Here is a 121,476-nt window from a genome sequence, read left to right as displayed (position 1 = left end):
TGACAGGAACTCTTCTTCTGTGGTTGCAGCGTCCTGGCGTGCTCGCCAATTTCGTGTTACGCTTCTTAATTAACGCTTTCCAAGGTCCTCAGGACGCTGCATTGACGGCCAACCACAAGCCTGTTCCAGCACAACGGTTAAACAATTCAATTCAATCTTGTTCATAAAAACTCTAAAAATGCCACAGACGAATCACAATCTGCCAAAATAGGTCTGTCTCGCGATCTTTTCTTAGAGTCTCGTGTTAGCCCGGTTTATCTTTGGTCTCCCCCATCATTGGCCCAACCGTGTCACGTGAGAGAAAGGGAGCTAGCGCTGCGATATAAAATCAACGTGCGGTGACTGGTGCGTTCGAGACACTTCGTAAATAAAAATATAAATCAACACAAAACATTTAAATGAACAGGTAGAAGGTGAAATAACAAAAGGTGAAAAAGAACGTGGCGTAAAAGAATACGTGATATAACAAAGCGTGCAACTTGAAAATGAAACGGAACAAGTGGGCAAATTCTTTTGCGCTACAGTTCTAACAGTAATGCCTAACTCCGTCTGCATCCTTTGTTCCGTTTCCAGTTGTTTGGGGAATTTGGTCTGGAAATACGGGTGCTACACTTTACACAGCGAAAAACTTAACAATACCACACACAAAAATCCTCGGACGTTCGCTTGTCCTTGAGGTGGAATGTAAACGGAGGAAATTCGATATACCTCCTAACGACGGAAGCTCGAGAACGATTGAGTTCCACAAGAGAGTTTTCGTAGCTTACGTGTAGACTGCTTTGGTGTTATAAGTCTGAAAGTTACATTTGCATATTTATAAACAGATTACTCGGCTCACACAATCATGGAAATTCATTCAGATGTAAGTAATGCATGCTTAGAAATATAGAAATCCTTGACTTAACTTAATAAGCAGATCCGTGATTAGTTTTTCCAGCGCATACCCAGCTAATTCACCAAAACATATAACTGTGCATATTGGATTGCTTGACTAACGTTTGTAGTTATTTTCACATTCAAATACGGTAATTCGAACGTGCAATGCTATACGCATATACTTTATAATAGAGCAAAAATTCTGTCGCTTGTTTTGTAACAAACTGGGCTGGTTTGAATTAAGGTTGGTAAAGACTTATTTCAACACTAGCAATATAAGACAGAGGTCAAATCAATGAGACAGAACGCAGTGAAATCAGATGCTTCGTATTAAGTTGCCGCTGCCGACGCAAAGCTTTTGTGCACCCTGTGGAAAAATACAATTGTTTCCCACTTTTTTCTTTTTCTCTTGTGTTGATAATTTCGTGTGATCCAATCGTATCTGGAATCGCCATTGCTGACGTCACTGAATGAAAGCGAAGATATTCGAATGTGTTTGTCGTTTGGTGAATTGAGATGCCGTATTGTTGTTTGTCCCGTTTCGCTAAACTGTCTCTGGTTTCTTAATCGCCATTTTGAGCGCATCAGAGGTAATACTTATTAAGCCCTTGCATTCTCCCCCACCAAGTTTGTCAGCCTTGAACAATAAACGTTGTGGGTGAAGAAAGGGTAAAAAAGAGAACAAACGACACGAGAAGTTTCTGGAAAGATAGACTGAGGAACAGCGCACAAAAAAGCACACGGAAAATACACGATGACGTTTTGCATATTTGGTGGTTTAAACTTTTTTGTAAAGTGCGCATTTGAAAACACAATCTGAGGCATGCAAGAAATACACAAACATAAAAAATGCGACATTCATTTTTCATGGTAAAAAGTAGCAGGTTTGTGAACACCACCTGGCAACAACGTTTGTTTTGTTAGGTTTGGCTGTGACGTGTTTATGGGCGTGGTTTAGTTCGACAGTCTCTGCGGGAGGTACTGGAGCTGAGAGGTGCTGTAGCGGGCGCGAAACTGCACATATCATTGTCGCAGTGTCACCGTATTGAAACCAAATAACAAAGAAAGTATTTTTAGTACTCGATGTTGTAGGACGTAGAGTACGATTTGGACTAAGAAGACCAAATTGGACTGTGACTTAAAATTACACCCAAGCAAGGGTTATGACCGAATCCACAACCGAGATAACAAGAATGGAATGTGTGCATCATTTTTGATAGAGTTGAAGGGACGCTGATGTCGGCAGCTTTAGTTTGCTTAATAGAATGTTCATCCGGACAGTCATAGTGTGGAATCGGTGGCCACACAAAAATCTGTCAGTTGACATGCATTCGCCTCATTGGACTTGATATGTTTCACGTTTTGGGTAAGGTTTAGCACACATACGTAGACAAGTCGGGTCACGAGAGAATTGATGTTTTGAAATGGAAGAAGGCAAATCTTCTCTCTCTCTCACATTTTGATGCGGTTGAGCTTTCTTTCTTGGCGCGTTGTTTGGCCTGGTATCGTGACCGTTGTACTTTTTTAAAGTTTTGTATAAATATAGGCGTTTAGATAATTAATTTAGGTTATTAAATTAGTTTGGGTAATTTTTAGTTAATTTTTATTAGAGATGAGTGAAATAGATTTACGGTTAGTGTACATGCGCCGCACGAATTTATTGTGTTAAATGGGCATTTTGTACATGTATAGATTATAAATACATTTTTGTGAGATGTGAAGTTTTTAATGTAAGAAACCTGCGAAATTGCAAGCTATTAATAATGACAAAAAAGCTACATACTCAACTCAATACACCTTTGTAAATTTCGTTTCGGCAAAACAAAAGTAGATCCATATTAATTTTGCAAGAAAATAATTATGAAAAACTCTTACTTCTGCTTGATGCCTCACATCCTGGATGGAATCCCCGAGTGTAGGGCAGACGAACTGTTGATTCGTTAAGTTCCCGTCAAGAAAGCTCAACCGCATCAGTGTGTGTGTGAGAGAGAGAGAGAAGAAGAAGGGATTTGCTTTCTTCCTTTTCAAAACATCAATTCTCTCGTGACCCGACTTGTCTACGTAAGTGTGCTAAACGTTTCTTCCCGGGTGACATGTTCATTTGTTCCGCTTCATTAAATTCGTTTATTATTTCTATATGCATATGAAAGTAATTTTTATAGGCATATGGAAGTAATTTAAGTTATTAAATCAACGGTGACGCTTGGCACCGAAAAGGTTACTCCAGCGTCTCACTGCCCATACTCTCAGATTCCACATTTTTTTATTACTGAAATACTTTAGACAAAATACACCAATGAATAAATGAATATCTTGGAAGAAAACCCATCTCTGAATAAGCCAAAGTTTTCCTCGAATGTTTTGAATAGCATTGAATTGTTTAATATTATGCGTTTAGTTTCTATTAGGTCAATACAGTGTTGTTTAAGCAAGTCAAGCTCCTGCTACCCTTTATGACTGGTTTATAATATAGCCCATTTGAAAATATGGACATCACTGACAATGAAGTCATGGAACATCAAGTCAGGCTTGCACAGCTTTTGGATGAGTAAGTGATTTTTTTCACAATCTGCCTGCATACCAAACTAACATGTAAGTTTTGTAACCTTTTGCTTAGAGATCGAAATGCTGAAGATAGCACTTGTGATTTGATTCTAAACTCACAGGGAAAGGAGTTTCATGTTCACAAAAATGTGTTGATGGTTTCATCCAAGTATTTCAAAACCATGTTCACAGTTGAGGTAATACATGAAAACATTTGAAAGTCCCCAATTTTCTTGCAAGCAGTCTTGACTTTTGAATTGAGAAATACAGACCTTCTATAACCTAACAGGTATGCATGTTGTCTCTTTAAATCGGCTTGTTTACAGATGAAAGAAAAATATGCAGAACAGATTTTTATCAAACAAATTCCACCAGAACGTCTTGGGAATATAATTAGTTACATTTATACTGGAAAAATATCTGTTAATGAGGAAAATATGTTGGATGTGTTTGAAGATGCAGAATATACACAGTTGGAGGGTATGTATAGGAGTTGGTAAATGGGATTTTATGAACTTCTTTGAAATATTGGCAAAAACTAGAACCAGCTGTTTCAATTTACTTTATATTTTGCGTAATATTTGTTTATGAATAACAGGATTAATTAACACAGAATTGATTGACAAACTTAGCACACTACTGTTGCATACATAGTTGTTATTAATGATATTGAAGCGGGTGCTTCGTAACGTGTATTTTTCTGAATGCGCGTCGTTGCCAGAAAACGCTTAATTGTTTCGAGACGCGCAGAAAAAGGCAATACTAAAAGCAAAACTTATCACGCTTCAGTGAATTCAAGGGTGGCATCCGCCACATTACTCCCCCCCAGAAGCGGGATGTTGTTTTTTTGGTCGCCCTCTTTTACGAGCTTGCCCAACAGGTACCGGTTTGGAGCAGTCAACAATAGCAGGTTTAAGGCGATCAATCGAAATGGTATGTTCAACACCTGAAATGTTTATCACAAAATACTTTTCGTGACGAGCAGACACTTTAAAAGGACCATCATACGGTGGCGAAAGTGGAGGGCGATATCCATCTTTACGCACAAAAACATAGGTGCAATTGCGTAACGAAGGTGGCACAAATACACGAGTTCGACAATGGCGCGACATGGGCTGCGGTAATAATGTCTGAATCGCACGACGAAGAGTTTGTACAAACTCGGAATACTTGATAGACGTGTCTGCAGCAGCAGGAAAATCCCCAGGTTGGGAAATGGTTGAGCCGTAAACGAGTTCCGCGCTTGACGTGGTGAGATCTTCTTTTGGCATGTTACGTATGCCGAGCAGAACCCAGGGCAGCTCGTCAATCCAATTTGGATTAGCCGATCTAGCCATCAGGCTGCTTTTGAGTTGACGGTGAAATCGCTCCACCAATCCGTTAGCCTGTGGGTGGAACGCTGTAGTGCAGTGGTGTTTAATTCCCATGAGCTGGCAAATGTTCTTCCACAATTTAGATGTAAACTGCGGGCCTCTGTCAGACGATATTTCCGTTGGGATCCCGAAGCGGGCAATCCAATGAAATATAAACGAAATATTTTGCGCTACGAAGCATTTCTGCTGATGAAACGAAATATTGCGCTACGAAGCATTTCTGCTGATGAAACGAAATATTTTTACGTTGTTTCGTCCCTGGATCAAGCAAGCGCCGGTAGACTATTGGATTTATTGGAAAACCCACCGGATCACGTCGGGGTCACCAATTGAAGCGGGTGCTTCGTAACGTGTATTTTTCTGAATGCGCGTCGTTGCCAGAAAACGCTTGATTCTTTCGAGACGCGCAGAAAAAGGCAATACTAAAAGCAAAACTTATCACGCTTCAGTGAATTCAAGGGTGGCATCCGCCACAATATTTACATTAGTTGCACTATAGCTTTTAAAACTGCTTCTTACTTGGATATAAATTTGAGTGCAAATTAATTTGCAGATTTGAAGTTAATTTGTGTGAAGTACATCCAGTCAGTGGTAACTCCTAACAACTGTTTGAAAGTTCAATTGTTTGGTCAAACACACAACCTAACTGATGTTTTGGAAAAGTGTGAGCAGACAATAAAAACAAGTTTTTTACAAATATTGCAAAGTGATTTTTTGATGGAACTTAAGTTCAATGAAATGGAGGCTTTTATCATAGAAAAAAACAATAATGTGGTTCGTTGAATTTTATTTTTTATTGCTAACTTGTTGTGCCTAATACCAATATCATGTCGACATTAGAATAGTGAGGAAGCTGCATTTAATGGAATTGTCCAGTGGGTTAACCATGACAAAGTGCAACGTGAGGAGTTCTTTGAGAAACTGTTTTCTCTACTTGATCTTTCATCAATGTCGGCTTCCTTTCTAGCTGAAGTTGCGAAACAAGTAATATCTAGTTTTAATTTAATGATCCAATTGATAAGTGAATGTCTTTGTCATGTTTATTCAAGATTTTGTGTATAGAATTTTCCATGATGTATCACAGTTTCAGTTTAATTTGAGTGGTATGTTAGTGAACTAATTTGATGAGGTTTTATGTCTTATATTCTCAAACAACAAATATGTGCTAATTTTTTTTCTCACAGAGTTTAGTTGTTTCTCATCACTCATTGTGTGGTTCATTGATTGACACATACATAAGTATTACTACTTTCTCAGACACAGGTAAGACAAATGCTTGTACAACTTTTGTGCTTCATAAAATAATGACTTCAAACTCTAGGTAAGATTCTTGTAATGGGTGGCGAGACCTCAATGAATGAATGTGTGAAGTACGATGTTGAAAGTGGTCAATCAAAACTAATGCCAGTATGTTTGCATTATGATTTTCATGAGATATTCATAGATCAGATCTTAAAATATATTTTATCAGTTACCTAAAATACAAGACTGTTGCTCATACCGGATTTTTATATTATTGAGTTTAATGCAAAATTATATTTTTTACATGATTTTTTTTTTTTTGCAGCAATTAATCACTGGCCGATGTGGCCAAACATCAGTGAAAGTGGAGCGGAAAATATATGTGATTGGTGGTGCTGAAACTAAAAATGCGACAAAAATTTACAGCAGTTGTGAAGTTTTGGATTTGAACAACCCAACTACATGGAATGCAATCAATGACATGATTCATTGTCGCACATATTGTGGTGTAGGATATACTGATGGTAAAAAACTTTTTTTTTAAGTTGTTTTTCTATAATTTTTGAAACTATACGTATTTGACAAGTTTTTAATGCTAGGGATCATGTTTGTTACTGGTGGTTTCAATCAAAGAGCCATGACAAGTTGTGAAAAGTTTGAAATTAGTACCAACAAATGGATGGAATTTGCTGACATGATTAATGCAAGATATGGTCATGGATGTGTTGCATATCAAGGTCAATGTTTGGATAATATACCTGCTTACTTGAAAAATTAAGGCATAACTTTCAGCTTTAAAAATATACCTGATTTATGTTAATTTGGTTTTGGTATTACGCTATTAAAGGAACAAGTATCACAATTCAATTAGCTAAACACAAGCACTGAAAAACGTTTTGCAACATATCAAATATTCTGAAAACATTTCTATTAATATCGTTGGAAAACATTGCTTTTAAAGAACATCCGTTGCGTGTCTTTTGTGGCATCAAATGTAGAAAATATGAAGTTTACTACAAGCTATTCAAACTGAATATTTGTAGGATGACGTCTATATTTTGTGTATTTAAAATATAATCGATCTGGGTATTTCCTCCTCTAAATAATAAAAACTAAGGCAACATAAAATGTTATGGAGTAAGATAGATGGAAACCAATCTGTAAGATGTATATTTCCTATTAATTAATAGTTAAATCTTGTAACCCAGGGGCAATTTATTGTATCGGAGGTATGGATAAGGACGGACAATACACAAAATCATGCGAAAGATTTCTCAAATCTGACGACAGGTGGAATGAAGTTGCATCACTTAATGAAGGGAGGATGTATTTTGTGTGTGTTGTCTTGAATCATTGTTTTTATGCTATAGGTGGGGCATAGAGTACATAAATTAAAAAAAATGTATTTGTGAGTTGTGACCACATACCAAATAATTGTGTTTCGTTCTGTTTACTTAAAGCAACAAATTTTCTTCGTACCACACACCTATGCTTCAATTTTGTGATTTATTTTCATTCTAAATGGTTGTTGTTTGGTTTGTTTATTAAGGGGGAATGAATAACAACAATAAAGATATTTCAACGGTTGAAAAGTATGATCCCAAAGTTGATAAATGGGATTATGTTGCACCTCTTTTGAAAGCTAGAAGCGGCCACTCTGCTTGTGTTTCTTCTGGAAAAATTTTTGTGATTGGAGGGTAAGTGTACACTAAAATTTGTACCAAGACTAGAATGTAGTTATATTAAATGCCTGTTATTTTATTTTATAATGTGACATGTGCGGAAAAAACGCATTTAGTTTTGCTTTCAACATTTTGAATTTTAGATTTGTAATTAATAAGACAAATATATTTCGATTTCGAGAAAAAGCATCCTCATGATCTATAAAACAAAATTACAAGAAGTGAGTTAAAAAAAGGTTCACTACTGCCTCACAACACTCCCTGCACACAACTGAAAACCTGCCACGTACAACGGATGGAAGCGTTAAGAAATATGGAAAAGATAGAGACACGGGAAAAGTAAAAACACAAGAAAGACAAAAAAAGAGTGTCTCTGTCAAAACAATTGGGACATGGAAACGAATCATTTACATCGCGGTAAAATTATTTTTTCGTATATTTATGTTGGCATTTATTTTATTTTACCGTTTGCCTTCGGCCACGTCTAAGTTTGCAGTGCATGGTTCTTAACAAATGTGACCTCGCTCGTAGCATAGTTCAATTGGTAGATGTTTTGAAAACGAGTGTGGATGACTGTCAGGAACAATATGTGGGCCAAACGGAAAATAGTTTTGCCACTCGTTGGTCGAGTCACCGTGCCACATCTCGTTACGATAGCTATGATCGCCAAGTAAGGACCTGTGCAGGGGGCGATCCTGCCAATCATGCTATTGCATAAAACATCAGCTCAGGTGGAACAGCGTGGGGCCTGGTTAGCTTAGGGACGTGGGTTCAAACCTTGTTTTTTTAAATCTAGCTCCGACTTGTTGACTGATCCAGCTAGGCTGTAATGCAACCTAATGCTAAAATTTATGTACAAAAAATGATTTTACCGTGATGTGAATGACGCGTTTCGATTATTTTGACAGAAACACTGTTTCCCGTGTTTTTGCTTTCCCCGTGCTCTTTATCTTTCCCATACGTTTCTCAACGCTTCCACCTATTGCACGTGACAGGATTTTAGTTGTCTTGGGCGTGTTGTGAGGTAGTGGTGAGCTTTCTCAATTTAACCCCACTTCTTGTATTGTTTTTAAAGGCACAGAGGACGCTTTTTCTCAAAAGCGAAATATATTTGTCTTATATACCAATACTGACAGATTTTAACCTGGAGGTTTACGTTTCTGTGATTGTACTATAACTATACATAAGGTGGAAATCGTCAGGGCCAATTGGAACAGATAGGGAATTGATTCCCAAAATCAATTAACAAGTAATCACACATAACGTGATATTTCAAAACAGTTAGACTGTGGCATTAGCAAGCGGATGATATTATTATGAAATTTGTCATAGGTATTACAGTTCTGTGGAAGTTTACGATGCAGAAGCAGACTCTTGGTCTGAATGTTTTGAAACGAAAGAGTTGTTCAATTTCGCAACTTCTCAAGCTATTTAATTACTTGTAGTATTCTTTTGCTGATTAAAAGTAAATTTAAGCTGATATTTACATTCATATAAATATTTTTTTTACCAGTTTTACTGGTAATTGCATGTGCTCTATTTTGGTGCATTTGATTCATGTTGATTATTGTTTCCTTTTCGTTGGATATAAACATATAGATTTCTTTTCCTCAATACCTTCCACATGCGGAAAGATCATTTTACGTGTTTTAATTATTCATTCTCAGTGCTTTTTAAATTGTGGACATAAACGTTTTGTTTTGATTGTAGTGGTAAAATACGCTTGATTATGTGCAACGCATGTGTGTTGACCCGTCAGACTTCTTGGCGTAGAATGCAATGATTTCGCGTTTGCAGAAGGCTAGATCAACACTAAATTTAAACCAATAGCTCTGTAGATATAAACCAATACATCACCGACATGATAGGTGATAAACTATCACAGGTCAGTAGATCGTTGTCCGAGGATCCTCGACAACTTCTGAATACGCGGGATGTCTAGTTGACAAATCACGATTTTTGAAAACAATTTTACACTTGGCAACATGAATATTTACAGCAGGTCACAACCTTGTTTTATGTTAAACAAAGACAACGTGACAACCGGATTATGAACCGAAATTTATTCTGCGTTCGCTCAGCAACATTTGATTTGATTTTGCTTTGGAAAGCATTTAAAGTGCATATGACACGGCCATGGCAACTTTGCGTAAAACTAAAGGTGCATCTACAACAAACATATTTCCAAAGTTTTTCGGTTCTACGTCAACTAAAAATGTAGAAAACTGCACGGAAAGTAGCGGCGACCAAAAATCGTAAACCTTTTGCGCTGTGGCGAAATTGACAAAAAAATGCATTGTTTACATAGGAGAAGGCGCCTTATATTGCAGATATCGAATAGTTTCAAACATAGGAGAAAGTTCAGATTACGTTACCTCAAAGGTCAGTACCAGGTTACACAAAAATATGTCACTGTGATGTCACAAACCAAAGGCTTATTTGTCCGTAATTATGACTTTAATTTGGTGATTCCAATATTTCTAGTTACAACTATATTGCGAAAAATACATTAGTGGTTGATTGTGGCGAAATAAATAAATCATTTATGGCGCGAGCTCGTAGGCAACGATACTGCCAGGCAAAAAGTGGTACTATGACAGAATAACTGTGTTGCATAATCAGCTAATTTGATCGGTTTTTCTCGGCGGTCTTTGCCAGCCTCAAAATTTAATTAACCTACTTCTATCTTTTGCTGTGAGTGGACGAAACGACAATGCTAAACTAACGGTATGTCTCTGTTGTGTTTTCAAAAGTTTATGTATCACGTTAGCGATCATAAATGCTGCAACAACAAGAACACCCTGTCCCAGTAACTGTTTTATAATTACACAACTAAATAAGACATAATAGGTCGAAACGGTGGCCATCTCTCTGCAGCTCAAATTAACATCAAAATCCGTTTGTTGCACTAGTTCACTTGCTGTCCCCTGTTTAATGCAAAACTATATGCTATGTTTTCCATTCCTACGCATAAGGCTTGCTGCCAGCACTCTCACGACCAAAGCGCCTTCTATGACGTCACGTATAATATAAAATAATCTCGCTTTCGCACGATTTCGTTCGCAGCGATAAAAAACGCGACTTTTTTGCCAAAAATGTTTTAAAGTTATCAACATCTCTTAGTTTATTTATTAACATGTTTTATTTTTCCGTGTCACATACACTAATTCACTTTCTATGCCCAAATGTAAACGCCCACATATTTGAACTATTCAAACTTTGAATTTTGAACTTTTCAAATTCTAAAAATTTATGTGGAACAGCCACGTTTATTGCATAAAATATGTCCGAATATATCATAACGACTAACAGCATGGATGGCGCAAGTCTTGGAATCCTTAAAACCCACTGCAACATCCAATATATCTGTGTCTTCTATAACAATGTGCTTAGCGGCCCACGACTTTTTTGATTATTTTGTGGACTGTTCAAAAAATTAATGAATTTCATGGTTAACATAGTTGTCCGCGAACTGAACATTTTCAATTGAATCAACTGTATGTCTGCTAAAATATTGTCTGCAACTGTATGTCTGGGCCAGAACTGGGAGTGAATGTTCATTAATTAAACATTTAAATAAAATCGAAACCAAGTGCTCACATTTTTAACGTGGTGAAAGGCTCCCACGAACGCGCGATGAAACTCAACTGAGCGAAACACTTTGTACCCAGCATAACTCAATAAAGTAACAACAATTCCGAGAGAAACCATGCCCTGCTGAACAAGAATTTTCATGGCGTCGTTTTCTTGGCTCATTTCATCAAATAGGCTTCCACCTTTGTTCTTGTGAGGAAATGGTTGATTTGGAATTACTTCTCCGAGAAACTCACACAATGGTGTCCAACCTTGTGAAACCTCGTGCACAAGCAGTTTGTCTTTTGGTGCTTTCTGTGATAATCATATAGCAATCAAATAATTTCATGAGTTTATCAGTAAATACTTTTTTAACGTAACTGTAGTGCATGTAGGATTTTGGGTTTGTGTTTACTTCTATCACGTAAATATTGTGTTTTCTATATCTTTGTTTGAGCATTCTTTCACTGAACAGAGTAACCTTGTTGCTGGGAAAGCGGGCCAGCTCGCCGTATGCTTTGACTGGAAATAGTCGATAAAAGTTGGAATTTATTTACAGATAAAACCTACATGTGTGGTAATCGTAACTTCGTCGAATCCACCAAGCAGGACAACAGATGCTGAAAAGCCACATCATGTAATTTGAATGATATTCATCAAATTGTCTAACCAGGCTTCTATACCACTCATTTTCATCCCGAAGAGTAAGAATTATCTGCAATCAAGTTGATTTTTATATTTTATTGCTGGAATGGTTATTACACTACAGCAAACCTTTGCATCTGGAAATGCTTCAAGAATTTCTTCCCAATACACAAAACAAGGTACATCAGTGACGGCGTCAACTCCCTCATACATACGTTGTAAATCCTTACACTTGAACCTTTTGTTATAATCTTCACCCAATCCTTGTAGTGATAATATTTGTGCTCCATCAAGTCGTATGTTTTGTAAACGAGCAGTTGAAATGCCTTGCACATTGTTTTTGTTCCAGTTTTCGAATATCCGGCTAGTATGACTTTCAGGCTTCAACTTCGTTTTTGCTATTGTATGAAACCAACTTATAGCTTTATGCTAGTTAACCTTATCACTGCGACAGAAACATAAAGTGTTATAACCTGCAGTTAAAATGTGCTCACGTTAAAACCGTTAATAATTAACCAACGTTATGTACGGCAGCGAGAAGCTGGATGATGTGGAAACGTGTCGACTTTAAATGCCGAGCAAACTGTGGTTTTGCAGAAAATGTCGCGCAGAGATAAGGCTTAAACCAGTCAATCCTAACATGTCGCCACCGCGTTCTTTCAACGCCAACAACTTTCTTATTTTTCACCAAGCAGGAAGGCTCAAAATGGCTGGCCCTAAGCCATAAGTATTTTAAGGGATACGAATAACGAAGGAAAATATTGGGTCGTTGCACTGAAGGTTGTGCGTTTTGTAAAAATAAATCTCGTTATTTTGTTTGTCGTTTTCACTTCAATTAAAAGTTTGCAAAGTTATTACGTTTTAATGTTGCTTGGCGGTTTATGGAGTCAGATAGACGGTGGTGTTTCTTTTTGCACACCTCACAGAAGTCGATGAATAACCTCCAATTTGTGGGTAGTCATGTCGGTCATGTTTTTCTCATCAATATAAATTTTTCCAGTGTAGATGTAATCGACAATCTATGTCTCTATCAGGTGGAAGTTCTCAAATAACAGCAATATTATTCCAACGTGGATTGTGGATTGCGTTGCCTCTAAAAGTATACCACAATTTGCATACATTCTTACAATTTACATCAATTCTGTAAAAGTAGGTTGCTCGGAATTTTGTGTTTTTTTGAATTTTTAAAGAAACGAAATTTCCTAGCTCAATTAAGCAGATCATTTTTCTGGCCTATTTAACAAGAATGAATAAAAAATATGAGAAATAAGACAGCATGGGAATCGATAAATCTTCATAGGCTGTGTGGAGAGTGGTACATTTACAATACGAATTTCTCCTGGAATTTCCTGTCATCACATTTTCGCTTGCAAGATTCAGCTATTGTGTTTTCTACGTTTTTTCAAAATGAGTTTTAACATAATTGTTTCAGTGGCTCCACTAAAGAACGAAATACAGCATTCTCTCTATAATTGAGTTTAATCGCAGTTTCGTTGCAAATCGCCCATTTTCAGCCCCTATAGAAGTCACCGCAGTGCAGTCTAAAAATGCTTGGATGGAAACGGTGCTGGACAAGCTGGAACACATTGAAATATTATGGACGGAACGAGCCAAAGGACTGAACACCTCAATCGCAACGATGCAGGTCAAAATTAATCAACTAAAACGGGAGAATCTGTCGTTGCGCAAATCCGAATAACATTTAAACTCCAGTTGCTGTTGCTACGGGTGTGGTGTTGGGCATGTGCAACGTGTCTGTCCCCAAGGTTGGGTAACCGCATGTAGTCTTGTTGTGGACGTCGTGCTGTATGTTGCGATGTTTGGTGCATTTTAAGGCGTTGTACCGAAGTAAGCACTTTTGTTCTTATATTTCAGATATTGTAGATTTAGCGTATTTAGTGAAACCAGTGTGAGGTATTTTGGCTTTATTGGTGGGTCGTTATTGCAGGCCTCAGGTCTTTTCCGAGTTAGGGAGGCATACAGTGTGGGGTAAAGATCATATTTGAGGTTCTAGGTTGTCAGGGGGGAGCCGTTGAAATCCTCACTGTCCCAATTTACGCGCTGCCGAAATAAAGTAACAAAAGCAAGAGAAACATGCACGAAATAAACAGGAAATTTTGACCCCACAAAAAGTATAATCGTAAGGTCATTTTACGACCGACTTTTTTTTTTAAATTGAGAGAAAGTGTTTCGATTGAAAATACCAATATTTCATTAAAACGTTTGTTACGTACTGTATTGAGCGAACTACCTTTGATTAAGTTATTGATCATTTTGTAGAATGTAATTCAAAACTAACAAATCTGTGTTTTTGCATCTCGTTTACATTGTTGTCAACGATTTCTTTGCAATTCAAACTCTCTAAACTGTCGTTTTTAAAGAAAAAGTCAATTACACGGTACAGCGTACACGTGACAGCGCATTATTTTTGCATAAGCAGCAAACCGCAGCAGAAATGTTTAACGGAAATGCATTACACACAATTTCCCTTAACTTGTCGGAAAAAAACATCCCTCAAAAGCACGTGTCGTGCAGATCAGATACAAGATATGTGTCATTTTTGACAACATATGCGCTTTCCTCGTCTCTTTGCAGTGTCATACAGCAGTGTTTACAACACCTATCCGCTTTGTTGAATTACACTCACATCGAAAAAGCCTAAAAGTCAGGAATTAGAAGTTTACATCGAGTTGTTAGTAGGTTTACCAACAAGAAGTTCAACTATAGGTGAATCTTAACAGGTCTGCTGACACGTTTTACAGAGAAAGGCTTATAACAAAACGTTTCGTTGGGTTCAAACAATTACAAAAACATATTTTTCAGGAGACATTTATTAACCCCTAATAACAAACAGCAGAGTTTTGGAATACTGCGGTATCATGTCCAGGCAAGATGCGTTTCTTCTGTACAAGAAACGTTGGTTTATCGCAGTCGCCCTGACGCTGTACCAGGTTTTATCTCTTGCTAACATGTCCTATGGAGTTGTAAACGACGTTTACGTGGAGTACTTCCATATTACATACTCACAAGTGGACCTGATGCTCACTGCAACATACGTGGGCCCCATAGTGTTGAGCCCGATATTCGCTTGGCTTTTCTTTACGCACAAAATACAGCTGCGGAAACTTATTCTGCTCGGAAACGGATGTTTAACGCTTGGTTTGCTGCTAGTCGCTTGTTCGTTTCTCAACTCCATGATTTACGGCTTGGCTGTTTTTGGCCAAACCTTAAACGGAATTGCAAGACTGGTTTCAAAAGCGATGATACCCACCTTTGCTGTCCTGTGGTTTCCCGACAATGAAGTGGGAACTGTGATGGGAATGAATATGTTCGGAAGTGATTTAAGTGATATTCTAAGCGCGGTGGTGATGGGATACGTGGTAAAACCAAACCTAACTCAACACGCCAACTTGAATATCAACGACGTTAGTGTTGTTATGATTGATGAAAATGTAACAGAAAATTTGTCCTTGGAACGTAGTGTCTAATCACTTTTCTTGTACAACATTACTTGCGCTGCAACGGCATTTGGAATTTTCGTTTTTGTCATAACGTTCGTCACGAACGTTCCACCTACACCTCCCACACAGGCACAAGCTCTGAAACGAATCGCTGATGTAGTAAGAACCAATCAAAACTGTTCAACACCAAGCTTCAAAAACTTCTTAAACAGTTCAAAACTGTTGTTTGCAGACAGGACACACGTGATGTTGGCATTATTGTGGAGCATGTGCTTGCAAACTATCAACATACAACTGGCATTTATGGGTGAAATTGAACGAAGTATGAATGTCGCCGATCCTTACACAAAGTCAAGCTGGGTTATCATTACTTATTATTTTGGATGCTTGGTTGGAGGTGTTGTGGGCGGTAAAACTATTGATAAATACAAGAAGTACGTAATAATTATAAAAGCGGCCAGTATAATGTCTTTGTTTCTAAGCACCCTGTGGTGGCTGTGGGTGTAGCAATTGAACAGGTGTGGTTTATATTGGCGTTCGACGCTCTACTTGGTATATCCGTTCGTGTTTGCTTTCTTACAACGATGGAAATAGTCATGCAACACACTTACCCAATGGACGAGGGTTTTGTCAGCTTTTGGGTTTTGTTTGTTGATGTCATCTTTGGTGTGGTCGTTACCGAGCTTGGTCGTCTTGTTTACAATTATCTTGGGGGCGTGGCTGTCATGAGTTTTCAAAGCCTGATTTATTTGCTTTGTGCAATCTTTGCTTGGACTGCAAAAATAAAGTTGCGAAGGTTGGAAGCGGAACAAAACGAAACATTAGCATTGCTGGAAGATCAAAGCTAAGGAAAATACTGGATGATAAATATTGTTTGTGTCAACAATAACTTTATTTTCTTTTTGTAAATTATACTGTCTAAGACGAAAGCAACCGATTGATGAAGATATTACGACATAAATACCTTGCTTTTCTGATCGATCACTAACTATTCTTAAAATGTTTCGTCCTATATATGGAGTCATTTTTCTTGGTCAAATGGATAAGTTCTTACTCCGTGTAGTTGTTATAAAAGCATCTGTTTGATAACTTTGTTTGACTTCTTTTATTTGCTCCCAGTTTGACGTAAGGCCTATATACTCGACAGTTAACAAACCTGCTTTTTTACATTGGATATCCTCGATACAGTTGATTTAAACAAGAAAAAGTTGTGCTGGGGCATTTTGGGCTGAGATATTCCAACTGTGCGATTTCTTTGATAACGTACCGCATCTAACTACATTTTTAGTGGTGTTGTTTTAGATCCTAATGACTTTAATTTTATTTATAACAACTCCAACTCCAACAACATTTTCATTTTGTACAAGTTGTTTCGTAAATAAAATGCATTTATAACAGAAGAACTTACTGGTGTGATTATTGTGAGAGAAAAAGAATTGATACTTTTTGCTTGTTTTAGTTGATTTACAATGATGAACGTGCAAAAACAACGTATCCCAATTTAATAGGTTGACTATGAAATATTTTAGAACTTATATTTTTTTTTTAGAACGCCGTGATATATGTGATCTTGGTTCTTAGCTGTACCTTTCGTCTCACATATAATGTTTGAAAAATTGTGCAATATATGATGACGAAAAATAAACGAATCTTGAATCTTGATGTTAGATTAGTTTATAAAAAACGTTAGATTTGTTTTTGCTTACATTCGTGCGGCATGAATTAACGACGTTTATAACGCGCTGGTAGATTTTACTCTTCCACTGGCACAATGTTCGTGCGATAGTAACGGAACGAAACTTTGTCCAGCACACACAATGCGACTAACGAAGCGTGACAGACTGTGCAAGTTAGTGAGACATATTGAACATTGATTCACAGTAAACCGCCCGTAAACAATATAATTGTTTATTATCATTAGTGATGATGCATGGTTATGTTAGGTTTACCATGACGCATGTGACTACATTATAGATAGTTCCATTGATATTCCAGTTTCGCTCAACTTCTTCCGTGTTTCATATCGGAGGTAACTGACTTCCCGTATTTGAAATCAGCCTTCTAGCTTGTAGTAATGTTTCATGCAATTGCACTTTCAGCATGAATTTGGAATTCAGGTTGTTTCGAGGTTTGGTAAGTCTTATTATTTACTGTTGTCAATTAGTGAAAGAGGTGGCCATTGTTTCTTAATGAGAGTTAAAAAGGCTGCATTTTATTGGACAATCGTTACAACTGACTTAATAAAAGTGTTATTTTTGAACCTTAGCGTTACATTTGAACAGAAATATGAAACATTTGACTGCGGTTTTGTGCATAATCTTCCCCCACGTCGTCGTATCCCAATCGTGGCTCACTTTTAATGAAAGCAAATTTTTAATCGGAAGCAAAGTTAATTCGTACGAAGAAGCACAACGAGCCTGCAATGAACAAGGTGCACATGTGGCCAACGTTAAAACAGAAGATATATTCCAATTTTTAAAGCAAGAAGTACAAAAAATTGAAGGTGAATTGTAATTTTTGTTTTAACAGTGGTATATGTTTAAGAAGATATTTGCTTTCCATGCAAAAGTTGCGTCGTTATTAACAATTTGTTCACTGGCATCGCAGCCAAACAAAGTCGCCAAGCTGGAATAGCCACTCTCGACAATGTGTGCTCTATAATATAAATGACGTCACCGAAGTGTGAGGTTTCGATCCAATAATGTTGTGGCGCTTGTAAACTTTTTACAATACACATCCTTTAGTAGACGATCATTTATAAGTTTCTTTTGCTAAGTGGGTTTTTACAAGTGAGCGCATGAGTATGCCAGGCGTTACTACTACAATTTCAACAATACCTTTAAAAAGTACAGTGCAATGCGCACATTAGACTTTGGATTTTTGTCAAAACTGTTGTCAATTTCCCGCATTTTGTGTAAAGAGTCCCCGCACTCTTTCTACATTGGAGCAACAAGAGTTCCAGGCACGAAATACTTCCAGTGGACGGATGGAAGTAATGTTACGTACGGGAAGTGGCGACGTTACCAACCTAACCATCGTCCTTATGAAGATTGCGTTGGAATGGGGCAAACCACAAGTACCGACCCATCGTATGAATGGCGGGACACCAAATGCACAAAAATTTCAAGATATATTTGTGAAAGAAATCGTGGTAAGAGTAAGAGTGCAAATTCTTTGACCAACAATTACATCGAATATGAAAGCTGTGTGATTTGTTTAGATAAAATATAAAGCTTGGGTTTATTTTACTCGTGCAAAAGTTAACATTAATCAAAATGGTCCCATTTCTGTTTCGCAAGGCTCAAAAAAATTAGTATTCATTGCTCGTGACGTTCTTGGCATCATGTCACTAGTAAGTGTATTTGAACACACCTAAAGCGTTACACAGCTTTATTCCGTTGCAAAGTTAAGAATGACTCAACGAGTCTACGCAACAGCGGCAAAAGAGAAACGCGGCGAAAAAGGCAATTAATCCGCTTCGCTAAAATGCGGTAAAGTGAGCGCTACAAACCTATGTTTTTTCATTTCTAACCAAACATTTCAAACAATGGATGCAATTACGACGATTTCAGTTCTACCATCCACCACTGCAAAACCTACAGCAACAATTGGATCTTCCCAACCAGCAGGTATTTAAGACGAATTTACTGATAAACAATATTAGTAAAACCAGAAAAAGCAGCATTTGAATAAATGTCCAGGACGAGTCTGTGACTGCACAAACTCTGAATTCCACCAAAACCATATAAAAAATAGGAAAGAAACGAGTGTGCAATAAAAAATAGAGAGGGCTTCCATTAATATAGCGAACAATAAGTTGACGTATTTTTTTGCCTATAATTTCGGTATTTCTACCACTTTGCTTCGTAAGCTCCAACGCACTACTGTCACATTGTCCTAGTTCAAACTATTGACACAAAAATGCATTCAATAACGAAGGAAACCCCCAAAAGTGGGTACCTTAATTAAATTTAAAATCACTATTCTGTGCTTCAGTTACAAATTCAACAGAGAAAAATCACGGCAAACCGATTATAATCGGTTCGATTGTTGGTGTCATCGCCATGGCAGCAATTGTTTGCCTCATCGGTTTATATGTAAAGTTACGACAGCGAAAAAAAACCAGGTAAATTTGCCTTGTTTAACTGATACAACGTTTTTCCCGATTGTTGTCGGTTCTTAAAGTTAACTGCACTTTTTATAGTATATTTAAACATTCACAATACTGTGCAGAACTTTTGGTCTCCTTTTTGCGAATGCAAAGAGCACATTGTGTGGCAAAAATATGTAAAAAAGTTTCTCAATGTTTGTTCACTGGAAGCCTATAGTCTAGTGTCAATCCTTCGCTTAAATTCATACAATTTTTATGCCATAATCTCTGTCAGAAATAAAACTGTCGATCTTGAATTTGTTTTTTGTTTTGTTTTAGAGCTGATGTTTCAATGGACATTATGGTGGCGGAACGCGATACCATTATGGGTAAAAGTGTTTGAGCAAAATAATTTATATTCTTTATCATCTGCGGTAGCTTTATTGGTTGTATTTGTTTATTGTTTGTTTATTATTATAATTTGCCTATTAATTACGTTTCAACAAGCAGCAGATTTTAAAATGATAAACAAACAGCGGACAACAAAGCTACTGCAGATGATAAACTTTGCATTTTTTCGAAGCATTTATGGATGTTTTTGAACTTTTCATATAAACAAGCGGATAAATTTGAGTCTATGTTGTATCTTTCTACATGCTAAGGTGGCGTCGGCGTTCATGAGCCTGTAGATACCCACACCGAAACCTATACAATACCCCATGCAAACTCGAATCAGAGCGAAGGCAATTATGACGTCATACGACATCCAGACAACAATGCCTATGACGTTGCAACCGATTCGTCCCGCGTGGAAGTTTATGATAATTTGAAGCGTGACGAGGAAGAAGCAGGAATCTACAATGTACTTCAGCGTGATGCAGCACCCCAGCTCACTATCAATAATCCACAACACCGACACCTTGCGGTGAAAAATAATCGCCAAGACAATGTCGAAAACAACATTAGTCGTTCCCCCGAACCATTGTACACAGCGGTTAAAAAACCGACTAATTCGAAAAGACGTTTATAAAGCGCTGACAGATTATGCTCTTCCACTGGCATAACTTTCGTGCTATAGTAACAGACCAAAATTTATATCTGTCAGCGCTTTAAAACAGTCGTTTAACTTATAAGCCGGATAACTGTAAGCGATGGGAGCCGGGTGATTTGGCATATGAAAGAATTTTAAAAAATTTTCTAATTTTTGCAAAGTCAAGTTTTACTTTCAATCAACAACAATTGCGTTTGTTAAAACCTTGGTTGAACTTGTGCTTGTGCTGTATATATTGCGATGGTTTATTTCCCTTGTTGCGTCTTTGTTTCAAGTTTTGTCTCCTGCGAATGTTGCTTACGGCGTTGATGTCAATGTTGAATAGTTTTGCATCACTTACGCTCAAGTGGACCTGATGACTACAGGAACTTACATAAGAACAATGTCGGCGATACCGTTTCTAGCTTGGTTCTTCTTCGGTCGACAGATTTAACTTCGCTGGTTATCTCTACATGCTTTTGTCTTACGCGTTGATGGAAACGAAATAAACGGAATAGTAGAAGCTAAAGCCAAGTCTGTGGCATTCGCGGTCATGCGGTTTCCTGTCAGCGAAGTCAGTAGCGTGTTGGGAATAAACATGCTTGAAAGTTCCAATGGTGGAATTCTAACCACCGCAGTAATACGGTTTGTTGTAAATCCAAAGCACCTCTAGCTCCCGTAATGCATTCCCTTTATCTTTTCCGGCAAATGCGTCCCGGGACTCGTGGAGAAAGGCTTGAAAACACTTTTTTTACAACGTAGTTTGCGCTTCTGTCGTATAACGATAACCCAGCTTGACTTTGTGCAAGAATCGGCGACATTCATACCTCGTACAATTTCGGCCATAAATTCCAGTTGGATGTTGATAATTTGTAAATACCTGCTTCATAATAATATCAACATTACGTGTGTCCCGTCTGCAAAGAAAAGTTTTGAACTTCTTTTAAAGCTTGCGGTGGCTCTTGTTCCATCCGCGTATCGCTTCAGCGCTGTAGTAATGCATCACAAAAAAGTGATTGAACACTACAATCCAAAAACAATGTGGGGCCCACAAATGTTGCAGTAAACGTCAGGTCCACTTGTGTATGTGTAATATGAAAGTTGTAACATTTAGGTTTCTTGTGATTTATCAAAATCCTTTCATAGACGACTAACGGTTGTAAAACCCGACTCAGCGAGTGTTTTGTTAAGTTTGGCATTGAAAGGTGATATGAAATAGGTCACCAGCACCCGCGCGAGCCTTATCTGCGACGTCAGTCAGGTCAGCTCCATATAATCCTGGGGCTACACCAACCGCGTCATTTAAAGTCTATTCGAAAATAAGGTTATTTTTCTAGTTTCATTTCAATCAAATGCTTTATTACAACTGCACAATGCACAGAGTATTTAAATTGCTTCACTTGACAAAATAAGATGCGACCGATAAAGATGAAGAATATGTGTCGATTAAAAGCCGACAGTTAATGGGTCATACCTTTACCAATTTGTTATTTTTGTTTTAAAATTCGTATATTGACCCACACTTCACAAAAAAATCAGGCAATTGTTAACGCAAATAATACTCATGCAATTTTCGCAGACAGTTTTTCTCCAAGTATAGTTTTCTTAGCCTTGATCTTCCAACAATGCTAATGTTTCGTTTTGTTCCGCTTCCAACCTTCGCAACTTTATCTTTGCAGTCCAAGCAAAGATCGCACAAAGCAAATAAATCAGGCTTTGAAAACTCATGACAGCCACGCCCCCAAGATAATTGTAAACAAGACGACCAAGCTCGGTAACGACCACACCAAAGAAGACATCAACAAACACAATCCAAAAGCTGACAAAACCCTCGTCCATTGGGTAAGTGTGTTGCGTTACTATTTCCATCATTGTAAGAAAGCAACCACGAACGGATATACCAAGTAGAGCGTCGAACACCAATATAAACCACACCTGTTCAATTGCTACACCCACAGCCACCAGGGTGCTGAAAAGCAAAGAAAATATACTGGCCGCTTTTATAATTACTGCGTACTTCTTGTATTTATCGATAGTTTTTCCGCCCACAACACTCCCGAACAAGCATCCAATAAAATAAGTAATATTAACCCAGCTTGACTTTGTGTAAGGATCGGCGACATTCATACTTCGTACAATTTCACCCATAAATGCCAGTTGGATGCTTATGGTTTGTAAGTACATGCTCCACAATAATGCCAACATCACGTGTGTCCTGTCTGCAAACAACAGTTTTGAACTGTTTAAGAAGTTTTTAAAGCTTGGTGTACAACAGTTTTGATTGGTTCTTACTACATCAGCGATTCGTTTCATAGCTTGTGCCTGTGTGGGAGGTGTAGGTGGAACGTTCGTGACCAACGTTATGACAAAAACAAAAATTCCAAACGCCGTTGCAGCGCAAGTAATGTTGTACAAGAAAAGTGAATGAACACTACGTTCCAAGGACAAATTTTCTGTTACATTTTCATCAATCATGACAACACTAACGTCGTTGATTTTCAAGTTGGCGCGTTGAGTTAGGTTTGGTTTTACTACGTAACCCATCACCACCGCGCTTAAAATATTACTTAAATCACTTCCGAACATATTCATTCCCATCACAGTTCCCACTTCATTGTCGGGAAACCACAGGACAGCAAAGGTGGGTATCATCGCTTTTGAAACCAGTCTTGCAATTCCGTTTAAGGTTTGCCCAAATACAGTCAAGCCGTAAATCATGGAGTTGAGAAACGAACAAGCTACTAGCAGCAAACCAAGCGTTAAACATCCATTTCCGAGCAGCATAAGTTTCCGCAGCTGTATTTTGTGCGTAAAGAAAAGCCAAGCGAATATCGGGCTCAACACTATGGGGCCCACGTATGTTGCAGTGAGCATCAGATCCACTTGTGAGTATGTAATATGGAAGTACTCCACGTAAACGTCGTTTACAACTCCATAGGACATGTTAGCAAGAGATAAAACCTGGAACAGCGTCAGGGCGACTGCGATAAACCAACGTTTCTTGTACAGAAGAAATACATTTTGCCTGGACATGATACCGCAGTATTCCAAAACTCTACTGTTTGTTATTAGGGCTAAATAAATGTTTCCTGAAAAAATTTGTTTTAGTAATTGGTTTTACCGCACAGAAAATTTGTGTCTCGTTGTTCGCCTTTCGCTGCAAATTGTGTCAACAACCTGTTGGGAATTACCTTGTAAATCTTTATACTGCTAAACTAATAGCTCGATCTAAACTTCTGAATTCAAACTTTTTGGAAGGAAATGTTATACAGCAGTTGTTCTTAACCAAGGGTGCTCGGTGGTCATACTTTCTGCAGGTCTATGTCAATTCAACAAGAAAACGTAGAAGACACAAGTAACAGAGTAGACTCGAAAACCAAGTACAAATATGTCGCTTAAACATACATACATACACGCTTCTGTAAACTGGTTACCGTAGTATCGCTTTTTGCGATTATTAAAACTAAAAGAAGTAATTTTTGTTGTTATCAAACTGAACTACACTAATTGTTTCAGCATTTATATTGAGGTTAACTAGAGCCCAAAAGTGCATGTACCAATAGAAAAAGGAGGCTTGAACAAAAAAAAGTTAAAAACCACTGCGATTGTGATACAAACATTTCTGCACGCCACTGCAAGATGAAGACGAAATGCATGCCAACCACGCAAACTCTTTTTTCCTTTGTTTTGTTACATCCATTTCCGACAACTCCAGGGCCCTGGAGTGGAAATATTTGATTTTAATCTTTGGTTGTAGAAATGTAAGTGAAACCGTCAGCCTTTGTGGTAGAAATCGACCTGTTGTCATAAGACAATCAACTTTATGGTCATACCGAAAACGATAGGAATAAAAGAACTAAACTGTCCTCAATCTTAATACGAATACCATCGCAAGTTTGCGTATGATAATCAGCTTCTGCGAGCACTAAGTGCGGCAAACAAATCAAAACGTCCAGTTAAGTTAAGTTAACGCAAAGATCTTGTGTGCATGGGTGTGCAACGACCTTATAACCGCCCATTTAAATATTCAATCAAATCCTATTTCCTTTGTGAACCGCTAAGTGCAAGTTCATGAAATACTGTATCAAAATCTTTTCATGGACGCATTTGAGCCCCTGGACTAACGGTTGTAAAACCCGACTCAGCGAGTGTTTTGTTAAGTTTGGCATTGAAAGGTGTTATGAAATAGGTCACCAGCACCCGCGCGAGCCTTATCTGCGACGTCAGTCAGGTCAGTTCCATATAATCCTGGAGCTACACCAACCGCGTCATTTAAAGTCTATTCGAAAATAAGGTTATTTTTCTTGTTTCATTTCAATCCACTGCTTTATTACAACTGCACAATTAACAGAGTATTTAAATTGCTTCACTTGACAAAATAAGATGCGACCATATATAGAACGATAAAGATGAAGAATATGTATCGATGAAAAAGCCGATAGCGACTGGGTTATACCTTTACCAATTTGTTATTTCTGTTTTAAAATTCGAATATTGACCCACACTTTACAAAAACAGAAACAGACAGTTTTTCTCCAAGTATTTTCCTTAGTTTTGATATGCCAGCAATGCTAATGTTTCGTTTTGTTCCGCTTCCAACCTTCGCAACTTTATTTTTGCAGTCCAAGCAAAGATTGCACAAAGCAAATAAATCAGGCTTTGAAAACTCATGACAGCCACGCCCCCAAGATAATTGTAAACAAGACGACCAAGCTCGGTAACGACCACTCCAAAGAAGACATCAACAAACACAATCCAAAGGCTGACAAAACCCTCGTCCATTGGGTAAGTGTGTTGCGTGACTATTTCCATCATTGTCAGAGAGCAAACGCGAACGGATATACCAAGTAGAGCGTCGAACGCCAATATAAACCACACCTGTTTAATTGCTACACCCACAGCCACCAGGGTGCTTAGAAACAAAGACATTATACTAGCCGCTTTTATAGTTATTACGTACTTCTTGTATTTATCAATAGTTTTACCGCCCACAACACCCCCGAACAAGCATCCAAAATAATAAGTAATGATAACCCAGCTTGACTTTGTGTAAGGATCGGCGACATCCATACTTCGTACAATTTCACCCATAAATGCCAGTTGTATGCTCATGGTTTGAAAGTACATGCTCCACAATAATGCCATCTGCAAACAACAGTTTTGAACTGTTTAAGAAGTTTTTGAAGCTTGGTGTAGAACAGTTTTGATTGGGTCTTACTACATCAGCGATTCGTTTCAGAGCTTGTGCCTGTGTGGGAGGTGTAGGTGGAACGTTCGTGACGAACGTTACGACAAAAACAAAAATTCCAAATGCCGTTACAGCACAAGTAATGTTGTACAAGAAAAGTGATTGAACACTACGTTCCAAGGATAAATTTTCTGTTACATTTTCATCAACCATAACACCACTAACGTGGTTGATATTCAAATTGGCGCGTTGAGTTAGGTTTGGTTTTACTACGTAACCCATCACCGTCGAGCTTAAAATGACGCTTAAATCACTTCCGAACATATTCATTCCCATCACAGTCCCCACTTCATTGTCGGGAAACCACAGGACAGCAAAGGTGGGTATCATCGCTTTTGAAACCAGTCTTGCAATTCCGTTTAAGGTTTGGCCAAAAACAGCCAAGTTGTAAATCATGGAGTTGAGAAACGAACAAGCGACTAGCAGCAAACCAAGCGTTAAACATCCGGTTCCGAGCAACATAAGTTTCCGCAGCTGTATTTTGTGCGTAAAGAAAAGCCAAGCGAATATCGGGCTCAACACTATGGGGCCCACGTATGTTGCAGTGAGCATCAGATCCACTTGTGGGTATGTAATATGGAAGTACTTCACGTAAACGTCGTTTACAACTCCATAGGACATGTTAGCAAGAGATAAAACCTGGAACAGCGTCAGGGCGACTGCGATAAACCAGCGTTTCTTGTACAGAAGAAATACATTTTGCCTGGACATGATACCGCAGTATTCCAAAACTCTACTGTTTGTTATTAGGGCTAAATAAATGTTTCCTGAAAAAATTTGTTTTAGTAATTGGTTTTACCGCACAGAAAATTTGTGTCTCGTTGTTCGCCTTTCGCTGCAAATTGTGTCAACAACCTGTTGAGAATTACCTTGTAAATCTTTTTACTGCTAAACTAACAACTCGATCTAAACTTCTGAATTCAGACTTTTGGGTAGGAAATGTTATACAGCAGTTGTTCTTAACCAAGGGTGCTTGGTCGCCATACTTTCTGCAGGCCTATGTCAATTCAACAAGAAAACGTAGAAGACACAAGTAACAGAGTAGACTCGAAAACCAAGTACAAATATTTCGCTTAAACATACATACATACACGCTTCTGTAAACTGGTTACTGTAGTATCGCTTTTTTGCGGTCTTTAAAACTAAAAGAAGTAATTTTTGTTGTTATCAAACTGAACTACACTAATTGTTTCAGCATTTATGTTGAGGTTAACTAGAGCCCAAAAGTGCATGTACCAAAAGAAAAAGGAGGCTTGAACAAAAAAAAGTTAAAAACCACTGCGATTGTGATACATACATTTCTGCACGCCACTGCAATATGAAGACGAAATGAATGCCAACCACGCAAACTCTTTTTTCCTTTGTTTTGTTACATCCATTTCCGACAACTCCAGGGCCCTGGAGTGGAAATACTTGATTTTAATCTTTGGTTGTAGAAATGTAAGTGAAACCGTCAGCCTTTGTGGTAGAAATCGACCTGTTGTCATAAGACAATCAACTTTATGGTCATACCGAAAACGATAGGAATAAAAGAACTAAACTGTCCTCAATCTTAATACGAATACCGTCGCAAGTTTGCGTATCATAATCAGCTTCTGCGAGCACTAAGTGCGGCAAACAAATCAAAACGTCCAGTTAAGTTAAGTTAAGTTAACGCAAAGATCTTGTGTGCATGGGTGTGCAACGACCTTATAACCGCCCAGTAAAATATGCAATCAAATCCTATTTCCTTTGTGAACCGCTAAGTGCAAGTTCATGAAATACTGTATCAAAATCTTTTCATGGACGCATTTGAGCCCCTTGACTAACGGTTGTAAAACCCGACTCAGCGAGTGTTTTGTTAAGTTTGGCATTGAAAGGTGTTATGAAATAGGTCACCAGCACCCGCGCGAGCCTTATCTGCGACGTCAGTCAGGTCAGTTCCATATAATCCTGGAGCTACACCAACCGCGTCATTTAAAGTCTATTCGAAAATAAGGTTATTTTTCTTGTTTCATTTCAATCCACTGCTTTATTACAACTGCACAATTAACAGAGTATTTAAATTGCTTCACTTGACAAAATAAGATGCGACCGTATATAGGACGATAAAGATGAAGAATATGTATCGATGAAAAAGCCGATAGCGACTGGGTTATACCTTTACCAATTTGTTATTTCTGTTTTAAAATTCGAATATTGACCCACACTTTACAAAAACATAAACAGACAGTTTTTCTCCAAGTATTTTCCTTAGTTTTGATTTGCCAGCAATGCTAATGTTTCGTTTTGTTCCGCTTCCAACCTTCGCAACTTTATTTTTGCAGTCCAAGCAAAGATTGCACAAAGCAAATAAATCAGGCTTTGAAAACTCATGACAGCCACGCCCCCAAGATAATTGTAAACAAGACGACCAAGCTCGGTAACGACCACTCCAAAGAAGACATCAACAAACACAATCCAAAGGCTGACAAAACCCTCGTCCATTGGGTAAGTGTGTTGCGTGACTATTTCCATCATTGTCAGAGAGCAAACGCGAACGGATATACCAAGTAGAGCGTCGAACGCCAATATAAACCACACCTGTTTAATTGCTACACCCACAGCCACCAGGGTGCTTAGAAACAAAGACATTATACTAGCCGCTTTTATAGTTATTACGTACTTCTTGTATTTATCAATAGTTTTACCGCCCACAACACCCCCGAACAAGCATCCAAAATAATAAGTAATGATAACCCAGCTTGACTTTGTGTAAGGATCGGCGACATCCATACTTCGTACAATTTCACCCATAAATGCCAGTTGTATGCTCATGGTTTGAAAGTACATGCTCCACAATAATGCCAACATCACGTGTGTCCTGTCTGCAAACAACAGTTTTGAACTGTTTAAGAAGTTTTTGAAGCTTGGTGTAGAACAGTTTTGATTGGGTCTTACTACATCAGCGATTCGTTTCAGAGCTTGTGCCTGTGTGGGAGGTGTAGGTGGAACGTTCGTGACGAACGTTATGACAAAAACAAAAATTCCGAACGCCGTTGCAGCGCAAGTAATGTTGTACAAGAAAAGTGATTGAACACTACGTTCCAAGGATAAATTTTCTGTTACATTCACATCAACCATAACACCACTAACGTGGTTGATATTCAAATTGGCGCGTTGAGTTAGGTTTGGTTTTACTACGTAACCCATCACCGTCGAGCTTAAAATGATACTTAAATCACTTCCGAACATATTCATTCCCAGCACAGTCCCCACTTCATTGTCGGGAAACCACAGGACAGCAAAGGTGGGTATCATCGCTTTTGAAACCTGTCTTGCAATTCCGTTTAAGGTTTGGCCAAAAACAGTCAAGCCGTAAATCATTGAGTTGAGAAAAGAACAAGCGACTAGCAGCAAACCAAGCGTTAAACATCCGGTTCCGAGCAGCATAAGTTTCCGCAGCTGTATTTTGTGCGTAAAGAATAGCCAAGCGAACATCGGACTCAACACCATGGGGCCCACGTATATTGCAGTGAGCATCAGATCCACTTGTGAATATGTAATATCGAAATAGTCCACGTAAACGTCGTTTACAACTCCATAGGACATGTTAGCAAGAGATAAAACCTGATACAGGGATAAGGCTACTGCGATAAACCAACGTTTCTTGTGCAGAAGGAACACATCTTGCCTGGACATGATACCGCAGTATTCCAACACTCTGCTGTTTGTTATTAGGGCTAAATAAATGTTTCCTGAAAAAACATGTTTTATTAATTGGTTCTGCCCTTCAGAAAATTTGTGTCTCGTTGTTCGCCTTTCGCTGCAAATTGTGCCAACAACCTGTTGAGAATTACCTTGTAAATCTTTATACTGCTAAACTAACAGCTCGATCTAAACTTCTGAATTCAGACTTTTGGGTAGGAAATTGTATACAGCAGTTGTTCTTAACCAAGGGTGCTCGGTGGTCCTACTTTCTGCAGGCCTATGTCAATGCGACAAGAAAACGCAGAAGACACAAGTAACGCAGAGTAGATTCGAAAACCAAGTACAACTTTGTCGCTTAAACATACATACATACACGCTTCTGTACACTGCGGTTACTGTAGTATTGCGTTTTGTGCGGTCTTTAAAAGTAGAAGAAGTAATTTCTGTTGTTAGCAAACTGAACTGCACTAATTGTTTCAGCATTTATGTTGAGGTTAACTGGAGCCCAAAAGTGCATGGACCAATAGTTAAAAACCACTGCGATTGTGACACAAACATTTCGGCACGCCACTGCAGGATGAAGACGAAATGCATGCCAACCAAGCAAACTCTTTTTTCCTTTGTTTTGTTACATCCATTTCCGACAACTCCAGGGCCCTGGAGTCTTTTGTTGTAAGAATGTAAGTGAAACGGTCAGCCTTTGTGGTAGAAATCGACCTGGGTGTGCAACGACTTTATAATCGACCAGTTAAATGTTCAATCAAAGCCTGTTTCCTTTGTGAACCGCTAAGTGCTAGTTCATGAAATACTGTAAATTGTTTCCTCTGCTCTAGGCTGCTTGCGTTGCTGTCCGATGTTTGGTCATTCATACTATTCTGATTCTATTCTATATCATTCTGAAACTTGCATTCTTTACACGCAGCTACATAAATCCCATCCGACTTGTAAACATCCAATCCGTCGACTGAAGAAGAGCAAAGCATAGCCAACGTTTTGACTCCATAACCATACGGTAATTGAATATTACTTTTGAACTGAGATCTTTGTTTCGTCTGTGTACTATTTGTTCTTTTCCTTCTTGCCAGTAAATAAAGTTCCATGGAAAGCATTGGAATTTGCGTGAAGCAAGTCGCTTCTGCACAAAAGCCCTATTTAAATTTGGCCGGCCATGTGCAACACAATTTGAAACCACGACGGCAACCTGCACGTTGGAAGTGATGCCGAAGTAGGCCTATTCAAAATACAGACATAGATGACAACGCCGTAAGCAAGGTTCGCAAGCCGCAAAACTTTGGAAGTTGAAGCAGCGAGAGAGCTACAGAGTATACCAATATATTTTATGTATCAAAATTATGTCTTATCCAAGCTGTCAAAAACTATGAAGTTTTTTTTGTCCGAAACCTGACAGACTGCCTCAAATGTTTTACGCTTCCAAGGACCCTTCTTAATTTTTTCAGCTGTTTTACACATTATTGTCACAAACATTGAACGTGTCTTGTATCGGATGTGCATGACACAAACTTTTGATAGATGTTTTTTTGACTAGGAAATCGTTCAATGCATTTCGGTTACTTAGTCGTGCGTCGGTTTTGTGCTTTTGCAAAAAATGTCGTCAACTTTTGATAGATGTTTTTTTGACTAGGAAATCGTTCATTGCATTTCGGTTACTTAGTCGTGCGTCGGTTTTGTGCTTTTGCAAAAAATGTCGTCAACTTTTGATAGATGTTTTTTTGACTAGGAAATCGTTCATTGCATTTCGGTTACTTAGTCGTGCGTCGGTTTTGTGCTTTTGCAAAAAATGTCGTCAACTTTTGATAGATGTTTTTTTGACTAGGAAAGACTTTTTTTGACTAGGAAAGACTTGTTGACTGCCAGTTGGGCGCTTTTTACGCACAAATGGTTTTGGGTGTTTGCGCTTTTTTGTTGCACCTTGCGCATTTGGGCGCATTTGGGCGCATTTGGGCGTGTTTTGTAAACTCCAAAATTTGATAATTAGCTCATTGATTATGTGACAAAACGATGTTTCCATCGTATTCAAAATACTACAAACTGACCACACAACGAAATATGACGACATAATCGTATTGCAAAGACGACTGTGATCATAACAATGTGTGTTACAGGTGTTGCGTCGCGTCCTGCTCACGGTCTTAGTTTACGGTTTAAGTGTTCAACCATGGGCATAAAATGACCATTGGTGTACGTAACTGATATGTGTAAACTTCATTAACATTGGGCGCATTTGGGCGTGTTGTTTTTGCAGAAATTGGCGCTTTGTGGCGTATTAAAACAAAAAATTTGGCGCTTTTGGTAAAAAAAAATCAGGCAACACTGGGTAAACGTTTGTGTGCATAGCGGGATTTCCCTGGAGGGAAAAACGAAAATACATGGTGGTTTTGGCTACAATATAAAAATGGTAGGGAATTTTAGGAAAAATTTTCATTGTAAATGTATGACACTTTTGTAGATTTATCCATTCCCATTCTTTTTTACTTCTCTGTATTGTTTATTGATTCTTGTTCTATAGGCCAAAAAATGAACTGCTATTGATTGTTAAAGGCTACATTGTTGTTATGGAAAAGATGGAAACCACTGTGGAAACAATGAAGCACCAAGCCAGGATGGCACAACGCTTAAATGCGTAAGGAGGTTTTGTTTCTTCAAAAATTGAAAACACAAAATTCCCAACATTTTTGTAAATTGGAAGTTTGTTAGCAAATTGTGTTAACTAATATTAGTGCATTTCCTGATCTGGTAATGTAGCAATACCTCGGACAAAGCTAAAACATTATATTTTTATGCTTAGAAATCACAAAATTGAACTTATTCAGTAACAACAATAACAAAAACTAATAATTCTATTTTGTGCAGTGATCGATTTGCTGATAGCTCAGTATGTGATCTTACAATAAACACTGGCAGAAAAAAAATATGGGTGCACAAAAGTGTACTTGCAGTATCATCTCATTTCTTTAAAACAATGTTGACTATGCAGGTAGGGATTAAAATCAAATTAGCGATTCACAGAAAATATGTAATGAAATATACATGTCATGCCAGAATTGTTTAATCAGTGTGCCACAAAAACATCATTTAGTTGCATTTCTGTGTTTTACAATTTTTATTACATCTCCAATTCACAATTTAAAAAGAAATTTCAAGTGTTAGGTAAAAAACAGACGCTTCAGTCATAAGTGTAATTTGTCCCTGTACATGTTCGAAACAATAAATTTACATGAACAATTGTTGATGGCTTAATGTAAAGCAAACTATAGAGGTAATGCAATTCTGAAAATAAAGATGAAATAATACTGCAGGTTAAAGGAAAGCATACAAATGAAATAGTTATTCGAGAAATTCCACCCGATCGACTTTCTAACATTGTCGATTACATCTACACTGGAAAAATTTATATTGATGAGAAAAACATGATTGACATTTTAGCTGATGCAGAGTACACACAATTGGAAGGTACATACATGTGTAATTGTTTATTTATTCTTTTAAATACTAATTTTGTTTTGTAGACTAATAAATTTGTATCTTTATTTTAATTTACTTTAATTTGTTTTACTTTAAATGTAAGAACTGTTTTCTTAAATTCAATTTCACCCAGAATTGAAGTTACTTTGCTCTGAATTCATGCAAACAAAGATATCCGTCACCAACTGTTTGAAGCTGCTAGGTTACGCTCAACAATACAAACTCAATGATGTTATACAAACATGTAAAGAAACAATCTCATCAAACTTTGAAAAAGTTATCAAAAAGACAGATATTTTGAACTACGATGAAATAACTTCAATTTTGAAACTGAAAAGGAATACTCCAGTAAGTCATATACTTCTTTCTCTTAAACTTCTGCAATATTATTGTTGTCAATTAGAAAAATGAAGAGGCTGCTTTCACTGGCATTGTCCAATGGATTAATCATAACCGTGCCGAAAGAATTGGTTTATTTGTGATCCTCTTCTCACATCTTTCTTTGCACTTGATGTCAAGTGATTTTCTTTTGAAACTGTCAACTGAAGTATATTTTGTATTTATTTGTATCTTGGTTATTGATGTTGCCCAATAGCCAATAGCCATATAACAAATAAAGTGGTCATCACAGTGGAGCTTATTTTGATTAGATTGTTTTGATGTGTGTTCTACATTACAGTTATAAGGTTGTTCTTGTCTAAAACTCCTTCATGTTTTAGTTACTAGTGAAATGCAATCATCAGTGTCTGAGTGTTGTCTTTGCTGCTTATGCAAAAGTTGTACAGGAACAATCTTCCACAAGTAAGAAAAGTCAGATGTATCGCTTACCACATGATTTGTCGATGTTTTGTTTAGATGAAATCATGGTAATTGGCGGTGGAAGGGTACAACAAGATTGTGTCACTTATGATGTAATCAGTAAGCATCAAACACAGATCCCTGTAAGTATTTCACTGAGTATGAAAGTTTTTGATAATTTTGGTAGTTGAGGGCATTTCTGCATATTTTAATACAAACTGTTTTTAACTTTTTAGAAACTAACATGTTGTCGTACCCATGCAACATCTGTAAAAGTCAGGAGGATAATTTATGTTATTGGAGGAGAAAACCCAGAAACTGGTGAAATATGTAGCAGTTGTGAGTTCTTTGATTTAGATGACCCGGCCAAATGGAATATATTTTCCAATATGCTAAAACCACGACACAGTTGTGGTTCCGCCTACAGAGATGGTATATAATTTAGCATTCCTTATTTTCTGAAAAAATTTGTTGTAAATATTAGCAACTTACCTATCATTTTTAGGATATATATTTGTAACTGGAGGGTTTAACGCCAATGGCACCCTTTCAAGTTGTGAAAAGTATGACATCCATGATGAATCTTGGTCAAAAATGGCAAATATGTTGCATAGACGACTTAGCCATGGAACTGCTATTTGCAATGGTAACTGGTAGTTTTTTTTTTCTACATATCAAAAATTGATCTAAATATTGTTTTTGTCAATATTAGTAATCAACAAATGTGCTCCACCACAATACTAAAGTTGCATGTTGTATTATGAAAACTTATTTAAATTTTGTCAACAAAAAAATTGAAATTAATCTTGGGGGTATCCAGTTTTGTGCATATTGGCGAAGTAAAAATATTTCACTTAGATTCATTGTATTGCATCGGTGGTTACAATGGCAGACGCCTGAAAACATGTGAACGATGTGATTTAACTAATGGAAACTGGACTGAAATAGCTCCACTTCAAGCTCGAAATTACTTCTGTTGTGTTGAACTGAATGGCTTTATTTATGGTAAAAGTCCATGTTGGTTGCAGCACCTTAAAATAGTTTTTGTTTTCACCGATTTTAGTTGGTAAGAATAACTAGTAGATCATTGTTTTGAAAAAAGGTGGACTTTCTTCCAATGCAGAACCCCTCGAAACAGTTGAAAGGTATAGTCCTGATATTGACAAATGGCAGTTTATTGCCCCACTTCAAAAGGCTCGAAGAGGTTCAGCTGCTTGCATTGTTGGAAACAAGATATTTGTTATTGGCGGGAGGTAAAAACATGTAGATTGTGCATGCAGTTTTGTTGGTATAATCTAGGAAAGGGCCGTCAAACTCATTTGGTGCTGCAGGCCTTATTTATTTATCTAGATTTTGTGTGGTCGAAACTCGAGACAACTATGCAAATAATGGTTCAATTGATGTTTTCATTTACATATTATTTGTAGCACTTATATATGTAAATGATAAACTAAATTTTCCTTAAATATTAAGTCGCAGAAACGGCATAACTCCAGATAGAATCACAGAAGGTAGTGAAACTGAAACAATTGATTTCACTGATGTGAATGATAGCATTGATGTTGATGTGGATGATGGTGAATATGAGGTTCACTATTCTATGAACCATAACAAAAAACTAAAACTTGCTAAGAAGGATAGCCTCTTGCTAAACACCGTTGAAGTTTACGACCCAAGGGTGGATGCATGGTCAATGTGCTTCAAAACCAAATCCCCTGTTTATGGTGCAACTGCGCAACCTATGTAATGCAGGCTTTTGAATTATGTTACAAGACTGAAAACCTATGTGTGAAAAATTGTGCATTTGTGCTTAAAAATAAGTTGTGTTTTATGCAACAACTTTTATATGGTATTTTAATTTATTACAAACATATTGACATTTAAAAAGTACAATAGATTTATGCACTTTCAGAATTATTCGCCTTGTCTTTTAGTTTGCACGAACTTTATCTTCACGTTTTTAATTCCTGTTCTATGGATGCAATGGTGATTCAGTGTACATTTGGCATTCTGTAGTGTTTGTAAAACTTTTTTACATTATTTACCCTTGTTCCGATTACTGTGTAGAAAGTAAACACGCATACTGCTCATATTCGTTTCAGACAAGCATTCAAGTTTCACTTCCTAACACAGTGGTTTCCAAACTTTTTTGATCGGCTGGTTTCCTTTGAAAGGCGCCTTGTGGCACACCACATGTTGCAAGTTTCTAAAAAAAATTTGTTGGACGCTGTTTGAATTTTTACACCATGAAAATGTTAGACAACATAATATCGCGTTAAAAATATGATGAGTCATGTTTGCACGTAACTTGCTGACTCATGACATAAACAGTCATTTTCTAACCTTGGTCCGAAGGATTAACGAGATTTCAGGCATGGCTTCATCCAAGGCAACACAGTTGTCGGTGTTCCGTGGTATTATTCGCGAATTGTCTAAAGGGAAGTTGAGTAGGACACCTTCCTACCAATATATGATCAACAAATACAAAAGCAACCAGGTAATATAATGTTACAAGAACAAGTCTACTTTAGTGCCACTCAATAGGAAAAAGCTCAATGTTTTGTTGCTAAGGTAATTTATAGCCCCAAGCAAATATATGTAAATATAGTTAATACATCAGTCACTACTTAAATAACCTTTACCAGTCAGTCTACAATTACCAACTTTAGCAGTTGAGTACTAATAATGGACGATTGACATTGGGTGTGATATTTCATGAATGCTTTATAAATAATGTAGGCCACTGTTTACTGTGGAGTGTTATTGTGTAAACTATAGAGCAGTGTTAATGTACATATTGCGACTGATACAAGATTTCACTTGATACTTAATAATGTTTAACATGTAGATCTCGAGTGCCCGTTTTTGCCGAGAACAATTTGCAGCCAGCCATGATGCATCCACGTACTATTGCTTGCTTCGAAGCAGTCGCGAATTTGATGAACTTATAACCAAGTACCATGGTGATGGTGAAGATTCATTAAAAAAGGCAGCAGCCAGAGTTGGTTTGGAATTGCCAGAAGCATATCAAGAAAATGAACTGGAAAAAGAACCAACAGGCACAAACAAAACTGATTTATAGCATAATTATTTGTGTATTTTTAGTTGGCAGAAATTATGAAAAACTACCAAGGTTGGCAATGCAAACTTGTTGGTAAAATATAGATAAGGCTTGATTTAACTTTCTTGTTGAACCAACATATATTAGGGACAAATCTTAAAAATATTTATGAGCCATTGTCAAAATAGGCTAGATGCCAATTTTCAAACCAATGACATGCCAAATTTGGTATGTGTTTCCTGTGTTGAGCACTCCTGCTCCAGAAGTTAGTCAAGGCACTATTAGACAGCTCATGGATCCACCCCTGGTATGAACAAATGATTTTAAAAACTGCATGTTCCGATAAAAAAATGCTATTCATTATAATTGTTTTGATATTTGCGTTTGGTTGAGTGTTGTGGATGCTGAAGGTAATAAACCAGTCGTGTTGTGAATCACACACCAAACTTGTAGGCAACACAGCTGCACTGCAAGCCCCACACAGTTGATCCGGAATATGAATCAGTAAAATCCTCCGTTTCCAGCTTCAAGCAAACAGGAAATTGTCAATTGTTTGTTGCATATGACATGGGTGTCAGATAAGTTTTTTGCATGCTAGTGCATAAAAGTATAGTACTGGAAAAATGACGTGTCTCAGAAACAAGCGCTTAAAACTGTTAAGCGGAACTACAATGTGGGTGTCGTTAATAACAGCGAGGCGTCGCATAACAGGTGACTAGCAACTGTAACAACCATACTGCACAATAAGTCAATTCTGATGAGCTAACAGCTAAAGGCTTGTTACTTCCTCGAAGGAATTGGAAAACTAAAGGTTTAAAAATTTATTAATATTGGTGGAAAGGTATGTTTGTATTAGGATGAAGGAACCCGCGCGACACGGTAAATGTGGTAAATCCACCAAGCGTTTGTAACAACGCAATAGTCATCTGCGCAAAATAACACATAAAATCAAAATTTTTAACTTTTTGTCGGTTATTGTCATCACAAACAGACTTAGTTTATTACACGCACGATTTTTTCATTTGTTGCCGCAATGGAAGTAAGTGATGAGGAAGACGAGCTTGTGCAATTATTGAAAAACAATTGTTTTCCAAACGGAAGAGAAAAATGCCCTGCTGAGTCGGTCGAAATATTCCACGGCCTTGGAAAAATTTACCGCCAAAAAAGTCCGGACAAAATTTCCCTTATTCAGAGTGCAGCTTTGTTTAATGCGGCAATAGTAAGGAATCCCAATGCCGAACTTGTCAAACAAAGTTTGGAGGAGCTGTGCGGACACACGTTGGAATTGTCCAAAGCGGAGAAAAAAGTGAACTTGTTAAATTTAGCCATTGACTTTCGAAACGAAATCCATGAGTTTCGAAGAAAAGTCAAAAAAGACCTGCACAACCTCAAAAACATGCAGGAAAGTTTGACAGCAGGTGAACGCCACAAATTTGAATCTCAACGAATCAACGACATGCAAGTGATACAAGAGAATATTTCAGCGACATTTAGAGATATTATGAAACGTATCGCGGAACGCTGTGTAGAAGCACTCGGAAAACCTCCTTGCCAATACGCCTTAGTCGGCATGGGATCGCTCGCAAAACGGGAGGTGACGCCCTACTCTGATTTCGAGTGCATTATTATTCTTGAAGATCAGCCAGAAACTAATATAGCGACATATGTTGAATATTTTCGGTGGTTTGCGGTTGTTTTTCAAATGATTCTGATCAACTTTGGAGAAACTCTTTTGCCGTGTGTCGCTGTACCGACTTTAAATAACGCTTACAACAACGATCCCGCTGTGAAGAAAAAGTACAAGTGGTTTTATGACGCTTACACTCCGTCTGGTATATCTTTCGACGGAATGGTTCCGTTTGCTTGCAAATCTCCCCTCGGTCGTCAGCACCACACTGACGCTAAACCATGGAAGACTGAGCTGATACGAACAGTAAGCGACATGCTTGAATACCTGAGCAGAGACGAAGATCTCAAAAACGGTTATCACATAGCTGACATGCTAACGAAGACATGTTTTGTTCAGGGAGATGAATCGATTTATGGTAGGTTCTATGACGGAGTGTGTCTACAGTTGGAAGCGTTCACAAAATCTGATGGGCCACTGAAGGATGACTACATTTCCGCAGTTGTAAGCGAGTTTGAAGAGGACTACGTGAAGTTTAGTCTCATACGAAGTTTTGTGAAAGTTCGATTAGCTACCAAAATCGACATCAAAAAATTTGTATTCCGAACTCACACATTGGTTGTCGGGTCTTTAGGACGGTATCACGGTGTTAGCCACATTTCTTGCTGCGGTATCATTGACCAATTGGTAGAGAAACAAATATTACAGCTGCCGGACGCACACAGGATAAAATACGCACTTGCAGTTTCTTCTGAATTGCGTCAGAAAATATACTGTGAGCGCAGTAAACAAAAGGACGACTGTAATCGTACCGGTCGTGACTTTCTTCTTCTGATGGACGGCGAGGAGACAACTGCACACTTTGAAAAGCTGGTTGGGAAGCCGAGCCTTGTGGAATGCCTTAAAACAGGTTTGATTTTGCAAGAAGTTGCTGCCGCCCACATTTATTCAAATAAGCCTTTAAGCATCCAGGATCATCTTCCAATAATTCCTTTGGACTTGTGCGTTTTGGATATGTTGGGTACGTCGGAGCCTGAAATGAAAATTTTGGTGGAAGAAAAGTACATGGATACTAATGGTGATTTGAGACTCACAGGTGATATAAAAGCAGATACATTGCTCCAGGGATACGTTAGCCAGTTTTTTCCCGAACTATCGGAGCAGTTGGCATCCAAAATATCAACTCGTCATGAAGCTGATAATACTGGCCCGATAGAATGTTTTTCCTCCCAATGGTTTTCATACGTATGTGCAGCCATGCCTTATTTAACAATGAAACAATACGACAAATGTTACGAAATGTTGCAAAAATCGTTCCAAGCGATTGAAGCTGACGAAAACAATTCCGAATTACATATCGATGGACAAGTGGCGATGTTAGGCATGCTGCATTTGTGCCTCAAAGAAATTGGCGCACCACTAGAGGCACTTGAGGTTACAGAGAGGATACTACGCTTGATGAAACTTAACTGTAACGAGATTGTTCCTGGTGAATATCGTTACGTTACACTGGAGGCAAGATCTGAACTGCTATACGACCTGAAACTGACCGAAGAGGCGATTGAATGTCTTAATCAATGTGTTGAGTGGCGAGAACAAGTGGCTGCCGATCCTGGAAGGGACAACTACTGGTGCCAGTTCCAGTTTAAGCTATACCACATTTTCCTTCATACGAAACGCCCTGAGAAATGGGTGAAACATGCTTTGCAGTTTGTGACAGGAAACGTAACAGGCAACTTTGTGGGTGGCGATCTTTTGTTGTACGTATATGCCACTGCTTCATTTTACAATGGTTTGTTGAATCAGCCGCAAAAGAGTGTCGAGTTTTGCCGCATGTACAAACCACAATTATACGCTTGTTTTGCGAAAGGCGAAGAACCTGTTCACACTACACGTGTCAAAGAAAGTATCGGTTTATTGACCGATCCAAATGAAGACTTCAACAATTGTACGTACGGAAGCTTCTTAAATCTCTATGGCGAATGCCTTTTTCAACTGCAGGAGTATGAAGGCAGTTTAAAAATTCTGCAGGAAGCCAAAGAACAGTTTGAGAAGGAGCCCTGCGCTAATCCTGAACTCGTTCTACGGACGAAAGTGCTTATTCGAGATTGTTTAGTCTATGTCTCAGAAAAGAAACGATTTAAAGTATGCCGGCCGAACAAACGTAAGAAAATGGCAAATAGTGTGCCGACTTTGGGGAAAGTGAACTTTTCTAAGATTCATTTGGAAAGTTCTATCATGATAGAGAAAGCCTCATCATTGATGCCAGGAAATCCCTTTTTAATCGAATGGTATTATCAGTCCCTCAAAGTCGATAGCGAAAGAGCTGTATCGATTAAAAACATAGAAGAACTTGTCCAAGAAAAAAAGTACACCAAGGCCTACAGAAAGGTTATGGAAACTCGAATGCTGTTTCACCTAAGTTCTGACATAGACAGCAAATTGCTGTTAACTTTGGCGCGTTGTTACCGCGAGTTCGATCGTTACCACGACGCAATTGTCGTGTGTATGCGCGCCATAGAGATCAGACGGGGGATTATCAAAAACCCTTGCACTGACAAAACGTACTGCGATCTTATCATTCTGCTTAACGATTCGCACAGACAGCTTGGATGTTCACCAGTGAAGACGCGTTTCTACTCTCCACTTGTCTCTGTACACGCATACAATCTTCTGATCAAAGAAAGGATTAAAAACGAAGTCACTTTACCGATACAAGAAACTGTTGTGAAAGGTTTTGATTCGGGAATGTTGAAGATAGCAGACGCATTGTTCGAAGAGATTGTGGATTTTCCCTCGCAGAAAGAAATCACCTCCATTACAACAATATACGGCATTTTGTATTCAGCAAATATTGCTCTGAAGTTGATGGACTACAACAAAGCGAGGGAAAAGGCGGATGAACTGAAGAATGAGCTGGCGAAAGGATATATTAGGAGCGAGATCTCTGACCGAATTTGGATAATTTTCGCTGGTTTCAAGATGTTGCTGAACAAGCTACCGGCAGTGAAAGGTTCTAAAATCGATGACAGGGATCACAATTGCGAATTAAATGTGAACGAACGCTTTTTGAAAATGAGAAACAAGGAAGATGGAAATCTTACCCAGGGTGAAGAGGGGCAAGAAGCCATGGCCCAAATCCCAAATTTTGAAGTGAAAAAATGATATTTTCTAGACGTTCAATTCCTGGATTCATCTTTGAAAAACTATTCTGCCATTTAAGCGCACCTAGTTGTTTTTCTGCAACGCTTGGCGATGTTTTAAACCAAAAACTTATACTCGCCTAAACCCATAAAATGTTGCCTCCCAAAAAACGATTTGGGGCTGGATACGACATTGACCTAACCCTTATGAAAAAAAAGTATTTTGGTCAATACATTTGTAAGCAGATGAAGTTTGAGTGATTGTAGTATTTTGAATTGACTATCGCATCATAACTGGTCAAGGCTGTTATATCCCGTTATACTTTGCTATTTATTTTATTGTGATAAGAGTTGTGTGTGGTTTATTTATTTTGTGTCAATAACATTTCCTTTTTGTATCAACTTTCTTATCGTGACTTCTGATCTCAATCCAGTAATTTTTTGAAAAGGGCCGAGTAAAATAAAGTGCTTGATTAATCTCTGCATCATATTTGAATATCTCTGGTATATTTTTGCAATGAATTGCATATCTCGCTTGAGTTTAAGGTTTGATGCTATTTGTTCCTCTAAAAACTTAGGCTATTGACTGACCCTGTATTACTTCATAGTTATTATATATACTTTTGCTGGTGGTTTACGTAGTGTTTTTCCGCTGACATTTGGCATGTTTGTTTAGTGGCCGTCACGCATAATTGTAAACAGAAATTTCAATCAAAATACACCCACTGATTAGTCAAGTTATCGCTGTTTACAGCAGGCGTGCCAGTTTTCCGCGTTCTCAGCCTTGATCGGTGGCAAAAAGGCTATAGACGGAATAAACGTCGCAATTATTGTTTTTCAAATGTAACACAAATACTAAAAACAAGAAAGGAACATAGATTACAAAACCGTACCACAGTCATTATTTGGGCAGAAATTACCCTTTTTACTGCACGACTGTGGAATAATGCTGTCTGAGCTTTTACATGACCTGAGTTCACATGATGAGGTCGTGGATTGTGCTGTGTTCTTGTATTCACGCCGCATCAAGCTCATAATACACGAGGTGCTAGATGTTGTAAAGCAACCAATACAATCGGCGTTACCGTGTGTAAGCAAGGTGGTATCGATAACAATGTCAAGTTTGTAGTGTGACAAAGACGAATAGATCATTTGATCAGTTTTGAACAAGAACGAAGTTGAATTTTTTCCATAAAATTGGATAATGTGTGGTCGAGAAATTGGAGTTTACAACATGAAAACCAAAAGAGAGTTACAGTTCGATATAGGAAACTCAAGAACACGGCGTTATACTTGAAACAACAGCAGTGCAACATTGCCAGTGAATTTTTTGTTGTTTGATGGGCACACATGAAGCACACACGCACACGCGGGCCACCTACTCAACTCCACACCGCAACTGGGGGTTGTTAAATATAGTTTGGGGTTTTAAGTTTGTGTCATTACAGTATAGTTTTTCTTACCATTACACGATTAAAGTAATTGGGTGTTGTACTTCATTGGCTGTGGTAAACGAAAAGACGAAAAATTTGGGTTAGTCAGCAGCGAAAAGTGCAGAGAAAGTGGGGTGGCCCGTTGTTAGTGGCAACAGAAGGTGAGTAACCAAGGCAACGACTAACACGCGCACACAACGCCACGGCAAACAATCAAGGGGAAACGTGACGACGGAGAGTGACCTCTGGAATGAAAGAATATCCGACAAAAAACGCAAGCAGTGCTTTTGCAACCCGAATACCGATGACGAAAGTTAAGTGGTCGATTTACGTGCTAAGTAATATAAGTGGCAACTCGACAGAAAAGAAACTGCAATCTCGTGCAGTGTTTCCCGAAAAGTTTTCCGCATTACATTAATCGTTTGCAGCCGTACTCCGGCAACTTTGTGGGGTTCGGACTTTTTTAAAGGACCTTGTGTGGACAATGAAGGTTTCGCACACGCATAGTGCTGGATAAACATTTCGGGAAACACTGCGCGTTGATCAACAAAACAATACCCGATTTTTATCGAAAACGAACGAGAGTAAAACGAAGAGACGACAGTGAGATGCGTACTTGAGTAATAAGTTCATTGGTCGAAGTTGAAATGAAAACACAGAATAGGAACAACCGGTTATTTGTGAAAGGGGATTTTCCGCTACGGATTACAAATCTCTCGCGCCACCCGGCGGCCCGTTCAATTACTGCTTCTGGCTAATTTGCTACAAAAAACGGTGGATACAAAAAGCTCCAACACACACACACACACACACACTCATACACACACAGGCACACGCAGGAAAAAAAGGAACGCATACAGGACGCCATTTTGCGACTTATGGGGATCTGCATCGAGAGACAGAACAGATGTATGAAAAGTTTACGGGCTTACGGCCTAAATTTGTTTAGGCCAAACCACATCGACTATTTCGCATTAGGGTGCTTGTAAACGAAGAAGCGCAAAAATACAAGAAATGCTGACAAGGCACTGGGATAAGATTTAAAGAACGTTTAGGAGAACGCAAAGTTGGAATGAGGTATTTACGTTATCCGGTTGTCACTGGACAGAATTTCAAGTGTTGAACTCGCGTTTCTGAATACCATTATAGACACATAGCTGGAAATGGCTTAACTGCATTGTGACGTCATTATATAGCCTGCAGGTTTTCCACCAGCATTGACGGTGTTTTAGGTGAAGTCGCCCAATTGCAACCTTTTCTGGAATCGAGAGAATTCGTCAGAAGGATATTTACAACGTGTCAGTATCACATCTGGGTTAAAAGTGGGGAAAATGGGACTGGTAGTAAAAGGAAAGTCGCGAGATACGGCCGAAGGAAACTACGCGGGTAAGGAGAAAAAAACTAAGTGGTCCATAAACACGTTTACAACTGTTTTTTTTTGGACGCAAGCGCTTTCAAACCAAAATGTGGAAAGATTGGTTTCCAAAACCGGGGTATTAATTGAATATGGTACTGACAAAGACATCTAACATACAAAAGCGAAAAAATTAAATGTTTTGAATGATGTTAAGACAGTAATTAAATTTATTTACTCCTACAATATGTCCGCAGATTAAGGTAGTAGGTTTAAAGCTTTCTCTAATTGCGATGTGTACTGAATCCTAACGGTCGATGTAACCCACTCTAAGTATAACGCGCTTTGAAGATTTTACAGTTTCATACTACACTAAATCTGGTTATTTCGCCAAGACTACAACGCGCCGAGTGCGCCAGGAATAAACAAAAATCCCACACAAAAACATAAAAACCGCAAGCAGCAACATGTACGGGCGACCACGAGGTGGGGTTAGTGAGTAACACGTCGACGGTTAGTACAACATGGATAATGGATAAGCAGCACTAGTGTCTGTGTGTACGTGATTGTGAGACAATTGGGCGACCCATGGACTCATACGTGCGATTATGGGGCTACAGGGGGTGCGATTAGGGGATTTTTTGGGGCTACCAAGACACTGTAGTGGGGTTGCTTCGGGTAGAAGCAACCTTGGCTCCAGCCCGTTGTCTTTGTCCGGCGTCGCCGCGGCAGATTGGACAGGTTCTGTTGGTCTGTAAAACGAAGGTACAACTGGTTGGTTGGCGCTGAAACAACACTGAAACTACCAAAAAACACTACTGAATTTTGCCGCTTAGCATTCACTCAAATGTTGCACGCACTGCGTATCATTCTTTTTTTTTTTGCGCCACCGTTTATCAGTGGGGATATGATAGAAATAAAGGGACAAATCTTGACAGACGGTTATATGATTCCAGTACGCTGCTGGCTAATGCTACTTAGATTTGGATACAAAATAGATCAACAAATTAAAATTTTCATTTATCCTTTATTAGTTCGCCTGTTACTCGTCCATGCAAAAAGGAGTGAAACATATAACATGTTAGGACACATACTACGAGGTAGTCGTTGCGTCTGTGCCATATCAAAACATGGCGTCTTTTGGGTTAGCAGACATAAGTTCTGCTGCGGGATTCGTAACTATAGGCTGTTTCTATTTTTAAATACCTTGAGCCAGCGGTCGACGCACTTCGCATGGAACTCGTGACCACACGGCAAGACCCGAAGCAACTGCTTGGATTCCCATTCACTCATGCACACAACACACCTGAAAGACAACAAACCGGTTAAGTTTTGAAGAGGGCAACGTTTGCTACAAAGAAGTACAAATTTTGGAGGTATCAGTGTATGGTTTTTTAAACTGCTATAATTTCAGTTTGTCACAAGAAGTGCACTTGAAATCATAGCTATATAAAGAAGTACATATGCAAGAAGAGCGATTTTTTTAAACAAGTCTTTCATTAAGCACATGTGCGGTACCCTATCAAACTTCCCACCCGACGCTGGCAAAAACAAAGGCATCATATCAAATTTCTAGTGCACTGATTTCTGCATTTAATTTTTTCGTTCTACATTCTGGTTTCATACGTAAACGTTCAAATATGGAGGATGTCGATGTTAATAGTGTAATCATTAACAGCAAACACAAATGCACTTACATTGGCTGGTCGCTGTTATGTGTCCCAGGCTTGTATCTGTATGAACACAGCTGGTCGATTCGACCCTTGGACAGGCCTTGAGGTTTAGCTTCACCAAGCCTATCTGCCAAGTTGAGCAGAGCCTGCAAAATAAGAGGTACCGATTCTTCAAATGGTTTTCGGTGCGAAAGTGCTTTGAACAAATGAATCGCTCAAAGGGGATAAAAAGATTGCTTAGAGGGGATTAATGTTTGAACTACAGCGGTTAAGAACTGCCCTGTGACAAAATGCGAAGATAAAAAAGCAATATCAATCAAACTGCTAGTTCAAACGAATTTCGAAACGTAATTCACGGCTTAGTTTGTTATTTATATTACTAATATACATTCTCTAACTGAAATTGTGTCGGATTGGCGAGTCAGATTCGAATTAGTCTTAAAGCGCAATGAAACGGACTTACTGGTTAAGAAACACTGCTGTGTCAGTTGACATTTTGGTGCAGCTTATTTATTGCAGATAATTTAGTTGAAATGCAGTTATTAAAATCTCCCACCTCATAATTGCTTGGATCAACCTCTTCATCCAATGAGACGTAAGGACGCAACGTCATGAAAGGGTTGAACATGAGGCCGGGCAGAGTAGGACTGCAAACACGAACACACAATTTGGAAATGCAACTTATTGGTTAATATAAAAAATATAGTGGTCGAGATGACTATACGTTACATAACATGGGTTCATCGGTTTGTTGTTCACAAATTCCGCCTTAAAAAACGATGTCAGTTCATTGTTCGTGGTAACCTTGGCCCCTTATATCTATAGCAGGGGTTCTTAACCTTGGGTCCATGAACCCCAAGGGGTCCGAGAAGATGCATTAAAGGGGTCCACGAAACGAAATACAATTATTCCGAAAATCCACGTGTTTTCCTCTGTCCATAAGGTTTCACTGTCCACGAATTTTAATTTTTCGACATTTGCAATGTGTTTCTTGCAAAGGGGTCCATGGCTTTTCAAAGAATGTTTTAGGGGTTCGTGATCCAAAAAAGGTTATGAAACACTGATCTATAGTATCTTTTGGTGCCTTCGACCCATAATAACCTTGGTCCCTTTAACCCATAATAACCGTTATCCCTTTGGCCCATAGTAACCTTGGTCCCTTCGACCCATAATAACCTTGGTCCCTCTAACCCATAATAACCGTTATCCCTTTGACCCATAGTAACCTTGGTCCCTTCGACCCAGAAAAACCTTGGTCCCTTCAACCCATAATAACCGTTATCCCTTTCACCCATAGTAACCTTTGTTACTTCAACCCACGATACCTTAAAACTAACTTAATCACAAGTGTTAAACTTACAATTGATAAGCAACAAACTGTGGCAAAGGAGGTGCGACATGGGCCATCCCCCAATGTGACATCACAAGAGGGTGAATTCCCGAACCTGGGGGTGGACCGGCGGGGTGCCCTCCCTAAACAAATACAACTTGGATTAAAGTGAGATTGGGTTTATGTACGAGATCTACCACAGCAAATTTGTATCCTGGAAGATTTTAATGTAGGAAAAGGTCAATATGAGGATATCGAAATAGTCTGGATACTGACATTGCCCCAAATTTAGAAGTTTACTCCTAGGTAACAATTCCACATCCGTAAATTCTCGACATTTACCTCAGAACAAAAAACTTAACGAACACAAACCTGTGTGGCCCTGGAGTCCAAAGCCCCGTAGTCGGGAAAAACAGACGGCACGGCCGACATGTAAGCCGTCGGCATGGCAACGGCGTGTGGGACGGTTTGAACTCCGTCCAGTGAGGAGTCGGGGCGGTGTGGGTCATGTTGGGGCACGGCGGAGTGGAAATGCAAAGACTGCTGCAACATAACGAGACTTCTTAAGCGGACATGGGTGTTTAATCACCAACACAAAAGTAACATATTATCATTTCATTGTATGCAATGGTAGTCACATGCCGAGGCAGAAAAAACCTTTAATTTTTAAGCAACTTCAACACTTTCCATGGATGTAACACCGACCTGCCGAGCTCTGTGCATAAACCGGCTCCCCGTTACGTCCGTGGCCGCACCAGAGGGCGCCATTGCATAGGGCAGCAGTTGGGGGTGAGCGTACGGCGCCTGACTCAAATGTCCTTGCGATCTGGGCATGCTGGACGGGCCGGCGGGGGCAGCAGCCAGCGGAACGCTAGGGTGAGCCACCCGGCGAACAGCTGATGCCCCTGCTCTGGGGTGGACTAGTCCTGAAGGCTGGTGTGTGGCGGGTAGGGTTGGTAGGGGGTAGACACCAGGACGACGAGTTCCACTAATTGCTTGGATGGTCGGTATGTGATGGGAGAATGCATCGAGGTGAGCTGCACGGTGTCGGTTGACCGGTACTGGAGAAGGGAACGTCGTGAGCAAGGGTTGAAATGACGACAGTATTTTCTGACTGTCTTAATTATAAACAAATATATCGCACACCACTTTGGGATTAATATACCAACTCCTTTAAAACACGTTATCAGATTTACATAGCTGGTAGAACAATGTTGGTGTAATTCTAGTGAGCTTCCAAAAGTACCTTGTATTTATGGCCCATAATCATGGGGAAATCCACTTACACCAAACAATAGTTACATAGTTATCCCGAATTCCCATATTGTTGTAAACTACTTCACTGAACAAACGGCCAACCAATGAGATAATGATACTCTTTTGGTTACCATGGTATATCCTAATTTGGATACCATTGGAACCGAGTTCAACACAGACCTAGTCCCTGCGTCAGTATATACCTTGGTTTGGTTGCTGGGCTTGGCTGCCCAAGGATAGAGCGGGCAAATGCATAGCGGACGATCGGTAGAGGTGCCGATAGTCGTGGAACTGCAATGGGGCGGCCACTGGGTGCTGCTGTTGCTGCTGCAGGTTTACAGGCGGACGGTTACATGTGGTTAGGACCGGTGCACTTTGTGTTGGAAAGGCTGTAAGCGTAACAAGGTGTTTTATACACAGAGGTACGGTCAAAGGATTACGCTGTTCGATCTATTCATGGCAGTGTTTACAAGAGAATATTTTTTTAAAGATATTGCCGTATTTACTTGATTGTAAGTCGCGGCATGTAAATTTTTTTTTACCCAACAAACGTTTGTTGGTATCACAACCGAGGGCGACTTATATTTTTTAATTAACACCGACATTTTATTTTTATAGCTCTGTGTTTCATTGTGATTCACATTTAGACCTTTTGTGTAATTTCCGATACGGCAAGGTTACATAGTATACAGGGTAATCAGCGTAACTCCCAATTTAGAGCGGCAGATTTGGCGACAATTCTTGTTGTAGCGCACTAAACATTATTATACCTTTAACTTTCACGTGCGGCTTACAATTGAGTAAATACGGTAGTTAAGGATAATGATATAAAATCTTATAAAAACGCTGGAAATTCCGATCAGCATAAAAGCAGAAAAAAATAGTAGCAAAGATTGTGAAAGGGAATAAGTATTAGGACATAGACCACAATATTGGCTGTAACGGATTGTAAGGGGCCTGCTAACATAACGTGATCCCGGCCAGATGGCTTTTCGTGTACACCAGGCTGCGCCTAAGCTAACAATTTCCAATCCAACCGGTCTTGTATACTTGTGAACAGGAAAAAACGATTCATAGTAAGATCATGTTCTGCTGTTACTTATTTGCATATAACCAAAGGGTATTGGGAAGATACATGCTGCTAGCGAGCGAGGCGAATCCCATTAGAACGAAGATTATTTCGAAATACACAAACTTTAGGGCCCTGAGCATTGTTAAGCACCTACCAACGACTCTGGGAGGTATAGGGCAGGGTACTGCCGGAGCTCTGCTTCCACTGTACATCGGTATTGACATTGACGGCATGGTCATGGGTACTGATATGGGAATGGCGCTCGTATACTGAAATTCAAATGGAATGGGCTTTACCATGAAACCTGGGGTTTGTTTGGCAATACACGTCCTATAAGAAGTCTCATCAGACCGCACCTTTTGTGTATTTATTAGATTGTCACTACTTTTAATACCCAGTATTACTACAGAACGAAACATACTACTTTATTGAATTGTACCCAAAGTCTCAGGTATCATAACCACATGGAAATCAATATAGTGTATTGGTTTTGCATTTTACCACTGTTTACATGGCATGTTTTCTATTCAACCAAGCAAAAGTTTGTTTGCCAAAAGTATTCGTTGCAAAAAAGTAACCCAAACATTGAGTGGCAAAGCGGTGAGAAATTAACCAACTAAGCCACCTGCATTACCACTTGGTGTTGGCTTGGTTCACTGCGACTGGACTGGTTTGGATGTCTCCTCGAACCATTTGATCTATGGTTCCTGTAGGTTCGTTGGTTGTGCTGGTGGTCTGCATTGTGGTTTCCTGGTTGCTCATGTATTTCTGGCTGTGGATTGGTTTGATTTCCATCTTGGTTTGAAACTGCTGCTGCAATTTGTGTATCTTTCGTTGAATAAAAGATATTTTTATTTTGTGGTAGAGACTATTTTTACGCTAAATGAATATTCAAATAAGTTGTATTTCACAAAAGATACTACAGACAAACAATTTTGGGATCTCAGGTTCTTGGTTCAAACTTGCACATGGTGGATGTGACTATAACATTTTTAATATCAATCGATTATTTCTGCCACCTTTAGTGATTAAGTTATAATTGTTATAACACCCATTTACATTTTTTTCACTGTAATTACCCACCTTGTGTTTCCTGGCCCTGATATGGGCAGTGGGTGTTAATATTTCCAACATTGGGAACAGCACTGGTATTGTAATAAGCTGGTGGGGGGCAAGCTTCCATTAAACCAACTTCGCTGCCTGATTCAGGTAAAGTGGGGTAAGGAGAATGCAGGCTCGCTGAAACTGCTTGATCTGTTGGACCACAGTTTGCTGGGCTGTATGCACATTGGTAATGTAACTACAAAGCATATGTATGAAGAACAAAATTACAAAATTTTATAGTTTAAACTGAATCATTATTAGCGCAATCATGTTTTTATTACTTTTTGTTTTGTTTGAGCAGATATTGCAAAGGCAAATATAAAATAAAATAGCTTAAGATTTATTCTATTTCAAATTGAGATGCCTTTGCATCAATAATAAGCATTGTTATAACTATGTTAATTTAACTGCCAAATCACTAAGACAAACCTTTCTTCAGTTTTTCACACAACAAAGAGAAAACAACACCAACAAGTACTATTTTTCTGTGTCTATAGAAAACCTAACTAACCCACATCTAACCCTCCCAATGCAACACTAACAAACAGGCAGGTCTAGTCCAACCAACTAACATCATTAAAAATTATCAACTGACGCACAATATCCCACATGTTTCGCACTTGTGACTTACAACAACTGACCACAAATTCACACGTAAGCACAAATGCGTGGGCAGTCTTTTCTACCTTATAGTGGCATCGTCTGAACGTAGCGGACACCTTGTGTCATATGTGACAAGATCTGGTTCCTCTTCCAAGTAGCTGTTGGTTGGGGCATTGTTGTTGGCGATAGTTAAGGATACATTCTGTAAAATGTTGGCATCCATGTACAGTGTTTTGAATCAGAAACATTTGCTTGATGCACATGTTTAAAAACCATCTGTTATTGTTTTGATGCAATGGTTGCAATCACATATATCTTCTTTTATCACAGTATTCAAGATTAGGGTGACAAATTTAAATAAAATTGCGGATGGCAACATTTTCACAGCTATACTGAAGACAATGGCGAAATGTATTATGTATGCATAAACTTAACAACAAATATAACATTAATTCCTTGGGGAAAAATAAAAAATATGAAAACAACAGTTATGTCAGTAATAAAACTTACAAGGGAAGGTGGTGTTGTTACTGAATCGAGTCTATCCACCAGAGAAAAGTTTCCATCGCTGTTTGACTTCTGCTGTGTGGTTAAAATCCTCTTTTTCAAGTGACTGACATGTTGTCTAAAATAATAGTGTGCACAAAAGTGAACAGACGAATACATCACACAGTCTGAAAGTATCACAGAACAGTTAGGTTAATATAGCATGCAAAAATGCCCCTGGCTTTACAATCCATCACAATTTCGTAGTACAGCTATATCAAAATGCCAACAGTGTCACTAGATAATGAGGAATGTAGCTATATACTATAGATATTAAATATGCTCTTGAATAGTTTCAGACAGGAGTAATATAATTTATAATAAGGGTTAAAACTTATAAAAAAATTGCGTAATAAAAATGTTTTTAGCAACATTGTGCCACTGGGAAAAAAACCAGGCCTGATGTTAGATTTCGCAACAAACTGACAAAAAGCAATTGAAGAAAACAGACACAATAAGAACCATGGTACTGTACCATACTGTAAAGTACCAGTAGTAATTTGTAAAAAGCCTGCATTATGGAGATAGTATTTGGCTAGGCACAAACTTTTCAGGAAATCACGGCATCATTTTATGCAGAGTCGCACGACAAACCAAAACAGCTGATTATCAATCACACATGCTGCCTGCGGGAAGGAGATGGCACAAACACAAACAAATGCGATGATGTAATTGTTTTATGAATGTAAATTTAAACAGAGAAAATTTACTGAATGTTTGCGGTTAATTTTTTCTAACAATCGTGTTTATATTACTCTGGGGCCAGAACGTCAGATTTTGACTATTTTTTTAAGTTTAAGAAAATTCAGGCACTAAAAAAATATTTTTGTCCATAATTTCCGTTTGAATCAACAACAAAAGAAACGTAGAATTTTCATGATATATACCTGGTGTAATCTTATTTGCCAAATGAGTCTCAAGTTAAGGTTAACAAACTAAAATGTGTTTTAGTAAACAAGTAGTTATTAGCTTAGGTGTATCAGCTGGCCATACCTTATCCTAGTTTGTTCCACAGACATTGTCTGGCCTTGTGACGTCGAAGAATCACAGACGGATTCACCACAAGATGAGGTGCGGGCACGTTTGCGAGTAGGGCTTTCCGACTAAAAGATTTACAAAAATAGAATTTTATTTACTCTGCTAATTTTGTTACTTTTTTTGAAGTTACAAGTTCAGTGCAAATATTTTTTTTAAGACAATTTATGCAGGCATGTCGCAATGATGTGATTGGTCTAGTAAATTTTCTTAGGCAATGCAGACAAGTGTATTTAGTTTAGAATGTATCTGTGTTTGGTGTGCATGCTTATTAACATAAGTAAAACAGAAAAGTTTTTTGTTCAGTAGGTTGTAAGTCCACACACCAGGGGAGTTTTGTTAAGTAGGAAAAGTAGGTCATGACAGAAACACAATTCCCCCAGGCACTTTTCTTGGTATCAGTTGTTTGGGAATAAATAACTAGGACAAGGACCTACTGTCCAGGGGTATCCTGAGTTTCCTTCAGTGTGGTAATATTCACAAAAAACTACACTACATAGCGAATGACATGAGATGGTAAATTACATTTACTTTAGCTTCATTAAACTTCACTCATGTGATTAACTGGGTTTTAAGGAGTTAAGAGTATCCTTCAATGTGGTAATATTCACACAAAACTACACTAAATAGTGAATGACATGAGATGGTAAAAGTACATTTACTTTAACTTAATCAAACTTCACTCATGAGAATAATTGGGTTTTAAGAAGTTAAGTGATCAATCAAGCCAGTAACTTCTATTTATTCACAGTTTTACTGACAGAACTTATATATATATAAGTTCTTTTTTCTGCAACAAAAAAAAAAAAAAAAAAGTCAAAACAAAGTCCACATACTTGAAAAGCAAGAATAAAGTTACACAAATACATGTGGAGTATGTTGGAGTAGCTTACCTTTCGTCTGTAGGTAGTAGCTGATAAACATAAAGGAGATTTTGCACCTTCTGAAAAAGATGGATATAGAATACATATATATATATATTTTGTTTTTAATTTCAAATGACATAATGTACATTTTCCATATTTCAATAGCAACCAATCAGACATTAAAAACTATTGCTAAGTCTGTTTGGTGTGTAGTGCTTCAGAAAAGTGAATTATAAAGGTGTGTTTACCTCCAAATTAAAGTTATTTATATGATACAATAGTTATCAGTGATGAAAAAAGCATAAACTACTCAGGAAAATTACATGTGCACGGTACATTATAGCAATGTGCATTAACAAGTCAGCATTAAACTGTAAACAACAACTGTTGCCCACCTGCAATAAATCTCCTTCTACTACACTCTCGGTGGTCAAATGATGGCGATAATTGGGAAGTCTGGGGTATTGAGTCAGGTGAATTTGGAGCTAAGTTGTTTGCCCCACTGGGTAAATGAAACATAATCGCTGATGGACTGTTTGGTGGAAAATACACTGCTGATGCATGTTCCTCTTCAAACTGGTAAAATTTGGGCATGTTTATTGCAAATACAGTGTCAACTTGGAAAAAATGTACTTTTTAGCACCAGCAGGATTAAAAGGGTAAAATAATGTTGGTTGAATTTCACAACAACCCTTGCTTGGTCAATTATGAGCAAAAAATTACTTACAGGCTCATACAGTTGTCTGAAATTCTTGCCTGACAGATCAACTGGTTGTGTAGAGTTGCTCTCTGCATAAGAGTCAGAAAAATTATCTGCAACAAAGACACAAGCAAATTAAAATTGGGTTCCTGACTATCGCATGTCGTTTTGCCACATCTTATTTTACAGCAGGCCGATTTAAGCTACATCACAAAACACTAGTAAGCATTGTTTAATGGTGATGAATTCATCCAAAACATCTCAACTTACTTGGTATGGATGCTATTATTTCATCCTCATCTTCTGTAGGCCCTGGTGCAACAGGCATAATTTGAGAACCTACTGAAACTTACTTTATAATGTTGGCCCTAGTTTTTTGTTTGTATATCTGTCTGTTTAAAGAATTTGTTTGAAATCTATTAGATAGATACTTAAAACTTTTGTGTGGACAACACCACATATATATATATATATGTATGAATAAAAATGCTACACTGAGTTTTAAATGAAAATAAATTTATTGAAATACAAAAAAAATAAGGGGTATATATATATATTTAATGTTTTAAACATGAACAACCTTGTTTAGTAGTAAATTATGTTTGTAAGAATAAAGAATAAATGCATGTTACTAATACCAACTAACAGTTAAATTTCACTGTTGGTAGATTTTATATATTTAAGTGCTTTGGTAATCACATTACAGCAGCCTTGGTTACCTGATTCGTGATCACCAACAAGAGCTAAGATAATTAAGAAAATATCCAGGGCATTTTAAGAAATAGAATGCCTTAATTTGTGTACAAAATATACAACGATTTACACAAATTCCTAGGCCTAAAATCTGGCAAGTAATATTTACTTAAAAAATAGCCCACAGTGTCTTTCGCGACAACTTTTTCCAGCTTTAACACTTAAACAAAGTTTTCGTTTCGTACAATATTTTTGACGTAGTTGGTACAAAACTGTAACGAATAAAACAACTAAAGACACTAACGGAAACCAACCAAATCCACGCCTCGCCATTTCACAAGCGAACCAACAGAACCACCCTCATTCTGGCAGAATTCTGGCAGAATAATTTTGCAAATTTGCCACATTCTACAAGGTACAACAGGCATATACTCAAAAATTGTTTTTTTTGGAGTAGAATCAAATTACAGAGATGAGCAAGCAGATCAAACCTCAAAAAACATTTAAACAACATTTTCCGCAGCTGTATCAATCAAAAAAATCGCGAATTAAAAAAATCGCCTGGTTTTGCGATTCAGCATAATGGCGGCATGCGAAAAACTAGTCTAATACAAAGAATTCTGCTCGGCGTTCTTGCAATAGGTGCCAATATTGACCAATATCAAGGGAACGGAAATTTAATGCTCTACAACATGCAATTAACAAATTTGAAATTAAGGTGCCGGATGACCTTCAAATCGCCCATTGAAGACGACCCGCTTTGAGCGAATCAGCAGCGTAATGACGTAATGTCGGCATGCGAAAAACTTCCCTATTAAAACAATTCTGCTCGGCGTTCTCGCAATAGGTGCCAATATTGACCAATATCAAGAGAACGGAAATTTAATTCTCTACAACATGCAATTAACAAATTTGAAATTAAGGTGCCGGATGACCTTCAAATCGCCGATTGAAGACGACCCGCTTTGAGCGAATCAGCAGCGTAATGGCGTAATGTCGGCATGCGAAAAACTTCCCTATTAAAATAATTCTGCTCGGCGTTCTGGCAATAGGTGCCAATATTGACCAATATCAAGAGAACGGAAATTTAATTCTCTACAACATGCAATTAACAAATTTGAAATTAAGGTGCCGGATGACCTTCAAATCGCCGATTGAAGACGACCCGCTTTGAGCGAATCAGCAGCGTAATGGCGTAATGTCGGCATGCGAAAAACTTCCCTATTAAAACAATTCTGCTCGGCGTTCTGGCAATAGGTGCCAATATTGACCAATATCAAGAGAACGGAAATTTAATTCTCTACAACATGCAATTAACAAATTTGAAATTAAGGTGCCGGATGACCTTCAAATCGCCCATTGAAGACGACCCGCTTTGAGCGAATCAGCAGCATAATGGCGTAATGTCGGCATGCGAAAAACTTCCCTATTAAAACAATTCTGCCCGGCGTTCTGGCAATAGGTGCCAATATTGACCAATATCAAGGGAACGGAAATTTAATTCTCTACAACATGCAATTAACAAATTTGAAATTAAGGTGCCGGATGACCATCAAATCGCCGATTGAAGACGACCCGCTTTGAGCGAATCAGCAGCGTAATGGCGTAATGTCGGCATGCGAAAAACTTCCCTATTAAAACAATTCTGCTCGGCGTTCTCGCAATAGGTGCCAATATTGACCAATATCAAGGGAACGGAAATTTAATTCTCTACAACATGCAATTAACAAATTTGAAATTAAGGTGCCGGATGACCTTCAAATCGCCGATTGAAGACGACCCGCTTTGAGCGAATCAGCAGCATAATGGCGTAATGTCGGCATGCGAAAAACTTCCCTACTAAAACAATTCTGCTCGGCGTTCTGGCAATAGGTGCCAATATTGACCAATATCAGAGAACGGAAATTTAATTCTCTACAACATGCAATTAACAAATTTGAAATTAAGGTGCCGGATGACCTTCAAATCGCCGATTGAAGACGACCCGCTTTGAGCGAATCAGCAGCGTAATGGCGTAATGTCGGCATGCGAAAAACTTCCCTATTAAAACAATTCTGCTCGGCGTTCTCGCAATAGGTGCCAATATTGACCAATATCAAGAGAACGGAAATTTAATTCTCTACAACATGCAATTAACAAATTTGAAATTAAGGTGCCGGATGACCTTCAAATCGCCCATTGAAGACGACCCGCTTTGAGCGAATCAGCAGCATAATGGCGTAATGTCGGCATGCGAAAAACTTCCCTATTAAAACAATTCTGCCCGGCGTTCTGGCAATAGGTGCCAATATTGACCAATATCAAGGGAACGGAAATTTAATTCTCTACAACATGCAATTAACAAATTTGAAATTAAGGTGCCGGATGACCATCAAATCGCCGATTGAAGACGACCCGGTTTGAGCGAATCAGCAGCGTAATGGCGTAATGTCGGCATGCGAAAAACTTCCCTATTAAAACAATTCTGCTCGGCGTTCTCGCAATAGGTGCCAATATTGACCAATATCAAGGGAACGGAAATTTAATTCTCTACAACATGCAATTAACAAATTTGAAATTAAGGTGCCGGATGACCTTCAAATCGCCGATTGAAGACGACCCGCTTTGAGCGAATCAGCAGCATAATGGCGTAATGTCGGCATGCGAAAAACTTCCCTACTAAAACAATTCTGCTCGGCGTTCTGGCAATAGGTGCCAATATTGACCAATATCAGAGAACGGAAATTTAATTCTCTACAACATGCAATTAACAAATTTGAAATTAAGGTGCCGGATGACCTTCAAATCGCCGATTGAAGACGACCCGCTTTGAGCGAATCAGCAGCGTAATGGCGTAATGTCGGCATGCGAAAAACTTCCCTATTAAAACAATTCTGCTCGGCGTTCTCGCAATAGGTGCCAATATTGACCAATATCAAGAGAACGGAAATTTAATTCTCTACAACATGCAATTAACAAATTTGAAATTAAGGTGCCGGATGACCTTCAAATCGCCCATTGAAGACGACCCGCTTTGAGCGAATCAGCAGCGTAATGGCGTAATGTCGGCATGCGAAAAACTTCCCTATTAAAACAATTCTGCTCGGCGTTCTCGCAATAGGTGCCAATATTGACCAATATCAGAGAACGGAAATTTAATTCTCTACAACATGCAATTAACAAATTTGAAATTAAGGTGCCGGATGACCTTCAAATCGCCGATTGAAGACGACCCGCTTTGAGCGAATCAGCAGCGTAATGGCGTAATGTCGGCATGCGAAAAACTTCCCTATTAAAACAATTCTGCTCGGCGTTCTCGCAATAGGTGCCAATATTGACCAATATCAAGAGAACGGAAATTTAATTCTCTACAACATGCAATTAACAAATTTGAAATTAAGGTGCCGGATGACCTTCAAATCGCCGATTGAAGACGACCCGCTTTGAGCGAATCAGCAGCGTAATGGCGTAATGTCGGCATGCGAAAAACTTCCCTATTAAAACAATTCTGCTCGGCGTTCTCGCAATAGGTGCCAATATTGACCAATATCAAGAGAACGGAAATTTAATTCTCTACAACATGCAATTAACAAATTTGAAATTAAGGTGCCGGATGACCTTCAAATCGCCCATTGAAGACGACCCGCTTTGAGCGAATCAGCAGCGTAATGGCGTAATGTCGGCATGCGAAAAACTTCCCTATTAAAACAATTCTGCTCGGCGTTCTCGCAATAGGTGCCAATATTGACCAATATCAAGAGAACGGAAATTTAATTCTCTACAACATGCAATTAACAAATTTGAAATTAAGGTGCCGGATGACCTTCAAATCGCCGATTGAAGACGACCCGCTTTGAGCGAATCAGCAGCATAATGGCGTAATGTCGGCATGCGAAAAACTTCCCTATTAAAACAATTCTGCCCGGCGTTCTGGCAATAGGTGCCAATATTGACCAATATCAAGGGAACGGAAATTTAATTCTCTACAACATGCAATTAACAAATTTGAAATTAAGGTGCCGGATGACCTTCAAATCGCCGATTGAAGACGACCCGCTTTGAGCGAATCAGCAGCATAATGGCGTAATGTCGGCATGCGAAAAACTTCCCTATTAAAACAATTCTGCTCGGCGTTCTCGCAATAGGTGCCAATATTGACCAATATCAAGAGAACGGAAATTTAATTCTCTACTACATGCAATTAACAAATTTGAAATTAAGGTGCCGGATGACCTTCAAATCGCCCATTGAAGACGACCCGCTTTGAGCGAATCAGCAGCGTAATGGCGTAATGTCAATAAAAACTTCCTCATTACAACAATTCTGCTCGGCGTTCTTGTAGTAGGTGCCAATATTGACCAATATCAAGAGAACTGAAACTTAATCAGGTAGAATATCTATTCACAATGTAAAGGAGTTGTCACCCTGTTTCCTAATAGTGGGAAAGGTTTTCTATATTCCCAAATTATCGCCCGATATCTTTGCTAAACATGGACTACAAGATCTCCTTAAAAGTCGTCAACGCAAGATACGTGGTTTTCTATCGAAGGAGCGACACGGCTTCCAACCGCACCGATATATAGGGTCAAATATCCGGTTGCTGTTCGACATTATGGACATTAGGGACCATTACCATGTTTCCACATAGACCTACATGCAAATTTTCGACACCATATTTCTTGGAATCGTTTGACATAGAACGTGGCCTCAGACAAGATGACCCACTCTCCTTAACTTTGTTCGTGGTCTGCATGAATAAAAATCATCCCTGTTTGCATTGTTTTTGCAAAAGGTGCGAATACTGATTTCTCAAAAATCTTAAAAAAATAATTGAATTAAACTTTCTCCCTTCCCTGAAAAAGCCAACATAGTTATGAACCTTTGGGCGACCAGAGGAATAACCCTTATCGGGAAGATAACTATAGCCATAATAGGAAAGAAATAAAAGCGTTACCATATCTTAAATTTTGCATGGGCGGGGGTATGATAGATAATAAGAATCATATGTTGCCTCTTAATTTAAAGCGCTGTTATCCAAACCTTTTAACCAAACAAAACCAATCTCCAAACACGATTTCTGCACCAAAACAGATTTGAGGTGCTCTTAAATTCGTCGGTTGTTCCATAGCAAAATATTGAAGACTCTTATTTCTTTGAAAACCTTACATTGTGTCAAAAGTATGGCGATGTCAATTCTCAGCCAAAAATCCAACCACATGCGCAACAGCTTGGACAAAATTATAAAAAAGCGCAGTAAACCATTTTTTAGAAAATTTTCACGAAGAGTGAGTATTTGCTCTTGTTGACCTGTTGGTATATTCGTTACAGAGTTTGGTTTTGAGCCAAATACAACATTTTTCGTCAAGTTTCTGCAGCTTGTAGCAAGTCTACATGAGGAGTGGGACATAGTTCCTTCGCAAACAAAAAAAGCCAACATACGTGTCTAAAATATCTTACAACACTTTGGGTACACAAAGACCTTCTATACTTGGTTACAGCAGAATGGTAATACAAATCCAGCCAAAGCACAAGGTTTATGGGACTTCTTATTAGCGGATAGGTTACCCTGGAGGCTAATCTCCAAAAAAAGCTGCAGTGGAGAGGTAACTAATAAGCTCCCAATTTAAACCGAACCCCATGGCTATCATGACCAACAAACAATTAAAGGAATTTAAGCTAGCAAAACTGTATCGTGCGTCTTTTGCCTATGAAACGGTTTTAATTCTTACTATAGTCATATTGTGATATTGTAAAACAGTACTGAAATTTCATACTATTTTCTAATGTTTTTTTGACTGTGCACTTTGTTGTTGTTGGCATGTAATGTACAGATGCAATACGCTAATAGGCGACCAACAATTACTCGTATTTTAATCGACAAGAACTATTGAATTGAACATCGGTGGTCAAAATAAAACAACTGAATATCTTATGAAACCATGTTTAAGCTGTTTGTCGTGTACCCAAGTAATTTGTGTTTTTGCGCCATTGTGTTTGTTTTTTGCCCCTATGCCCCCTTTTTCTTTAATTATTCACCGCTACAGTTTTTTCCCTCTTTCTTCAATAATCAAAAAGAATAGACCAAAGGTGCCACATGTAATCACACCGAAACATGCATATCTTATCACAATCTTTGATTCGCGACGATACATGACTCCACAAACTGACCCGTACAAGATGCAATACCAACAACGGTTATCGCTTGACCTTTCCTTTTGGCTGTTGAAGGCTGTTGCAGAGAACACCGTGTATATTAATATGAAATATGTAATATTGGCATTGTTTATATTTGTGACCTGTTTTCCACGTACAAAAGGACAAGCCAAACGTTGTGCAACAATAATTACAAACGACCGCCCTGACTCTAAGTTAATAACCTCGTCTCCAAACTGTGGCATTTCTGACAAAAATCATATAAGCGTTATTCGTCAGTGAATTACAAAGGTTTTAATTACCTGTTAGTGTGAAACAATCCTATACCATTCGCTGTCCCAAAATGTTTAAAACGTGCCCAGATTAATTTTAGACAAGGAAATTACTTGTTGCCACCGAAAATTAGTTTGGACTGACGTCATGACATTTCTATGTTTCCATGTGCTTATGTCACGTGACTCCCGCTGTGTTGAATGTTACGTACGCACAGGACGACACAGAAGATGTTTTTTGTATTGGAAGTTGGTTCGTTTTTGGTTTGTTTGTTTGTTTGTTTGTTTGTTCGCATAGGCGCCTAGTTTTAATTTTTCCAGGGGGGCGGCTATATTATGACGTCATAATCTGTAACTATGACGTCATAATTTGTAACTATGGCGTCACAATTTGTAACTATTACATCAGCAAATATCGTGTTTAAACTTCAACGCATGAGGCGTATTAGCCAAAAGGACGTCGTTAACGATAAACGCACAAGATCGGTCTACGACACAACCAATAACTACCTGTTGGCATATGATAATGCGAGACTGACGTTGCAACAACCGAAGAAATGCGAGACTGACGTTAGGTCAACATATTTTGTGTGCGTCGTGTAAGAAACACTTTGTTTTCAGGTCATTTTTTCTTCGTACGTTACGAATGCGACGAGTTACATGGTGCGGACAGACGCGCGTAATAGCCACTGGTTTTTTTAAAAGAAAACCTGAGGGGGGGCGCCTTTATTTTATGAAAATAGGACTAAAGACCGCATATCAGCAACTCTATTAAAATAGTTTTGCCCGCGGGGATTGCCCGTCTTGTACTCCTGCGTCATAGAGATTCTCAGTTTCGTCACAAGGCAACCGGTGATGCATTGGGGTCAATTTTCTGGTTGAATGAGCAAGAAGTCACGTGGTATAGAGATTTTCAGCGTATTTGGTGCAGTTTTAGTGCATTTTTTGTTTTAATAGGGAAGTTTTTCGCATGCCGACATTACGCCATTATGCTGCTGATTCGCTCAAAGCGGGTCGTCTTCAATGGGCGATTTGAAGGTCATCCGGCACCTTAATTTCAAATTTGTTAATTGCATGTTGTAGAGAATTAAATTTCCGTTCTCTTGATATTGGTCAATATTGGCACCTATTGCGAGAACGCCGAGCAGAATTGTTTTAATAGGGAAGTTTTTTGCATGCCGACATTACGCCATTACGCTGCTGATTCGCTCAAAGCGGGTCGTCTTCAATCGGCGATTTGAAGGTCATCCGGCACCTTAATTTCAAATTTGTTAATTGCATGTTGCAGAGAATTAAATTTCCGTTCTCTTGATATTGGTCAATATTGGCACCTATTGCCAGAACGCCGAGCAGAATTGTTTTAATAGGGAAGTTTTTCGCATGCCGACATTACGCCATTACGCTGCTGATTCGCTCAAAGCGGGTCGTCTTCAATCGGCGATTTGAAGGTCATCCGGCACCTTAATTTCAAATTTGTTAATTGCATGTTGCAGAGAATTAAATTTCCGTTCTCTTGATGTTGGTCTATATTGGCACCTATTGCGAGAACGCCGAGCAGAATTGTTTTAATAGGGAAGTTTTTCGCATGCCGACATTACGCCATTACGCTGCTGATTCGCTCAAAGCGGGTCGTCTTCAATGGGCGATTTGAAGGTCATCCGGCACCTTAATTTCAAATTTGTTAATTGCATGTTGTAGAGAATTAAATTTCCGTTCTCTTGATATTGGTCAATATTGGCACCTATTGCGAGAACGCCGGGCAGAATTGTTTTAATAGGGAAGTTTTTTGCATGCCGACATTACGCCATTACGCTGCTGATTCGCTCAAAGCGGGTCGTCTTCAATCGGCGATTTGAAGGTCATCCGGCACCTTAATTTCAAATTTGTTAATTGCATGTTGCAGAGAATTAAATTTCCGTTCTCTTGATATTGGTCAATATTGGCACCTATTGCGAGAACGCCGAGCAGAATTGTTTTAATAGGGAAGTTTTTCGCATGCCGACATTACGCCATTACGCTGCTGATTCGCTCAAAGCGGGTCGTCTTCAATCGGCGATTTGAAGGTCATCCGGCACCTTAATTTCAAATTTGTTAATTGCATGTTGTAGAGAATTAAATTTCCGTTCTCTTGATATTGGTCAATATTGGCACCTATTGCCAGAACGCCGAGCAGAATTGTTTTAATAGGGAAGTTTTTCGCATGCCGACATTACGCCATTACGCTGCTGATTCGCTCAAAGCGGGTCGTCTTCAATCGGCGATTTGAAGGTCATCCGGCACCTTAATTTCAAATTTGTTAATTGCATGTTGCAGAGAATTAAATTTCCGTTCTCTTGATGTTGGTCAATATTGGCACCTATTGCGAGAACGCCGAGCAGAATTGTTTTCATAGGGAAGTTTTTCGCATGCCGACATTACGCCATTACGCTGCTGATTCGCTCAAAGCGGGTCGTCTTCAATCGGCGATTTGAAGGTCATCCGGCACCTTAATTTCAAATTTGTTAATTGCATGTTGTAGAGAATTAAATTTCCGTTCTCTTGATATTGGTCAATATTGGCACCTATTGCGAGAACGCCGAGCAGAATTGTTTTAATAGGGAAGTTTTTCGCATGCCGACATTACGCCATTACGCTGCTGATTCGCTCAAAGCGGGTCGTCTTCAATCGGCGATTTGAAGGTCATCCGGCACCTTAATTTCAAATTTGTTAATTGCATGTTGTAGAGAATTAAATTTCCGTTCTCTTGATATTGGTCAATATTGGCACCTATTGCGAGAACGCCGAGCAGAATTGTTTTAATAGGGAAGTTTTTCGCATGCCGACATTACGCCATTACGCTGCTGATTCGCTCAAAGCGGGTCGTCTTCAATCGGCGATTTGAAGGTCATCCGGCACCTTAATTTCAAATTTGTTAATTGCATGTTGTAGAGAATTAAATTTCCGTTCTCTTGATATTGGTCAATATTGGCACCTATTGCGAGAACGCCGAGCAGAATTGTTTTAATAGGGAAGTTTTTCGCATGCCGACATTACGCCATTACGCTGCTGATTCGCTCAAAGCGGGTCGTCTTCAATCGGAGATTTGAAGGTCATCCGGCACCTTAATTTCAAATTTGTTAATTGCATGTTGTAGAGAATTATATTTCCGTTCTCTTGATATTGGTCAATATTGGCACCTATTGCCAGAACGCCGAGCAGAATTGTTTTAATAGGGAAGTTTTTCGCATGCCGACATTACGCCATTACGCTGCTGATTCGCTCAAAGCGGGTCGTCTTCAATCGGCGATTTGAAGGTCATCCGGCACCTTAATTTCAAATTTGTTAATTGCATGTTGCAGAGAATTAAATTTCCGTTCTCTTGATATTGGTCAATATTGGCACCTATTGCGAGAACGCCGAGCAGAATTGTTTTAATAGGGAAGTTTTTCGCATGCCGACATTACGCCATTACGCTGCTGATTCGCTCAAAGCGGGTCGTCTTCAATCGGCGATTTGAAGGTCATCCGGCACCTTAATTTCAAATTTGTTAATTGCATGTTGTAGAGAATTAAATTTCCGTTCTCTTGATATTGGTCAATATTGGCACCTATTGCCAGAACGCCGAGCAGAATTCTTTTTATTAGACTAGTTTTTCGCATGCCGCCATTATGCTGAATCGCAAAACCAGGCGATTTTTTTAATTCGCGATTTTTTTGATTGATACAGCTGCGGAAAATGTTGTTTAAATGTTTTTTGAGGTTTGATCTGCTTGCTCATCTCTGTAATTTGATTCTAATCCAAAAAAAAACAATTTTTGAGTAAATGCCTGTTGTACCTTGTAGAATGTGGCAAATTTGCAAAATTATTCTGCCAGAATTCTGCCAGAATGAGGGTGGTACCAACAGAACAAAGCGGTTCTATCATCAACAAAGTTTTGCCGATAGAGGCGCTGCTTACTACATTACATTGCAGGTACTGATCTCTATTGCAAATCAGAAAAGGAAACCATTTTTGGATAAAAAGTACCGTATTTTACGGACCATAAGGCGCACCCGATTATAAGGCGCACTGTCAATAAATTGCTTTGATTAGTGTTTTGTTCATACATAAGGCGCACCGGGCTATAGAACGCAACGTATTTTAAGGAGTATGGGTTACCGTACAAAGCTCATTAAACAAAAACTTGTTACGTAATAAATGTAAGCAAGTCACAATAGTATGAATATCACAGTTGCTAGTTGCTTTTACCGTAGTTTATTGTGTAAGACGGTGGTTTATTTATAATAGTATCGGTACTGGTTTTGAGTGTAGGCAATAAAGCACTACTTGATCCATACATTAGGCGCACCGGCTTATAAGGCGCACGATCAATTTATGAGGAAAAAAAAGGATTTAAGTTGCGCCTTATGGTCCGTAAAATACGGTATACTGAACAAAACTGTTGCTGTAATCATATTTTGTTGTTTGACTTTAGTCAGTTTCTTGATGATACACTGTTTACGATAAAGTTTATAATATCTATTCTTCGTAGGCAACCCAAGCCATCACTAACGTTAATATCACAAAATATCGTTGGTGATCATCTCTAAGCTATATGCAACTTATGGATGACTGGGGCCAAGTGTTTCAAATGGCGCCAAGAAAAACATTTTGATATTTGGAAAAAATATGTTGTGATTGTTTTGAAAACCTTTCACAAAAAAATCCTTTTGTGTTTCAGGTCCTCGATTCAAACTAAATAAGAAACGAACAACGCTAATGTATTTTGCATGTGTATTAAACAGAACTATCTACGATATCGTTTCGACAAATGGCTGTCGACAATGTTTGTTAATGAAAGATCTTCAAATACTCCTTCGAAATGAAGAAAAGCGGTATCTTTTATCGCTGTTGCAATAAGTAGGGACAACGACTCGGCGGTGCAACGCGGCCATCCAAGCCACCTCATTTCTCGGAAGTGCCGCGACCATCCCAACATGTGCGCTGGTGTATCAGTGATGTAATGAAACATGTTTCTAAAACGTCGGATCATACATAATGTTTTTTTTTACTTAGCGCAAAGCACAATTTCGTTTCGCAAATCGGTTAAATAAAATAGTACAGGGGTTGTAATGCAGTTTGTTGCTGATACCAAAATGGTGCTGAGAATTTTACTTGTGCAAAGGAGCTGCACGTCAGAGAGTGGCAGATACTCTATAATTCTAAACCAATAAGTTTTACTGATGCAAATGAAAACAAACTGCATTGCAATCCGTGTACAAAGGAAAAAAAGAAACTTAATTTCGAAAAAGAAACTTATTTGGTTTGGCATTAAGCAGAGTTGCTGCCACTTTCTGACGTGCTGATAGTGCTATAACGAATGTGTTGAGATGGGTAAATGTTAAATAGGCAAAAATTGTATTCTATCTAAATGAGATATTTTTACTCACGCAACTTCCTCGTCTATGTTGACGAAATACAACCAGATGAAGTTGACGAAGGGAAATATGGCAAAATAAATTATCAGCGTTGTAAAAACGTTGAGGGTCAGCAGGCGACAGCGGTCCTGCGGAAATTGTGAGTAAAGCGTTCGCATGTGCATCAAAGGGGAATTTTCCTTCTCCAATCTCCTGCTGTGTCTAAAGTAGTCACAATCTTATATTGCGCTTGAATAAAGTAACAGGTGAGGTGATTATTTATGTCACGCCAAATCAACTATCAATTAGTTCATATTCCAATATACTGTTTAATGTAGTTGAAACAATTTCAATGTTGTACACCGAGAAATGTTGGTCGCATAGTCATTATTACATTATGATATAATTTGTATACTGGCGCATTGCTTTCACAGTTGGCAACCCCGCGACCCGTGCGCTCTGTGTTTAATAATATTGCGAAGTACCCACTATAATTTGTATCTATGGTGCTTAACAGAATAACATGCTACTTATGAGCGACTGGTGAGTTATTGGCAAAATTAGTATACCTTTTGTTTATAAACGCTCCTAATTAATGAGTATACGGATTTTATTTTGTTGTCCACGAATCTGGGAAATATGGGATCTTTCCAACCTATCAAGCATAATTGGTAGTTTGTGATGAAAGACTTTTTTGCCTAAAACGTTTTTGCAAAACCTTATAGAATCAGTTTATTAGTTGTTTCTTAAGCAAAATTTGAGGATTTGTTTGTGCATTTCATAGGGCAGACAACAAAACTCGATAAATGCGCATAATTAACCTTAGACAAAGTTTACTTTTTGCATTGAATTCCTGTATCGGGATATCTTCGGCTAAAGGCATTTCCCTTTCCCGTTTCCGGGCTATCGACATATTCTTCCTCAGAAACGGATTCGCCTGTAAATTTGTGGTTTGGCAGGGTACGACGTTTTTTCGTAGTGACCTGTTTGCATCTTGGCCGTGGGGCATTTGATGATCTCGAGTTATTGCGACTGGCTTGACGGGAAGATTCTCCTAATTCTTGTTGTTGTTCATATTCCGAATCACTGTGGCCGCAGGGTCGTGTAACAACAGATCCAGTCTTTTTGCGCCTTGGCATTTCTGATATACGATTCCATTCGCTACCGTAAGCAACCAAGGCGCAAATTACTGAAGTTGCTGCTTCGTACAGGCAAAAGCGTAGTGTTACGTCACATTGACAGCAATTACGCAACAATTCAACATATAATCGAGGACCAAGAAAAACATAGAGCTGTTGATACTGTTTTTTGAAAAATAGAAAGTATTATACCAATATGCATTCATTAGCTTCGGCAGGAATTTCTTTGCTTTGTTTTCATTGGCTTACTGCAGTTTGTCTGGAATGCATTGAAGCGCTGTTTAGCATACATTTGGACGAATCATTCAAAAACATTTGTTTAGATTGGAGGTTCATCGCATTTTTGGCACCAGCTTTGCAAATGTGCTTGAATATGTTTAACGTTGGCCTGCCTATTGCTGTCGGCTTGCTGTTAAAGGAAATGTCCTTTGTTAACTTTTTGAAAAGTACTCGACTGGAAAGATCTCGAGACAAAAGGCGGAGGTAAAAGATATTTTTTAATTCGAAAGCTATTTGAGGATAACCCTTGTGATAAATCCCGACAGAAGGTTACAGGCACTGTCGAGCAGACAGCGAGGTAACGAAGGATACGAAGCCAGCTGTGAAGAGGAAATGCAAACCATGTTTCAGCAAGATCAACGTCAGGAAGCCTTGTTTTTGATGCCGTTTTGGCTTAAAACGCACCGCTCCTATGTCGTAAGGGCAATGGTGGGCATTGCTGAACTAGGTAAACGTATTGCTTTAATGTTACCCTTTGCTACTATTTTACAATCACTTTTAATGCAGTGTTGCCAGTGGTTCAACGTGTATTGGACTGGCTGCGGCATTTTTTGAAACACTTCTACGGGGTGTTGTTACTTCGCTATGACCGACGCCGATTTAGAGACTCACCAGGTTAAGCCCCGTGTCACGTCTGTAACTTAATTGGAATGAAATGAGTCTTACACTGTACTCATTATCAGTTCATGATGCATCGACACAGAGTGCGGAAAAAGGCAAATACGCAGCAGAGAGGTGCATTTCACCAAGTCCTGGAAAACTCTGTTATTCGGGGGATGATGAAGCATATTGCGAAGACACTGCATCCAGTTGTAATGAAGGTATGGTCAAATGCGGGGAGTTGTAAAACCGGTGGGGAATTGCTGCTTTAATGACAAATTTTGAAGCAAATTAAAAACAGTTTATGAATTGATTGTTTTATGCAGGTTCGCGTTTTCTCCGTGAAATGGAGCCTTTTTCATGTGGAGACTGGGAAAAAGCAAAGCCAGCTTATCGAACTCCCGCATTCATCGATATACCCTGCTATGGGGACAGCATAAGAATGGGGCCATCGCATACGAACACACTGGTGAAACAAAATCCTTGGGACCAGCATCCCAGAATCCCACAGTGCCACTCGTTTTCGCCGTTTAACTATCCATCTACATTACGCATCCCAACCTGCCCCCAAGTGGTGCAAATATGCGAGGAAGACATACCGGTAGATGTCGTTGATGCGGCGTCGTCGACAATGGATGCCGTAATCCGTGGCTCTTCGGAACGCTTAACGCCACGACCGATACCGAGGCCACGTGTTAGTGGAATTCAACAAGTTATAAATGAAACAGCCCGAAGAGGTTTGACGCGCACCTACTTGAGGCCCAAGAGATTAAAAATATTGAGCAGAGGAAAATAAAAGTTTTGAGTATTTCAACAAAAAGACATCTGCCCAACTATTTTTTCCAAAAAATGGGTAGTTTAGGTTTAATGAAAATCATCTTCCAACATAACGGCAAAAAGCAAGAAACTATTAATAACGATGTGGAAAATAAGGCATGCAGATTAAATGTAGTTAAAAATACACGCCGTTGTGGCCGAAATAGAAAGTTAAATTTCAATAGCCGTAATGATTTTCATCATAAAGTATTAGTTGCCACTTCTAGTTTGCCATTGACGCAAAGACTCATGATAAATCCAGTTTGGGCATATAGGCGTTTGGAAACAAAATCCTGATACAACGAAATGTCCGAAAAAGGCGATGGGATAACCGGCAGATGGAAAACTTGTTTTTGGTCACATCCGGCGTATTATAATTGGCTGCAAGCAAGTCGGTTTTCCATATGGGTCTATCTGGTCGTGAAAACGTTTTTAAGTTTGGGACAATATATTTAACTCTAATATAGAAATACATGAGTAAAAAACGAAGAAGGAGCTTCTGTCACAAACATACGAAATCTGAAATTGGTCGCTATACGTCGCTTTTTCGGCAGATTGGAGAACAGTATTCAAAAGTTCTTTTATTAAAATATATAAACGCTTTTATAAAACTGTGTGTCAAGCAAAAGCAACGGAAAATCAAGGTATAACAAAGGCACAGCAATTCGAAACGGAGGCAAAAAGCACATTACGATGAAGTTATCGTGCATTTTTTCAGTGTTTCCGCCATATTTTAATGAACCATATAAAGAGCTTCCATGAAAAATTTAACACTGTATCTCCTTTCGTTCGAATTTAATAGTACCATGTTGTTATGCTGTACGAATGACAAACTTTTTTAGGCAAAACAGCAGCGTGAAACATTAATCATCGTTTTGTGCCTCTTCGTCTTCCTTCATCAGCTCCTCCTGCCTCCGCTGCTCATAGATGTCCTCCGCTTCCGCTCTCTCCTCCTCTGAGTACTCGTCTTTGTCGAGTCGCTCTAATCGCCTCAACATGATGAGGATCTCGATTCTGTAGCCGTCTTCTTCCAAGCAAGGGTTGTCTGGATATTGCAACACAAAAAATGCCATTGAGCGCCTAAATGTCCAGGAATTGGCCAAATTTGTAGTAAGAATTTGAAAATCATTTTGCGTGGAGTTACGACAACAGGCTTAGGCCATGAAAGCAAACTTGAGAGTAAGTTTAGCCTGAAAAATAAAGACTGACTGTGTGTGTTAGATAGTTGAGGTTGTCAAATTTGTAAAAGTTACTTGTAGGTTGAGTGACAGGTTGGTCACACATTGAAAAAAAATAGGTACTACTCATTTGGCAAACATTTTCTTGATGTTTTTATGGCATAACAAAGCAATATTTCACGCAGTTTAAAGAGTACCTAATTTTACAGAACTTTAAAAAAAATATTTGAAATTAGGCTTTTTTCTTGCTTTGATCACAAAAGACAGTCAGCAACCTGGCATGGTTACAATTCGCACTAAACAAATCAAGATAAAATTTCATGTTTTCTCACCATTCATGACAATGGCCCTCAGGAATGGAAGGTTAACTAACTTTGATACTTCTTTCATGTCTGTAACATTGTTTCCTCTGAAAAAAGCACACTCAGTGAGTGTCATAACAAAATGCACCTGTAACAATACCTTAGGTTAATGTATTGCAGTTTTTTCATTGTGTCTGGGAAGCCATCAAGTTTGTCTATCTGGTTGTCTCGCAAATGGAGAGTTGTAAGGCTTTCCAACTTGTCAAGGTCCTCAACATTCTTTAAAAGGTTGCCAGCCTGCGATTTGAAAAGTACAAAAAAATCATACTAAGGTGGTAAAAATTTACTTTTAGCAAAGTAATCACAACCAAACGAATCTTTGCGCAACAGAGTTCACAAGCACACAGGGAGGATAAAAAAACATTCAATTTACCAAATATAAAAACTTGAGGTTTGGAAGGTAAAGTCCCTTGGTGGATTCGAGTTTATTACCACGGAGCTCCAATGTGTGTAGGTGAGAAAGTGTTTTTGGATTTAAAGAACTTATTTCTGTGATTAGATTCGCTGTAAATGGAAAATGTAAGGATTAATGTGAAACAGCAGATGTACAATTAGAAAGAACCTTACAGTTTAAATTAAGTTTTGTCAGCATTGGATGTTCGATTCCTTCTGTGCTTGTAATCTTGTTTCCAGAAAAGTCTGCAATCTGATATATACCCAAAATGGATTTTAAAATACCAATATATGTCCTGGACCTTTTTTGCAACAGGCTAAAAGGTTTTACAATGCAGTTGGCCTCATAAATCAATGGAATGTCTTTACTTAATATAATAGATCATGATATTTAGGTATTATGTTTGATAGTAAATATTAAATTGTCAAAACACAAAATGGAAAATAAATAATATGAGCTGTACCTGCAAGTATGGTAGTGGATCAAGTTTTGCAGATGTCAAATTATTTTTGTCAGTTTTAAGTGACAGGAGGTGTGTGAGGTTGTTTAACGGAGACAAATCCTTAAGAAGGTTTCCAGAAACGTCCACATATCTCACATGGATAAAATTTTTCAACAGGTCAATGTCGGTGAGCTCTCTAAAACATGTGACTTGTAAAACAAGAGCTAAAAAAGTGTTGGCTACTTTAAATATTTGTATTAATTACCTTTCATGAGCATCCAACCTTACATAGGCATGTGCCAAACCATTTCCTATTTTACATAGCAAGGAAAGACATTCAGGAATCATGTCTTGCACAAGTGGGTTTTCAGGAAGTTTCTGCAACCACAATACAACAATTTCAAACAAACAATTCTTTATTTAAACATTTCACTTCTACAGACCTCAAATTCACACTAATTAATTAATGCAATAGTCATATCATATTCTTCTACAAATAGGGAGTTTAGTCTTAGTCTAGAAATTGAGAAAAAACGGTACCAACCTCTTCTTCTTCTGTTGGCTTATCTTCCTCTTCACCTCCTATTTCTTCATCCTCAAAGTCGGATCCTTCGGACATTTTTTCAATTATAAATTTGTGTAATACTTTTCTCACGTTACACAATCTTCAGGCAACCAAATTTACAAATTTTTGATCTGGCTGTTGTTGCCAAATGTAATTCCAATGAGCATAAGGCTTGCATTGAATGTCAAATATTAATATTTTGTTTCATCTGTGGTTTGTTTTGTTAACGTAAATAGGACAGCATGGTTATAACTGAGTATTTTGGGAGAACATTATGCAATAATAGTATACATAATACGTTCAGTTGTTGGGAGTATTTTGGACTTCTGACACTTATTAAGCTATCATCCGATTTAATGCTTTTAGTTGTTATTGGCAACACATGCTACAGAAATAAAAAAAAATCTTGTTTTGTATCTATGTTTATAGAGATCAGTGTTTTGTATCTAATAAATAATAGAAAAAATACACAAAAATTCGTTGTTAAATTGGTGCAAAACACACATTTAATTTGGATTGTGTTTTATGAACAAGAGATTCTGAAATGCGGCGTGGCATCGCACTGGTTGGGGTGGAAAACATTAATATTTACTTCATCGCTCGAGTTGAAAAGAAAGCTTCACTTATTTATTTTCGTTTCGCATATTACACTAGGTCTGTTTACATGATCGGGACTTTCGTCGAGACTTTCAGCAAACGGAGACAGCCTTTAGAAAATAAAATGTTTTTAGATTTGAAATACTCAAAGAAAGTCTCTCTGATTTCTCTGACATTTGTCAGGTACAAGTGCGTCACCGACTTATTTATCTTGGATATGCCATACCACTTTGTTTAGTATTCTATGCTAAAAACAAAGCACAGCTGTTTACAGTCTTACGTCACAACATAATTATTTCACCCTTCAGTGAGCACACTTTGCGATTTCGGTGTTGCAACGCGAACACATTGAACGAAAGTAAACATTTGGTGAAAAAATGCGATGTGCTGTGTTGCTGACTGAGTCGTTCATTTCATACACAATTACAGCAAAGGTTGGTCGCATTTTGCTGATCACATGGTAGTATACGCGTCGGTGAGTTGTTTCACTTGCTGTGACAAAATGCGTATATTTCCTGTTTAAAAAGAGATTATGCGTGTATTTTGGGGATCAGGTCCTGATGTTGACTTATTTGTCGCAAAAATTGTAATACCATGCAAAATCCAGGCAATCAGCTTTCATTATAAATAAGTTTCTCAGCGCTAATTAGAAACTTTCCAATCTGCGTTAACCCTCAAGGTTATTTTATTATTATTATGTGTTTCATTTAGTATGTATTTAAATACGGTACAAATATTGCAATACTTTCATTTTGGAAATTTTGTGCATTCTTACACTTGTCGTCTTTTTTGATAATATAAGTGTTAATGAATGTATTTTTACAAGCAAACTATTTTCTATAATTTTGGTTTGATTTATAACACTGATGTATGTTATGTAAAATGAAGGTATTCAAAATCTGCAAATATGGAGGGTCTTGTCTTGACCTTTGAAATTTTATGTAAAATTTTTGGAATTGGTGCCTTTCTGTTGCTTCTGCTTGTCGTTGGACCCGCTTGCCTGGGAATTGAAATTGGTATTCGGAAAGGCTACATCAGACTGTTGATGCGACTATTTGAGGTGAGAATGCACAACAGCTATTGCCTGCTTTCGATCTCCAATGACACATTATTTTACATTTTTTATATATGGGTTTTTACTTTATACATATGAAATGACAAAATATGGCTGCATCACTGAGAAGTGTGCATTGAAAATTATGAATGAATGAAAAGAAGTGGTGTATTTGTTACTTATGATAAAAATTACATTTATTTGTTTGTATTTGCATTCGTGCATCGAGAACTACATGGCACTTTTTTCACATACCACAAAATAAAGTCAGTTTTGTTGGGCAAGTTGGTCAGTAAGATCTCATGAACTACCTACCTACCAGTTTTAAGACACTCTATTTTTAGTGGGGAACACAAAGACTGAAAAAAGAAGGAGACTTGCTAATCTCAGATGGTAAGTTTTCCTCAAACAATCCTGTTATTTAATTTTGTAATGGTTGCATGTGACTCGGAAGAGAACAAGGCTCTCACATAGAATTGTGTATTTCAGACATCATTGAAAAGGAAAATTCAATCAACCGACTTGGAAGTCTGAACGATTGTGTCAATGAACCACATAAAAAGTTCCAATTGCCCGATGTCATATACCTCGTCAAAAGTGGAGTTGAGGTAAGAATTGTTATTTATATATATATACCTCACCTCAGTAGTGGAACTGTTAGTTAAGTAACATTGTTTACATGCAGCGACTACAATGCAACAAGCTTCTATGTGACTTTACTTTGAAATTGCTTGTTGTGAGAGAATTTTAAAAAATAGATTTCAAGAAAATACATTTTTGTAGGATTGTGTAAATTTTTTGAAAAATAGGTGGATGTTAAGTCTGTTTTTGTGTGAATGCCATAGTACCAAAACCTGAAAACCTGTTGGAACTCTGTTTGCCTCCCTATTTGACCTTTGATCAGACACCCAAGTCAGCATATTTCATCACTGAGTGCCTCTGCTCACAAACAAATACAGAATAACATGGGTGCCCTGGTCTTACATCACAAAATTATGCTATTTATAAACTTTTGCTTTTATTCTAATGTCAAAGTTGCATAACTGAATGTACTCATTGTGAGCTTGCAAAAAATGGAGTGTTTATTGCTTGCAAGCAAATATTGTGGTTTAAGCCAAACATAGTCTGTATTTGACCAGACTGTTGAAATCTTTGCATCTTTTTTAACTAGTTCATGTGATCATTGTTGCAATTCATTTATATACTTATTGATTAACCAATACACATGTTAATATTTATATTTTTGTTTATAATTTGTATGATTTGCAGGCTGTTATTGATGATGAAGTGACAAAAAGGTTTAGAGCAGAAGGTAAGTGTTGTCTTGTGGCACATTTTTATATTTTCTACATCTGTTGTTGTGTTGTACCTATAAATTAGCAATTACATTGATTCTCTTGTAACATACCAACAAACCATGTGTGCCATATACCATCAGTATATTGATTGCATTTGTATATAAATAACCATTTATTTAATTAGTTTTAAGCCTGTATATCAGCAGTTGTATTTTTACTCAGAACTACCATCATGGAACCTGCTTACACGAACCGATTTCCACTACCGTTTCATCAGGTAAGGTTATGTTACAAAACATCTATTGTATTGCTATGTAATGATTTTGATGGATTGTTCATGAGCACAATTTGTTGATAATCCAGGCCAAAAAAACTACGATCTCTATGTGTGATTCTTGTTTGTAAAATTTTCCCATAAATTCATTACATAGCAATGTTACTTTTTGCATTTAATTATGTTATTTTAGGTCAAAAACAAGTAGGTTGCATCACTTAAGAGAAACCCACTCGCCAAAAACTGAATAAAATAACATTGAATAATTTTGCACTGCTTTAATCAATAGTTTTCCAGGCATGTGCTGCTAAACTTTGCTTTGTGCGTATGATTCCTTTCAATTTGCATAAAACTGTAAATTCAAATTTATGTATTACTCAATCAACACAGTATATATGTGACTCCAAAATTTGCATTTGTGTTTTATCATGGTAAAATTTGCACCGAGGAGAAAAGTCGTGCGATAGAGTCAAGCATGTGTCACTTTTTGTGCACCAGATCAACACTGCTTTTCTTACTTGTTTTTTTTATGTTATTATTTCCTGATTGGCTTACAAACCTCACACACAGGAAGCCAAACTGCCTCCCTTCAAAAAGCACTGACATTTGGTAATTCTATGCATCTGTGAACTTGCCTGTAGATGTTAGTGCGTCCAAGTCCGAATGTTTTATGTTATGGTGTCTGTTATGTCTTTTTATGTGTTCTGTCTTGCATGCACCTGTTTGCACTTCTTATTCTAGCAGACTTTACACCTTTTATCTTGTCTTACAGAAAGTGTGGGTCATGTAAGCCAATAAGCAATAATTTTATTTATTCTTTATGTTTGGTCTGTTATGGAGATATTTTCTGTTTACTCTGTCTCCAGAAATGTATATATTATATCAACTTGCATTACTTTGTCTAATGCAGGAACACACCTGTGAAAAATAACTAATTGGTTGGTCAAATGAGGTGATTTATGTGATGCATAATTATGAATATAATTATTATTGCATCACATTTTACTCTGTTGTTGGTACATAAATAATTTAAATCAAATTATTTTAATATAATTTATAATTTACCACCTTAGATACAAATAGCCGTTGAATCTGTAGTGGTTATGTTACATTGTTTGATTCCAGTACGGTGTAGCTTGTGTCTTTGTACATTAATTAAATGACAGCTGACTTTGAAGAGTGTGGTACAACATGGCATGTATTGTCTGTGACCCACTCTTTTGTATTCAGTGAATCAATTGTCTGCAGTTGATGACACTAAACCAAGTCTAAAATAGGTCAATCTTTCGTAACAGAACAAATTCAATCAAACTAATTCATAATGTGTGTTTCTCCCAAAATTTTATTCATTAAAAATTTTAAATACATTCAACATTAAACAACGTACTTGTCTGTACATGTTAACAGGCAAGAAACAACTGTATATAAACAATACAGTATGTTCTACTGAACAGTTTCCTTGTTGAAAGCTATTGTTGATGACAGAATGCATGATGATGTACAGTAATGTATAGTGGGTGACTTTGAGGAATGTTGTTTGTGTAAAATTCAAAAGCTGCCCTGGATCCATATTTCATTTTTGTAAACAAAGCATTCATTTTCTTGTTGCAGTGTTCGCTTGTCAATTCTCTGGATTGCTGGCGTTGTTTTGCGCTACTGTATTCTATTCCCGCTCAGGTGAGGGGCATTCATGTGTTCAAAATGAATTAAGTTGAACAGATATGAAAAGAGTAATATTATTATTGTTTTAATTGTTTTAAATTGTTTTTTATGTTTTATAACTTTTCTGTTGGAAACTATTGTGTAGATTTTTGCCTTATCCTTTTGGATTGAAGTGATAGTTGAGTACAACAAAACCACCTTTTGTTTTTAGGCTGATAATCACAGTGTTCGCCTTATCCTGGATTCTATGCACCATGCTACCTCTGGCTGCCCTTTCTGATTCAAGGTAGGCTGTTTATACAAACTTTTTCCATCTGAGACAGCTGGCTTTGAGGTACTTCCGGTGGCAAATAATGCTTCCAAATGTTTAATATGCATTTGGCAAAAATGCAAGTAGTGTTTTTACTTTTTGTGTGTAATTATCTTATCCTTCGATGTTAACCAATTGGTTGAACATTCAGTTCAATAAAAAGAAGACCTAAATGTTGTTCTTTAAACAAAACGTTTTAAAAAAGGTGTGGACCACAATGCTACCTTTTACTGTTTCAGTTTCAAGAGGAAAATGGGTTATTATGTGAATGTTGTGGGATTCAGGATAATTTGTCGTGCATTGTCAGCTGTTGTAACTTACCACAACAGGTAAGATACCAGTTCGTTGTTGGCACTGACATATACATAGTTACAGAGATTTACAAGTGCATGTAAATTTTATTTCAACAATAGATGGCTTCTAAGGCGTGGCACAAAACGTGCCTATTTTCTCATTTTACTTAAAAAACAAAAAATAATATTTTGCTTCAATGCTCTTCAAGATCAACCGTATGTTTTGCATTGTCACTACCATCAAGTTAACAGCTGTATACACAGAAAGTTTTAAATTTTTAAACGTTGTCATCCGCAGAGAGAACATGCCCCGTCCAGGTGGCATTTGCGTTGCCAACCACACGACCACACTTGATGCGGCAGTCCTAATGCAAGATCGTCCCTACGCCGTTCTGGGTCAGATTCACGGCGGATTTTTAGGTTTGTTGACATATACGTACCTTTTATGGAATCTCGCTCCGACTTGTCGGGAAAGTGGTTGATGAACCTTATGATCAAAATACTAAGATCGCCAAATATGAAGGGCCTGCGCAGTGGGGGCGATCCTGCGTTGCTATGCAAAAGCAAGGTAATACGTCTGCGTTTTATGGAGAATCTTTTTGCATTGGTTTTAACTTAAACTTAAGGCAAAGTCGATGTATCTATGATACGATCATAGCGGTGATACGATTTAGAACAGTCGCTCTATGATGTTTGATTGCTGTGCCCTACATTTTTTTGTGTTTTAGGCGGGTTAATGGACAAAGTCTTTGTTTATTCATGTGTGGCGGTTTTCTAATCGCATGGATTCAGTTAAGCTTAATGTACATTTGCAACATAGCAAAAACACTCAAACCACACTCACTTTGTCACGATACTACTTCGTGACAACCCAGGCTAGCGGGACAAACCCTTGTTTTGTTGTTCGATTCATGCAGCTTTATAAATTAGCAGGTACCTAATGTCACGTTTATTGCCGGAATTTAATTGTTTTAGCGGCGCGGAAAGTTAATGACCGTTCCTTGTCCCTGTTATAACTCTGATGACGGTTTAAAGTCTTCAGTTAACTCAGCGCTCAGCAATTGAGGCCAAGTCGTTGTTGCATCATGCCTAACTATTAATTCGACTCATCAGGATAAATCAGAAACAACGCATGTCCTTGCTCTGCTCTTGAAGTCGACCCACTTCGAAATCTTTTAAATTTGCGATCTCGTCTACCAAATATCTATCAAGAGGTTCACGAGACACAGACTTGTCAAAAATAGGACTTAGATCCAGCTTGGAATGCATGCCTTTTGGCTGCGACGCCAGTGAACCTGTAATGATCAAAATACCAAAGCTGGTATCGCCATGCAAGGGGTGCTTGTGAAACTTACAAGCCAGGAGAAATGCAATTCAAAAACGCTGCTTTTTGCATCAGGTGGAATCATGCGAATAATGTCGCGAGCAACGAAGCACGTTTGGTTCGAGAGGTCGGAAGTTCGAGATCGCCAATTCGTATCGAAACGCATCATGGAGCATGTGAGCGACTTAAACAACTTCCCAGTGTTGCTCTTTCCCGAGGGAACGTGCATCAACAACACGTCGGTCATGATGTTCAAGAAGGGATCCTTTGAGATCCCTACTACCATTTACCCTGTCGCAATTAAGGTTCGTTATTGGTTTGGTTTTAATGGCATCGAATGATGAACTTTTCCACTAGCTTTCAATTTCGTAAGCACTCCTTTTAATATTCCTTTTATTTGTGTTGGGGTTTATTTGATGTCGCTAATTTTTAACACTAAATGAGCGAAATTTATTACACGCTAGGCAAATTGCGTTTGTGTAAGCTGCAGACAGATGGCCACTGTTTCAACCTGAAAGGTCTCATCAGTGCAGCTGGTGTAACTTTCAGACGACTTTGCTAACCAAACGGACTAAGTCCGCCATCTGTCTGCAGCTTACACAATTTATGTTTGCTTAAACTTGCGTTTTTTGTCACGCTTTATGGAACAGCAATGGGGCTGAACTTTGTTTAAGTAATATGCAAATATGTTTGTGTTGGAAAGCTGTGTAAACGTGTATTTTCACAGCAACATACAGTTCTGATTCTGTGGATTTATATTGTAAAACATCACAGCAACGTAAATTCAATGCTTCCCATCTCTTATTTATCACAACAAAAATCCAACCAAAAACGCTTTTCAACATGTTTAACCAAACAATTGCGGCCCAACTACCTCTTACGTACACAATTGCAATCTAAAAACACACAGTTTTGGTTTCAGTACAATCCGTGGTTCGGGGACGCCTTCTGGAACAGCTCCAAACACAGCATGTTGCAATACTTGTTGGTGGTAATGACAAGCTGGGCGATCGTAGCTGATGTGTGGTACTTACCTGCCATGAAACGAGAACCCGACGAGACAGCAGTCCAATTTGCCGAGCGAGTGAAGGCCGTCATAGCTCGAAAAGGAGGGCTTGTTGACAGCGTGTGGTGAGTGGGGATTGCGCTATTGTTAGACAAGGATGTATCGCATGTAACACAACATTAAACACGTTTGGTAGTTTTTTTTCAGCTCCCGTAAATGTTTATTTTCTTCATTAGGAAATGTGGATTTTATATGATTTAAGCTTATCTTCTCGATAAAATTTTGTGTTATGTTTGGTTAATTTTAAATAATCCGCACCAACTCAGCAGGGGTTTTCATACGTACATAATGAACATCGCCAATACCTGGCTTTTCAAATATGTGACCTCGTGTAAAAAAACGAACGCAATATTCCCAATGTTTTTGTCGTGAATCCAACTAAATCCCAATCCGACCGTAAACCGTGTTTTTCCTGTCAGGGACGGGCAACTAAAACGCATGCGGGTCAAGGAGTCGTATCTCCGCGAGAAACAGAAGGAGCTCGGCGACCTCTACGGTGAATGCGACGACGAGAATCACGACCACCAACATGTGAAACGAGTCCGCTTCAATCTCTCCTGCGAAGAAATCGAAATCGAGCAACCCGAGCTCGCATCCGACAACTACACGACGTCGTCGGATGAGGGCGAGGAAGAGAGCGAGAACGGACAAACACGCCTCGATAATGAAGCACAGTCGGTTTTGTTGGAAGATTCCGACGAACCGGACGGATTAAGAATGAGGCATGGCAACGGCGAGATACCTGCCCAGTGAATGATTTTGTGCAAGAAATGTGATATGGTGTTCGTGCGCCGGGCCAGAGGATAACAAAATTGGTTCTTCTCACATCTGAGGTTAATTAAGTCGTTATATAGTGTGGGCATCGCAGCTTTTGTGGTGATATTTTACGCTGCGAAAAACCTATCTTGTCCGCGCATTCAAAATATATGTACAACGCAACAAAGCGTATTAGCTTTGAATTATAAATATTTGTTTTTTGCACAACAGCCCTTTTCCTGTCTGTCTTATTGGAAAAACTTTCAGCGCCAACGTTTCAGTATTAAATCCATGGATGAAAATCAGCACCTACCGATCCACAAGTTTTATCTAGAGTCCGGCGTGTTTTCTGAAGCCTGAAAAGTTCAGTGAATGACTGTTGGCTATAATTTTGTGGCTGGTTTAGAGTGTATGTGATTTTCTAACGTAGTTTTGCGTAGTCCGAATATTATTGCCTTAAGTGTGCGCAATGGATTTTCAGCTTTCAAATCCATTAAATATCTTAATTTGTCTTGTGTGTGAATATATAAAAAACATCATAGTGCGTGCGAAATTACAAAGTTCGACCCATCGTTCACACTACTCACAACACGATACAGTAAATTTTACAACGAGTCCCTTCTCGTACTAATGTTAATCAATAATATTGTTTTGTACAAAGGGCGCTTGTTGAGGGAATGTCATATCGTTTATGTTGGGACAAGTTTTTATTTGCGCTGGTTTTCATTCGGTTATTCCTTTGCCAGCTTTTTTCCTGTCGAATCTATCGCAACGGCACCCAGAATGAAAGCTGCCTTACATGAAATGACTTTATTCTTCACAGATGTTATTCTTGGCTTGCCGTTTTACTGTTTCGCTGTTGTGCTTTGCTTTTGCGGGCTTACACATCTAAACTTGTTGCAATAACCCGTCATTCGACTTCCACGGCTGTTTTCTTTTTGTGCGCTTTTATGTTTTGACACCAGCAATTCGCAGACAGACATTTGCGTCAAGGCATGGTCCATAGTACATGTGTGCTAGCTAGCCTGCGTAATGCACTGTTTGTTCGCCCAAACCAGTATAATAAATTCGTTGTGTTAAAACCTGGTCAATATCTATGTAAGTGCCAGGTCGTTTAGCGTCAGATTTTATGAATTGAATATTCGAGTTTTTTTATTTGGTTGGATGACTGATGGTAGAATTTGTCAACAACTGTTTTAATAATGTAAGCTGCAGACATAAGGTCTCATCAGTGCAGCTGGTGTGACTATCAGACGACTTTGCTGACCAAACGGCCAATTCATATTATTGGCTCCACTTTGCTTATCAACTGTTTTAATCATAGCGCCCTCGTCATAGAGGGCGCTATGGTTTTAATAGTTTACAATTTTGACAGAACATGATTCGCGGTTCCATAAAAAAATTACAAAATATACACCAGCGCTCATGGGACATAAAGCTCACATGTGTAAAATGGGAAAATATGTAAAACTTGTGTGTCACAAACTTACGTTAGTAGTGTAAACTCGTCCCAGGAAACACCTAAAACTTGGTATGGGCAAAATAAAAAAGGCAAAAAACAGAGCATCAGCTGCAGGGCCGGCCTCTAACAAACACAAATCCGATTTAGCCCAAGCAATTGTGACAACGGACGACTTGAACGATCATCCAAACCGAAAATCTAAAGACAGACAACGTCAGGTACGTACTGCGGTACATTCACCAATATACATTATAGTATCATGTATTGATTTGTAACATACTTTGCAAAGGAGAAATATTTGAAAATAAGGTAAGACATTCTACTAATTCCTTTTACCCAACGCAAGACGCAGCTACCTGGCTTCTTTCTGTTAGAATCTTTGATTCTCTGTAGTGGTTACAGTATCTCGAACTATTTGCTATTCTGCTGCAACTTCTGTCATGTATATTTTTATAGGAAGAGAGTGAGTTTGTTGATGACAAATTGACCAGAAAGATTTTGGAGGCTGCTAGAAAACAACAAGATGAGTTTGATGGTGTGTATCAACCTATTGCAAAACAACCTATAAAACTTTCCCAGCCTGGAAAACTGGTAAATATTCATCACATTGAAATACTTATCAGTATTATCGGTGCTATGCACTGTGATGTTTTAGTTATTGTTGATGGCGAACAAAAACTGTGATTATTCAGTTGTTTTGTAACCTGTTATATACTTTTTTTCCTTTTGTTTATATTTATACCCTATTGTGCTGCAGCGTCACCTTTCACATGTTTTTATTTCAGGAAGATGGCGAAAGTTCAGATGACGAGAGTGAATGGCCATCACTAGTTGATGCTGCAGAGCGAGGCGGGTTCGTAGAAGAGGTTGTAGTGGAGGAAGAAGATGAAAAGCTTCTGGAAACCTTTATGAATCCTAATCCACCATCCAGGAGGACCCTAGCAGACATTATAATGGACAAGTTGAATGGTTTGCTACAGTTCTAATTTTGGATAGTTATTATTATTGACTTACTTTGTTGCTACATGCCAACTATCTTATTCTAAAATTTAAGTTTAGCTTTATTTTATTAAACAGTGCTTGTTTGTACAATCACATAAAAGTCAATTCAATTTTAAAAATGCCAAAATTGTAAATGTTTTTTTTACGGAAGTGTCATTTGGTATTTTGTATTGAAGATGTGGTTTTATTGTTTTCTAAGAAAAGCAAAGTGATGTGTCATCGTTGATGCCCGATGTCGAGAAACAGATGCCCGACATGGATCCCCGCATTGTTGAGGTGTACAAAGATGTCAGGACCATCCTTCAAAAATACAGATCTGGAAAGTTGCCCAAAGCATTTAAAGTGTGTGCAGTCAAACCTAATCCAGTGTGAACTGTTTGTCAACTTCTTAACCATGGCCCTAATTTCACAGGTCATTCCCCATTTGCGAAACTGGGAAGAAATTCTCTATGTCACTGAGCCTGACAGCTGGAGTGCTGCTGCCATGTACCAGGTATATACATGTTATTTATCATCATAATTATTTTGTTATTATAAGATACTGTTATTTGCATCTTAATTACACATTATAACATTTCAACCAGGCAGTGAACAGAATCATGTTTGTATTGTTAATATGGTGTTGCTTCGATTGTTAATAATTGATAATATCATTATTGTGTATTAATTGAATTACTCTTTAGTAATGTAAGCGGTTTGCATATAAAACCTTATGTCTTACAACAAGGCCCTCATTTGATAAATGTATTTTGCCTTTCTAGAAATCATCGGTATCATTAAAAGCATTGCAGTTAAAAACAAACATCAATAACATGTCACTAACTGACCATCAAATATAAAGACTTTAAATAACTTTGTCTGTCGGGTGCTGCCTGCAAACTTTTGAGGATCTCCAATATCATAAATTTTCACTAATAATGATTTTATGTCAAAAACAGTGTTGTACAGACAGTGACTATTCATGATATTTAGAGTTTCTCTCTATTGATTTAAGGTTTACAAACTATTTTTTGCTATGTCCACCTGCCAGTAAATAACAACAGATTTCTATCACGGTTACTATGATGTTAAAAGTGTTGAATATAAATTCAAATGCCTTCGTTTTAGGCGACAAGAATATTTGTCTCAAATATGAATGTGCACATGACACAGAGGTTCCTCTTTCTTGTTCTTTTGCCCCGAGTTCGAGATGACATACAATACTTCAAAAGGCTTAACTTTCATTTGTTTATGGTAGGCAGTTAAAAAGTTTTATTATTTCTTTTTAAATAGTGTGTTTAAATGGCAATGTTTTGTTCTGCCATGTTGAAAAGTTTGTTGAGATTGACTGACAAACACACACAGAAAAACAACTCTTCATTGCAACATTTTTATCTTTTCAGGCACTTAAAAAGGCTTTATTTAAGCCCGCAGCTTTCTTTAAAGGCATATTGCTACCCTTGTGTGAGGAGGGCACCTGTACTTTACGAGAGGCAACCATCATAGCAAGTGTGATGGCGAAATGCTCCATACCAGTTCTACACGCAAGGTAAAAAGACGCTTATATGTGAGGCTGTTGGCCCCCAGAGGATTTCTTTGGTGTAGCTAATCCTTCAAAAATCTTTTGGTAAAGATCGAAATACTGCGGCATTTAAAGGTTAAAAGTGGTAAGGTCACGAATACAAGCATTTTGGGTAACAATAAAAATTCTTTTGTGGAAAAACTGCTAAACATAGCATTTTTTTAATGCGTAACTTCTGGTTCTTAACAGTTTAGGATACCTGGTATTTATACCAATTTTATCATGCCGTTAAATCGCGCATGTTGCACGAGCATCGGTTTCTGTTCAGATCTATTTGCATTTTGCTGCCAAACACGCACCAACTATATTTATCTTTTTCTTCTACAGCGCTGCGATGCTGAAGATGGCGGAGATGCATTACAGTGGCGCAAACAGCATTTTTCTTCGAATTCTCATTTCAAAGAAGTACGCCCTACCGTTTCGTGTCATAGACGCGCTCGTAAGTGACTTTCAATTAGGCGGTAATTTATTACAATTGTTTATGCCAGTCCTGAGCAACATTAGCCGAATGTTTTGTGTATAAAAAAAAACATTTTATGTAAGAAATTATTTTCACAGGTTTTTCACTTTTTGAGTTTTCGCTCCGAACACCGCCCTCTACCGGTTCTCTGGCACCAGTGTTTTCTTACGTTTGCAGAAACTTACAGGTGTGTTTCTAGGTCTTTTGTTGCAATGACCGATTTGCAATGTATTTTTGCTTTGCTCCAAAAAAATAAAAATATCCCCCGCAGATGCACCACAGCTGGGTTTTTTTTTGTGTCATTTGTCTGTCATTGACCCAATTTTTTTAGAAATGTCACAAAAAATAAAAGCCATTTTGGACACAATGTCCCAAAGGAAATTGGCTGGTAGATTATTCAAGTTGCTTACATTTTTGCGAACGAAAGTATTATGACGTAAATGACCAAAATAAATTGAAAATGTCCTAAATTTTTGCTGGCATTTCGGTCATTTGACAGAAATTTTTTAGTGAAAAAAAAAACCCAGCACCACAGTAAACGTATATGATAAATACACAAGCTATACTATCACAAATTGTAATCCGGAGGATCACACTTACAACGTAGAACAGAAAACGCTGTGTTGTAACAGCGCTGCCAGCAAATATCGTTAAATTGTTCACTCTATCTTTTCATTCTTTTATTTACTTTATTCGAACGTATCGTGGAGTGTAAATGACATTATAAGCTTTATAGGCTATAACACTGACGTGGGCAAACTGTGGCCTACAGGTCCAAATCTGGCCCATTGGGACTTTTAATCTGGCCCTTCAGGAGTAGATTTAAAATAGTGTCACTTAAGAAAATTGTTTGAACTGTAGTTGAATGTAATTTTTTGCACATTTTTTTCTTTTTCGGTCAGACTAAATAATTAAAAGTAATTATTGTTGTAAACAGGTTAGTTTATAACCAGAAGTGTAAACATCTCTTTGTCCACTTTCTACTCACTTTGTCTCGGCCGTCAAATTTTAGATAACCCTGGCCTGCGAGTCAGAAATTCTGCCTACACCTGTTATAACATGATCACATGCAGGAACTTGCAACAAAATGTAAAAATGGCTGCTTGTAATCCCTGTTTTTCACATTTTCCAGGAGCGACATTTCCAGCGAACAGAGGGAAGGACTTCTGGAACTTCTGAAACATCGAACACACCCTCTTATAACCCAAGAAATCCGCAAACAGCTACAAGGCGCCGAATGTCGGGACGTTGAAATGGACGAGCCCCTGCCGGTTCCTTAAGAAAATGCGTATTTCGTCTGCGATGTGTGTTTTATTTGTTGTACCAGTGGAACATGGCGTTCAACACAAGAAAAAAGGGTCTGCAATTGCTAAATTTCGAACAGCGATAAGTTAAAATTGTCATAAAGGTTGCAAAAATGTGCTGCTTGGCGTTGACCGATGGATCTGTAGTTTACATATTAGTAGTATCACCCACAAAATGCACACCACCACCACCAGTATGTACTATTCTTTCAGAGGGACAGTGCTGTGTAAGAAGTCATGTGCATTAATACAAACTGTTAAACTGTTTTGCCAAAGCCGATTGCCTGGGTGACCCTTAAAGATTTTTGAAAGAGAAAATATGCTATTTCATTGGAGAGTACACATATTTCATGGCTGTTTGACTTAATTTTAATACGAGCACCCAGCACCAATTGACTCAATAAAGAAAGACCCCAAACATGTTCAAGTGTACATGTATCTGTGCTAGCAACCATTCAAAACGAACGATAACATTAACTGCTTGGGACTGATCTATCGAATCTTGCTGCCACATAAAATCACAAAGATTTCAGATCACTAGTTTTATTTTGCGAAAACGTCAACATCGATCGCATGACGCGGGTGCAGCGATGCTTCAGCACAGCGTAACATGGATAGAATTGACAACAGGGAAAGGTACTAGAAGTGATAGAATGTACACGATCGATTGAAGCAGCACGTAGACGTTTTGACGCCGACGTAAGCGGTGCAAAACTCGCGATAACAGGGGTTGGTTTGTGTAGAATGTGCGTATTATGCGAAAACAATCAACTACTTTTTCAGTGGAATGCGCCCTTAAACGAGAGACATTCTGTTTTGCTACACAAAGCAACCTGACCGTGTTAAGTTAAGCGTGATGGCAACAATTTTCTACTCGGCATTCTTCGCTTTCAATTTTCAGCAGTGGATATAAAGTGTCCCTTAAAGTATTGAACTTGGCAGGAGAAGAGCACAACGGGGCATTACACGGCACATCAACTTGTACCGAGAGGCTCGGTTTGACTTCCTTTTTTTTGCCACCCTACCTATATATGCTGCATCATAGTCCCAGAAAAATCAAAATATCCCTCACGACATCATGGTTTGAAACAGCGCCAAGCGAATGTCGAACTAGAATAACATTCACTCAAGAAGAAGTCTCGATAGATGGAGCATCCACAGGGAGCATGTGGTCTTCCGAAGGTCCTTCGAGGACGTAACGGGGATCGTGGATCATCACGGAGGCGGGGAAGTCGCGGCCTCCTCCTCCGTCGCTATCCGAGTTCGTGTCGTGCACGAAAACCTCCTCGTTCTCTCCTTTTGCGCGGGAGGACTCGGATGACAGAGATCCTCCTGCGAACTCCGATGTCTCCATGCGGAGGATATACGGGATGATGGAGTCGATCTGCACGTTTCCAATGAGTCCGGCGAAGAAGAGCTCCTCCGTGAGAGCAGGAGAAAGAGACCGGAGAGTCGGAAGGATCAGGAGGAGACTACAGATCCTGGAAGATGATAAACCAACGGTAAATTCGATTCCTACCAACGGGAATTGCCCATTCTCACAACAGCTCGGCGTTATTGGGTGGGCAAGCTGCTTTTTCGTGTAGCCACTTGTAACACTGATTATTTACTACATTACTCAGAGTTTAGCGGCTTGTCTGTAGATCTATTTTTTTTTAAAGAATCTGGTCGATTCGCGCCAAGGTATTTTACCTGTCCTGCTCTTCTGGAAATTGTTTCGCGTGGTGATCACGAAGCTCCGTGATAGTTCGTGATTGGAATCGGTGAACCTGGGGCCGATGCGCAGCTTTCACATGATCTAATTACAATAAAAGATCGATTAGAAATGAGGCGACGTCTAAAGGATAACCATACGAAATATGATTATTTAAAGCAGTGCTGAATGGGCCGCAAAGCCTGTCACCATGCGTATATCAGTTGTAAAGTCTGTTCGTGTGAACGCGCACTAATTAATAATATGTCTTAAGAGTTGGAAAAGTTGCTCACCGTAAAATACATCTACATAAAAAGAAATCTCATGTGGCAAAAAATTGTCAAAAATATTTCAACACGGTCCGCAAAAAATATGCAATTAAAGGTGGACCGCGGGCTGATGAAAGGTTGTGATCCACTGAATTACCCAAAAGCGACAGTGGGTATATTTATAACGATTGAACTTTAAATGACTTGAAGGCCCTTCGGTTACAACAAACCAAAGTTGTAAGTGGGTTTGCCTTCAACCGGTCTGATTGAATACTCCGTAGAGCGCGGACACGTCATTTTGCGCAGGAGCACAATAATACCAATGAGTTGCAGATTTGTTGCCGTTCCAGGCCCCAACAGTATGAAAGAATTCAACCGCTAATATGGTGAGACTTACCGGGACTGAAAAGCACGAGCGACTTTAGGTAGGCGAACTCGCGCTGATCGACTTCGAGTCGCTGCATGCGCGCAACCAACTCTTGCAGTTTATTGATGTGTTCGATGACCCGCTGAACCCGGCTCACCGACAAGTTGCCTGTTGAAGTTAAACAATGCAAAGATTGTGGCGTACTTTATAGTGACCTGCAGACAGGGCCTCTGTTTCGACCTTAAACGATTCATCAGTGCAGCTAAGTTAGTACCCAATGGTTAATGGCGGCGGTATAGTCACCACAAAGTAAAACTCTTGCTGGCTGACAAGATCGTTGTAAGTCACACCATAGCCGCACTGATGAGACATTTAGGTATCCGTGCTGTCTGCTGTGGTTGACTTTAAAAACTAATTTGCCCTACTGCTTATACATTGTGGCGAATGTCCGGCATCGACCACCGGTGAAATACAATCTACATTTATTTGTCTCATGCAGAACGTCATTTTTTGTGAAATTATTTGGTTTATGTTTGTTTTCTCTTTATTCTCTTCGTGGTGAAATATATATTCGCCTGGATACATTTTTACCGCTGTCATGCGAACAATGCTCACAACTTCACGTGAGAATAAAACACGCCACGTAAAGTCACCTTGTTGGAAGTTGTTCCGCATGTGTTTCAGCACTGTGGTGAGGACCTGGTTGAGATTCATATTCCTGGCACACTGGGCAAGACCCAACGTGAAGAGTTCGTGCCAACAATCCCGCAATAATGTCGTGTGACATTCAGCTCTGTTAAAAAAAGACTTGAGTGTTTTTGCTGTGTATGTTAGGGTGGGGTGGGTGCCGAAAATGGCAGCGCGCGCAGAAATTAACATAACCCGCGAAAGTACAGCCCCTAATTATAATATATGTCGCTACAGTATATTGGAAACGAACGCGCTCCTTTTTTAATGTGGGAAGGAGCTGCTTAACTCCAGGTGGAGTCCTGGTGTTAGATGATAAATATGCCAGCTTGTAAATTCGGAAAAAAATGGATTTTCATGTGGTGGAATAGGCCACATGGTATTTTCATGAACAACATTTCGAGCAGACAATCTGGAGCACTTTAAGATGCAATTTCAAAAATACAGAAACATGTCTTTATCATTGTACCAAATATACAATTAACTGGCTCAATGTGACAAATCTCACAGCGGTTTGTGGTTAACCCCGTGTCATCTCGTGCAACGATATGACCTTGCAATGTATTCTGTTAATGATTTCGACAATGTTACTGTCAGAATTACCAAGGTTTTCTGATGGGCTGAGCTCCACAAGTGATTTTGCGACACAAAATAGCGTGAATGGCACACATCTATGTTATTTGCAAGAACCAACTTTTTTGTCACTAGAATTACCATTAAAATACGAAAAATCCTTAAGTATCACAAGGTTGAAAAAGTCTGCGTTATAGTTAAAGTCAAGAAGGCCCCATACCGTAAAAGTTGGAATGCAAAAATTGATCTGGCCCACTGCGCAGACAGGAAAAGTAGCCTCGACGCAGACTCGCAGATATAATGCACATTTGGTGTCCCGGATGATGGACTAGGCATGGTGAGGTCAAAGTTAAAGTTGGCTTCTGTCATTAACGGGCCCTGTGGGATGAAAGCATCAATATGTACTACTTTACCACACATTTTTGTCCTGAGACGGACCGCCAGCGAAAAAATAGGAATTTGAAACTAAAATCACAAGCGCAGTAGTAAAACCAATCCAATAATATGTTTTTACGTTGCCTAATATTGATAAATAATGCAGACAATATCACTGTTTGCATACCATATCTTATCAGTGCCGTTTAGTGACCTTAAGATGGTCTTGCAGTCACCTATGATATCTGATAAGTTTAAATACTGACATTATTTGCAGGTCACTTGCTTCTACACATTCACTGACATTTTTCAAAGCCGACAGAATAAAACGATTCGGCAATTTTTTTGGTATGAGTGTTGTGTGCAAAGTTTACCTCGAAATCCAGAACGGGAGTTTGAATTTGGGCAGACGACGGTTCCACGTGACTGCTGCATGACGTACAACGTCTCAGCGTATCGTTGAGGTTGTTCAACACTCTGGAATACATACGAGAATCTTTAAGAAAACTTTCGAATTTACTTTTTTATTTCGGGTTTCTTCCCATCAAGGTCAGAAAGCTTTTGCGCGGATAAAATTGTTTGAAAGCGAGTTTTCAAGGTAAATGCGAACCACAGGAATTGTTGCATTTCATTTGAAGTGAAGTATCAAGAGTATGGAAAAATGAATCGCTAAAAACGTACAATTCTCTACAGCATGTACCGAGTCCTATAAGAAGGGTTGCCATACCGTCCTTTTTAATTATTGCTGATTGTTCTAAAGGAGAAGTTCCACAGTCCTTACTTTTAAGAAATGTTTTCAGTTTTAAACCGGTGTCGTTATTTTTGTGTTGTCTCAGTTCATTAAAAATTTTAAAATTAAATTAATTTTTTGGAAATGTTTTTCAACCTTAAACCACCCTTTGAAAGGTCGCACAAATGACAACCGTGCCTATGATGGCTGGATTTCACCGAACGGAAATGCATGAGCCCTTACCGAAATAGCAATTAACAAAAGCTTTGCCTATGAGTTAAATTGTCGCAATTTTAACTGCGTTGTGATTTTATGTTTACTTTGCGGAGTCTTCTGCTTTTTCATTGACGCCATTTTCATCGAGATCGGGTCGCGAGAATCGCTCCGCGTCAACAACTCCAGATTTGCTGAGATGAGCCATGGTTGACACAACACTGGCCAACGTACTGAGGTTCCCCTGTGAGTGACGTATGTAATCAGTGTTTCCTAAAACTTTTCCGTAAAAAAAGATTATTCCTTATGCAAGTGGTATTTTTTTGGTAAATTATTTTTTTTTTTTAATTTTGGCAGTTTTCTCTGTTGATTATCTTTTTAAATGCTCATAAATTTATCCTTCTAAGGTACTGGGGTGCTGTACTGTGGCATGAGCGTGACGGAAAACTGCCCTGGAAATTTTAAGCTTCATATAAACAGACCGGAAAATTGTTAAGAAGGTATCAAATTGGTTTGGCGGATATTTAAATTATTTATTCTTTTGAAATGAGTTCTGACAAACGTATTTAATTACGTAGAGTTTGGACAAACAAGGTAGTTGTAAAAATCAGAAAACTAAGCAAAGTGGACAAACCTGATTTTGCTTATCCATGAAGTCAAGCGTCGTCGATCTATAACCAATATAATTAAATATTACTTTTACAATGGTCACAAACGTTTGTACAAATTAAGGTCAACGACGATTTTGCCAAATCACAGATTCAACATGCAAGCTTGCTTCATGACTTAAACAAATAAATAGGCGGAACAATTTTGTCGCATGGAAATTTTTTTTCACCAAACAAGCCCACAGACAACACAATTTCGTCGTGTATTATTTATAAATAAAACCCACGCAGATATAATTCAACCCTATTTGACCGTCGCACGGTCGTTCGTAGAGGACGTGTAACTAAATTTAGAGCTTCCGGAACAAACTACTCACCCTTCAAATGGAACATGTCCTTTTCGGGGTCTCTGGTACATCGTCAAGTCGCCGGAACCCATGGCGGCCGACAAACGGCTGTTCTCCTCCATATGCTTCTGCAGGGGTGAGCGTTCGCACTGTACAGCTAAACCGAACGGGAAGAATGAAACATATTGCACAAAAAATAATAAAAAAAAATTTTACCAGGCTTTATAAATTACATATAACCAATAAGGAGCCGATAGTGTATATTATGTGAGCTGCCCAACGGATGACGGTGTCACCACAAAGTCATTGGCCTGACCGTTGGGCAGGCAAGATGGTCTGCGATCGTCACACCCAGCTTCACTCATGAGATATATTATTAGGTCAAAACAGTGGCCATCTACCTCACACAGTATATATTACACATATAGTTACTCACAGAAGGATGAACAAATAAGAGCGTGATTTTTGTGCACTGAGTAACAGCGTGGCAGGAAATAACGTTTTTTTCAGTATTTAGACCTTGTTGGTATATCCGAGGCTGCCAAACGCGTTAGGATTCGAACAAATGGAATCTGGTGCGAAAATTCCAACTTGCTACAAATGTGGATAGCTTTATGAAAATTGGGGTGGGGACATTTTATATATCTTTATATAAAGTAATCAGTTAGTGTCTATAGTTCAGTTGTGCCAACGGCCTGTATAACTCCTAGACCAGGAATTCTCACTTTTTCGCTTACGACCCCTTTAACTGGTCGAAAATTCAAGTTACCCCTCGTGCTTGATTGACAGCAATATTTTGATATTTTATTTCAACAATTTAATTGTAATGAAACGATTGGAAAACCCCAGAGGGGCGTACTTTATGCAATCATGCAACTGAATGTTGCACTTTGTGTGGTAATGAATTCTTTCGATCCATCAAAGTCCCAAAGTTTGGGAAGCAATGTAGCAGATCTACAACAAACACGAACTCACAGTCAGATTTCATGCCCATAACCAGGCATTTCTGGAGACGGCAGTATTGGCATCGGTTGCGGTGCGTTTTGTTCACAGAGCAGTCCTTGCTTCCGCGGCAGGTGTACATCAGCTTCTTGCGAATGCTCCGTTTGAAAAAACCCTTGCAACCTTCGCAACTTTTCGCACCGTAATGACGCCCTGTATGCACAAAGGATAATTGCGATCACGTCGGTGATTTGCGGGGGAATCTGAGCGGTCACGTTGATTTAACTGATTGTTTTATACGTCATCTTTTCGCTATAAGCAAGACGATAACATTTTAATTAAACTACAATTTTGAGTTTCTGATTGCTGGAATTGACGCATTTTATCTAGATATTTTTTTACATTTATACGACTCAATTTATTTTAACCTTTTTTTAACAACGAATAAAAATAAGAGTTAATGACGAAACACAAGTGGGACAAAAATCTTACTAAAGCAAATACAACGACGCCTCTATTGAAGGCCAGGTAACAGCATTTATGCATTGTTGTCCTTGCACTTGAAGAGGATGCGACTGGCGCTTGACCTCCGCCGAAAATAGCGCGAGAAAAACATTTCTGGCATACTGCGTTCATAACATGACGTTTGAGGGTTACCGAGGGTGCAAGTGGGTTTTTTGATAGGATTAGCATCGCAAACATCCTTCAGCATTGACGTTTATTATTGTCGGCGGTTGAGCTAACGTTTGGGAATGTTGCACAGTGTTGTTTTTTGTGCCGCTGAATGATGAACGATCGCAGGCGATCTAGATCGGTGGTAAAACAACAAACAGAGCGGGGCCACACATTTCATGACTTAAGTCTCGTCATATCGAAAAACGCGGTTATTCATGGTCAAGAAAAATTCTCAGTATATATTCGAAGCAAATTTATCAATTTAAGACCCAATTGCAAAGATTGTTTTAGGAAAGAATTTGTTTTTATATGGATATAAAAAATTATATCAGCAAGAAAGCCATTTTTTTGTGCTTGGGAGTTTCCAATGGTGAGCGTAAGCTTTCAATGAGCGGAATACTATATTGCAACAAAATTTCATTTAACTCAAACTTTAATTAAAAACGCTACGAGGAACTTTTTCTCATATCAGTGTATTTTAATAAAGGTTAGGCGAACAAAAGCAAGAAGTTCAAATGCAAATTAGACGCAAACTGCACGTGTATACTATTGTTTGAAATCAGCTTCCCAGGCTCTGTGGCTATTACGACGGTTTGCATTTGGAAAAAATTTAGCATTTCTGCTTAGCAAATGCTGGCCACTGAAAAATTATTTAGGTTTTTCAAACATACTTCATCAAATTCAGTACGAATTAAAAAATGAACAAATTTTCAGCTGTAATTGCAGTAACATATTATCAGAAATCAGTGGTAAAAGGTTTCTCAAGAGCCCTGAAACTCCACTGGTTATATTAGACAGCTTGTGTTATTTTAGAGGCTTATATTACAGCATACAAACTTAAAGCATCCCAATCTACCATTTCCACCCACAGCTCTGGTTTTTACGCTTAATGGTGTTCAGTGTTTTTATTATTCTGAGCTAATCCGAATCGTAGCGAAAAGATATGTCAAAGCAGTGCATAAGAGTGCAACACAGCAAACGCCCTTTTCTAATAGTTCATAACTCCAACACGAACCGCGAACGACTTTTAGACGCACCGCAGTTTACCCGAGGTCAACCGCGGATGACCTCGGACGGGGCTAACATGCGGTCATCCACTGCCGGTTCACCTCGTGTCACGGGCTACCGCGAGGCAACTTCGACTCTTCGCGAAATTGACATTTGACGAACTGCAAGGGATTCCAGGAAAAACCTGAATGTGGTTTTGCGAAAGATAATTAATGTATTTTCTTGCGATCATAGCTCACTGGTTTTACGTGAATGTTTTTCTCGCTACAAGAAAAAACGTGATACTGCAGGGCCCTGGAGATTTTTTTAGACAATGCAAAATAAAAGTGTTTAGGTTCATCTTGGCACACGTTTGTTTCTGAAGTAAAAAAAAAACGCTTAGTTACAACGCAAACAGTATCGCTGTTCACTGTTTGTCGGTGTTTGCAGAAACAACACAAACAATATTGCCAATCGATTTATCACGATTATAATGCAGAAGTGCGTTTTTGCGAGTGTGGCACGAAAAAGATGGCGACATTTTTCATATGTTTATTGGGTTGGTTTGCAAAAAACCCACAACGACATCAAACAACGTTTCAACGAGTTGTTTTTTTCGCAGGGAAATTGATTATGGTGAAATGGGACAGGAAATTCCATTCCAGTTTTCGTGTGAATTAAAATAAAAATTTAATCCAATCACAATCGCCGAAACTTTCATATTTATGAAACTGTGCATTAAAGATCCACGCCAAACGGTGTTGGTTTCTACATTAATACGAGCTAATCTTATTAAAATTTATGGACATGTGGCACACTGTGTGTGGTTCGCACAAACAAACAAATTATGTCCAACAAAAAGGTCATTCACCCGACGTGATTAATATCATGACCTTTCAAATCGGCAGTGGTTCTGCAAAAAAATTGATTTTTTCTACTGCGCCACCCAAAATTTTAATGCTAATTTTTTTGTTTAGTGTTTCCTCCAATGTACACGAGCAAGCGAGAAATTCAAAACAAATCTGACATTTACCGGGCCGCGTAAATACCGGAGGACATCGACTCACCCGAGGCACGGTCGCCGCAAACTACGCACAAATCCCGGACGATATCGAGCGCTGACTCGGAGTGGGACTGCTTGGCGATTGGCGTATTGTAGGGTTCGGCAGATGCTATGTGGAGAGGGTGGGTGGCTGGTCCGCTTCCTCGGGCAGTGAAGATGAATGAAGAAGCCGTGGGCCCCGCCATCGGCGAGATCTACAACGTAACCGGGATTTAAAGGGAAACTGTAGAAAATAATGCGTCGCGTTAAAGGAAAACTTAGTGAAAATTACAATGATTTAAAAAATTAGGTGTGTTTTACACCTGGGTCCAGTTTGTTAACGACGAATTTTTGTAATGTTGTTCCTGCAATTTCTAATTTCTTTGGGGTATTGTTGAGTTTAATACCTACGATATATATAACCCGACAATGGGCATTCGAGTTCGCGACATAAAACACATCATGTTAGCAAGACTGCTAAAGCGGACAAACCTTTTTACAGTGCCTTGCTGTGAAATTTTGTGGGAACAAAAAGATTATGTTCTGATTTTTTAACGTTTGTGTTATGAACAGACCGACATCAGCAGCGCGTTTTGTTCAAATAAATCCCCAGAGAAATACTAAAAACAGAAATAATCTTTCTAAACCGAAATTGGAGCAGTACAATAAGGAGAAAGTCTGCAAAGTATAACGAGATCAACTTGATCGACGCAAGTTGACTTGTCAAATATTGTTACCTTGATAAAAGTTCAACTCCACGCCCAAAATGCTGCGTCACAAATTCACCAAACATGTCAGCCGATCAAAACCAAAGGTCACATTTACTTAACGTTCGCCCCTCCCCAAACGGGCTCCTTTACGACAACCAATGACGTCACTATACACACACTGACGTAAAAGCGCATTCCAGGAAGTAACGCCATTAGCTTATTTCAAGTGCATAAGGAGTCGCTTGTTTTAGGTCTTGGTCAAATTGTGGGGGCGACAAATCGCACACAGTTTCCTGGCAACGGTAATTTGACCCCTTCATATTGAAAAATTGCATGAGGCGGCCATTTTACAATTGGACGCCTTTTATTTGACTTGACACTATTAATTTCTCCGCATTGTTGTCATGAAAAGAGTGAAAGCGACATCAGCTATAGTCTCCGAGTCCGTGTTTTTTGCCTATCTCTTTCGCCCTGCACTCACTTGCATTTTATGATGCTTGCTATCAGCGGCAATTTCGTTGAGGTGTTTGTCAAAATACTTCGTGGGCAACTGAACGAGGCTTACAACGTGACCAGTTTCGAAACAATCCTACTTTCGCGCGCAAAACGTATTGCGTCACACCAACAGCAAATAACGTGCGTCTAGCATGCAAACCCCATGTACTGTGTGCTCCCACCGATGCTGCGATATTGGGAGTTGTAACTTACGTGAACTTTTGTTTATGCTGTGTTTATCTGCCACACCTTAAAGTTCGACCAGATACGTTCTATATCAGCGGTTCTCAACGACCACATGGTATGAACAATTGCCAATAAGTGTACGACACACAGTGAATAAAAAACATAACATTTCTTTTCCAACTACTTTTGTATATTTCAGTGTCGACTAATTACCTGCCTACAACCTTTTAATCTAACACTGGTCAAGAACCACTGCTCTATGCATTTCCCATACCTGCAGGAGACCTTTGGATTGAAGTTCAATCAGCTTTTCAGGCGTTAACTGATCCAGGGTAAGAACTTGTGTGGTGGCGGTATGGTTGCTTCCGATCATCGAAGCGCCACCTAGCGACGTTGAGTGACGCTGAGGGGAGGATGACGTCACCATGACGTCGTTTTCGCGGTGACCGAGGGGCGGCCGATTTGAAGCAATTGTGTGAACTGCATATGATCAAAAATATTTTTTTTTGCAGAAAATTTGTAAAGCACTCAATATTTGTATGTGATATGTTTTAAACTAGTTGTTATATAGTGCTCCTGTTCAATTAACTTTATTCCATAAAATAAAATGAGAAGTAGAATCCAATAAAATATTTAGTTTATGTTGTTCGCGGGTTCTTGTATAGTTGCTACCCACACGATCAGACATGAAATAAATTGTGATCGTGAGAAACGTCACTTTTTTTAATTTAAACAATTTTAAATTAAAAATCAAGTAGATTGAAACGTCACCGACGTTTACGCAGTAAAAATGTTGAAACAATGGTTCTGTAAAAATGCTTGGTCGCCATTTTAAAGGAATGTCCGGTTTCAAACTCACCAGAATCGTTGTTGTGCATTTTAACAGCAGCAAGCATAGAGTCGTCCCCTCCCGTGTCCCCGTCCGTATGAATAAGGTACATTTTGTCGTCGTCCAAATCACCATTTCGAAAAGCCTACAAAGTGTACAAAGATTGACAACCTTAAACTCGACACTACAAACTGTTCCGAGATATTGGAGTCACAAACAACAAATCAGCGTTTCAACGAAAAAATGGAGGTTTTACAAAGTATCGGTTTGCCTTGCCCGAAGTAGGGCATTCCCTTGAGTTGGTTGGGTAAACTGATAAGCTTTGTTGTGACCAAAGTACTAAATGCGTGCCAGTACCTGTGCAGCTTATGAGTTCTGCGATCAGTTTTGTTTTTGACAGTTTGCAATTTTGCATGGAATGACAAAATGTTATTCACATAAAATAAAAAAACATTTGTGGTAAAAGGTTGGGATTTTGTCAGAAATTACATTTATAAGTAATACCTTTTAGCAACCATCAGCGTTAGCAACCGTCATATATTTTCCGTAAAAAACGTGCTGCAATTGTCATCATTACTAACCTGTGCACCGGGTGACGTGTGGTTGCCTCCAACAAGATGGCCGCCCATCAGGGAAGAGATCGTACGTTGGGTTGTCGGGGATGACGACATGATTTTGGGCTCGAGATGATCACTGCGTTTTATTGGGGCTGCGCAACGTCATAAGATTGCAGTGTTTATGCGTAAAATTTATGCAATGGCGATAAACAAAATAAACGAATTAAAGACATGCCTTAAAAGCACGGATGAAGTGGGCTTTTCGGAAAAGATTGGAACTGAAATATTTCAAAAGTACTGAAGTAACAACACAGCATAATTTTTGCGTCCATAGGCAACATGCTAGAAAGGGTTGCAAGCGTATCCAAAGTAGGTACTGAAGTAATTCGAACTAAAACAGGACTGTGCAATGTGCACTTACACCTTCACATTGGATACGCTTGTAAACCTTTCTAACACGTTGTCTTCGGTCGCAAAATTATTGCTGCGATGCCTTATTTCTTAACATACACAACATTACTGCAAAGAATGTTTGTGAAACATGTACGTTGATCGCAAAAATCGGCATTAGCGGGTTTTATCGGAATGAGTTCCTCTTTTTTCATCGGCCACATTATAGCGACAGGGCAACAGGAAGTGAACAATAATTAAATTAAGAAACAAGAGGCCCATGTCGTTCATTATCCTGGCACGGTTAAACGAGGGAACAGGTTTCCAGCCGTCAAAGTTAAACGTAAAAAAGCGACTATGAATCACGATCTGACGGCCTTCGTGCAGAATTTTGAGCATATTCCTGGGACATTGGATACTTACAACATGTGCGTATAAATACTGTCGGCAGTTATCCAACGAATGAAAACAACTTACGAGGTCTCGTTGTCTGCATTTTCACCGACGACAAGACGTTGCCGTCAGACCCGTTTCCGTCGGAATCGCTTTGCAGCAAATACAATTTCTCTTCGCACTGGATTTCGCCCTAAATACAAGGTGAGTTCATAATGGAGGGCATCTTTGTAACGCACAGGAGCATTATGAGAAAGGCAGAGCCTTACGACGATGTCATTGGAATTCTGTCGCGAATTCCGTGCAACATGTTGTATTGAAATAAGTTACCGCCGCACTAGTCGACAGTAAAAATCAGTTTTTCTACTACTTGTGTTTGGAATTAGCGGTACGATTCGTTTAGTATACCTTACTGTCCATGGTTTTGATTGCAAACATGCCGCTATACAACCCAAAGTACATTTGGATTGAACGTGTGGAACAAATACATAAAACAACGGAAGGTGTCAATATGGAGTCAAACAAAATGGCTTCCAAATTTAAAATTTTTCTCCACAAATTACGTTTATACTATACCTCGGTAGCCATAGCAACATGTCCATCATCCTCCGAGTTGTTTTCAGATTCTGAAACTGGCTGAAGATTGGCGCTGAGCATTTTCGACATTCTGTGAAACATTTGATAGTAGGTTTGAAAAGCACTAGTGCTATGGATGTTCATCATCATAGACCCTTAGTGTGTTATTAACAGATTTACCAAAAATGACTGTCAAAAACAAAAAGTTCCTAAGGTTAGACACTACACAAAGCAACTAAAGTAATCATATTAAAGTGTTTAAACATCATGTGAACATTTGTTTCAAACAAATCTCTTTCTGTCTGAAGAAAAAGAACAAGAAAATGATTTTCGCAAATATATGTACAAAATAAACATACTGTTGGTACAACTAGCATATTTTAGCAAATGAACGAGGTTTGAGGCCACCTTCCCCTTTTTAAAACTGCAGATTGAAGATTTATCGACGTTTATTCTATTATTTTAATCATATTAGTGACGAGTAAACATGAACGTGGAACATGGTCCTTTTATAAGCATTTCTTTTTTTCTCAAAATAAAACCTTCTTACCAACAATCATCAAATATTTCACAAACAAAAGCGTTTTTTAGATGTATTTATTTCTACACAGGCAATCATGCAACCTTTTGCCATTTATCAACAGATAATACAGTTTCCTAAATCTTACACTTTAAAAATGCAAATTATTAGTGGTAAAAAGGAAGCAATGAAAGGCATTCATTTTTGAACCTCTTTTCGCTGGACATTTTTTGCTCTAGTTCCAAAAGCTTCCTCCACTTGAAAAGTACTCCAGGCATAATATGGGAAAAATCCAGCTGGTAAGCATTCGACATGCAGATAGCAAATCAAGCAAACACTGGTACTAACTTACTTTATGACAGACTCTACCAGATTATAAAACCTAAACACAGTAATCTGGCATAATATCGTCACTTCGTCAAATTGTTTTGCCAAGAAAACTTTCTCAACTTCTTACACCAGGCCCGTAAGTCACAAAACAAAACGTCGTCAATTGAATCAGTTCACTTGTCTCCTTGCATTCATACACACCTACACAAATATGCCACACGACACTCGAACAGCATCGCTATGAAAAGTGAGGCACTTCTACACCACCGTTCTCTCATAAATTCATTACATTCGCCCAGTTACGCCACTCCTATACGTTGAACATTTAATGAACTTTGCCACACTGTCCGAACCGTGCAAACGACATTACCCCATCACTACCACAAGTTGCGGACCATCACAAAAACATCCTCATGTTGACATAACTTCCCGTACCATGTCAGGTCGCGAGCAAGAAAGGGGAAGATAGCATCTCGTTTGCCTGCCTCGCGAGCAAAGCAAAGCAGAATCCGTGACCTTCTCAGTGGGGCCCGCGCCTGTGTGTTTAACCCGAAGTAGATCAATACCCAAGCGCGTGTCTAACCTTTGCTGGACCTCAACCGAACTCATGTCATTAATACGCGAGCAACGAAAGCACGGAGCGTCGACCTTTCGACTGCTCGGCTAAGCAAAGGGCGTCGTAGGGTCATATCGATTTGATGGCGTGTAGACGGCGGAAGACGAGGGCAAAAGGCAATTTTCGACGTCGGCGCAGGCGGTGCTTGTTAGAAGGGAGCTGAAAAAACATTCGGAAACGTGTAGGGGAAACTTCCTTTCAGGCTCGGTCTTGCAAAAATTGAAAGGAGCTCAAAAAAAACTTTTTTAATATTGAAATGTTTGTGCTTGTTGGGCGCGTATGTCCAGATAGATGAGTTAATTGCTACAAGAAAACGCTGACAACGTGAAGTTACTGTTGTTTCTACCTCACGTTGCGTAATTAAACCACTTCCGGGAACTTCTCCGTACATTTGTAACAAATGTCACAGCGAGATTATTTGAAATAATATGAAACCTTAGTCCTGATCACATATTAGAATAAATTGCGGTACTTTGCCCATTACGATATTACGTAACTCTCTTGTATGAAGGAAACGCATGAGCGAGACTAGTTACGCAACTTTCCTGTATGATGATAAATCGGAGGAATGGCTTGAGACGGCGTCACAATTTAGGTTGATGTTTTTTTCTGACATACTGTACTTTTATTAGTGGATTCTCCGTTCCCGTACTTTTTTAGATACTGTGGACTAGGATTAACTTTGGTGTAAGGACTTTTGACTAATTCTGTTTCTTTTTTGCATTGTTCATCTGCGTTGTTGTTTTTTTCTGGGCAAAATAAACATGATTTGAATTTTGCAAGCAAAATCATTCACGACAGGAAACAAATGAACTGAGGAGAAAGACGCAAAATGAAATCATAAAATTTCAACTCACCACTGCAAAACTCTTCTCAAACAAATTGAAGTTACAAAACTGCAGTAGAAGCCGATATATTTCATGAGGCGTACACGCGCAAGCCAGCAGGGCGTAGCGTGTGTCATCCTCCAAGTGACACCAGGTCGCGTACGAATGACCCCACAAACATGTCAGGCGCGATATTTTTGAAATGCGCAATGGCAGAGCGCGACTGCGGTGACGACTGTAGACTCCTAACCGTTCGCCCTGCCAATTTGCATGCTTCCTCGCGCGGTGTACGAAGAAATTGATCACGAACCCGGTGTAATCCTGTAATGGTTGTACCACGTCGCTTTTAGCGGCACTTTGGGCGTCGTTTTGCGTTTAAGCGAAGTTTTCCGAAGAATCTTTGCCACATTACAGTGACTCTAGCATGTTGGTCAGCTTTAGGCACGCCAGAAATAACACTATTGTTTACGTATTGCAGTCACTCGTAAACTACTTTAAGGTTCAGGCAGATTGGGACAAAAGCTTCAGGATGTGGAAATCTAAAAGCACGCTTTTGTCACTCATTGTGGATATTTATTTTGATCCACATTACAGTCGCCATTTAGCTGACCATCTTAACATCAATGTAAAGTAACTTTTACACAAATACGGTGAAATGAATTTCCGATAAATCGAATATTAATTTTTTAAATATTTAAAATGATTTTATTTAGTGTGGTTTGGGGTAAGTGTTGATGTGAAGTAAATTTGAATAGATAACTCGAAATGACGTGATTTCGTGAAAACGGGTTTATATCACTTGAGAATGATTCAAATACAGACATAACGGCATTCTTAACAAAGCAGGCTTAACTAAAAGGCACATTTCAGCTTCAGTAATGTCAGCGTTCCAGTAGTTTGACACCAACTTTCGCAACTTGTGGGACTAAACAACGGGTTGCGGTCGCCCTTGACCCGAATGATCTCAGACAGTGAACTTTCAAGGTCAATTTCTCCCCTTTCTAAGGACACAGGAGGGAAGCGGCCAATTTACTGACGCCGCACCAGCCTCCGGTATACAAAACAGGGAGCGCGGTCGCTAATGACGTCACTCGAGGTCGATGACGACATAAAGATAGTGCGCGGCACGGAAGTTGAGTGTCAAGTTTGCTTGGGGTGCGTTCGTCGGGCAGATGGCGTGTTTGTCGTTTATAAACATTTGCGATAAAAATAACCGGGTACAATTTTTCATCCTTGAATTGCCAGTTTTTTTAAGTTAAAAAAACAATCGGAAAACAATCGACCTTGACCACCGGGGAAACTCTTTACTTGACATTCAATATTTTCGTTCCAAAATCGACCTTTTTCCAACGCCACTTGTTGTGCGTGACACAGGTGGAAACTTCATATTTTACTTTACTTGAGTATTATCGAAGTTTTTGCGGTCTGACAACCATTTTGATTTTAATGAGCTGTTTCTTTGAAAATTAACATCTGTCAGTGCCCAGACAATACAGTGGTATGCATTTAAATCCATTTAAAACTATATTTAAAGTAAACGAATATTTATCTGCAATCTACAACTTTGTTGGTAATGCCGTTGGCGTCCATTAGGAAGTGTAACAATCACTTTGACTCACTATAACATCGGTGACGTGAGCCCCAGACATGTACTTAAACCGCGTTGACCTGATGCCAAGCGACAAATCAAATACGTATGCAATCATACACGGAATTGTGCGTTCGGCATTACTGCGATTCTTTTGGCATTACTGTTTTCAATCAATCGTCACAGTACATTATCAAAAACAAGAAAACTGAAAACTTTCGTGTCGAGAAACAAGTACATAACGTGGTCGTAACCGCGTATGCAGTAAGTTGTGTATGCTAACAACTTGCGATCGCGTGATTTTTACAAGTAAGCATACGCACGCATACCTGTAGTTTAATAAAACATATTCCTGATTTCTTTAGCTGGATATGCAAGCGAATCCTCTGTTGCGAATCCCGTCGATTTGTTCTCAGTGACGACCAGTGCATAACGGGATACAAAACTGTAAGAGCGAGGTATTACCGCTATTCGGTGTTGATGGAACCGGGGTCGACAACTCGCGGAGATTTGTATAAGTGTACACAGAACCTTTACAACATCCAAACCACACGATCGAACCACCGTGCCGGTCTCGACAAGATCACCTCTATACTCGGGCAAAGGGCAAAGTAACAAGTGTCGTCACCAGGACAACGCCTGCGGCCAATCAGCGAAAGGCGGTTTGCTAAAAAAGGTTAATGACCCTTTTAGGGAAGGTAATTGGACTTTTCTGAAAAGTATAAAACGACCACATAGAACCTGTAGATTTTCGGGATTCATCAAGCGTTCATATCTTCAAGAACGCACATACATCAAACATTGACACGATTACGCCGACGTAGCTTTGGACTGATCTGACACAAAAAACGACCAAGATGTCTATACGAATCAACCAGCGCCGAGCCAACGTTACAAAATTACAGAACACACTCACCGCTGACAATGGTTACGTTACACACATTCTAACACACAAAAACACTCTAAAAACGTAATCCCAAAGCTTAACAGGTCAATTTCGCCATGGCGCCTATTTGCAAGACAGTAAAAAAAATCCATTTCCGCGCGCTCGCATTGCAGAAAAGGCGACAACGAATTGCTGAAAAGCTGCGTCTGTTGAACTCCATGGACCAAAGACAGGTTATATGCTGGGAGGGCAAACGAGGCCGTGGAATGTTGACAGAAGGTCGCGTTCACGACTGAAGCATGTATTGGGCACGAATAAATTCGGATTCACGCGTCGAGCACGCGGGTTGCCACGGGGTCAAAGGTTGTCGTTGGATCGGGTGATATAACAAATAGCCGAAAGACATCGATTGAGCGTTTGGAAACTTACATGCTTGTGAGGTAGACCCATCGCTGAAATCAACCCGAAACACACGTTATTCAAAGCGCAGCAGGTAAACTAAACCCTTTGAATAATTTTGAAAACTGAAAATCCCTGCGGGCAAAATTGGATTATTCTGCAGAAGACCAAGTGTATTTTATGCTCATGTTCAAAGCACATCTCAGCTGATAGACGTGTTTCGTCAGAATTGCTCGGAATGACTCTCGCTGATATCACAAAACTGGTCAAGCTGATTTAACTTGTTAGTAGAACTTCACAGAAACGCTAAAAGTTGTTTAAATTGAATGCAACTAGATGACATGATTGCATCAGGTTTATCTTTATCAAGGTTTCCCAACTAAGGGTCCACAGCGACCTATGTAGGTGGGCCGACAGTCCTTTTTATAACAACAATACGTTCAGCGATAAAGTTAGTTTGGGAGGTGAGGACATCACCAAAACAGGGTCTTCCAAATTTTCATTGGTAATGTGGGGGCCCACAGAGTTAATTAATTGCCAGGGGGTCCGCGGACCCAAACGAGTTGAGATGCTGATCTTCATTATATACAAGCTGTAATTGGGGGTTGCTTTTCATGGCACAGACAAATACAGTGTACCTGCTTCGGGTGCTGGGTTCGATGTTTACAAGACGTCTGGACTTCTCACCGGGCTTGCTTTTCGTGCCACAAATTGGTGCACCATACGTGCTTCGGTGATCGATGGCCGGTATTTTTAAGGCGCTGGTTGGCTTACGCGTGTACCACCATGGCCGGCTACACACTCTTGAATAAAGCCGAGAGCGACTCATTCATTCCTCTGTTCGGACTCCACAGGCACGGAAGATTATTTAAAGACAAAACAATAAATAATATCGTGGTTTAACATTCACGGTGCGCTTTGACGAACCTGAAAGTTTGGCGAGTTTTAATGATGTCGATGCTGTTGACACATGCGGACTCCGCTAACTTGCGGCTCCCAGTATGTTTTAGTTTAGTACAAAAAGGTCAAACTGGCTGTTTGTGTGCTGAAGACTGCGACCTATGTGATGCGAACACCGCTTTGACACAACTAAATGGCAAATCGATACCAAGTCAAAGTGATTGCTGGTTCTGGCGTCGAATTTGGTCAGGGGCAAGGTTTTTTAAGTCCGTGTCACGTATGTCTGAGTTACGTCCCTCCGGGTCCATTATTGAAATGCTATTTGCCTTTTTGCCTGCACTTTTTGTTTCAGTAATTCCATTTTGTCGCGCACGCGACGCTGAGCAAGGCCATCTGTGAAGCCAAACAACAAACAAAATGACCGACTCCGTGAGATGACCACAAACGTTGAGTTGGTAATGACAAAGGCGTTTTTTTTTTGTTTGAGGTTTTTTAATTATATATTTATTACGAACTGTAATTGCAAATATTTTTAAAGTTTACGTTGTGTTATTTGTGTATGGTAGAAAAAGGAATTAATTTGAAATATTTTTTAAGCCGATATAATGAGAAAAAACGACAAAATTGTGCGTGTAGTTTTACTTTAACTTTCTGTGGTAAGTTTTGTTTGTGATAAAATTGCTGGATTGAGAAAAAGACGCTCAGTGTGCAAATTCACCAGAAAGGGCAAGTGAACAAGGATTATGAAGGCAGATTTTGAAAAACACAAAAATTAATATTAATCTGATCGTTTTTCAGGTGTCATGGTGCAACACTGATTCACTCACAACTAGACTACATCATACCATTTGCAGATTTCTTCCGCTCCACGAGGAGTAAATCTTTAAACTATTTGATTTTACATATATTATTAGGACCTTCTAATGTAATAAAACGCATTTTTTTCCACAGGTAGCTAACTCTATTTTGTTGTGATAACGTTTACTAATAACATTAAAATCTCTGTGCAATTTAATTTATAAATTGTACACCAAGTATTTTAATATCACTTTGAGCTTGAATACTTTCAATACCACAAAAACACACCAAAACCAAAATTTAGCTTATTAAGTATTTATAATGTTATTTTTGATTCAATGATTATAGGCAGCGGGCATTTTCGACATTTTTCTTTCACGAGTTAGATTACAGCAGGGGTGTCTGACTGGCGGTTGCGGGGCAAATCCAAATAAAATGTATATAAATACAACATTAACCACGTTACTTGCATTGTACTTTACAAAAGTTACTGGTGAAAACGTTGGACTCCTTCCAAATCGCACCCTAATTAAAAGGTGTTTGGCTCAATTAAACAGTCAAATGTGTCGGCACCAACGCCCCCTTCCTATCCCTACCGTCAGTCGACTATATTTCGAACGAGCGGAAAAGCGCGCGGCTCATTGTGACGTAAAGAGTCACGCGGAGGTTAGTGTGGAAGGTCATCGCCGCGCGTTGTAATTCGGGAAATGCGGTGTGCGCTCAGGAATTGTCGTGTGGCTGCAACGGGGGAGTGGGGCTGTTCGGAAACCAGAATTTTTGGAAACGCTGGGAGGGCGTGGCATGAAAGGTGCGCCACACCCCCATTCAAAAAAAATGTTTCGCGTCAGGGGCTGTTGTGATTTCCAAAACTGCTTCTGACAAGCGCATACCGGTTTAAACCAGATCAATAGACAATGCATTTTTAATTCGTTAACCTTAAACCAGAGATGTGACATTCCCAGAAGCACGCTCGGGTCATGTAAGGGTTTGTGGTTTGTTTAAAGGAAATAGCTAACCCGCATGACTTAACGTTGATCGTGCTCTGTTTGCGCGGTCGTTGTCACAAAAACGCGAATGAACTCTAAGAGTGAGCTAGGAAATGCTCGTGTCATGCTGCAATTAACTGCACGTGTCGAGTTGTAGCAGAATGACATGAGTACTACCAAACAAAGGGAAAGAAAAAAAAACGGCATACAATTACAATGGCGTGCAATCTATTGGAATTTATTCACAGGCCTTCGAACAGTATTACTCAAATAAGTGCAACATAATAGCCTTCTATAAAGTCATTCACATTGGCCGAACAAAACCGAAAGTTCAGGAGACGAATACACGCGATATTAACAGTAATTTACAAAGCGGAAAATGGTGGCGAGTTTACTACCGCTGCACAGCGACCAAGGAGAAAAGCGGGAACTACGCGTTCGCCAGGAATGGCGTGCAAGCGCTCAAATCAAAGTGAGGTATTTTTGGAAATCAGCAGGCGGAGGCGCGAATTTGACCGGAGAGGAACTCTTGAACCAAAGGTTGGGCAGAAAATGAACAACCAGACACAATTTGGCGGCCTCGAGTTCACACACGACAAGTCTTTGTCTCGCAGCAACTAACCGTTTAAGGGTGCTATAAAGGCTTTTGGCAACCGAAGGTGTTTAATCGCTGCCGAAGGGGTGGCACAGCGCCATGTGTCGGCCAAGCCATAGTGGTGTAAGCTATTTTCGGTTCTGGGCAATCTGGGGAGTGTTCCCAATTTGTACCTAACACTTTTAAACCTGCTTGGTCTGTCTGACTAGTATAGCGGGACCCAAGCATGTGTGCTACTGCACAAACAGTTTTGAAGGTGCTTAGAACTGCTATTTATCTACTTAAAAAATAAGTAGCATTATGTTCACACAACATTCTGAAGCAAGAAAGATACCAGTCAATAAAGCTTAATTCTCAAAACAATTCCCAACATTTTTGTAGATTTTCTTGAAAAACATTTCGGTGATTTTATATTCATTAAAATTATTGTCATTGGCACTAGGGTTCCTCTATTTCCCGGATTTTTTACTTCCCGGGATTCGGGAAATGAAAAAAAAAATTCCCGGGATTCCCGGGATCCCGACAAAAAAATTGTCATTTTTTTCGTGCGTAATTGCATTATTTAAACGACTAAAATTTGTCTATTACACCCGCAAACATTTAATTTAGCAAGTTCCTGTCAAGTAATATCACATTCGCCAAGGTTAAGCTATAAAACGTAAAAAAAATAAACAGAATTTTTGTACCGCTAGGTTGCGCCCTAAAAATTTTTTACGTTGTGCTTACAAATGCGTACCAACGTCGTTTATAGTGTAAGTTTCCGCCATAAAACTGATTGAAAAACACAAAACAGGGTCATCATTTTGATTCATAGGATCCAAAAAAGCAAAAAAAGGAAAATTTATTCACTTCTTAATCTATTTTGCTTTGTTGCCATATTCCCGGGAAGTGAAATCAAAATTCCCGGGATTCGGGAACGGAATATTGTCGAGAAATCCCGGGAATATCCCGTCGAGACATTCCCGGGAAGGAACCCTAATTGGCACTATTCATAACGCAGTTGGAACAACACATCAACATAAGACATCTTGTGATGTCATACTATAATCAGCTTAGTTTGATAGCAATTAGTTACAGAAAAAACAACTTCTCCAAACTCTATCACACCCTTCATCATTACAGGATCATACCACAACAAATTTTGTTGCCAAATGATGCTGATTTTTTGTGCAAATTAAAATGTGCTTTGCTTAACCAAGATTTTTCACATTTACAAAATATACATTAGAGAATACACATCAGAAACCTTTTGCACATGCAAATTCACAACTTACCTGAAAATGGCAATGATTTTATGTGGCAATGGTTATATATATCATGCATCAAAACATGTCCTTTTAATGAAGTTTTGGCATGCATACCAGGGGTTGCCAAAGTATAAAACACCCTAGACTCTTGGTTTAATAATATGATGCTTTTTTTTATAACCTAAATACCGCACAGCACACAAAAAAGCATTTGGATCACACATACCTTGAATATGGTGACTTTCTTATGAGAGGTGACTTTCTCAAAATAAAACAGCAGCTGATGACGTAGTGGTGAAAGAAAGCATTTTCTGTTTGGGATTTCAGTCTCGAGACAATTCAGTTACATTCATTTTTTCTAATAATTATCTTGTTCTAATAAATTAGAACATGGTCATATCAAAATGATGAGTGCAGGTTAGTTAGTCATTCCAGTGTTCTCAAACATAAGCACTTCATACACTACTATTTTGATGACGACTGTAGCACGAAATGACACAAAACTAACCAACAGTCTCTGACAAAAATCTGTACAATACTTTTGCTTGTTCACAGAGCTATTTCCATATTTTTGGTAAGAAAAAGTTGGACCCCAAGTTATAGGCAGAACTCAGATCAAGGATTATTTACATTAGATTACCACCGCAAAAAATGCTAAAAACCGATTCCGTTTCAGTTTGTTTTTTACATAGCTCGTAACTAACACTGCAAAATGCTAGGAATATTGTTTATTTCGGCACTAACAACATTATAACAGCCAACATCAAACTTATACAAAACTTTTTTATGTTTTTTCAACAATCAAAAACATTTCCACACAAGTAAACATGAGTGCACACTTTGAATGATCCCTTACAGTATCCTCTCCAGGTTTTGGCTCACATGTTACTTTTAAGACGGGAAACAATATTCTTTGTTAGTATTACCTCACATATACATTTAACTGCTTGCGGGTCATTTATTTTATATTTGGAGACCGGACGCTTGGACTCTGCTTTTTCCTTTTAATTGGGTAAATTAAAGGTTCAGGAGGCCTGAACTGCAAGCCATACTGGTCCAAGGGTATTGCGTTGCTGTGCACAATGGTGAGAATTTCTCCCGTATACGCAAATGAAAGGCTATGAATACTTATGATATGCTCTCGTTAACTGTAGTATATTAGGGTTGCACAGAGGTGTATCTTACCTCGTAACAAACATAATATTTTTGAATATTTGCATCTAAAATTGCAGTTGATCAAGAGTAGTTTCATGAAACGTTTTTAGGTGATCGAACGATGTTACTTTAAGCAAAAGCCTGGCCACACAATTGTAAATTCTATGTCCCTAACACACATTTTATGACTACAAAATTGCTATTGAAACTAGCTAAAAATACTTTTTCCAGTCTAATGATACCTCATAAATAACACAGTTCCAGCCTTACAAACAAATCACACAGCTTCTATGATTGTACGCGTTATATTGTTTCACGTGTCATCCATAATATTATCGTCTTCATCTTCTGTTTCCGATTCCGACGTTAAGTCCGGGTCGCCGTTTTGCAACAAACATTTTTCGCATTTGCAAGTGAAAAGATAGTTTTCCCTGTGCAATAGAAATCAACACGCGGTTTTAGTAGTTGCGGATATCACTAAACACGGCATTTTTTGCCAATAAGTACCGCAAACCAACATGCGATCCGCGAGTTGACATTTTACTTTCTGGCATTTATTATTAACTTTTTTTCATCATTGTTTGTTGAAGCACTTAACATGACATCACTATCGCGTAGGTTTGCAAAAATGCTTCGAGAAGCGTAATGAAAGGTATATTCTGCACATTCAAATATAGAGTGTTGAATGGCCTGCAATCCGGTTTTAGTCACATTTCGTTGAATTTTTTCGTTAAAGCTGACATAGCCAAAAAACACGACAATTTTGGTGAAATACGTTTAGGTTTACTTCTGATATTTCCTTGTCGATTTAGTGTTCCTTCCACAGGGTCCGCGTACGAAAACGTTTAGGAAACACTGCTGTAGACTTACATTGCAAAAAACGTCGACTAACCTTAAATGCTTCTGTCGCGAATGTCGACTGCGTTCTAATTCGCATTCACTCAGATATGAAATCGTGATTTCTTCACCTGGTGCGATGTCCTTTGTAGCGCGTAGCGTCAGACTGCAGAAGAACAATGTATCATTTTTTCGGTGGTAGGCCTACGTGCAGAAAAGAGACACCGATGTGTACTGGACCAGGTACGGTCGTCCTATAGGAATTCTAGCCCGCTATAGATTCCCGCACTTCATCTAAAGAGGTCATCACTATTTTCGAAGGAAAGAGGCACATTTTGTGCTGTTTCCCCTATGTGTCCGAAATTTCGTCCGGAATGAAAAATACCGCTTTTGGCACAACACAAAATTATGTTTGGATTTTACAATTTTTCCCAATTTATAGATTAGTGTTAAAATTACCGACAAGTTGCTGAAATTGATCTTAATGTGGAATTAGTATTATCGAGTTATCCTAGTGTGCATCGACCAATACTCGGCAATAGAAAGTTGAAACATTGCGGCAGAAGGTGTTTTCAGCACAAAAAATCACTCGGAGCAACGATAAACCATCCACTAACCTGTGGCTGTTATGGAGAAAACAAGCTTCAGCGTTTGGTGTACAGCTGTGGTTGCACTTGCTCTGTACACGGTACAGACCGGCGCCTTCGCAATTTAGAAAACTGCCTGCAACTGCGTAACAATAAAGTAACGGCTATTGAATGTGTGGAAAGTGAAGTGTTTTACATTGCTTTTTGGCCAGGTTCGGTGGTAAAGCGCAATAGGTAGGTCAGATTAACCTTGATTAATTATTCCGCGATAGGTGAAATGCCAAAACAACTTTTATATTACCTTTTTTTTTTACGAATAAGCCCGATGGCTGCACCAGCAAACGACCATGCAAAATATCGGTAGATGAAGCGGGATAAAAATCCTGGCGTGAGACCGAATCTCATCGCAACAATACCACATTGTTTTGACTGGCGTTTCAAATACACGTTTTTTTCGACACTTTTCCTATGTTTTAAGGCAGGGATCGACAACCTACGGGCCAGCGTCCGGCCCCCAGACTCTAGGCTTCACAAATTGTAGTGACTATATATCATATAGTTAAAATGTGTAGATTTTATTAAAAAAGCCCCAAATTTATCGGATTTAACAACATTCTTATCAGTCTTGCCGGCTATTTAGCTGACAACATCGTTGAAAGGCTCCATTGCTTGCACATTCTCAACAGTGATGTGATATTGTTAGCAGGGAAATAGTAAATCCCGCTGAGACCTTGCGATGTTTGGGTTTGGCCCGCAGCTAGAGAAAGGTCGTCGACCCCTGTTTCAGTGGAACAGGGTTTTATAAAAAAAAAATACCTTCGTCCAAGTCTTCGTACATGCCGTCGATAAAAGCATCAAGCGTTTGGCGCTGATCATCAGGCAAGTCCAGGGCGTCGCAATTATGAACCCACACACTTAGAGAGCTGCTTCCAATGCCCTGTTGGTTGGTGCCAAGTAACGCGAAGAGGTTTTGGAAGCCCTCAACAGTAAACCAGTGCGCTATTTCATCGCTGAAGAGAATGTTACGCAGGCTTTCGCGGAGGTTCGTTAGCTGGTCTGCATTCAAAGAAAAATATTTAGCCAGTTACAATTGTGATGAGTGTACGTACAATGACTCGTGTGAGAATTTGTCATAGTTATTATGTAATTTTGGGAAAATTAGCACTTCTGAAGCAGAAATCAGTTTTTTAAGGCATACTTTATTTACGAACCTATACGTTACAGCATGAATCACATAAAACACATCTCCACTATCTTATTCGTTGATCGATGCCCAAGTATTATTTTGACCACAGAATGTGGACAGCGTGAAGAAGCGTAAACGTCCTTGGTTAAGTTATGTGAAAACTAACAACAAATTTTAATTCGCTTTTCGCGTTTTTAACACAACTTCGATGATTGAGGGACTTTGGGTTGTTAACTCGTACTGAACCTTTAAAACGGTCGCCGAGCAATTTATGGGCGATCTCTTCGGAATCGTTGGAGGATTGATGACGAAAATCCTCCACGGAAGCAATAAACTCGGACTTGTTCTTTTCCTGAAATACACCTCCTAAAGTTAATCGAAATTCTTATCATATACTGCGCTTATCCACATGGCGACTGTGGTATTGCCATGCTTCAAAGATGCCCCTGGTATGTCTGTAGTTTTAGTGTTCACAGAGAAGTGTTAAAAAGACGCCCGAATGACGGGGTATTATTTTAATATTACATTAAGTGTTACATCTTTTATATTAGTAATTCCTGATGATTATGCAAGGAAGATCCCGAATAAGATGAGAGAAGGTCCACATTCTTTTGGGTATATGTGTCTGGAAAATGTACCGTAATATAAGCGTTTGGATCTCAGAAATTGACCGAGGTGGCCGAGAAAAAATCGGTATTGCTAACACTGGTCCAGTAAATAATAATATAGGATGGCAGAATTACGAATCAGGGACAAGGTCGTTTGACCGAACTTGGTATGTAATACTTACCAGTTTCACCCTCGCCATAATCCGTGCAAGTAACCATATTGTTGCGGTTTCGGGTGGATAATGGAGAGACCTCCAAAGCTCGTCGAGTTGTTGAAGCGCATCTGCATTACAGGTTTGCGAATGCGGGCACAATATCTTTGAAACAACACATTACTGAACAGAGTTAACCAATCCTTTTAAATCGATGTTTGTTTAAATAAAGTACATCTTCATGAGTTTTAGGAAGGGCTTTTAATGTGAACATGTTACACCTGGGCATACTGTCGAAATCATAAAATGGCTAAAAAATTTAATCTTAAATCCAAATAAAGATGCTCTTTTATAGTGTCTCAATGATTTAATGTTTAATGACACAATAAAACAATCAACAAGTTTGCAGACATTACAAAGAACAGTCAACAAGAGATTAATACAGGACAATTTAAATCCCAAAAATGGTTTCTATTTAGTTGTATTTTTAGTTTAAACACAACTTACCTGATGATATTCAACGAATGCTTTCTCTTTGCAAGTCTGGCTGCAATAAACAACCTGCATATAAAATTGAAAATCTTAACTAATTGGAACCCAAATGTAACACCAAACGACCAAACAATGATTATTTCATTAAAACTCATGTTAGGAAAAAATAGTAAGTGAAGAACCCTTTCTCACATTTAACTCATATGTTTGTTCCAAAGGTTTGGACTTTAACCTGAATGGTGAGATGCCAGGGTAGGCCAGACAGGAGCAAAATTAGGAACACATATTAAAATTACCTCTTGTGCACTGTTATTCTAGTGTGTTATAAACAGGGCCTACACACAAACATTACCTAATCGTGCTAATAGCATAATTGACACCTTCACAGGGGAAAATAATTGCTGATAAAAAAGTGTGGAGGGTACAGCTATCAAAGCAACCGTGTATTTAATTATTTTTTTACATGTTAATAATGGTTTAAAATTATCTAATTCAACACTTATTTCAATGAAACTAAGCTTTTAAGTTATATGTAGTTACTTCGCACTGTGGACAATGGACTCTGTTGATCAATCCGCTGTCACAACATTCTGCATGTGGCAAGGAAATAGAGGGATTTTGAAGCAAGCGTCGTGACATTTCTTCTGCTGATTCGAGTGATTTAAGGCAATAGTTGCATGCCTAACCAAAACACATACTTTTAGGATAACATACACCAGTCAGAAATTCAGAATCCAGTTGATAAACATTGTTAAATTTTACCAAATATTTGTAGAGTTTGTTCCACGAAAACTGGCAACTTGTCAAGGGTTCTTCCTCCAAAATCACATCCCCACTTTTCAAGTCACTATTTGCAAACATCCCCAAACCCTTAAAGAAACAACCAGACTTACTTTTAGCACTCTTTTGTTTACCTACTAATGTGGAATACAGTCCTTTGTTATTATGTTATGTTACAATTTATAAAAAAATTTCTGTTGAACGAACCTTGTCTTCAGTTTTTCTTATGTCGAAGGCCATTTTGCTGGTAATTTTCGCCCTTTTAGGATGGAAGTCATTTAACTAACGACAAAGCTGCATATTTTTTACAATAAACAAAAAAAAGTCAAAATACATTCTTAAATATGTTGCATGAAGATTTTCACAATGAGTCACATTTTTACATTCAATTTTATCGCAAAGAGAACATTGACATTTACATATTTGATCACACCAACTTCACAGCTCACTTTAACAGAAAAATATTTCAATATCACATTGCCATGAACTATAACATTTTACAACACTGACAAAACAAGTACCAATACAACAAAGAGTTGAAGACAAGTTCACAAAAAAACATAAAAATAAAAACAAAAAACATTCAAAAAACAGCAAGGCACAAAAAGTAGACTTGCATTCAGAAACAGTGGGGCAAAAGTGATAAAAAATTAAACATTCTACTTGCTGGAAGGGGCTCAGTACAGCATATGTTTAGCTTGCTGGTTTACCAAACACAATGCATTGACAGAACAAACTTATATTCCATGAAGTTGTTGTGTAAAATGCTTTCCATTTTAGAATGTAACTTAGTTTAACCAGTGGTCAGTTTTGGATTGGTAGAAAACTTTAGAGCAGAAGCAAACTTTATTTCTTCAAACAAAATGATTTGGTTTAACCCTTTAACCAACCAAGGTGCAGGGAGGTACAAAGCTAGTTGTGGGCCAATCGACCAATATCTACCTAGATTTTTTCCGTTGACAAAAACAACCCCCTTTCCCCAGCTTGTCATGTCAATGTATGTGTCATAAGGAGCATCCTCTAATTCCAAAGTAAACAAGAAAAATTGTGGGGAACTGAGCTCCTCAGGTTCTTTACATGTTGACCATTTTGCAACTCCAATTTGTTCGATAAACTTCTGCTTCATTTCAAGAGGAAAAACCTTCCAATTTTGTATGTCCTGTCCTTCCAGGCTTAGTTTTCCAGTCAAGCCCTTACGTTGATCATCAAAGTTTTCCCAATTAATTCTTCCAGCATTTTCAACAAAGACATCAAATTTAAAAGCGTTATCATCTGTCAGAGCAAGCTCAACAACATTTAAAAATTCCTTTTCTGGACATAAGAAGGCCTTTTTTAACTGATTAATAAACAATGTGCCCCTGTCATGAATATTATCAAGGCCTTCAACTTTTATCTTTTTACTGCTAGTACTTTGTATTTCAGAACGATACAAAGTGTAACCATATGATTGTCCTGCATTATCATTTATATCCAACATCTCCATTGCTTTGGGATACTCTAAGGAAAGTTCTTCAACAAATTCAAGAGTGCTCCAGAGAGACAGGCACTGGTCTGTTGGTATACTTGCATAGGCTTTCCGAATTCTAGGTGCTGGTATGTTTACATTTTCCTTTTTGGTTTTTGGAAAGTAATGTTCAATAATTTCCTTGGTCTTATGGTACTTCAGTGTGAGGTCTCCATTTTCAGCTATTATTGCATCATAGTCATAGCTGGTAATATCTGCCTTATGAACTCCTTGGTCCCTGAAGCCGCCATTCATAAATCCAAAGTTAGTGCCACCGTGGAACATGTAAAAATTTACAGAGGAGCCAACACTGAAAATCTCATTCAGGGTTTCAGCATAGGCTTGCAATGACAAGGTGTGATGCTCATCACCCCACCAATCAAACCACCCTGTCCAGAATTCCATCACCATCAGTGGTGCATCAGGCTGTACTTTAAGGAGGTCTGAAAAGTGTGACTTAACTTCCTTAAAGTTGACAGTTTTAAGAACTCCAGGTAAACTGGGTTTTGTGATGCCGTCTCCGTTGTCTGAAGTAAATAACAATTCCTGTATCCCATATTTCACCATGGCCACCTTAATTGCTGTCAAGTAATTTTTATCTTTGTAGTATGAGCCATACTCATTGTCAACCTGGACGGCAATAATTGGGCCACCTTTTGAATATTGTAATGGCACCACAAGGGGCAAGAGTTTTTCAAAGTATGTTATAACAGCTGCAAAGAATGGGTGGTACACTGTTCTTACCTTCATTGCAGGATCACGGAGCAACCAGGAGGGTAATCCGCCAAACTCCCACTCTGAACAGATGTAAGGTCCAGGGCGTAAAAGAACGTAAAAGTCATGCTTCTGGGCCAACTTTAAAAACCTAACCAGGTCCAAGTTACCACTGAAGTCAAACTTGTTTGGTGTTGGCTCGTGAAGGTTCCAAGGAACATAGGTCTCAATTGTATTTAATCCACAAGCTTTCATCTTTAGCAGTCTGTCCTCCCAATATTCTTCTGGGACCCGAAAATAATGTATTGCCCCACTGATTATTGTGAGAGGCTCCCCATCTAGCTTAAATGTTTTTCCTACAGCTTTGAGGCCCCTCTGGTCAATACGGACTCCTTTTCTTCTGCTTATTGCTACATCGTGATTGGTGGCATCAAAATATGTAGAAATTTGTCTGTGCCATACAAACGTCATCCAAACTAACAAAGCACCAATGCAAAAAATCAAGACATATTTCCGATTCCTTAAACTTAACATTCTTCTCATTGTACCTATTTTAATTTGTTACATTGCACAATAGCAGCATCTAACTAGAATATTTCTGAAATACAACAAAGCTTCTTTATTTGCTCTAGAAAACCAGTGATGTAATATGTTCCATTTCGTTAAATATCTAGTAGTCTATTGTGCAGCAAGTCAGTTGTTTACTTACTGTAAGACATCACGTTTCATTTATCTAACCTCAAAACTAAGCAACCTGTTTTGATGAAGGCACGTTACTGTTCCTTTCAAAATGCTGCATGTACTTTCATTAGGGTAGAATGCAGCCAAAGTCCATCTCTGACTCCGGAATGCAGCAACACCACAGGAACAGCAACGCATGCTGCTTACAGCTGTAGCATAATCATGCAAGCGTGACGATACAATCGACTTGCTGATAGGAAGGTTGCGTTGCTGTTGCATGTTGGAATAGCAGACAAGATTTGTACAAAATTAATGCGGCTCGTATAACTGGAAGATCTACTTCAGGCAAATTGTTTCAACTGATAAACTTCCGGTTGCAGCACTAATTGGGTATACCTAGTAATAATTATAATGATTACCAATCATCGAAGTGATTCGACTTGAAAGATTTTTGTCAGCAAGTACGTATAGGTTTGAAAACATGCAGGCTAAACGACACCACATTTCATTTGAAGTTATCGGTGACTGCGAAGCAAATGTTTCTGTCGGGGATCGAAACACATTTAAATTTGATGAAGTTACCCATCCATGTATTCAGAGGTCATGCAGTGGTCAAGTTTTGGACAACCACGAAGACGCAGTGAAAATACATGGGGATTGTGCATACGTGTTTGTGCCATAATATGATAAGAACGAAGCCACATAATTAAATTTCAATATAGTCCTTCACGCAGAGCTTACAGGTATTTAAAATAGTCCTCTAGCTCCACCACTCGGATGTTATTTAGTATAGTCCTCTAGTTCCACCACGCGGATGTTATTTAAAATAGTCCTCTAGTTCCACCACGCGGATACTATTTAAAATAGTCCTCTAGCTCTACCACGTGGATGTTATTTAGTATAGTCCTCTAGCTCCACCACGTGTATGTTATTTTAAATAGTCCTCTAGCTCTACCACGTGGATGTTATTTAGTATAGTCCTCTAGTTCCACCACGCGGATATTATTTTTAATAGTCCTCTAGCTCTACCACGTGGATATTATTTAGTATAGTACTCTAGCTCCACCACGTTGATGTTATTTTAAATAGTCGTCTAGCTCTGCCACACGGATGTTATTAATATAATCCTCTTGATCCACCACACGGAACCGGTAATCCGCGTTGAATATTTTTTTACCAGTCTCCCTATGCAATGTTATTTCTATGTATTCTCCTTTGTGCCAAACTCTAGAGATCAGTACTACAATTACCAGCTGCATGTGATTTGGTGACACGTTACTGCTCGATACACTGTGCATAACAAGCGGTGAGAGTCAGACGAACATATGTGCGAATCGGTTCTTGGAATTTTATTGACCTTCGCAAGACGGCTGTGGTTATTTTACTGCATTTCCGAGTTAATAATATGCTATTAATAGCCCCAATAATTATAGTAAAGTTGCAACTTACAAGCACGGGCATTTACAATGCATAAATATCCTCGTATGAACAAATGGCCGTCGGTGTCTGCAAAAAAAACATTAAAAATTTGTCTATGTTTGTGTGTCTTATTTTGGTCTATATATATCGATCCTGGGTCATTAAGACACGCTGCTAGTGAGAGAACTGGTTGTGAAAATATTTGACTCCCACCACTGTTACTGTCTGAAGCTCAGTGACTTTTGTTCGTAATTTGTCGAGCGGTATAAACTCCTATCACTTTTTATTTTTTGCGATTTTTGTTTATCAAATGAAAACCTGGTCTGGATTCGTGCCCAGGATAACCCAGGTTTTAAAATTCCGGTTTGTTAAAAAAAAAGCAAATAAATGTGTGACCTGCTCTCTAGCGACGTGACTAAGGTGTGGCTTAAGTTTTATTGTTTATGCATAATTCCGTTGTTTGTCGAGCAACGCGCGTTGACCTTAAACACTGCTATCTGTTTAACCCTTTTCACGTTGGCCTATATTTTAAGAAACGGTGTTTGACGAGTTCCAAACCTCTTTTTAGCAGGGGTGTTAGGAAGTTAAATGGTGGTGTTAGAATGAAAGGTGTTTCACCGAAGTATGCATTGAATATAGCCCGACTCAGTGCCAGAATTTTTCACGAATTTGACCCTGTCTACAAACGGTCATCGAAAGAAATTGCACGAGCGCTTGCAGGCAGACCTCGCTCCAAAAACAAGGAATTTTGCAATTACTACCCTCCTATGAAAGACATTGACCAGTTGATGTTATTCACTCGAAAGCTTGGATTGTATGTGTAAGTGACACCTCACA

General features: G+C 38.8%; 16 protein-coding genes across 24 annotated transcripts; 6 read left to right on the top strand and 10 right to left on the bottom strand.

Annotated features, from left to right (window-relative positions):
* The first annotated feature begins 284 nt into the window (after positions 1-284).
* On the top strand, positions 285-9,448 carry LOC145895742 (kelch-like protein 2). 5 transcript variants are annotated; one of them, XM_082984528.1, is made up of 13 exons: positions 285-2,937; positions 3,350-3,424; positions 3,494-3,617; positions 3,747-3,900; positions 5,347-5,567; positions 5,634-5,777; positions 5,978-6,056; positions 6,115-6,200; positions 6,361-6,559; positions 6,635-6,772; positions 7,244-7,405; positions 7,585-7,732; positions 7,954-9,016. In XM_082984528.1, exons 2-13 carry the CDS (start codon positions 3,363-3,365, stop codon positions 8,225-8,227), a joined length of 1,791 nt encoding a protein of 596 aa, XP_082840654.1. In that variant the 5' UTR covers positions 285-2,937; positions 3,350-3,362; the 3' UTR covers positions 8,228-9,016. The 5 variants fall into 5 exon arrangements, with proteins under 5 accessions (XP_082840654.1, XP_082840660.1, XP_082840674.1 ...); XM_082984534.1 differs by lacking the exon at positions 285-2,937 and adding an exon at positions 9,050-9,448 and having other exon boundaries at positions 3,285-3,424; positions 7,954-8,134; XM_082984548.1 differs by lacking the exons at positions 285-2,937; positions 7,954-9,016 and adding an exon at positions 9,050-9,448 and having other exon boundaries at positions 3,285-3,424.
* Positions 9,449-11,129: 1,681 nt separating this feature from the next.
* Positions 11,130-12,270, bottom strand: LOC145900919 (uncharacterized). Its single transcript, XM_082988897.1, has 6 exons — positions 12,262-12,270; positions 12,065-12,166; positions 11,861-12,005; positions 11,658-11,812; positions 11,318-11,605; positions 11,130-11,141 (listed from the first exon to the last, which is right to left on the bottom strand). The coding sequence occupies exons 1-6, from the start codon at positions 12,268-12,270 to the stop codon at positions 11,130-11,132; spliced, it is 711 nt and encodes a 236-aa protein (XP_082845023.1).
* A 2,544-nt stretch (positions 12,271-14,814) lies between these two features.
* LOC145900759 (uncharacterized) lies at positions 14,815-20,920 on the top strand. Its single transcript, XM_082988884.1, has 9 exons — positions 14,815-15,412; positions 15,629-15,718; positions 17,371-17,425; positions 17,679-17,899; positions 18,317-18,547; positions 18,969-19,025; positions 19,393-19,522; positions 19,826-19,875; positions 20,149-20,920. Exons 1-9 carry the CDS (start codon positions 14,815-14,817, stop codon positions 20,514-20,516), a joined length of 1,800 nt encoding a protein of 599 aa, XP_082845010.1. The 3' UTR covers positions 20,517-20,920.
* Positions 20,921-22,121: 1,201 nt separating this feature from the next.
* LOC145900602 (choline/ethanolamine transporter FLVCR2-like) lies at positions 22,122-23,549 on the bottom strand. Its single transcript, XM_082988872.1, has one exon. The coding sequence runs from the start codon at positions 23,547-23,549 to the stop codon at positions 22,122-22,124; it is 1,428 nt and encodes a 475-aa protein (XP_082844998.1).
* A 1,515-nt stretch (positions 23,550-25,064) lies between these two features.
* Positions 25,065-26,475, bottom strand: LOC145900442 (choline/ethanolamine transporter flvcr2a-like). The gene is made up of 3 exons (XM_082988861.1): positions 25,735-26,475; positions 25,477-25,661; positions 25,065-25,428 (listed from the first exon to the last, which is right to left on the bottom strand). Exons 1-3 carry the CDS (start codon positions 26,473-26,475, stop codon positions 25,065-25,067), a joined length of 1,290 nt encoding a protein of 429 aa, XP_082844987.1.
* A 1,521-nt stretch (positions 26,476-27,996) lies between these two features.
* On the bottom strand, positions 27,997-29,424 carry LOC145900282 (choline/ethanolamine transporter FLVCR2-like). Its single transcript, XM_082988851.1, has one exon. It carries the CDS (start codon positions 29,422-29,424, stop codon positions 27,997-27,999), a length of 1,428 nt encoding a protein of 475 aa, XP_082844977.1.
* Positions 29,425-31,692: 2,268 nt separating this feature from the next.
* On the top strand, positions 31,693-35,804 carry LOC145914472 (kelch-like protein 7). Of its 2 annotated transcripts, none has more exons than XM_083002308.1 (13): positions 31,693-31,849; positions 31,961-32,074; positions 32,305-32,428; positions 32,751-32,904; positions 33,050-33,264; positions 33,320-33,463; positions 33,636-33,717; positions 33,772-33,857; positions 33,951-34,146; positions 34,220-34,360; positions 34,573-34,719; positions 34,817-34,967; positions 35,188-35,804. In XM_083002308.1, exons 2-13 carry the CDS (start codon positions 32,007-32,009, stop codon positions 35,459-35,461), a joined length of 1,782 nt encoding a protein of 593 aa, XP_082858434.1. In that variant the 5' UTR covers positions 31,693-31,849; positions 31,961-32,006; the 3' UTR covers positions 35,462-35,804. The 2 variants fall into 2 exon arrangements, with proteins under 2 accessions (XP_082858434.1, XP_082858428.1); XM_083002302.1 differs by having other exon boundaries at positions 34,573-34,725.
* Positions 35,543-54,912, bottom strand: LOC145914430 (uncharacterized). Of its 3 annotated transcripts, XM_083002263.1 has the most exons (19): positions 54,789-54,912; positions 54,546-54,631; positions 54,214-54,394; positions 53,846-53,895; positions 52,911-53,020; positions 51,882-51,996; positions 51,455-51,573; positions 50,748-50,941; positions 50,290-50,477; positions 49,819-49,933; positions 48,796-48,981; positions 48,041-48,396; positions 47,708-47,875; positions 47,366-47,478; positions 46,562-46,652; positions 46,030-46,151; positions 45,539-45,638; positions 44,992-45,084; positions 35,543-35,641 (listed from the first exon to the last, which is right to left on the bottom strand). In XM_083002263.1, the coding sequence occupies exons 1-19, from the start codon at positions 54,844-54,846 to the stop codon at positions 35,543-35,545; spliced, it is 2,544 nt and encodes an 847-aa protein (XP_082858389.1). In that variant the 5' UTR covers positions 54,847-54,912. The 3 variants fall into 3 exon arrangements, with proteins under 3 accessions (XP_082858389.1, XP_082858397.1, XP_082858404.1); XM_083002271.1 differs by lacking the exon at positions 35,543-35,641 and having other exon boundaries at positions 42,540-45,084; positions 47,708-47,878; positions 50,290-50,492; XM_083002278.1 differs by lacking the exon at positions 35,543-35,641 and having other exon boundaries at positions 42,542-45,084; positions 47,708-47,878; positions 50,299-50,492.
* Positions 36,046-37,214, top strand: LOC145910649 (protein FMC1 homolog). Its single transcript, XM_082997841.1, has 2 exons — positions 36,046-36,211; positions 36,563-37,214. The coding sequence occupies exons 1-2, from the start codon at positions 36,089-36,091 to the stop codon at positions 36,794-36,796; spliced, it is 357 nt and encodes a 118-aa protein (XP_082853967.1). The 5' UTR covers positions 36,046-36,088; the 3' UTR covers positions 36,797-37,214.
* An 11,468-nt stretch (positions 54,913-66,380) lies between the features above and the next one.
* Positions 66,381-68,129, bottom strand: LOC145912412 (uncharacterized). The gene is made up of 3 exons (XM_082999875.1): positions 67,828-68,129; positions 67,024-67,212; positions 66,381-66,609 (listed from the first exon to the last, which is right to left on the bottom strand). Exons 1-3 carry the CDS (start codon positions 68,127-68,129, stop codon positions 66,381-66,383), a joined length of 720 nt encoding a protein of 239 aa, XP_082856001.1.
* Positions 68,130-70,387: 2,258 nt separating this feature from the next.
* Positions 70,388-72,969, bottom strand: LOC145903439 (leucine-rich repeat-containing protein 23-like). Its single transcript, XM_082991523.1, has 8 exons — positions 72,745-72,969; positions 72,466-72,578; positions 72,222-72,396; positions 71,932-72,010; positions 71,738-71,868; positions 71,465-71,601; positions 71,335-71,411; positions 70,388-70,869 (listed from the first exon to the last, which is right to left on the bottom strand). The coding sequence occupies exons 1-8, from the start codon at positions 72,817-72,819 to the stop codon at positions 70,688-70,690; spliced, it is 969 nt and encodes a 322-aa protein (XP_082847649.1). The 5' UTR covers positions 72,820-72,969; the 3' UTR covers positions 70,388-70,687.
* Positions 72,970-74,253: 1,284 nt separating this feature from the next.
* LOC145887751 (glycerol-3-phosphate acyltransferase 4-like) lies at positions 74,254-82,470 on the top strand. Its single transcript, XM_082978961.1, has 12 exons — positions 74,254-74,422; positions 74,761-74,809; positions 74,906-75,024; positions 75,686-75,728; positions 75,937-75,991; positions 77,600-77,665; positions 77,862-77,936; positions 78,200-78,289; positions 78,552-78,673; positions 79,653-79,882; positions 80,500-80,708; positions 81,063-82,470. The coding sequence occupies exons 1-12, from the start codon at positions 74,270-74,272 to the stop codon at positions 81,394-81,396; spliced, it is 1,545 nt and encodes a 514-aa protein (XP_082835087.1). The 5' UTR covers positions 74,254-74,269; the 3' UTR covers positions 81,397-82,470.
* A 388-nt stretch (positions 82,471-82,858) lies between these two features.
* LOC145897518 (bystin-like) lies at positions 82,859-87,569 on the top strand. The gene is made up of 10 exons (XM_082985846.1): positions 82,859-83,079; positions 83,318-83,452; positions 83,647-83,830; positions 84,063-84,205; positions 84,276-84,356; positions 84,971-85,096; positions 85,246-85,391; positions 85,752-85,863; positions 85,983-86,071; positions 87,017-87,569. The coding sequence occupies exons 1-10, from the start codon at positions 82,933-82,935 to the stop codon at positions 87,162-87,164; spliced, it is 1,311 nt and encodes a 436-aa protein (XP_082841972.1). The 5' UTR covers positions 82,859-82,932; the 3' UTR covers positions 87,165-87,569.
* A 156-nt stretch (positions 87,570-87,725) lies between these two features.
* On the bottom strand, positions 87,726-110,895 carry LOC145914454 (orphan steroid hormone receptor 2-like). Of its 2 annotated transcripts, none has more exons than XM_083002293.1 (17): positions 110,751-110,895; positions 100,833-100,923; positions 100,341-100,449; positions 99,498-99,625; positions 98,947-99,061; positions 98,362-98,567; positions 96,722-96,911; positions 94,026-94,205; positions 93,081-93,207; positions 92,730-92,766; positions 92,203-92,339; positions 91,527-91,629; positions 90,998-91,155; positions 90,171-90,310; positions 89,548-89,685; positions 88,881-88,986; positions 87,726-88,669 (listed from the first exon to the last, which is right to left on the bottom strand). In XM_083002293.1, exons 2-17 carry the CDS (start codon positions 100,920-100,922, stop codon positions 88,315-88,317), a joined length of 2,319 nt encoding a protein of 772 aa, XP_082858419.1. In that variant the 5' UTR covers position 100,923; positions 110,751-110,895; the 3' UTR covers positions 87,726-88,314. The 2 variants fall into 2 exon arrangements, with proteins under 2 accessions (XP_082858419.1, XP_082858414.1); XM_083002288.1 differs by lacking the exon at positions 110,751-110,895 and adding an exon at positions 101,563-101,690.
* A 645-nt stretch (positions 110,896-111,540) lies between these two features.
* LOC145917841 (protein-lysine N-trimethyltransferase SMYD5-like) lies at positions 111,541-116,649 on the bottom strand. Its single transcript, XM_083003137.1, has 10 exons — positions 116,529-116,649; positions 116,304-116,411; positions 116,082-116,222; positions 115,557-115,610; positions 115,080-115,214; positions 114,536-114,641; positions 113,920-114,159; positions 113,134-113,245; positions 112,572-112,682; positions 111,541-112,110 (listed from the first exon to the last, which is right to left on the bottom strand). The coding sequence occupies exons 1-10, from the start codon at positions 116,559-116,561 to the stop codon at positions 111,993-111,995; spliced, it is 1,158 nt and encodes a 385-aa protein (XP_082859263.1). The 5' UTR covers positions 116,562-116,649; the 3' UTR covers positions 111,541-111,992.
* Positions 116,616-119,133, bottom strand: LOC145917840 (beta-galactosidase-1-like protein 2). The gene has a single exon (XM_083003136.1). It carries the CDS (start codon positions 119,080-119,082, stop codon positions 117,115-117,117), a length of 1,968 nt encoding a protein of 655 aa, XP_082859262.1. The 5' UTR covers positions 119,083-119,133; the 3' UTR covers positions 116,616-117,114.
* Positions 119,134-121,476: the final 2,343 nt, after the last annotated feature.

Source organism: Ascidia mentula, chromosome 1 (assembly GCF_947561715.1).
Source record: "Ascidia mentula chromosome 1, kaAscMent1.1, whole genome shotgun sequence".
Lineage (NCBI taxonomy): Eukaryota > Metazoa > Chordata > Ascidiacea > Phlebobranchia > Ascidiidae > Ascidia > Ascidia mentula.
This window is presented reverse-complemented; position numbering and strand designations above follow the sequence as displayed.

Bases quoted from the DNA above. Each gene is read 5' to 3' on its own strand.
- LOC145895742 (XM_082984528.1), top strand. From the start codon at position 3,363: ATGGACATCACTGACAATGAAGTCATGGAACATCAAGTCAGGCTTGCA. The intron at 3,618-3,746 runs GTAATACATGAA...GCTTGTTTACAG, and splicing joins AAACCATGTTCACAGTTGAG to ATGAAAGAAAAATATGCAGA. The intron at 5,568-5,633 runs GTTCGTTGAATT...TGTCGACATTAG, and splicing joins TAGAAAAAAACAATAATGTG to AATAGTGAGGAAGCTGCATT.
- LOC145900919 (XM_082988897.1), bottom strand. The intron at 12,006-12,064 runs GTTTGCTGTAGT...ACTTGATTGCAG, and splicing joins AAGCATTTCCAGATGCAAAG to ATAATTCTTACTCTTCGGGA. The intron at 11,813-11,860 runs GTAGGTTTTATC...GACTATTTCCAG, and splicing joins AAGTTACGATTACCACACAT to TCAAAGCATACGGCGAGCTG.
- LOC145900759 (XM_082988884.1), top strand. From the start codon at position 14,815: ATGTCCAGGCAAGATGCGTTTCTTCTGTACAAGAAACGTTGGTTTATC. The intron at 17,426-17,678 runs GTAACTGACTTC...ACATTTGAACAG, and splicing joins TTCCGTGTTTCATATCGGAG to AAATATGAAACATTTGACTG. The intron at 19,026-19,392 runs GTATTTAAGACG...TCTGTGCTTCAG, and splicing joins TGGATCTTCCCAACCAGCAG to TTACAAATTCAACAGAGAAA.
- LOC145900602 (XM_082988872.1), bottom strand. From the start codon at position 23,549: ATGTCCAGGCAAAATGTATTTCTTCTGTACAAGAAACGTTGGTTTATC.
- LOC145900442 (XM_082988861.1), bottom strand. From the start codon at position 26,475: ATGTCCAGGCAAAATGTATTTCTTCTGTACAAGAAACGCTGGTTTATC. The intron at 25,662-25,734 runs GTAAGACCCAAT...TGTTGTTTGCAG, and splicing joins TGAAACGAATCGCTGATGTA to ATGGCATTATTGTGGAGCAT. The intron at 25,429-25,476 runs GTACGTAATAAC...TTTGTTTCTAAG, and splicing joins ACTATTGATAAATACAAGAA to CACCCTGGTGGCTGTGGGTG.
- LOC145900282 (XM_082988851.1), bottom strand. From the start codon at position 29,424: ATGTCCAGGCAAGATGTGTTCCTTCTGCACAAGAAACGTTGGTTTATC.
- LOC145914472 (XM_083002302.1), top strand. From the start codon at position 32,007: ATGGAAAAGATGGAAACCACTGTGGAAACAATGAAGCACCAAGCCAGG. The intron at 32,429-32,750 runs GTAGGGATTAAA...ATAATACTGCAG, and splicing joins AAACAATGTTGACTATGCAG to GTTAAAGGAAAGCATACAAA. The intron at 34,147-34,219 runs GTATATAATTTA...TATCATTTTTAG, and splicing joins TGGTTCCGCCTACAGAGATG to GATATATATTTGTAACTGGA.
- LOC145910649 (XM_082997841.1), top strand. From the start codon at position 36,089: ATGGCTTCATCCAAGGCAACACAGTTGTCGGTGTTCCGTGGTATTATT. The intron at 36,212-36,562 runs GTAATATAATGT...TTTAACATGTAG, and splicing joins ACAAATACAAAAGCAACCAG to ATCTCGAGTGCCCGTTTTTG.
- LOC145914430 (XM_083002263.1), bottom strand. From the start codon at position 54,846: ATGCCTGTTGCACCAGGGCCTACAGAAGATGAGGATGAAATAATAGCA. The intron at 49,934-50,289 runs GTGGCTTAGTTG...TTTGAATTTCAG, and splicing joins AACACCAAGTGGTAATGCAG to TATACGAGCGCCATTCCCAT. The intron at 47,876-48,040 runs GTCGGTGTTACA...ATGTTGCAGCAG, and splicing joins TTATGCACAGAGCTCGGCAG to TCTTTGCATTTCCACTCCGC.
- LOC145912412 (XM_082999875.1), bottom strand. From the start codon at position 68,129: ATGCCAAGGCGCAAAAAGACTGGATCTGTTGTTACACGACCCTGCGGC. The intron at 67,213-67,827 runs GTAAACTTTGTC...TGACTACTTTAG, and splicing joins ACAGGAATTCAATGCAAAAA to ACACAGCAGGAGATTGGAGA. The intron at 66,610-67,023 runs GTGAGTAAAAAT...CCGACGTTTTAG, and splicing joins AACATAGACGAGGAAGTTGC to AAACATGTTTCATTACATCA.
- LOC145903439 (XM_082991523.1), bottom strand. From the start codon at position 72,819: ATGTCCGAAGGATCCGACTTTGAGGATGAAGAAATAGGAGGTGAAGAG. The intron at 72,397-72,465 runs GTAATTAATACA...CACATGTTTTAG, and splicing joins AGGTTGGATGCTCATGAAAG to AGAGCTCACCGACATTGACC. The intron at 70,870-71,334 runs GTGAGAAAACAT...TGCAATATCCAG, and splicing joins GAGGGCCATTGTCATGAATG to ACAACCCTTGCTTGGAAGAA.
- LOC145887751 (XM_082978961.1), top strand. From the start codon at position 74,270: ATGGAGGGTCTTGTCTTGACCTTTGAAATTTTATGTAAAATTTTTGGA. The intron at 77,666-77,861 runs GTGAGGGGCATT...TTTTGTTTTTAG, and splicing joins TGTATTCTATTCCCGCTCAG to GCTGATAATCACAGTGTTCG. The intron at 78,674-79,652 runs GTTTGTTGACAT...TTTTTGCATCAG, and splicing joins GATTCACGGCGGATTTTTAG to GTGGAATCATGCGAATAATG.
- LOC145897518 (XM_082985846.1), top strand. From the start codon at position 82,933: ATGGGCAAAATAAAAAAGGCAAAAAACAGAGCATCAGCTGCAGGGCCG. The intron at 83,453-83,646 runs GTAAATATTCAT...TTTTTATTTCAG, and splicing joins TTTCCCAGCCTGGAAAACTG to GAAGATGGCGAAAGTTCAGA. The intron at 85,392-85,751 runs GTAAAAAGACGC...TTTCTTCTACAG, and splicing joins ATACCAGTTCTACACGCAAG to CGCTGCGATGCTGAAGATGG.
- LOC145914454 (XM_083002288.1), bottom strand. From the start codon at position 101,666: ATGTCGAATGCTTACCAGCTGGATTTTTCCCATATTATGCCTGGAGTA. The intron at 94,206-96,721 runs GTGAGTCGATGT...TTGTGCATACAG, and splicing joins TTGCGGCGACCGTGCCTCGG to GGCGTCATTACGGTGCGAAA. The intron at 89,686-90,170 runs GTGACTTTACGT...TAACTTCAACAG, and splicing joins GCGGAACAACTTCCAACAAG to GCAACTTGTCGGTGAGCCGG.
- LOC145917841 (XM_083003137.1), bottom strand. From the start codon at position 116,561: ATGGCCTTCGACATAAGAAAAACTGAAGACAAG. The intron at 116,412-116,528 runs GTTCGTTCAACA...TGTTTCTTTAAG, and splicing joins TAAGAAAAACTGAAGACAAG to GGTTTGGGGATGTTTGCAAA. The intron at 113,246-113,919 runs GTATTTTTTTTT...ATTGTTACGCAG, and splicing joins GTACGAAGACTTGGACGAAG to TTGCAGGCAGTTTTCTAAAT.
- LOC145917840 (XM_083003136.1), bottom strand. From the start codon at position 119,082: ATGAGAAGAATGTTAAGTTTAAGGAATCGGAAATATGTCTTGATTTTT.